At 51.7% G+C, this 116,283-nt stretch overlaps 5 protein-coding genes and 1 pseudogene across 14 annotated transcripts; 4 read left to right on the top strand and 2 right to left on the bottom strand.

Moving 5' to 3' along the window:
* Nucleotides 1-15,084: 15,084 nt before the first annotated feature.
* Nucleotides 15,085-52,483, top strand: PRKRIP1 (PRKR interacting protein 1). Of its 2 annotated transcripts, none has more exons than XM_033192595.1 (8): nucleotides 15,085-15,860; nucleotides 16,867-16,978; nucleotides 19,262-19,824; nucleotides 20,870-20,948; nucleotides 22,440-22,540; nucleotides 29,997-30,082; nucleotides 33,226-33,290; nucleotides 50,815-52,483. In XM_033192595.1, the coding sequence occupies exons 3-8, from the start codon at nucleotides 19,552-19,554 to the stop codon at nucleotides 50,913-50,915; spliced, it is 705 nt and encodes a 234-aa protein (XP_033048486.1). In that variant the 5' UTR covers nucleotides 15,085-15,860; nucleotides 16,867-16,978; nucleotides 19,262-19,551; the 3' UTR covers nucleotides 50,916-52,483. The 2 variants fall into 2 exon arrangements, with proteins under 2 accessions (XP_033048486.1, XP_033048487.1); XM_033192596.1 differs by having other exon boundaries at nucleotides 16,902-16,978.
* A 6,392-nt stretch (nucleotides 52,484-58,875) lies between these two features.
* Nucleotides 58,876-75,978, top strand: ORAI2 (ORAI calcium release-activated calcium modulator 2). 5 transcript variants are annotated; one of them, XM_033192592.1, is made up of 4 exons: nucleotides 58,876-59,115; nucleotides 63,227-63,334; nucleotides 65,405-65,642; nucleotides 74,065-75,978. In XM_033192592.1, exons 2-4 carry the CDS (start codon nucleotides 63,327-63,329, stop codon nucleotides 74,602-74,604), a joined length of 786 nt encoding a protein of 261 aa, XP_033048483.1. In that variant the 5' UTR covers nucleotides 58,876-59,115; nucleotides 63,227-63,326; the 3' UTR covers nucleotides 74,605-75,978. The 5 variants fall into 5 exon arrangements, with proteins under 5 accessions (XP_033048483.1, XP_033048481.1, XP_033048484.1 ...); XM_033192590.1 differs by lacking the exon at nucleotides 58,876-59,115 and adding an exon at nucleotides 59,267-59,419; XM_033192591.1 differs by lacking the exon at nucleotides 58,876-59,115 and adding an exon at nucleotides 59,293-59,419 and having other exon boundaries at nucleotides 63,204-63,334.
* Nucleotides 74,746-75,978, top strand: LOC117072444 (annotated as a pseudogene). The gene has a single exon (XR_004432801.1). The product of XR_004432801.1 is annotated as an uncharacterized LOC117072444 (transcript).
* An 8,193-nt stretch (nucleotides 75,979-84,171) lies between these two features.
* ALKBH4 (alkB homolog 4, lysine demethylase) lies at nucleotides 84,172-94,116 on the bottom strand. Its single transcript, XM_033192598.1, has 3 exons — nucleotides 93,709-94,116; nucleotides 87,643-87,840; nucleotides 84,172-85,910 (listed from the first exon to the last, which is right to left on the bottom strand). The coding sequence occupies exons 1-3, from the start codon at nucleotides 94,075-94,077 to the stop codon at nucleotides 85,323-85,325; spliced, it is 1,155 nt and encodes a 384-aa protein (XP_033048489.1). The 5' UTR covers nucleotides 94,078-94,116; the 3' UTR covers nucleotides 84,172-85,322.
* Nucleotides 93,930-102,462, top strand: LRWD1 (leucine rich repeats and WD repeat domain containing 1). The gene is made up of 15 exons (XM_033192597.1): nucleotides 93,930-94,155; nucleotides 94,787-95,021; nucleotides 95,124-95,240; nucleotides 96,739-96,879; nucleotides 97,119-97,223; nucleotides 97,462-97,587; nucleotides 97,663-97,777; nucleotides 97,953-98,053; nucleotides 98,239-98,446; nucleotides 98,944-99,016; nucleotides 99,112-99,252; nucleotides 101,515-101,606; nucleotides 101,751-101,906; nucleotides 101,987-102,099; nucleotides 102,204-102,462. Exons 1-15 carry the CDS (start codon nucleotides 94,076-94,078, stop codon nucleotides 102,342-102,344), a joined length of 1,944 nt encoding a protein of 647 aa, XP_033048488.1. The 5' UTR covers nucleotides 93,930-94,075; the 3' UTR covers nucleotides 102,345-102,462.
* Nucleotides 102,463-102,738: 276 nt separating this feature from the next.
* On the bottom strand, nucleotides 102,739-108,278 carry POLR2J (RNA polymerase II subunit J). 4 transcript variants are annotated; one of them, XM_033192600.1, is made up of 4 exons: nucleotides 108,064-108,278; nucleotides 105,550-105,639; nucleotides 103,653-103,827; nucleotides 102,739-102,978 (listed from the first exon to the last, which is right to left on the bottom strand). In XM_033192600.1, the coding sequence occupies exons 1-4, from the start codon at nucleotides 108,114-108,116 to the stop codon at nucleotides 102,943-102,945; spliced, it is 354 nt and encodes a 117-aa protein (XP_033048491.1). In that variant the 5' UTR covers nucleotides 108,117-108,278; the 3' UTR covers nucleotides 102,739-102,942. The 4 variants fall into 4 exon arrangements, with proteins under 4 accessions (XP_033048491.1, XP_033048493.1, XP_033048492.1 ...); XM_033192601.1 differs by lacking the exon at nucleotides 102,739-102,978 and adding an exon at nucleotides 103,001-103,511 and having other exon boundaries at nucleotides 108,064-108,255; XM_033192602.1 differs by lacking the exon at nucleotides 105,550-105,639 and having other exon boundaries at nucleotides 108,064-108,210.
* Nucleotides 108,279-116,283: the final 8,005 nt, after the last annotated feature.

The raw sequence follows: 116,283 nt of genomic DNA on the forward strand, positions 1-116,283 counted from the left end.
GTGAGGACACAAGACAACTAGAATTCTCACCCTCAGCTGGTGAAAATGCAAAATACTTAAAGCAATGTGGAAGACAATTTGGTAGCTTCTGAAAAAGTTAAAAATATACGTACTGTAGACTTCAGCCATTCCACTCCCAGGTATTTAACCAAGATAAATGAAATCATATTTCCACACTGTGACTTGCACAGAATATTCTTGGTGGCATTAATTATAATAACCCCAAACTGGAAACAACCACATACATATCAACAGGTAAGTAGAGGCCAGCCACGGTGGCTCACACCTGTAATCCCAGCACCTTGGGAGGCCAAGGCGGGTGGATCACTTGAGGCCAGGAGTTCAAGACCAGCCTGGCCAACATGGAGAAACCCTGTCTTTACTAAAAATGCAAAAATTAGCCAGGTGTGGTGGCGGATGCATGTAATCCCAGATACTCAAGTGGCTGAGGCATGAGAATCGCTTGAACCTGGGAGGCAGAGGTTGCAATGAGCCAAGATCATGCCACTGCACTCCAGCCTGGGCAATAGAGAGAGACTTTGTCTAAAAAAAAAAGAAAAGAAAAGAAGAGAAATGGACGAGAGTGAGGGATTTAACAAGGTGTGAGCAAATTTGGGGGGCATAATTCCCTTGTTCATTTTCTTCTTTGTAGTAATGGTTTCACAGTACATATGTGTGTCAAATTTTATACATTTATGTATTTACTGAGATAAGGTATTGCCCTGTTGCCCAGGCTGAAGGGCAGTGGCGCCCTCCTAGCTCACTGTGCCTTGAATTACTGGGCTTAAGCAATCCTCCACCTCAGCCTTCCAAGTAGCTGGGACAACAGGGACACGCTGCCATGCCCAGTTATTTTTTAATAGTTTTTTGTAGAAACTGGGGTCTCACTATGTTGCCCAGGCTGGCCTCGAACTCCTGGGTTCAAATGATCCGTCTGTCTCGGCTTCCCAAAGTGCTGGGATTACAGGCGTGAGCCACTGTGACTGATCCAAATTACACTTTAAACATGAAGCATATTGTATGTAAGCTTTCCCTCAATAAAGCTGTTAAAAAGTGAAAGAATAAAACAACGAAGGAATTGTGGCTATTCTTTTATAATGTTCTTGGAGAAGACCCGCTCTTGTTTTAGAAAATTAAAGCTTGTAAAGCTTTAAATAGTATTGTTATTTAAACGCATGACTTGGTCTAATACTTTAAAGCAAAGTAAGTAAAATTTGATTTTAAAAAAATGTTACATAGTACAGAGAATATTTTTTAAAATCTCAGAAAAGAGGAGAAAATAAATTAAAATACTTTAATGTTAGTACAAGAAAGAGCTTAGTAAATTATAATTAAGTTTAAGATACCTGGCCGGGCACAGTGGCTCACGGCTGTAGTCCCAATACTTTGAGAGGCTGAGGTGGGTGGATCACCTGAGGTCAGGATTTCAAGACCCGCCTGGCCAACATGGTGAAACCCCATCTCTACTAAAAATACAAAGGCCAGGCGCGGTGGCTCACGCCTGTAATCCCAGCACTTTGGGAGGCCGAGACGGGCAGATCACGAGGTCAGGAGATCGAGACCATTCTGGCTAACATAGTGAAACCCTGTCTCTACTAAAAATACAAAAAAAATTAGCTGGGCGTGGTGGCGGGCGCCTGTAGTCCCAGCTACTGAGGAGGCTGAGGCGGGAGAATGGCGTGAACCTGGGAGGTGGAGCTTGCAGTGAGCCGAGATGGCGCCACTGCACTCCAGCCTGGGCGACAGAACAAGACTCCGTCTCAAAAAAATAAATAAATAAAATAAAATAAAAATACAAAAATTAGCCCAGCATGGTGGCAGGTGCCTGTAGTCCCAACTACTTGGGAGGCAGAGGCAGGAGAATTGCTTGAAACTGTGAGGCAGAGATTGCAGTGGGCCAAGATCATGCCATAGCACGTCAGCCTGGGTGACAGAGTGAGACTCTGTCTCAAAAAAAAAAAAAAAGTTTAAAATATCTGCATAAATTCATGAGCTTTCGCTTTTATTTTATTTTTATTTATTTATTTATTTTTTTGAGACAGAGTCTCGCTCTGTCGCCCAGGCTGGAGTGCAGTGGCCGGATCTCAGCTCACTGCAAGCTCCGCCTCCCGGGTTTACGCCATTCTCCTGCCTCAGCCTCCCGAGTAGCTAGGACTACAGGCGCCCGCCACCTCGCCTGTCTAGTTTTTTGTATTTTTTAGTAGAGACGGGGTTTCACCGTGTTCGCCAGGATGGTCTCGATCTCCTGACCTCGTGATCCGCCCATCTCGGCCTCCCAAAGTGCTGGGATTACAGGCTTGAGCCACAGCGCCCGGCCGAGCTTTCGCTTTTCAATAAAAGGTAATTTTTCTCTACTGTCATCCTGCGATGCTATCAACACTCTTCTGAAACCATAAAAATCTGTATTCCTGTGGCCCAAATTTTTTTTTTTTTTTTGAGATGGAATCTCACTCTGTCACCCACGTTGGAGTGCAATGGCGTGGCCTTGGCTCACTGCAACCTCTGTCTCTCAGGTTCAAGCGATTCTCCCGCTTCACCCTCCCAAGTAGCTTGGGCCTACAGGCACGTGCCACTATACTCTGCTAATTTTTGTATTTTTAGCAGAGATGGGGTTTCACTATGTAGGCCAGGTTGGTCTTGAACCCCTGACCTTGTGATCTGCCCGCCTCAACCTCCCAAAGTGTTGGGATTACAGGTATGAGCCACTGGGCCTGGCCCCAAATTTTGGTCTCTAACAGGATGTTTGAATAAAATACGGCCAAGGCTCTTGGAATGAGTAGCCAATTCTATGTTTGAGATAGAAAACTAACTGGGCCTAGAATATCCAGCTGTCAGAAAACAAGTTTCCTTGTAATCCCAGCACTTTGGGAGGGCAAGGCAGGTGGATCGCTCGAGCTCAGGAGTTTGAGACCAACCTGAGCAGCATAGTGAGACCCCCCCCAAAAAAAACACAGAATTAGCCAGTCCTGGTGGCCCATGCCTGTAAGTCCCAGTTGCTCAGGGGCCTGAAGTGGGAGGATCACCTGAGCCTGGGGAGGTCAAAGCTGCAGTGAGCCTTGATTGCTCCACTGCACTCCAGCCTGGACAACAGAGTGAGACCCCTTCCCAAAAAACAACAACGACAAAAAGCAAAAGTTTTTTTTATGGCTAATTGGAGATGTTATCACTACAAAGAGCTTAAAAGGATATTCACTAGCCACAGGGTGGCAATTTAAGCATCAAAAATAAAATGCCACTACACTTCAGCCTAGATGACAGAGTCAGATCCTGTCTTCTTCTTTTTTGAGATGGAGTTTTACTCTTACCACCCAGGCCGGAGTGCAATGGCGCAATCTCGGCTCACTACAACCTCTGCCTTCCGGGTTCAAGTGATTCTCCTCTCTCAGCCTCCTGAGTAACTGGGATTACAGGTACCTGCCACCATGCCTGGCTAATTTTTGTATTTTTAGTAGAGATGGGATTTTACCACTTTGGCCAGGCTGGTCTCAAACTCCTGACCTCAGGTGATTCACTCGCCTCAACCTCCCAAAGGGCTGGGCTTACAGGTGAGAGCCACAGTGCCCGGCCTGACTCTGTCTTCTAAAAATGAAAAATACAAAATTATAGGCTGGGCACTGTGGCTCGTGCCAGTAATCCCAGGACTTTGGTAGGCTGAGGTGGGCGGAGTGCTTGAGCCCAGAAGTTTTTTTTTTTTTTTTTTGAGACGGAGTCTTGCTCTGCCGCCCAGGCTGGAGTGCAGTGGCCGGCTCTCAGCTCACTGCAAGCTCCGCCTCCCGGGTTCACGCCATTCTCCTGTCTCAGCCTCCCGAGTAGCTGGGACTACAGGCGCCCGCCACCTCGCCCGGCTAGTTTTTTGTATTTTTAGTAGAGACGGGGTTTCACCGTGTTAGCCAGGATGGTCTCGATCTCCTGACCTCGTGATCCGCCCGTCTCGGCCTCCCAAAGTGCTGGGATTACAGGCTTGAGCCACCGCGCCCGGCCGAGCCCAGAAGTTTAAGACCAGCTTGGGCAATAAGTGAGACCCCATCTCTACAAAAAAAAATTTTTTTTTTTTTTGAGACGGAATCTCACTCAGTCACCCAGGCTGGAGTGCAATGGCGCGATCTCGGCTCACTGCAAGCTCCACCTCCCGGGTTCACGCCATTCTCCTACCTCAGCCTCCCAAGTAGCTGGGACTATAGGCGCCCGCTGCCACACTGGGCTAATTTTTTGCATTTTTAGTGGAGACGGGGTTGCACCGTGTTAGCCAGCATGGTCTTGATCTCCTGACCTCGTGATCCGCCCGCCTCGGCCTCCCAAAGTGCTGGGATTACAGGTACAGGCATGAGCCACCGCACCCAGCCTACAAAAAATTTTAAAATTAACTGAGTGCAGTGGTGCACACCTGTAGTCCCAGCTACTTGGGAGGCTGAGGTGGGAGAATTACTGGAGCCTGGTAGGTTGAGGCTGCAGTGAGCCGTGATCACACCACTGCACTCTAGCCTGGATGATGGAGTGAGGCTCTATCTCAAAAAAAAAAAAAAAAAAATATATATATATATATATATATATTACACACACACACACACACACACATACGTGTATATATATATATGATCAATGGAATAAGTTGAATTTGTAAAAGATCATGAGTCTATGATACTCAAAAGGGATAAATATTTTAGGATGTGAATATGATGATTCTAAAATTTCCCACTGAAACTGAAAATTGCAATCCTAGTGCTTTGGGAGGCCCAAGCAGGAAGATTGCTTGAGACCAGGAATTCAGGACCAGCCTGGGCAACACAGTGAGACTCCATCTCAAAAAACTTTAAAACATTTAAAACTCAGCAGGGTGAGGTGGCGCATGCCTGTGGTTTCAGCCACTCAGGAGGCCAAGGCGAGAGGATCACTTGAGCCCAGGAGGTTGAGGCTGCAATGAACTATGATCACACCACTACACTCCAGCCTGGACAACGGAGGGAGACCCTGTCTCTAAAACAAACAGACAAACAAATATTTGCAATAGATGTGAAATTCCAGTGCTGAATTATCAAATACAGAATTAACAGAGGAGATGGCCACAGGCTAATTCTGTGGCTCCTGATCCACTCACCTATTTAAAGTACAGGAAAGAGCTGAAAAAAGAAAAGGGGGCTGGACAAGGTGGCTCAAGCCCATAATCCCAGCACTTTGTGGGGCTGAGGTGGGTGGATCGCTTGAGCTCAGGAGTTCAAGACCAACCTGGGCAACATGGCGAGACCCCATCTGTACAAATACAAAAAAAAATGTAGCCAGGCATGGTGGTGCACCATGCTACTCTGGAGCCTGAGATGTGGTTCCAACTGCTCTGGAGGCTGAGATGGGAGGATTGCTTGAGCCCAGGAGGTCAAGGGCTATAGTGAGCCATGATCATGCCACGGCACTCCAGCCTGGGAGACAGAGCAAGACCCTGTCTCCAAAAAAGAAACAAAAAAAGAAGAAGAAGAAAAAAAAAGGGAACACAAGGGAGGAGAGGGGAGGTCAGGGCGCAATGGCTCATGCCTGTAATCTCAGCACTTTGGGAGGCCCAGCGGGCGGATCACTTGAGGTCAGGAATTCGAGACCAGCCTGGCCAACATGGTGAAACTCCATCTCTACTAAAAACACACAAATTAGCCGGGCATGGTGGCGCATGTCTGTAATCCCAGCTACTCGGGAGGCTGAGGTAGGAGAATCATTTGAATCTGCGACACGGAAGTCGCAGTGAGCCGAGATCGCACCACCGCACTCCAACCTCGGCAACAGAATGAGACTCTGTCTCTAAAAAATAAAAAAGGACAAGGATGCAGGCCCTGCTATTCACACTAAGACTTCCAGGGAGCTGAGAAGGATCCAATCACATTGTCAGTTCAAGACGATCTGGGCCAGCCAGGGAGACAGAGGTGTGTTCCTACAGAAGGAAATTCAGTAAGGAGAACTGTCGTATCTCTCATGTGGCCCCCGCCCATTCCGCAGCAGCTTCAGGTGGCAAAGGTGCAATTCCAGAGAGTGTGAGTTGCTCAAGCTGCAAATGAGTAAGCAAGGGGTAGAGAGTTTTCAAATAAAAAGCGTGCAAACTCGGCCGGGCGCCATGGCTCACCCCTGTAATCCCAGCACTTTGAGAGGCCGAGGCGGGCGGATCACTTGAAATCAGGAGATTGAGACCATCCTGGCTAACACAGTGAAACCCCATCTCTACTAAAAATACAAAAAAATTAGCCGGGCATGGTGGCGGGCACCTGTAGTCCCAGCTACTTGGGAGGCTAAGGCAGAAGAATGGCGTGAACCTGAGAGGTGGAGCTTGCAGTGAGCCGAGATTGCACCACTGCACTCCAGCCTGGGCGACAAAAAGCGAGACTCCACCTCAAAAAAAAAAAAAAGAAAAGAAAAGAAAAGAAAAAGCATGCAAACTCAGCTGCTACCGAGAGCCCTAGGAAAGGGAAGCAGTGTCCAGCCTGCCCCCATCTCACTGGGCCATGATCTCACTTCAACTTCTGTTTTCCGTACAGTTCTGCTTTGTCCTTGGGAAGAGACCTGCATGAAGTTGAACGGGGCCAAAGGAGAGACCAAGGAGGCATAAATGAGCTCTGAAGTGTCCCTGGGCAACAGAGAAGGAAGAGGTGAGGGCAACTACTGGGAGGAGGCAGGGCCCAAGGCATAAAGGACTTTAGGCCAAGGAGTTGGATTACCTGATGGCATCATAGCATGGTAATTAAGAATACAGGGTCGGGAGTGGTGGTTCATGCCTGTAATCCCAGCACTTTGGGAGGCCAAGGTGGGCAGATCACCTGAGGTCAGGAGTTCGAGACCAACCTGACCAACATGGAGAAATTCCGTCTCTACTAAAAATACAAAATTAGCCGGACATGGTAGTGCATGCCTGTAATCCCAGCTACTCTGGAGGCTGAGGCAGGAGAATCGCTTGAACTGGGGAGGTGGAGGTTGCGGTGAGCAGAGATCATGCCATTGTACTCTAGCCTGGGCAACGAGAGTGAAACTCCATTTCAAAAACAACAACAAAAAAATAGTATCAGCTGGGCGTGGTGGCTCGTGCCTGTAATCCCAGTACTTTGGGAGGCCGAAGTGGGCAGATCGCTTGAGCCCGGGAGATTGAGGCTGCAGTGAGCTATGATCACGCCACTGCACTCCAGCCTAGGTAACAGAGTGAGACCCTGTCTCAAGAAAGAAAAAAAAATGTCTACTAAGACCTCTACTCCCTGTAATGGCACATGAAGTATCTCCAACCAACCCACTCAGTGAGTAAGATAGGAAAGCTAGTCAAATGTATTTTTTAAAATCTTAAGCCATTGTAATGTTGAGGAGGTAGTGAAGAATGACAAGGCTACAGCCTGGAAGAAGAACAAAAAATCTAGAGAGGTGAGCCCAGCATTTCAAACTACTTTTTCCTGGAGTTGTCTGCCAATTTGGAAGAGGTGGATGAATGTCTAAAAGGCTGAGAAGCCTTTCAACAGCCTTGTTGGGCTAGGGAACAATTATTTGAATACAGGACCTGCCAAGGCAAGGGGCCCTATTAAAGTCTCTGCACTTTGGAGTGAAACCAAAAAAAAGCCTGCATCCTAGGAATCAGAAATAGACCAGAAAGCCAGGCGCAGTGGCTCACGCCTGTAATCCCAGCACTTTGGGAGGCCAAGGCGGGCAGATCACTTGAGGTCAGGAGTTCCAGACAAGCCTGGCCAGCACGGTGAAACCCTGTCTCTTCCAAAAATACAAAAATTAGCCGGGCATCGTGGTGGGCGCCTGTAGTCCCAGCTACTTGGGAGGCTGAGGTGTCACAAGAATTCCTTGAACCCAGGAGGCGGAGGTTGCAGTGAGCCAAGATCACACCACTGCACTCCAGCTTAGGTGACAGAACGACACTCTATCTCAAAAAAGAAAAAAAAAAATAGAAAAGAAAGAAATAGACCAGCCCTTCTGCAGACTGAAGTCCAGCTTCTAATCATCTCAGTCCCTGAAACTGAATAAAAGTAATCGTAGATTCGTAGATTGTTAGCACCCTCAGGCGCTAGCAATGCATATCCTGGCAGAAGCCAAGTTAAATTCTCTCCAGAGGTAGTTAATATAACGTTAAATTTAAAAATAAATATCGGGGCCGGGTGCGGTGGCTCAAGCCTGTAATCCCAGCACTCTGGGAGGCCGAGACGGGTGGATCACGAGGTCAAGAGATTGAGACCATCCTGGCTAACACGGTGAAACTCTGTCTCTACTAAAAATACAAAAAATTAGCCAGGTGCGGTGGTGGGCGCCTGTAGTCCCAGCTACTCGGGAGGCTGAGGCAGGAGAATGACGGGACACCGGGAGGCGGAGCTTGCAGTGAGCCGAGATTGCGCCACTGCACTCCAGCCTGGGCGACAGAGCAAGACTCCGTCTCAAAAAATAAAAATAATAAAAATTAAAAAAAATAAATAAATAAATATCAAGGTTTAAAGGTTAAAAAAAATTATTCCGCAAGATAGAGTAACTCTTCATTGTAATAAAAAGCTAAATTCACCACAAAGATACAATAATTCAAATTTGCATGTACCAAATAATATTGTCTTAAAATACATAAAGCAAAAATCAACAACTCTATAAGACTAAATAGCTAAACCAAAAATAGTGGGAAATTTTAACATACTTTTCAACAGAAACTGATAAAATAGACAAATAATTAGTAAGGATATAGAAGATTTGAACAACTTAATCTATGGACATATGTGGTCACAGTGACATGATGAAGCCAGCTTGTATCCTCTCATGAGAACCAATTTTTAAAATTTCAAGACTTTTGTGAAAGAGCTGATATCACGCTAGTAGCTTGACATTAACCACTATGGGAATATTTATATAATAGTGTGTTAGGCAAATGCTACCAATCAGAGTTTCATCCCCTTCCCCTCTGAAGCCAGTTAGATTTTTTACTTTATCTTTTTTTTTTTTTAATAGAGGTGGAAGTCTTGGTATATTGCCCAGGCTGATCTTGAACCCCTGGGCTCAAGTCATCCTCCTGCCTCAGTCTCTCTGGTAGCTGGGACACCATGTCTGGCCAGTTGTTAAATTTTGTTTGTTTTTGAGACTGTCTCGCTCTATCGCCCAGGCTGGAGTGCAGTGGTGCGATCTCAGCTCACTACAACCTCCGCCTCCCAGGTTCAAGCAATTCTCCTGCCTCAGCCTCCTGAGTAGCTGGGATCACAGGCATGTGTGACCACACCGGCTTTTTTTTTTTTTTTTTTTTTAAATAGAGACGGGATTTCGTCATGTTGGCCAAACTGGTCTTGAACTCCTGACCTCAGGTGATCCACCTGCCTCGGCCTCCCAAAGTGTTGGGATTACAGGCACGTGCCACCGCACCTGGCCATGCTGCATCTTCTTTGCCCTACAATGACCCCTTGGCCTGAAGAGATGACGTAGGAGATCCCTTGCCCACAAGTCAGATGCATTTTGCAAGCCCTTGAACGATGGTGCTGGCAGAAGTACTGCAGATAGAAAAGGCAAGCCCATTTCTGGTGTAGTACCAATTAGAGTAAGACAAATTAATGCCCTGGGGGCTCTAGGATGAAAGGCAGCCCATGTAATCAACTTACCCCCAAGAGGCTGCCTGGGCTCCTCAAAGGATCGTGCTGTATCATGGGTCATTCTGTTCAGGCGTTCAGTGGCAGCAGTAAATATATCAACCTTGCTGAGAGGGAGTCCATGCTGTCACGCCCATGTGTAGCCTTCAGTCCTGCACGTGGCCATTCTGCTCATGGACCAATTGCATAATCACTGGAGTGGCTTAGGACAGACACTGCATGACCTCCATAGACAAGCTATCTGAAATTCTTTCCTTTTTTTTTTTTTTTTTTTTTTGAGACAAGGGCTCACTTTGTCACCCAAGCTGGAGGGCAGTGGCGTGATAATCACTTTTGGAGGCTGAGGCAGGAGGATCGCATGAGCTCAGGAGGTCAACACCAGCCTGGACAACAGAGCAAGACGCCATCTCTACAGAAAATTTAAAAATTAGCCGGGCATGGGGATATGCTCCTGTAGTCCCAGCTACTCAGGAGGCTGAGGTGGGAGATTTGCTTGAGCCCAGGAGGCTGAGGCTGCAGTGAGCTATGATTGCACCACTGCCCTCCAGCCTGGATGACAGAGCAAGACCCTGTCTCAAAAATAATAATAATAAGTAAATCAAAAAATAAATAAAAAGAAGTGTGGGTGCTTCGACCACATCGGCCTCTGGGTTTTCAAAAACCTGTCACCCCAAGCCTTGGCCGTATGGTGGGCAGAGCAGATTTACAGGCCCGAGCAGCCTCACAGGGCACAAGGAGCTAAAGGTGGAACTCCTCCCCAAAGCAACCCAGACAATGGAGGGTTAGCTCTCCTGTAACCTGGCAAATCCACATTGTTAATTAGGTCAAGTTTGTTGAGGTACAATGTTCATACGATTAAATCCACCCTTTAAAAGTATATGGCTCAAGTCCAGGCATGGTGGCTCACACCTGTAATCCCAAGACTCTGGTTTGAGACCAGCTTGGGCAACATAGTGAGACCTATCTCTACAAAAAAAAAAAAAAATACAAAAATTAGCCAGGCATGGTGGTGCACACCTGTAGTCCCAGCTACTCAGGACTCAGGAAACTGAGGTGGGAGGATTGCTTGAGGCTGAGAGGCAGAGGTTACAGTGAGCAGAGATGGAGACATTGCACTCCAGCCTGGGCAACAGAGTGAAACTCTGTCTCAAAATAAATAAATAAATAAATAAATAAATAAATAAATAAATACCTAAATGCATAAAAGTATATGGTTCAATAAGTTTGATAAATGTGGGTGGTTGTATGGCTGCACTACAATTCAGATATAGAACATTTTCATCATTCAAATATTATGCAGAGAGGCCAAGTGCAGTGGCTCATGCCTATAATCCCAGTGCTTTGGGAGGTTGGGGACGGAAGGATGGCTGGAGGCCACGAGTTTGCGACCAGCCTGGTTAATATAGCAAGACATCAACTCTACAAAAATAATAATAAAGTAAAAAAAAAAAAAATTAGCCAGGTGTGGTGGTGTGCACCGATAATCCCAGCTATTCAGGAGGCTAAGGCAGGAGGATCACTGGAGCCCAGGAGTTTGAGGCTGCAGTGGGCTATGGTCGCACCCCTGCACTGCAGCCTGGGCAACAGAGTCAGATGCCATCTCAAATGAAGGAAGGAATGGAGGAAAGGAGGAAGGGAGGGAAGGAGGGAGGGGGAAAGATATCCATTACCCGAGAATGTTCCCTGAGGCCCTTCCAAGTCAGTCCCCTCCTCCTCCTTGGCCCAAGGCAACTGCCGATCTGTTTTCCATCCCTATCATTTTGGCTTTTCCAGAACATCAAGTAAATGGAACCATTCAGGTTGTGGCCTTCTATTAATAGGTCTGACTTCACTCACTAAGCATAATGCATCTGAGATCCATCCACGTTGCTGCAAGCATCAAGAGCTCCTTCTTTCTTTCTTTCTTTCTTTCTTTCTTTTTTTTTTTTGAGACGGCGTCTCACTCTGTCGCCCAGGCTGGAGTGCAGTGGCCCGATCTCAGCTCACTGCAAGCTCTGCCTCCCAGGTTCATGCCACTCTCCTGCCTCAGCCTCCTGAGTAGCTGGGACCACAGGCACCCACCACCACGCCCGGCTAGTTTTTTTGTATTTTTAGTAGAGACGGGGTTTCACCGTGTTAGCCAGGATAGTCTCGATCTCCTGACCTCGTGATCCGCCCGCCTCGGCCTCCAAAACTGCTGGGATTACAGGCGTGAGCCACCTCACCTGGCCCTGGCTTCTGGTTTTGTTTTGTTTTGTTTTGTTTTTGAGATGGGGTCTCACTCTGTCACCCAGGCTGAGTGCAGTGGTATGATCTCTTAATCCATCTTATTAATCTGACTCACTGCAACCTCTACTTCCTGGGTTCAAGCGATCCTCCTGCCTCAGCCTCCCAAGTAGCTGGGATTACAGGTGCACACCACCATGCCTGGCTAATTTTTATATTTTTAGTAGAGATGAGCTTTCACCATGTTGACCAGGCTGGTCTTGAACTCCCGGCCTCAAGTGATCCTCCCTCCTTGGCCTCCCAAAGTGTTGAGATTACAGTCATGAGCCACGGCACCCAGCAAAAGCTCCTTCTTTTTATTGCTAAGTAGCATTTCCCTGTAGGTCTGGATCACAATTTGACAGACATATGGGTTGTTTCCAGTTTTTGGCAATTTTGAATCAAGTTGCTGTCTGTATTCACAAACAGGTCAGTCTGTGGACATAAAGTTTCATTTCTCTAATTCGAGACCAGCCTTGGTAACAAGAGTGAAACTCAGTCTCAAAAAAGAAAAGAAAAAACAGGCCGGGCGTGGTGGCTCAAGCCTGTAATCCCAGCACTTTGGGAGGCCGAGACGGGTGGATCACGAGGTCAGGAGATCGAGACCATCCTGGCTAACACGGTGAAACCCCGTCTCTACTAAAAAATACAAAAAACTAGACGGGCGAGGTGGCGGGCGCCTGTAGTCCCAGCTACTCCGGAGGCTGAGGCAGGAGAATGGCGTAAACCCGGGAGGCAGAGCTTGCAGTGAGCTGAGATCCGGCCACTGCACTCCAGCCCAGGCGAGAGCGAGACTCCGTCTCAAAAAAAAAAAAAAAAGAAAAGAAAAAACAAAAAAACCAAACTTTGCTGTTTTAGTACTTTAAATCTCAACCACTAGTCAAAGAATTGAGGTAGGTGGCCGGGCGCGGTGGCTCAAGCCTGTAATCCCAGCACTTTGGGAGGCCGAGACGGGCGGATCACGAGGTCAGGAGATCGAGACCATCCTGGCTAACACGGTGAAACCCCGTCTCTACTAAAAAAAATACAAAATACAAAAAACTAGCCGGGCAAGGTGGCAGGCACCTGTAGTCCCAGCTACTCAGGAGGCTGAGGCAGGAGAATGCCATGAACTCAGGAGGCGGAGCTTGCAGTGAGCTGAGATCCGGCCACTGCACTCCAGCCTGGGCGACAGAGCAAAACTCCATCTCAAAAAAAAAAAAAGAAAGAAAGAAAAAAATTGAGGTAGGAGTGCCCACTCCTCTAGGGTAACCAACCATCCTGGCTTGCCCAAGACTCCTGGTTTTAGCACTGAAGGGCCCCACTTTCTGGGAAACCCTTTAGTCCTAGGATCAAACTAGGACAGGTGTGGTCACCCTATTTTTTTTTTTTTTTTTTTTTTTTTTGAGACAGAGTCTCCCTGTCTCCCAGGCTGGAGTGCAGAGGTGCGATTTTGACTCACTACAGCCTCCGCCTCCTGGGCTCAAGTGATTCTCCTGCTTCAGCCTCCCAAGTAGCTGGGATTACAGGCGGCACCCCCCACGCCCGGCTAAATTTTTGTGTATTTTTAATAGAGATGGAGTTTCACCATGTTGGCCAAGTTGGTCTTGAACTCCTGATCTCAGATTATCCACCCGCCTCGGCCTCCCGAAGTGCTGGGATTATAGGTGTGAGCCATATTATTGAGTGTCAGGCACTGTGCTAGGCATTGCAGGTCCAAACGTCATTTTACCCATGGGCCAGTGTCAAGGTAGGTTCGCTTGTACCAATCTTGCACTTAAGGAAACAGCCTTAGAGAGGTTAGGTTGCTTGTGCAAGCCCAGGGTAGGTGGCGGCCAGTCCGCTAGTCTGCAAAGCACTGGTATCTTCCAGCCCGTAGACCTTGCTCCCTAGGTGCCCAGTACTGGGGCTCAGGGAAGGTGGATTAAGGCTCCCAGTGGCGGGACCTAGGTGGGGATTTGCTGCCCTCTGGTGGCAGAAGGGATGTCACTCAGGGTGTGAGACTTCTGGGCATCTGTGAGGTGGCCTTTCATTTCAGTCAGCCGGACCTCAAATCTGACCTCAGCCCTAGGAAGGTGCTGCATGAGCAATTCCCGCCAGGGTCTGCTGGGGCCCTGTCCCATCCATCTGTGAGTCACATGATCACTCAGGCTGTCACAGGCCCAGGGCTAGACTGCTGGGTTTGAGTCTATGTGGCCCTGAGCATTGCTTTCTCCTCTGGGCCTCAGTTCCATTTCAGTAAAATCAGGATGATAGCCTGGGCAACATAGCAAGACTCCATCTCTACCAAATAAATAAATAAATAAAAGATTAGGCTGGGCAAGGTGGGACACGCCTGTAATTCACTTTGGGAAGCCAAGGCGGGTGGATCACCTGAGATCAGGAGTTCGAGGACAGCCTGGTCAACATGGCGAAACCCTGTGTCTACTAAAAATACAAAAATTGGTTGGGCATGGTGACGGGTGCCTGTAATCCCAGCTACTTGGGAGGCTGAGGCAGGAGAATCGCTGGAACCTGGGAGGTGGAGGTTGCAGTGAGTCAAATCGCACCATTGCACTCCAGCCTGGGTGACAAGAGAGAAACTCCATCTCAAAAAAAAAAAAAAAAAAAAAAAACAGGAAAATTAGCTGAGTGTGGTGGCACCAGGCTGTGGTCTTAGCTACTCAGGAGTCCAAGGCTGAAGAATTGCTTGAGGCCAGCCTGGGCAACACAGCAATACCCTATGTCTACAAAAAAATGTGAAAAATTAGCTGGGCATGGTGGTGTGTGTCTGTAGTCCTAGCTTTTCCAGACACTGAGGCGGGAGGATCCCTTGAGCCCAGGAGTTCAAGGCTGCAGTGAGCTCTCCAACCTGGTGACAGAGTGAGACCTCGTCTATTGAGAAATATATATCTGCTGATAAATATGTCCACAGTTTAGACCACACTTAGACACTGAAGTTATTACCAGCTCCTTCATATGCACATGCCTTAACTCTCTCTTGCCTTCGTGCGTTCCTTCACTTCATTCATTCGCTTAACTTCCATCCAGCAGATATCTGCCAAGCACCAGCTCTGTGCCAGACACTGAAGTTGGGGGTGCCAAGGACACCTTTACCAACCGGACAGACACTGCCCCGCACTCCTGGCTCTGTGGCTTTCCTAGGAGCCCATGTCCCTCCAGCAAATGTTTCTTTTATTTTTATTTTTAGTTATTTATTTATTTTGAGACAGTCTTGCTCTGTTGCCCAGACTGGAGTGCAAAGGCGTGATCTTAGCTCACTGCAACCTCTGCCTCCTGGGTTTAAGCAATTCTCCAGCCTCAGCCTCCCAAGTAGCTGGGATTACAGGTGTGCACCACCATGCCTCGCTAATTTTTATATTTCTACAAAATACAAAAGTCCATGGCCCCGCATGTTCGTTTAGTAAGTGTCCATTTATTGATTGCGTCTTTATTCACTCTTTCTCTTAATGTCCTTATTCATTCGTTCATCCATCCCTTGCTCATCTCACTGACACATCCATTCAGTCTTCATATATGTTTTCATTCCTTTATTCTCCAAGCATCTTGGAAGTACCCACTCTACACCACGCCAGGGTTAGATGCTGGGATTCTGGCCCAGCCCACCACCCTGCCAAGCCCATGGGGACACAGATGGTGAGGACATAGTGGTAACTACTTCAGCAGTTATTGGGATTCAGAGCTGGGGGAGTACCAAGAAGGGAGCAATTCACTTCCTGGAGGTGGGGGGTGGGAGGGGCAATCTGAGAAGACTTCTTGGAGGAAGTAGCATTTTGGCCAAGTTGAGAAGCCTGTGTGAGAGTTCTCTAGGGAGGAAAAGATGCTTTATTTTGTAGACAAAAGTCTTTGTTCTGTGGAGTGTTTGGAGAAAAGTGAGATACTGGTTGCTAACGTGTGTGGTGCTGGGTGAGTTTGTGTGCCTGGCCCCACCCAGGTCAAGCCATCCCCAGGTTCCAATGACAGACCTGGGCCACAAAGGATCCTCAATTCCACCCTGAGCTCCTAGAAAACCACCCACTATCAGGCAGCCAGGAATGACCTTTGGAGAACAAACATGTCACCCTCCAGGTACCATCCACTTGTCCACCTATTCATCCCCCTGGGGACTCAGTGGGAGGACAACCCTGTCCTTAGGAGCCCGTGTCCCTCCAGCAAGTGTTTCTTTTATTTTTATTTATTTATTTATTTTGAGACAGAGTCTTGCTCTATTGCCCAGGCTGGAGTGCAAAGGCGTGATCTTAGCTCACTGCAACCTCTGCCTCCCGGGTTCAAGCAATTCTCCAGCCCCAACCTCCCGAGTAGCTGGGATTACAGGTGTGCACCACCATGCCTTGCTAATTTTTGTATTTCTAGTAGAGACGGGGTTTCACCATGTTGGCCAGACTGGTCTCAAACTCCTGACCTCAGGTGATCCGCCCACCTCGGCCTCCCAAAAGTGCTGGAAGCCACCATGCCCGGCTGGAATTCTTTAAGTAAGAGGCACGATTAAATATTACAAGAGCACAGAAGAATGGCTATTTTCTTTGTATGACTAAAGCCTCGGGGTTAGCAGGTATATTGTCAGCGAGGTAATGGTGTAGGGTTTTGTGGTCAGTGGGACAAGAGGAGGAAAAAGGGAAAGGATGTGAAGGAGAAGGTCTGTCCAGTTCCTGTTCTGTTTCCCCAGGAGCCGGCCAGACATTCACAGTTGGGTCTTGGTGTTCTCTTGTCAAACAAAAGTAATTTCCAGGACACCAACATCACACAAGACCATTCCATGATCGCAAAAGCCTGGTGTGGTGGCTCACGCCTGTAATCCCAGCACTTTGGGAGGCCGAGGCAGGTGGATTGCTTGAGGTCGGGAGTTCAAGACCAGCCTGACCAACATAGAGAAACCCCATCTCTACTAAAAATACAAAATTAGCTGGGGTGGTGGTGAATACCTGTAATCCCAGTTACACGGGAGGCTGAGGCAGGAGAATCGCTTGAACCTGGGAGGCGGAGATTGCGGTGAGCGGAGATCATGCCATTGCACTCCAGCCGGAGCAAATAGAGCGAAACTCTGTCTCAAAAAAAAAAAAAAAAAAAAATCCAGAGACTGGCCTTAAGAGATCCAAATATCAAATGAAGCTTGCAGAGTGTCCCACCTCGGGAAGGAATGCTGAACAATTTATTGACACCCTTGTTGCCACCAGCCAGACTACCAGGTGAGTCATTACTCAAGATAACCATCGCAACCAGATATGCGACCTGCATACCCTCACGCTCTTTGCCCAGCCCAGCCTGCATACCCTACCCCGATGTCAATTCCCATGCTTTGTCTAATAAAAAAAAGTCCTGGCCGGGCACGGTGGCTCACGCCTGTAATCCCAGAACTTTGGGAGGCCGAGGCGGACGGACCACAAGGTCAGGAGATTGAGACCATCCTGGCCAACATGGTGAAACCCTGTCTCTACTAAAAGACAAAAAATTAGCTGGGCGTGGTGGCGTGCACCTGTAGTCCCAGCTACTCGGGAGGCTCAGGCAGGAGAATTTCTAGAACCTGGGAGGCAGAAGTTGCAGTGAGCCGAGTTCACACCACTGCACTCCAGCCTGGTGACAGAGCAAGACTCTGTCACACACACACACACACACACACACACACACAATTCCCACTGGTTTTTCCACAAATCAGCTGGAGGATCCCTTCACTTCTGCTGCCGTCGTCTCCCCTGCACTCAAGCACAAGCTCTGAAATAAATGCCTTGTCTGGGAAATCTGCTTGGACCCCTATTAAGTTTCATTACAAGTGGAGCCAAAGAGCCTGTGGTCTGTAACCCCAAATGTATGTGAGCAACAGCTTTTCTCTTTCTCGCTCTCTTTTTTTTGAAACGGAGTCTTGCTGTCGCCCAGGCTGGAGTGCAGTGGCAGGATCTCGGCTCATAGCAACCTCCATCTCCCAGTGTCAAGCTATTCTCCTGTCTCAGCCTCCGGAATAGCTGGGATTACAAGCACACACCATTGCACCTGGCTAATTTTTGTATTTTTAATAGAGATGGAGTTTCACCATGTCAGCCATGCTGGTCTCGAACTCCTGACTTCAAGTGATCCGCCCATCTCGGCCTCTCAAAATGTTGGGATTACAGTTTTGAGCCACCATGCTGGGCCTTTTCTCTTTCTCAATGTCAACTAAACAAAAAATCAGGCTTTTAAAAAATTAAGGTTAGTTTTTTTCAATCTTACTGAGGACTGTAACCAGGCAAAGTATTTCACAAAGTTTGTTAAACTGCTCCAAAACAGTTTCAGCACACATTTTATATTTATATACGGTTTATATACAAATATTTATATACAGTTGTTGGTGCCCTGCATGTGCTCAGAAGTTATATCTGTCCGGGCGTGGTGGCTCATGCCTGTAATCCCAGCACTTTGGGAGGCCGAGGTGGGCGGATCACCTGAGATCAGGAGTTCAAGACCAGCCTGGCCAACATGGTGACTCTGTCACTACTAAAAATGCAATAATTAGCCGGGCATGGTGGGGCGTGCCTGTAATCCCAGCTACTTCGGAGACTGAAGCAGGAGGATCGCTTGAACCCGGGAGGCTGAGGCTGCAGTGAGCCGAGATTGCACCACTGTGCTCTAGCCTGGGCAACAGAGTGAGACTCTGTCTCGAAAAAAAAAAAAAAAAAGTTTTATCTAATGTGCTCAGAAGTTACAATAGAGCAAAATTTCATCAAGGCTTGTGTGTGAGGGTTTATCTAGTTATAGATTATAGAGGCTTGGCTGGGCATGGTGACTCACGCCTATAATTTCAGCACTTTGGGAGGCCCAGGCAGGAGGATCACTTGAGCCCAGGAGTTCAAGACCAGCCTGGGCACCACAGCAACACCTTGTCTCTGCAAAAAATAAAAATAAAAAAATTAACTGGGCATGGTGGCATGCGCCTATAGTCTCAGCTACTCGGGAGGCTGAGGTGGGAGGAGTGCCTGAACCCGGGAGTTCAAGGCCACAGTGAGCTATGATCGAGTCCCTGCATTCCAACCTGGGCAACGAAGCGAGATCCCGTCTCTAAAACAAAAACAAAAAAACAAAAAACAAAAAACAAAAAAAAAGTTATAGAAGCATAATCATTAATACTGTCAGAGATTATGTACAGGAAGAGGCAAGGGCTAGGATCATTGAACTTGTCTTTTCCAAAAATGCAGTGATTGGCAAGAAAGGTGGGAACCTGTTTTCTCTCTCTCCCTCCCCCTAGTTTATTGTTCAGGGCGTTATTGGAGAGGGCTGCGCTCAGTCACGAGTCAGGGCCTTTGTGAAATCCTGCTTGCAAGCAGAATGAACAGACATGGTTCCTTAGGTTTACTACTTTGTCTCACACTACGAAAGGGTCATTCACTGGCAGAGGTGTGTTTACTGGGGGACAGGCATAGAGTAATTCGAGGGGGACAAAGGAGACAGGTCCCAGTCTTCAGGGAGCTCAGTGACATGTTTGCGCTGTCTTATGTAAACAGGAGATTGTCAGAAATGGAGGAGGGGGGACCAGACCCAAGGAAGCGCCCGGACAAAAGCGGGAGGCGAGGAGTGCTGATGGAGAGGAGGTGCCGAGAGCATCAGCAGGGCTGCTCGGTGGCACGAAGTCGCCCGCGGGGACAAGAGAAGTCGGCTAGGGCCAGGTTACTCAGGCACAGAGGGCCACCTCCCTCCAGGGACGTGAGCATCCAGCTGCACTGATTTGTTGTTCAGGAACAGGAAATGAAACCCCGCAGCTTTGATTACAATAACCCACGTCAGCCTCGGGCTCATGAATATTCAGCAGGCTGCTTCCGGCTCGCAACCCCGCCTCCGTCCCCCTCTGCGGAGACTGCGTATGCGTCGCCGGCGCGCGGCTCTGTCGTCATACTTGCGCGCCGCCGCCGCTGCCGCTCCCCAGGGAAACTGGAAGGCTGGCATGGCGAGCTCCGCCGCCTCCTCAGTGCGACCGCCGAGGCCCAAGAAAGAGCCGCAGACGCTCGTCATCCCCAAGAATGCCGCGGAGGAGCAGAAGCTTAAGCTGGAGCGGCTCATGAAGAACCCGGTGAGACGAGGCCTACCCCCTTCCTCTGCAGCGCCTCTGGGTTCCCGCAGGTCCACCTTCTCTACCTCTAAATTCAGAAACTTGGTATCCGACCCTCCCAGAACAGTCTTTGGGGAAGAGGAGGAGGAGGCTCTCCCGGAGATAAGTGAACTTCCCATCCTTGTGTGAGAGCCCAGCTTGAATGAAAGTGCGGTGGAGCGGCTTCCCGTGCTCTAAGACCCCTTCTGGTTTAACTTCCTGTGAACAAAAAGCGTTAGACTGAAAAGGTAGAATTTGTGGGTTAGCAAAAATGTATTTTCTAAACAACGCTGATCGTTAGAGAGTGGCCGAGGCGTTTGGAGCGAGTCATTCCTCTCCCGCCCACACCCCCTCCAGGCCTCGGTCCCCTCAATCATAAAAACAATTGAACGGGAACGTCCTTTATACCTTTAACTAGAAAAGCTTGACTCTTTTCCCGTAGTAGTGTTAAAGTTGGCGATTTCTAGCTGGAAACTATGGCTTAGGTTTCTCAGTTCTGCTCTGGAAAGTGTAACCCTGGGAAGGTGTGGACTGTGTTATACCCAAGAGTACATAGGATGAATAAAGCCACGACAGAGGGAAGAACACAAAATCACCTCTGTGTCCAAGCAGCAAAGCAGTCCTGCTTCATTAGTCGATTAAAATTCTTTGACCATAAGAAATGTAACGAGGTGGGCGCTGTGGCTCCTGCCTGTAATCTCAGCGCTTTGGGTTGCTAGGCGGGAGAATGGCCTGAGGCCAAGAAGGAGTTCAAGACCAGCCTGAGCAACATAGCAGGTCCCTGTCTCTACAAAAATAAAAAAATTGCCTGGCATGGTGGTGCACGCCTGTGAGTCCTAGCTACTCTGGAGACTGAAGCGGGAGGATCACTTGAGCCCAGGAGTTCAAGGCTGCAATGAGCTATGATTGCACCACTGCACTCCAGCCTGAGGGACAGAGCAAGAAGCTGTCTCTAAAAAGAGAGAAAGAGATGTAATTTTGTTAGCAGATTTATACTTAGAAATGCTTTCATGTTTAAATGTTGCAGGACAAAGCAGTTCCAATTCCGGAGAAAATGAGTGAATGGGCACCTCGACCTCCCCCAGAATTTGTCCGAGATGTAATGGGTAATGTTTGTGTGTGTGTGTAAATATAATGTTTTAAGGTAGCTCTAAAAGCCCTGTAGTTAGTATTTGTTAAATCTCTGGTGAGGGAAAATGTTTACATGTTCATTGTTTTGCTTTTACAATGATGGGAATATAGTTGCTTTTATTTGTTCATTTGACATCAGTGAATTTAGCTTAAGGGTTATAGTTGCTTATGGTTTGGTACTATACAATTTTTTCCTGCACTGTTGCTTTTTTTTTTTTCTTCTTCTTTTGGAGACAGAGTCTCACTCTGTCACCCAGGCTGGTTTGCAGTGACACCATCTCGGCTCACTGCTACCTCCGCCTCCCAGGTTCAAGCAATTCTCCTGCCTCAGCCTCCTGAGTAGCTGGGACTACAGGCCCGTCCCACCATGCCTGACTATCAGTAGAGACTGGGTTTCACTATGTTGGCCAGGCTGGTCTTGAACTGCCGACCTCAGGTGATCTGCCTGCCTTGGCCTCCCAGAGTGCTAGCACTACAGCTGTGAGCCACTGTGCCCAGCCATCTCCTGCATTATTCTTAATAACGCTTGTGGGTTTTTTTGTAAATAAAAATAGTTTTATTATTTTGTTGGATCATAAATTAACATATCTACAGGCGTACCATGGAGATAGTGTGGGTTTAGTTCCAGGCAACCTAGTTAAAGTGAATGTCTCAATAAAGGGAATCATATAAATTCTTTAGTTTCCTAGTATACATAGAAGTTTTCTTTATACTCTACTGTACTTTAATGTGCAGTAGCATTATGTCCTTAAAAAGCAATGTAGGCCGGGCGTGGTGGCTCATGCCTGTAATCTCAGCACTTTAGGAGGCTGAGGCAGGAGAACTGCTCGAGTTTGAGACGAGCCTGGGCAACATAGGAATACCTCATCTCTACTAAAAATGTAAAAATTAGCCAGGCATAGTGGTACACGCCTATGGTCCCAGCTACTTGGGAGGCTGAGGCAGGAGGATCACTTGAGCCCAGGAGGTCGAGACCCAATGAGCTGTGATTGCGTCACTGCACTCCAACTTGGGTGACAGATCAAGACCCTGTCTCAAAAAAAAAAAAAAAAAAAAAGAAACTTAAAACACTTATACAAAAATATGATTGTTCTACATATACTACTTTGTGAGCACCGTATTTTCATTTAATGTATCATAGATGTCTTTTCAGCTCACTGGAAATCTAGCATGTCAAATGTGAAATCATGGAGGAGGTGAGAAAGTCACTTAACCACAGTCTGCCCCTCCTGATACTAAATTTGAGTGGGATTTTTAGTGACTTCACATTCAACATGTATATAACAAGTAATTAATGATATCTACAATATGCCAGGTACTGAGCCAGTTCTGTATACAGTGGGGAGAAAGGAAGGCATGGTCCCTTCCACGACTTCCACTGTTGATTTCTTTAGTCCCCTCCGATTAAGGGTGACCTGTGTTGGTAGCTGAATTTCATCTAGAACTGTGGACTGTCCTGGCTACAGGTTCAAGTGCTGGGGCTGGCAGTGGAGAGTTCCACGTGTACAGACATCTGCGCCGGAGAGAATACCAGCGACAGGACTACATGGATGCCATGGCTGAGAAGGTCAGTGAGCCAGAAGGCTGGCTGAGCCCCCATGTTTGGGCAGTGTGCATGTACTGCCTTTAGGAGAAAAACATTTGAGGAGGCCAGGCATGGTGGCTCACGGCTATAATCCCAGCACTTTGGAAGGCCGAGGCAGGGGATCACCTGAGGTCAGGAGTTCGAGACCAACCTGACCAACATGGAGAAGCCCTGTCTCTACTAAAAATACAAAATTAGCCAGGCGCATGCTTGTAATCCCAGCTACTCGGGAGGCTGAGGCAGGAGAATCGCTTGAACCCAAGAGGCGAAGGTTGCAGTGAGCCAAGATCGTGCCATTTTCTCTCCAGCCTGGGCAACAAGAGTGAAACTCTGTCTTAAAAACAAAACAAAACAAAACAAAACAAACAAAAGAAAAAAGGATTTGAGGAAGAATAGATACTCTGGTTGTGGCTGGTGTGAGGTCTGCCTTCTACGGACAGCACAGCACGCAGAGTCCAGGTAAACCCTCAGTCAGAATCAACATAGCAAGATCCTTACACTAGATAAGGGATAGAGAGTGAGAGTCTTCTTCGTGTATGTATGGAAGGGCACAGCTGAGACCCCTTTTCCCTCTAGGCCATTTGCCATGTGATAGAACAGCAAATGGGATCCCCACACCATTTAAGTTGTTACTTCTCTCTGTCATCCTCCATCTTCTCCCTCTTAACTGAATGCTTAGATGGAGTTAGCTGTGCATTGGATGTGAACAGCAGCTTGCTTTCACAACTGTGAAAGTGCATATAGTATCTGCCTTTTTGAACATTTGAGCTTCCTGGCTCTGGAGCTGGCATTTCTTTGTGACAGGTGTCAAATAATAGACTATTTTAAGATTATTATTAATCTGTAATAATTATAGGTTATTTGAGAATTGCTTCAGAAACCATATTTTGCGGGAGGGGTTGTTTTTAGAGACAGGTTGTCACTCTGTCACGCATGCTGGAGTGAAATGGCGCAATCTCAGTTCACTGCAACCTCCGCCTCCTGGGTTCAAGCGATTCTCCTACCTCAGCCTCCCAAGTAGCTGGGATTACAGGCGTGTGCCACCACGCCTGGCTAATTTTGTATTTTTAGTAGAGATGGTGTCTCACCATGTTGGCCAGGCTGGTCTCGAAATCCTGACCTCAAGTGATCCACCCACCTTGGCCTCCCAGAGTGCTGGGATTACAGGCATGAGCCACTGTGCCTGGCCCCCAAAAGCAGATTTTTTTCTAACTCAATTTTGGCCATTCCAATAAATTCTTACTTATTTTCTTCTGTATCCTGGCTGTCTCTTTGGTTTAAATTTTCCGTAATGTTTTATTTTGAAAAATTCAAACAGAAAAGTTAAAAGAATTATGCAACACTTATATCCACTCCCCCTTGACCTAACAATTCCTGTTGTGCTGGATTTTCTTTATCACACACCTATCGATCTATCCATACCTCTGTTGGTATGCATTGTATTATGTCTTCCCAGCAGTCCTGTTTCCAAGCCTCATTTTCCTCATCTATAAAATGGGGAAAATTATAATTCCTCCCTTCCAGAGCTCTACTCATACCTCTATTCCTCCCATCAATTCATTGGGTTTTTTGTTTGTTTGTTTGTTTTGGTGCATTTCCAAGTACGCTGCAAACATCAGGACGTTCCATTCTTGAACATTCAAGCACGCACATTATTAAATAGGGTTTCATGTTTGTGTATGCTTTTCTTTTTCCTTTTAAAGTAGTATCTGGCCAGGCATGGTGGCTCACGCCTGTAATCCCAGTACTTTGGGAGGCCGAGGCAGGTGGATCACTTGAGGTCAGGAGTTCAAGACCAGCCTGGCCAACATACTGAAACCCCATCTCTACTAAAAATACAAAAAAGTTAGCCAGGCATGGTGGATCGTGCCTGTAGTCCCAGCTCCTCAGGAAGCTGAGGCAGGAGAATCACTTGAATCCAGGAGGTAGAGGTTGCAGTGAGCCAAGATCATGCCACTGCAATCAGCCTGGGCAACAAAAGCTAAACTCCATCTCAAAAAAAAAAATAAAGTTAATATGTACACAGAACCAAATACCCAGATCTCAAGTATACAGTTTGATCACCCCAGAAAGTCCCTTCATACGTCTTTTCCCAGTCAACCGTGACTCCAACCAGACAACCAGTTTTTTTCTCCCACAAACTAATTGTACCTGCTCTAAAACATCATATAAATGGAATTACACAATATGGTCTCTTTTGTGCAAGGCTTCTTTCACCCAGCATGTTTAAAGAATCATCCCAGTTGTTGTACAGATCAGTAGTGTGTTCCTTTTTATGACTAAATACTACAATATTTTATGATTATTTCTTGGTGTCATTTTTTTTTTCTTTTTTTTGAGACAGTCTCACTCTGTCGCCCAGACTGGAGTGCAGGGACGCAATCTAGGCTCACTGCGACTTCCGTCTCTCAGGTTCCAGCGATTCTCCTGCCTCAGCCTCCCGAGTAACTGGGACTACAGTTGCCTGCCACCATGCCCAGCTAATTTTTGTATTTTTAGTAGAGACAGGGTTTCACCATGTTGGCCACACTGGTCTTGAACTCCTGACCTCAGGTAATCCACCCGCCTCGGCCTCCCAAAGTGCTGGGATCACAGGTGTGAGCCACCACCGTGCCAGCCACATGGTGTCATTTTTAAAAGCATTTTACTTTTTCTAGGTAGAAATTCTCTAGAGTCTGATTTATTTTACTACACTACTGCAAAGCAAAATGCTAATGGGTAAAGTGGCTTCCTCTCTGATAAAAAGTAGACGAACGAATATCATTTTAAAACATTTGGGCCGGGGGCGGTGGCTCACATCTGTAATCTCAGCAGTTTGGGAGGCTGAGGCAGGTGGATCACCTGAGGTCAGGAGTTCCAGGCCAGCCTGACCACCATGGTGAAACTCCATCTCTACTAAAAATACAAAAATTAGCTGGGCGTGGTGGCACATGCCTATAATCCCAGCTGCTTGGGAGGCTGAGGCAGGAGAATTGCTTGAACCCGGGAGGTGGAGGTTGTAGTGAGCCGAGATGGTGCCGTTACCCTCCAGCCCTGGCAACAAGAGCAAAACTCTGTCTCAAAAAAAAAAAAGGCCGGGTACAGTGGCTCACGCCTGTAATCCTAGCACTTTGAGAAGCCAAGGAGAGGGGTCACCTGAGGTCAGGAGTTTGAGACCAGCCTGGCCAACATGGTGAAACCTTGTCTCTACTTCAAATACAAAAAATTAGCTGGACATGGTAGTACACACCTATAATCCTAGCTACTCGGGAGGCTGAGGCAAGAGAATCGTTTGAACCCCTGAGGTGGAGATTGCAGTGAGCCGAGATCGTGCCATTGCACTCCAGACTAGGGGACAAGAGCGAGACTTGGTCTCAAAAAAAAAAAAATAAAGCAGTTATTTGAACCTCTGTAAAGTGCCACAAATATATTCTACGAAATAATAAGCACCCTGGCCATACTGAGGAAAGGGACTTTTTTGGGTGCATGTTCTAAAATTAGTAACGCAACAATCCCTCACCTGTATTAGAAGAAGTCAGATGTACATTTGGAAAATCAAAAGGAACCTGCCAAATAACATTTGATTTTTTTTTTTAAGAGACAGTGTCTCACTCTATTGTCTGGGTTGGACCTCAGCCTCCTCTGTAGCTGGGACTAAAGGCACTTTTCTCCTGGGCATTTCTGGAGGAACTTTGGTCTCCAATTAAAAAACGACAGACCAGACAGGTACCACCCAGGTGGCACTTGACACGCCATCATACCCAGTTTTGTTTTGTTTTGTTTTTTGATACTGAGTCTCACTGTCACCCAGGCTGGAGTGCAGTCGCCCAATCTCGGCTCACTACAAGCTCCGCCTCCCGGGTTCATGCCATTTTCCTGCTTCAGCCTTCCGAGTAGCTGGGACTACAGTCACCTGCCACCACACCCAGCTAATTTTTCTGTATTTTTAGTAGAGACGGAGTTTCACCATGTCAGCTAGGATGGTCTCGATCTCCTGACCTCGTGATCTGCCTGCCTCGGCCTCCCAAAGTGCTGGGATTACAGGCGTGAGCCACCGCGCCTGGCCATCACACCCAGCTTTGGTTTTTATTAATAGTAAGACAGGAAGGCCGGTGCAGTGGCTCACACCTGTGATCCCAGCACTTTGAGAGGCCGAGGCAGGCAGATCACTTGAGCTCAGGAGTTTAAGACCAGCCTGGCCGACATGGCAGAACTCCATCTCTACCAAAAATACAAAAATCTGCCGAAAACTCTGTCTCAAAAAAAACAAAAACAAAAATTAATCAGGCGCAGTGGTTACGCCTGTAATCCCAACTACTCGGGAGGCTGACGCAGGAGAATCGCTTGAACCTGGGAGACGGCAGTTGCACTGAGCCAAGTTGTGCTACTGCACTTCAGCCTGGGCGACAGAGTGAGACTCTGTCTGAAAAAGAAGAAGAAAAAGTCCTGCTTTGGGCACAGGATGGGGTCATTGTGCTGGCTGTCGACTGATACTTGCTTGTCCTGTAGTTTTTTTGGCCTCTGGGTGTTGGTGGTTCTTGTTCCTGCCATCTTCTGTTGGTAGCAGTCTCAATCCTAGTGAGAAGTATTAGACAGTTTTTGTCAAAATTCTACCAGGTCACTGCAGTGGGTTTGCCTGTCAAAAATAGTGCTCTGTGTATAGAAGCCATCAAGCTGGGTGCGGTGGCTCACGCCTGTAATCCCAGCACTTTGGGAGGCCAAGGTGGGAGGATCACTTGAGCCCAGGAGTTTGAGCCCAGGCAACATGGCAAGACCCCATCTCTGCGAAGAATACAAAGACTCACCAGATGTGGTGGCACCTGCCTGTAGTCCCAGCTTCTTGGGAGGCTGAGGCGGGAGGATCGCTTGAGCCTGGACAGTCAAGGCTGCAGTGAGCTGTGATCACGCCACTGTACTCTACCCTCAGGGGTTCAAACGATTCTCTTGCCTCAGCCTCCCGAGTAGCTAGGATTATAGGTGTGTATTACCATGTCCAGCTAATTTTTTCTTTCTAGCCTCAGAAAGAAAGAGGGTAGGGGGGACTGAGGGAGGGAAAGGAAAAGAAACTACTATCAGAAACACTTTTATTTTTATAAACTATTTTAGAGGGGAGGACATAGAGCAGGTTGCTGTCTCAAACACTATAAATTAGTCTGAAGTTTTTATATATTGATTCAGGATTCAGAGAAAATACAAAAGAATGTTTCGCAAACCTTGGCCTCCATGCAGATGCAAAGATTCTTGTTTTGAATGGCAAAAGACAGTCTCTTGAGATTTTTTTTAAAAGGCAAGAGCATCCTCATTTTTTAGTGACTGACAGATTACCTCCATCAAAGCCCAGTCCCACTCACCCCTGCTTGAGACATTGCCTCTGCCAGGTGCGGCAGCCAGCCGGGGCCCTGTTTCGTTTACTTGCTGATAAATTCAGCTTCTTCAGCAGCACAGAGTAAGACATTCACAGCTCAGCTTTTTTTTTTTTTTTTTCCTGAGACGGTCTCGCTCTGTCACCCAGGCTGGAGTGTGATCTTGGCTTGCTGCAGCCTCTGCCTCCTGGGTTCAAGCAGTTCTCATATCTCAGCCTCCCGAGTACCTGGGATTACAGACGCCCGCCACCATGCCTGGCTAATTTTTTATTTTTAGTAGAGACGGGATTTCACCATGTTGCCCAGGCTGGTCTCGAACTCTGGACCTCAAGTGATCTGCCCGCCTCAGCCTCCCAGTGTGCTGGGATTACAGGCGTGAGCCACTGCACTCAGCCTTCACAGCTCAGCTTCTAAGCAAACCAAATCTTTTAGAGTTAAATCATTTGCTTTTTGGTTGTCCAGAAAGTTGATTAATTAAAGTTGATTTCCTTCCTGAAGGAATATTTTCTGCCCTCAGAGAGAGGGCTTGTTTGATTTGGTTTGTGTGCCACTCAAAGCAGATGCATACAGCCCTGGTGGTGCAGACCAGCGAGGTGTTGAAGGCACCTCTTCGTCCTTTGCCGGCTCCTTATTTTTTGCTCCATTGACCTTTGTGGCTGTGACTGGAAGAAACAAGAGATGACACTTTGAATCAGTAGATGTCCTTGTAGTTTACAGGTGCTTTTCTATATTTTTGAGACAGAGCTCTCCTTCTGTCGCCTAGACTGGTGTGCAGTAGCGTGATTTCCGGTCACTCAACCTCTGCCTCCCAGGTTCAAGTGATTCTCCTGCCTCAGCCTCCTGAGTATCAGCCTCCCAAAGTACTGGGATTACAGGCATGAGCCATTGTGCCCAAACCCTTATTTCATTATTCTTCCTAACAGCTCTGAGAGAGGAATTGCAATTTTCCCCATTTTATAGATGAGGAGACTGAGGCTTGGAGACAGAACTGCTGAGAAGTAATGCACTCAATACAAATTTATATGTGTGGGTGTGGGTGCGTGCTTAGCAGCAGGTCATGGCAGCAGATGGCATATGTTATGCTGCTTTAGAATCAGTCATTTGGTGGCTGGGCACAGTGGCCTGTAAACTCAGCACTTTGGGAGACTGAGGTGGGAGGATCCTTTGAGGCCAGGAGTTTAAAACCAGCCTGGACAACATAGCCAGACCTCTCTACAAAATAAACATAAAAATTAGCCAGATGTAATGGCATGCACCCATAGTCCCAAGTACTCAGGAAACTGAGACAGGAGGATCTATCGAACCCAGGAGTTCAAGGTTATAGTGAGCTATTGTGCCACTGCACTGCAGCCTAGGCGACAGAGAAAGACCTTGTCTCAAAACCAAAACAAAAAAACTCAGCCATCTGGTAACTATGGTTGGGCTTAGGGCTTGAAAATTCCATGGTTCTAACCCTCCCGCCATTCCTTCTAATGAGCTCTGGGCAGTGTCCAAGGTCCCAGCTGAGCAGACGGTGAGCGCTGCCCTCAGGGTGTCCTCTGCACTCCGTCCTGTGTCGTCCCCATGTATGTGCCTGAGTGGTGCCTCAATCAACTGGAAGAGTTACTTCGCCATCAGAGAGCTATGTATTGATTACCTGCCCTGCCTCTGGTACAGGCTTTTTTTTTTTTTTTTGAGACGGAGTCTTGCTCTGTTGCCTGGGCTGGAGTGCAGTGGCTGGATCTCTGCTCACTGCAAGCTCCACCTCCCAGGTTCACGCCATTCTCCTGCCTCAGCCTCCGGAGTAGCTGGGACTACAGGTGCCCGCCACCTTGCCCGGCTAGTTTTTTGCATTTTTAGTAGAGATGGGGTTTCACCGTGTTAGCCAGGATGGTCTCGATCTCCTGACCTCGTGATCCGCCCGTCTCAGCCTCCCAAAGTGCTGGGATTACAGGCTTGGTACAGGCTTTTAAAGTTAAAATGCCCCTAGGGACCTGAGTAGTGCCTCTAGCACCCCCAGTGGTGTGACTTCTAGGACTCTCCTACTTAGCCTGAGCAAAACCTCCCACAGTCTACCCAGACCCAAGCATGTCTAAATGATGTGGGTTTTGTTGCAGCAAAAATTGGATGCAGAGTTTCAGAAGAGACTGGAAAAGAATAAAATTGCTGCCGAGGAGCAGACTGCAAAGCGCCGGAAGAAGCGGTAAGAGGCATGGCCTAACTGTGATGACACTTAAGGGCCGGGGGTGGTGGCGGGGTGAGCTGAGTCCTTGCAGTCAGTAGTAGTTCCTCTGTGTGACCTGTAGGGGTCGTGAGTGTAGAGCAGTGACTTATATTACCTGAGCAGAGCGCAAGTTCTTATGACCCTCCAGCTGGTTACAACTTGTCCAGAGCTTGCAAGTCAGGACTTCGGTGATCACATTGATTTCTGTGTCTCCTTCACGTCTGTATTTTTCTTTTTTCTTTTTTTTCTTATGAGACAAAGTCTCACTGTGTCCCCCAGGCTGCAGTGCAGTGGCACAATCTCGGCTCACTGCAAACTCCACCTCCTGCATTCAAGCAATTCTCCTGCCTCAGCCTCCCGAGTAGCTGGGATTACAGGTGCCCGCCACCATACGCAGCTAATTTTTGTATTTTTAGTAGAGACGAGGTTTCACCATGTTGGCCTGGCCGGTCTCAAACTCCTCACTTCAGGTGATCCGCCTGCTGTGGCCTCCCTAAATGCTGGGATTACAGGCATGAGCCACTGCTCCCGGCTGCATCTGTATTTTAACAAAGTGGTGCAGCCAAACTTCCCATTTAGCAAGTTTCTTAGATTAGGGTTTATGACTCCCTCGAGTGACTACATGGTGTACAGGCTGTGTGTTTATATGTGTATCTGTGTGTTTACATAAGTGGCCCCTCAACATTTACAATTAGAGCTGAGCAGGATTTTAACAGCCCTTAAATATCTTGGAATGAAAAAGCATCTTTAAGGACCAGGCATGGTGGCTCACAGCTGTAATCTCAGCACTTCGGGAGGCCAGGGCAGGAGGATCGCTTGAACCCAAGAGGCTGAGGCTGCAGTGAGTTATGATCGCACCACTGCGCTCCAGCCTGGGTGACAAACTGCAGCCCTGTCTCTACAATCATAAAATTTCTTTTTAAAAAGCATCCCCGTTATTTCTAAGGTTGCTTTGCCTCAGGGCTCACCGGGATTTGCTCTTGAATCCTGATGAAAGCAGCTGATAAGGACGGACTGGCAGAGTCATGCAAAAGTTTTGGTTGGTGCAAAAGTAACTGCAGTTTTGGACCGTGAATTTTAGATCATTATAACTAGGCTCAAATGTGTTTATTAATCAAAATAGGAACCATTACAATCAACACATTTTTGCCAACGAGAAATAAGTTTATTTCTGTAACGTAAAAATCCATGCTCCAGGATTTGAAGAAGTCTTAGCGTTTTCTGCATCCTGCTGGTTGTGGAAGTGCTTTCCCTGCAAAAAGTTGTCAGAGTGCTTGAAGAAGTGGTAGTCAATTGGCAAGAAGTCAAGTGAATATGGTGGATGAGGCAAAACATTGCAGCCCAATTTGTTCAACCTTTGAAGCGCTGGTTGTGCGACGTGTGGTCGGGCGTTGTCCTGGAGAAGAATTTGGCCCCTTCTGTTGATCAGCGCTGGCTGCAGGCGTTGGAGTTTTCAGTGCCTCTCACCGATTTGCTGTGCATACCTCTCCAGTGTAATGGTTTCACCAGGATTCAGAAAGCTGTAGTGGATCACACCAGCAGCCAGCCATCAAGCAGTGACCATGACCTTTTTTTAGTGCGAGTTTGGCTTTGGGAAGTGCTTTGGAGCTGCTTCTTGGTCCAGCCACTGGGCTGGTCGTTGCCAGTTGTCATGTAAAGTCCACTTTTCATCACACGTCACAATCTGATCGAGAAATGGTTCATTGTTGTTGTGTAGAGTAAGAGAAGATGACACTTCAAAATTTTTTATTTTTGCTCAGCTCATGAGGCATCCTCTTATCGAGCTCTCTCACCTTTCCAGTTTGCTTCAAATGCTGAATGACCATAGAATGGTTGATGCTGAGTTCTTTAGCCACTTCTCGTGTAGTTGTAAGAGAATCAGCTTCCATGATTGCGCTCAGTTGGTCATTGTCCAGTGACCAATGGCTAGCCACGATGCTCATCTTCAAGGCTCTTGTCTCCTTTGCAAAATTTCTTGCCCCAGCACTGCACTGTACATTCGTTAGCAGTTCCTGGGCCAAATGCGTTGTTGATGTTGTGAGTTGTCTCCACTGCTTTACTACCCATTTTGAATTTGAATGAGAAAATCAGTTGAATTTGCTATTTGTCTAGCATTGTTTTCATAGTCTAAACATAAACAAGTAATAAAGTCATTAGCAAAAAAAAAAAAAAAGCCCATTAAAATGATGTATGACATAATCACATCTATTAAAGAATATATTGGCTGGGCACGGTGGCTCACGCCTGTAAGCCCAGCACTTTGGGAGGCCAAGGTGGGCAGATCACAAGGTCAGGAGATTGAGACCATCCTGGCTAACACAAAGAAACCCCGTCTCTACTGAAAATACAAAAAATTAGATGGGTGTGGTGGCAGGCACCTGTAGTCCCAGCTACTAGGGAGGCTGAGGCAGGGGAATGGTGTGAACCCAGAAGGCAGAGCTTACAGTGAGCCAAGATCATGCCACTGCACTCCAGCCTGGGTGACAGAGCGAGACTCTGTCTCAAAAAAAAAAAAAAAAGAATATATTCCAGGCCAGGCGCAGAGGCTCACACCTGTAATCCCAGCACTTTGGGAGGCAGAGGCAGGCAGATCATGAGGTCAGGAGATCGAGACCATCCTGGCTAACACAGTGAAACCCCCGTCTCTACTAAAAATACAAAAAATTTTTTTTTAATTTTTATTTTATTAAAAAAAAAAAATTTATTTTTTAATGAGACGGAGTCTGGCTCTGTCTCCCAGGCTGGAGTGCAGGGCATGGTGGCGGGCACCTGTAGTCCCAGCTACTCGGGAAGCTGAGTCAGGAGAATGGCGTGAACCTGGGAGGCGGAGCTTGCAGTGAGCCGAGATTGCGCCACTGCACTCTAGACTGGGCGACAGAGCGAGACTCCATCTCACACACACACGCACACACACAAAAAGAATATATTCCAATATCAAATAGCAAATTCCAGCAATGCAAAAACGGCAATTACTTTTGCACTCACCTAATATTTTTCTTATTTTGTTATTGTGATGTTTGTGTTATTCCACAGATTTTAAAGATACCATAAGAAGGTGTTTATTTTCTAAAATATACCATAAGGTAATTAAGGAATCAATGTATATGGTTTTACATTTTTAGCCAGAAGTTAAAAGAGAAGAAATTACTGGCAAAGAAGATGAAACTTGAACAGAAGAAACAAGAAGGTGAGTGGTGCCCACGTTTCTTGGCTATAGCCTCTTTCTTGGTGTTGGTCACAGTGGCTGAACTGTCGGGAAACACAGGGATGGAGAGTGTGGGCTGGTTGGCTGGCCACTGAAGAAATAACACCTTTTTCATATTTGCTAGAACCCATTGAATTGCAAGTACCAGAAAACCAAACTGGCTTAAGCAAAAAGATGCTGGCTCAAGTTAGGTCAAGGACAGACCTCCCTTCGGGCACGGCTGGTCAGGGAAATCAGTGACATTATTGGTTATTGACATCTCCCCCTCTGTCCTGGTATCCCGTCCTCAGGCCGCTCACACTCCTTGTGGTTTTGAGGTGCCTGCAGCAGCTCTTGGGGCTACATCCCTCCTCAATATTGTCCAGGAGGGAAAATTGAGAGGATGCCTCAACTTTCCTTTTTTTTTTTTTTTTTGTTGTTTTTTTGGTTTTTTTTTTGAGACGGAGTCTGGCTCTGTCTCCCAGGCTGGAGTGCAGTGGCCGCATCTCAGCTCACTGCAAGCTCCGTCTCCCGGGTTTACACCATTCTCCTGCCTCAGCCTCCGGAGTAGCTGGGACTACAGGCGCCCGCCACCTCGCCCGGCTAGTTTTTTGTATTTTTAGTAGAGACGAGGTTTTACCGTGTTAGCCAGGATGGTCTCGATCTCCTGACCTTGTGATCCGCCCATCTCGGCATCCCAAAGAACTTTCCTAGCCAGAAGTCTTTTTATATCTCTCTGGCTCTGATTGAGTCACTTGTCAGATCAGGTAAGAATGCTTTTGACTACAAGCAACAGAATGCAGCAACGAAGTGCCTAAACCATGAGGAGTTGGTGTTTTTTACAGGATGAGAAATCTGGTAGTAGGTGGCAGCGTGATGTGGCTCAGCAGTGTGGGCTGGCTCCCTCGCACATCCCTTGGCCTTTACCCCAAGGGTGTGAGGTGGCTGCCATGGCTTCTGGCACCATACCTGTGTTCAAAGCAGGAAGAAAGGGAGTAAGGTACTTATGTGATCTGCCCCTTTTATATTGGAGAGCAAAAGTTTCTCCAGAAGTGCCCAGAAGACATTACCTTAAATACTAGATCACTTTGCCATCCCTAGCTGCCATCAGGCTAGAGGAATAGAAAACAGAAGTGTTGTAACCAATTCAAACCTGTCGTGATCCAGCACTGCAAGCTGAGTACATTGCCGCCCCAGCCAGATTCGAGGTACTATTAATAAGGAAGAGTCGGGGGCAGGGTTGGCTGTTAGGTCAGCATCCCACCGTGTTGCCAATCCTGCCGCCTCTGAACTCATCACAACGCTAGGGATGCTATCCCCCATCCCTGGGAACTCATGGGCAAGGGAGGGGGCCCCAGCTGGAAAGGGCCAAGTATGCTAAGAGACCAAAAAATGACACTGTCCCCCACATGACTGAATCTGTGGCTATTCCCTGCTTGACTGGGTCCGCTTCCTGGGTGCATGATTGTGGTTTTTGGTTTTAGGGTGAAGTCAGACTTTCATTGATGTATTAAAATACAGTTGGATGGGGCATGGTGGCCCATGCCTGTAATCCCAGCTACTTGGGAGGCTGAGGCAGGAGAATGACTTGAACCCAGGAGGCTGAGGTTGCAGTAAGCCAAGATTGCGCCATTGCACTCCAGCCTGGGCAACAAGAGCAAAACTCCATCTCAAAAAAATAAAACAGGCCGGGCACAGTGGTTCACGCCTGTAATCCCAACACTTTGGGAGGCCAAGGCAGGTGGATCACCTGAGGTCAGGAGTTCAAGACCAGCCTTGCCAACATGGTGAAACCCCATCTCTACTAAAAATACAAAAATTAGCTGGGCGTGATGACAGGCACCTGTAATCCCAGCTACTCGGGAGGCTGAGGCAGGAGAATTGCTTGAACCTGGGAGGCATAGGTTGCAGTGAGCCGAGATTGTGCCATTGCACTCCCGCCTGGGTGACAGGAGCGAAACTCCGTCTCAGAAATAAATAAAATAAAATAAAATATGATTGGCCACTTCTGAGAACCGCTCCTTATGAGTTGTAAATGTACCGTGTGACACATCAGATATAGTTTTAGGTTGTTTCTCACCCTTTCCTAGAAATAATTATTTTAAACTGCTAAAATGTGACCGATAGGACCTTGTCCCTCAAATAAACTACCTCATCACTTTCCACTCCACCGCAGCAGTAGATGGAAGTACTTGGCCCAAGGAGGATTGGACACAAAAGCTATTCTCACAATCTGTTGAGGGGGTATTGTAGCTTGGACCTATTATATTTGGAAATTTGAGACCACCCTGGGCAGCATAGCAAGACCCCATCTCTACAAACAATAAAAAATCAGCCGGGCATGGTGGTGCACACCTGTAGTCCCAGCTTTTTGGGAGGCTGGGGCAGGAGGATTGCTTGAACCCAGGAGTGCAATACTAGTCTGGGCAACATAGTAAGACCCCATCTCTACACAAAATTTTAAAAATTAGTCAGGTATGGTGGTGCACGCCTGTCGTCCTAGCTACTCTGGAGGCTGAGGTGGGAGAGTCGCCTGAGCCCAGAAGGTCAAGACTGCAGTGAGCCATGATTGTGCCACTGCACTACAGTCTGGGTGATAGAGCAAGATTCTGTCTTCAAACAACAACAACAACAAAAATATTTTAAAAAAATAGGTCTCCTTTGCTGAGTAATTTGACCCTCCCTCCTCAGGGTTTGTTGGTTTTGCTGCTTATCATTGTCATTATTGCTGTTTGTATGTTTAGTGACTTTCCTAACAAATTCCGTAAAACCTGTATTTGTTGTGTTTGGACTCCAAAGTCTCTGCCTGGTCATCTTAGTTGGTCAGTGGAAGATGAGAGATTTCCTTGAATGTCTTGAACCACCAGTCTTTGGCAAAGACTGTCTCCCAGTCTTTGCCAAGGACCTCTGTGTGTGTGTTGGAATTTGCCTCCAACCCCCTGGCAGGCAGTCTGCAATTTGCTGTAGCCTTTACTTCCTGCTTGCACAGAGCCTCCAGGGCAGCAGAGGTGAGCAGTCAGGACCTTGGCTGGCTTTCTTGGGCATGTGCACTGCTCTGGTGGCCCTCTAGGGTCCCAGCTTTTCCTTTTAAGCTTTTTGGTCAGTTTCTTGTTTGTGTCAATTGTTACTGCTGTGTTGGTGGTGGGATGTTAAACAGTTGTCACTGATGGTTTTTGACAAATGCCCAGGGGAAAAAGCTGTTCCTGTTGAGTGAGCTCAACTCAATGCTGATCAAGGGAAGACAAGCCTTGCAGGTAGACGTTTCCAGGGAACTGCCAGACAGGTCAACTAGGGCCAGTGCCCTGGGAATGGAACTTCCAACAGCTCCTAAACCAGTCAGCCTCCTCCCGTTTTTACAGCTACTGTCGCAGGTGGGGCTCTTGGTTTTCAAGGCTCCTTCAGATCTGGGGAGAGGGAGACAGGAAATTAAAACCCACAGAGCTCATGCTCTTAGTGAGGTTCAGGCATTTGAACAGTTCGAGGAGCATTTCCAGAGTTCTGAAAAAGTTGATTTTTAGGGTATTTGCCAGTGTTCTGTTACCTTTATGGAGAAGCAGATTTTTGGAGGTCCTTACTCTGCCATTCATCCCTTTAAGTTTTAACTTTCAAACAGCACTGCATTTGAAGTGTGTTTCCTGTACGTCAAATGTTTGGGTCATGTTTTTAAATTCATTCTGACAGTCTGTCTCTTTCTTGATATGTTTGGATTCAAGGCTACCATTGTATTTGTTTTTCGTTTTCATTTTTGTGTTTTTGAAGCAAGGTCTCGCTTTGTCACCCAGGCTGGAGTGCAGCAGTGCAATCATGGCTCACAGCAGCCTCAAACTCCTGGTGGGCTCAAACAATCCTCCTACCTCAGCTTCTTGAGTAGCTGGGACTACAGGTGTGTACCACCATGCCTGGCTAATGTGTTATTTTTTTGCAGAGATGGTGTCTCATTATGTTGCCCAGTCTTGTCTTGAACTCCTGGGCTCAAGTGATCCTTCCACCTCAGCCTCCCAAGTAGCTGGGACCACAGGCCCGTGCCACCACACTCAGGTAATTTTTGCATTTTTTATAGAAAATGGGTTTCTCTGTTTCGAACTCTTAAGCTCAAGTGATCTTCCCGCCTTGGCCTTCCAAAGTGCTGAGATTTCAGGCTTGAGCCACCATGTGAGGCTGTCGTGCCTTTTCTCTGGCTGCTTGCTTTTTTTTTTTTGAGACGGAGTCTTGCTCTGCCACCCAGGCTGGAGTGCAGTGGCCGGCTCTCAGCTCACTGCAAGCTCCGCCTCCCGGGTTCACGCCATTCTCCTGTCTCAGCCTCCCGAGTAGCTGGGACTACAGGCGCCCGCCTCGTCGCCCGGCTAGTTTTTTGTATTTTTAGTAGAGACGGGGTTTCACCGTATTAGCCAGGATGGTCTCGATCTCCTGACCTCGTGATCCGCCCGTCTCGGCCTCCCAAAGTGCTGGGATTACAGGCTTGAGCCACCGCGCCCGGCCTTTTTTTTTTTTTTTAAGATGGAGTCTTGCTCTATCACCCAGGCTGGATTGCAGTGGTGCAGTCTTGGCTCACTGCAACCTCCACCTCCTGGGTTCAAGCAGTTCTCCTGCCTCAGCCTCCCTGATAACTGAAATTACAGGCGTGTACCACCATGCCCAGCTAATTTTTGTATTTTTGGTAGGGATGGGGTTTCACCATGTTAGCCAGTCTGATCTCGAACTCCTGACCTCAGGTGATCCCCCCACCTCAGCCTCCCAAAGTGCTGGGATTACAGATGTGAACCACCACACCTGACCTTAGTTCTATTTTTAATTTTTGGGTAATCACCATACTCTTTCATAGTGACTGAACCATTTTATACTCCCACCAGTGCAAAAGGGCTGTAATGTCTCCACATCCTCACCAACACTTATTTTCTGTTTTTTGGGTTTTTTTGTTTTGTTTTTAGGTAACTATCCTAATGGATGTGAAGTAGTATCTCACTACAGTATTGATTTGCATGTCCCTAATGATTTATGATGTTGGGCATCTTTGTTGTTATTGTTGTTTTGTTTGTTTTTGAGACAGAGTCTTGCTCTGTCGCCCAGGCTGGAGTGCAGTGGCGCGATCTTGGCTCACTGCAACCCCTGCCTCCATCACGCCCGGCTAATTTTTTTTTTTTTTTTTTTTTTGAGGTGGAGTCTCGCTCTGTCTCCCAGGCTGGAGTGCAGTGGCCAGATCTCAGCTCACTGCAGGCTCTGCCTTCTGGGTTTACGCCATTCTCCTGCCTCAGCCTCCCGAGTAGCTGGGACTACAGGCACCCGCCACCTCGCCCGGCTCATTTTTTTGTGTTTTTTAGTAGAGACGGGGTTTCACTATGTTAGCCAGGATGGTCTCGATCTCCTGACCTCGTGATCTGCCTGTCTCAGCCTCCCAAAGTGCTGGGATTACAGGCTTGAGCCACTGCGCCCAGCCAACGGCTAATTTTTGTATTTTTAGTAGAGACGGTGTTTCACCATGTTGGCCACGCTAGTCTCAAACTCCACCCACCTCAGCCTCCCAAAGTGCTGGGATTACAGATTTGAGCCACCACGCCCAGCCAGCACCTGAACATATTAAAAAATGGTTAGTACCCCATGATTGTACATGCTTTGTACCAAATGGGAAGAATAGAGTGTTCTAAGGATAACCATCATAAAAGTGGTTTTGGCCTGGACTCATTGGCTCATGTCTGTAATCCTAACATTTTGGTAGGCCAAGGTGGGAGGATCGCTTGAGCCCAGAAGTTTGAGACCAGCCTGGTCAACAAAATGAAACCCCCATCCCTACAAAATATTTTAAAATTAGTGAGGTGTGGTGGTGCGCACCTGTAGTCCCAGCTTCTTGGAAAGCTGAGGTGGGAGGATGACTTGAGCCCAGGTGGCGGAGGCGGCAGTGAGCTATGATTGCACCGCTGCCCTCCGGCCTGGGTGACAGAGCAAGACCCTGTCTCAAAAAAGAAGTGGGTTGTATGCCATTTGTCTCGCCTTCTCGATTCCCTTCTTTATTTTTCATTTTGTGAGAGTGAGCAAGCTTTTCCAGTTGTCCGGTGGAAAGAAATGGAAACTAGGCCGGGCGTGGTGGCTCAAGCCTGTAATCCCAGCACTTTGGGAGGCCGAGACAGGCGGATCACAAGTTCAGGAGATCGAGACCATCCTGGCTAACCCGGTGAAACCCCGTCTCTACTAAAAAATACAAAAAACTAGCTGGGCGAGGTGGCGGGCACCTGTAGTCCCAGCTACTCGGGAGGCTGAGGCAGGAGAATGGCGTAAAAACCCAGGAGGCGGAGCTTGCAGTGAGCTGAGATCCGGCCACTGCACTCCAGCCTGGGCGACAGAGTGAGACTCTGTCTCAAAAAAAAAAGAAATGGAAACTAATTTGGTAATACCAGGTTGCACCCCAAGGTGGCTTTGGTGCACCGTGGGTCCTGGATGGACTCAGAGGCACAGATCACTCAAGCTATTTTGGCTCTTTTCCTAAAAAGCAGGAGAGGGCAACTGGCTGAGTGTTCTGTTGTTGGAGAGGACATCTCACCGCTTGTTTTCTGTGCTGGTCCAGTAGCTCAGGGAAGACTCCCGGCAGTGTGGGACTTGTGTCTGAATGACAGCACAGGATGACATTAAGCCAGTGTGGATTATTCTGAAGCCTTGAACTCCCCAGATGATGTATTCCCACACCACTGTTATTTATCCTAACATAGACCTGCCCATCAGAGAAATCCAGGGCGCCCTTAGGGGATGTGTTACTAGGCACCTCTAGAGCAGAGTTTCTCTACGGATGCACTGCTGATGCCTCAGGCTGGAAAATGCTGTGTCGTGAGGGGCTGTGTCTTGGTCACTGCAGGATGTCTCAAGGCATTGTAGTGTCTACTCCCCCGAGGCCAGGAGCACCCACCTTCTCCCAGTCATTGGCAGTTGGATGTCTCCAGACACTGCCAAATGCACCCTGGTTGGAGAGGAGGGCGGAATTGTTCCTGCCTGAGAGCTCCTAATCTATGGGCAGGTATCCGGTGTCCAGAAGGCACTCAACATGTGTTTGGATCAAACTGTTTCTTTCAGAGCCAAAATCCTTTAACATAATATGTTGGAAAACTACCCACATCCTTTGTGTCTTTGGAAAAAAGAGATACTCTATGATCATTTTAGAAATTTTAAAAATATGCAGAAAAGAACAACATCAAAAATAAAAGTTGGCTGGGCACAGTGGCTCACGCCTGTAATCCCAACACTTTGGGAAGCTGAGGCTGGAGGATCGTTTGAGGCCAGGAGTTTGAGACCAGTGTGGGCAACATAGCAAGACCCTGCCTGTATTTTGTAAATAAATAAAAGTTATCTGTAACCCGTACTAAAAATGACTTTAACACTTTAGTATCATTTCTTCAATTTCATTTTTTTCACATAAGTGCCGTGTTTATAGATGTCCTGATTTTATCACGTAACATTGTATCACAAGTGTTTTTCCAAGTCTATGCTTAAAAGGATTTTTTTCTAATCTGTTCATTCATCTGTTAAAAACAAAGTGTGTGCTTCAGTTGCAGTCACTGGCATTTTACCCAGTATGCCTGTAGCCTGTGAATAAAACCTCAGATTCCTAGATCTTAAAATATTATATAAACAGTAGTAGAAGAGTACTAGAAGGAGGGCCAGGCACGGTGGCTTCCGCCTGTAATCAGCACTTTGGGAGGGCGAGGCGACAGATCACCTGAGGTCAGGAGTTCAAGACCAGCCTGGCCAACATGGTGAAACCCTATCTCTACTAAAATACAAAAATTAGCCGGACATGATGGCGGGTGCCTGTAATCCCAGCTACTTGGGAGGCTGAGACGGGAGAATCACTTGAACCTGGGAGACGGTGGTTGCCGTGAGCCGAAATTGCAGCTGGGTGAGATTCTATCTCAAAAAAAAAAGAGTACTGGAAGGAAATTATGGAGAAAACTCAGATATCATCACCCTAATTGATCACCTTTTTCTCTATTCATTTTCTTTTAGTCTCCATGTGCACATCGTTTGTATGTAGATAGAATTATAGGAAGCTTTCCATTTTGCTTATTTAACATTATACACGTACTGCTTCATGAGGCAATTCCTTCATGATTTTTCAGCGACTGACAATATCCAACAGTTGACATGCCCTAACACACCTAATCTTTCTCCTTTTGTGAAACAGTAGATTGATTCCAGTTCTTGTCTTCGGTGAATATCCTGTGTCTTTCTCCCTTCCCCCTTTCTGGGGTGATAGATTAAGATAAATTTCTAAACTGGGCATGGTGACTTACACCTGTAATCTCAGCACTTAGGGAGGCCGACACAGGCAAATTGCTTGAGCCCAGGAGTTGGGAAACCAGCCTGAGCAACGTGGTGAAACCCTATCTCTACACAAAGTAAAAAAATTAGCCATGTGTGGTGGCACATGCCTGTAGTCCCAGCTACATGGGAGGCTGAGGCAGGAGGATCACCTGACCTTGGGGAATTTGAAGCTGCAGTGAGCTGTGATCATGCCACTGCACTCTAGCCTGGGTGACAGAGCGAGACCCTGTCTCAAAAAGGGGGAAAAAAAAGATAAATTTCTAACCACGGGAATTACTAGATCACAGAGTATAAAAAGAACTCCTGGCTCTGGAAATACATTGCAGGTTACTTTCCGAAGGGATAGCCCTATTTTTTGCCGTTGACAGTGTGTGTAATGGTACACTCTCACCATATCCTCAACATTTTACTCCTCTTCCACATGGGTAAGAATGGGGCACATGAGAACCACTCAGGGTCTTACTGGGGATTGAGTAAAAAGCCTTACAGAAATACAGTGCAGACCTGCAGGACCGTGGAGGCAGTCCCACTCTCTTGCCATTCCACTCCCCACACACCCACCTGTGTACAGCCTCCAAAGCTCTTTTTTTGTTTTTGTTTTTCGAGGCAGAGTCTTGCTCCATCACCCAAGCTGGAGTGCAGTGGCGCCAGCTCAGCTCACTGCAACCTCCACCTCCCAGGTTCAAGAGATTCTCCCGCTTCAGCCTACCAAGTAGCTGGGATTACAAGCAGCCACCACCATACTGGCTAATTTTTGTATTTTTAGTAGAGATGAGGTTTCGCCATGTTGGCCAGGTTGGTCTCGAACTCCTTATCTCAGGTGATTTGCCTACATTGGCCTCCCAAAGCTCTGGGATTACAGGCGTGAGCCACCGTGCCCAGCCCCAAAGCTATTTTATAAAATGTATGTTGGATTGTCAATCATTCTTCTGCCTTCATAACAATACCCAAGATCACGGAATGCTTGTTACGTACCCCTAGTTCTAAACGCTTTGCGTGTATTAACTAACATAATCCTCACAGCAGCCCTGTGAGGCAGTCAGTGGTGCTGTTATCCCCATTTTACAAATGACAGACCTTAGGCACCGTGCAGTGGTGGCGCCCACAAAGCTGCAGAGGATGTGGGCAGCAGGCCGGGATGTGATCCCAGGCACCCGCATCCGCCCATGAGGCGATCCTGCGTGAAACCCTGTCCGCAGCCCCAGTGTTCCTGGCCTTCGCCGACTGGCCCCTTCCGGTCTCTCTACTATGCTGGTCTGTCCACTCCCTTCCACATACCCCCAGCTCTCTGTTCTTCAGCCTCGCTGCATGTGCTTAGGCCGCCTGTACTCTCTTCACGCCACCTGACTCCTCATCTGCCTGGAGAAGCTCTCTTCGCCTTCAGCGTCCTCTTACAATGCTTTCTGTCTGTGTAAAGCCTCTCCTCACCTCCCTCCAGCCCCCGGCCCTAGAAATGGCCTTTCCTGCCAGCCTGCCCCATGGGGTTGTGTGTGCCCTTGGCTGCGGACCCTGCCAGATCACATAAGGTGCTTCTCCATTCAGCTATAATGTCAGTTCCATCTTTTTCAAAATAAGCTTCAGTTTAGAATGGCTTTAGATTTACGGAAGAATTGCAAAGATAGTACAAAGCGTTCTCATATACCCAGTCTCCCCATTGTTTAACTTCCAAAGTTAACCTGGTACATTGGTCGCAATTTTTGAACCCACTTTGATACATTTATTAGCTAAAGTCCATACCTTATTCCAGCTGCCTTAGTTTTTACCTGATGCCCTTTTCTTGCTCCAGAATCCGATCCAGGGCACCGCGTCACATTTTGTTATCACGCGTTCTTCGGCTCCTGTTGGCTGTGACAGTTTCCCAGACCTTATGCGGGTCCAGTACTCTATAAAATGGCCCTCAGTTGGGATTGGTCTGATTTTCTCATGATTTGACTGGAGTCGTTTGTTTTGGGGATGAGGACCACAGAGGGAAAGCACCCTTCTCACCACACGTCAGGGCTGTGTCACAACTGCCAGCGTGGCTATCAGGTTTTGTGGGTGTTGTTTTTTTTTTTTTTTTTCGAGACAAGGTCTCTCTGTTGTCCAAGTTGGAGTGCAGTGGCACCATCTCGCCTCACTGCAGCCTCAAACTCCTGGGCTCAAGTGATCCTCCTTCCTTAGCCTCCTGAGTAGCTGCAACTACAGATGTGTACCTCCACACCCTGCTAATTTTGGTATTTTTTCTGGAGATGGGGTCTCACTATGTTGCCCAGGCTGGTGCCATCACTGTTGATGTTGACCTTGATCACATGGCTGAGATAGTGTGGTCAGGTTTCTCCCTCATACATTTTCTATCTTTTCCCCTTCCTGTACGATACTCTGTGGAAGAAAGTCACTGTGGGCAGCCCACACGTAGGGAGTGTGGGGCTGTGTTCCTCCTTCCTCACAGTGAAGAATCTGCATGCGTCATGGAAGTCATTCTGCACTCAAGGGTTATTTCTGTGTATTTACCATTATTTAATCGTTTCCTTCTATCAGTATGAACTTGTGGATATTCATTTTATACTTTAGGTTATAGCCCAGTATTACTGTATTTGTTTTACTGCTGCTCATATTATTCCAGCTTCGGCCATTGGGAGCTCTTTCAGTTGGCTCCTGTGTTCCCTTGACAAAGTCCCATCATTGTTGGTAATTTTTTTTTTTTTTTTTTTTTTTTGAGCCAGGGTCTCTCTGTGTTACCTAGGTTGGAGTGCAGTGGCGCCATCGCAGCTCCTTGCGGTCTGAAACTCCAGGCTCAAGCAATCCTCTCACCTCAGTTTCCCAAGTAGCTGGGCCCACAGGCATGCACCACCATGTCTGGCTAATTTTAAAAATTTTTTTGTAGACACGAGGGTCTTGCTATATGGCCCAGGCTGGTCTCAAACTCCTGGACTCAAGCAGTCCTCCTGCCTCAGCTTCCCAAAGTGCTTTAATTACAGGCATGAACTGCCACACTTGGCTTCCTTACTTCCTGGTACCATAGGCTATTCCAGACTCATGTCTTATATTTCCTGCCTTGGGCCTGGGATCAGCCATTTGTCCAAGAAGTCCTGGCTGCTGCTTTTTTTTTTTTTTTAGACCGAGTTTCGCTCTTTGTTGCCCAGGCTGGAGTGCAATGGTGTGATCTCAGCTCACTGCAACCACTGCCTCCCGGGTTCAAGCAATTCTCCTGCCTCGGCCTCCTGAGTAGCTGGTATTACAGGCACATGCCACCATGCCCAGCTAATTTTTGTATTTTTAGCAGAGACAGGGTTTCACCATGTTGGCCAGGCTGGTCTCAAACTCCTGCCTGCAAACAGTCCACCTGCCTCTGCCTCCCAAAGTGCTGGGATTATAGGCGTGAGCCACCGTGCCCGGCCCCTGGCTGCTTTTACTAGAGAAATGATATTAAAACCCAAGGTCTGGTGACTAGGCATGTTCTGTGCTACTGGATGGTTGCTTTTAGGCTCTCTCTGCTGACAAAGCCAGGAAATTTACCTGTGTACTCTACCAGTATATATATACATATCTGTTACTACTAGTACCCATAACCAACCTCATCCATATTACACTAACCTGAGTTCATGCTGATGTCTCCAAGTCCAGCCCAGTACAACATAGCTCATTCTAGCCTTCTCTCCTTATTTCTCTATCACCTCTCAACCCAATAGTGTCTTTGTTACCACCATCCACTAGCCATTTGCTTCATTGCTCAATTCCAGCATACATGGATAATGGCTTCAGAATTGTTGACTGTTACCCTGGGGGAAGCACCATTACCAACTAGGGACATTGCTATGTGCAGTCCCTTCAGCCTTACAGAGGCCACTCATTTCAAGAATTACTTAGATCAGCACTTTTTTTTTTTTTTTTTTTTGAGACGGAGTCTTACTCAGTCGCCCAGACTGGAGTGCAGTAGCGTGATCTCAGCTCACTGCAAGCTCTGCCTCCCGGGTTCATGCCATTCTCCTGCCTCAGCCTCCCGAGTAGCTGGGGACTACAGGTGCCCACCACTACACCCGGCTAATTTTTTTGTATTTTTAGTAGAGACGGGATTTTACCGTGTTAGCCAGGATGGTCTCGATCTCCTGAGCTTGTGATCCGCCCGTCTCGGCCTCCCAAAGTGCTGGGATTACAGGCGTGAGCCACCGCGCCCAGCCACTTTTTTTGTTTTTAATGTTTAAAAAAACATTTGAAACGATGTTACACTATATCGCCCAGGCTGGTCTTGAACTCCTGGGCTCAAGAGATCCTCCGGACTCAGCCTTCTAAAGCGCTGAGATTACAGGCGTGAGCCGCCACACCTGGCTGATCAGCACTTTTCCCCACATTCCCTTCAGGGAGGTCATTTTGTACCTTGATGATACGTTTGGATTCATGTGTCACCTTCTACATTCCATCTTGGGACCCCGATGTCCTAAATGACTTTTAAAATTAATTCAGCCAGGCATGGTGGCTCACGCCTGTAATCCCAGCACTTTTGATTTGTGACAGTATCTTTTTAATTCTTGTATCACCAACATTAAGCATAGTAACTGACATGCAGTAACCACTTGATGATTTCTTACTGTTACATATTTGTCATGTTGAAGGAATGAACTGGGGTAGTTTTGTCGAATTGCCAAGTGACCTGACTGTTTCCCGGGTTTCTGGGTTTCTCCTCCCTGAGGGTGATACTCTTAGACCATGACAATAGGTCTTCCACACACACAGAATCCCTTGTGTTGTTGGCCATTAGTGAGATACAGGTTGAGCATCCCAAACCCGAAAATCCAAACTCAGAAATGCTGCAAAATTCAGAGCTTTTGAGCACCGACATGACGCTCCAAGTAGGAATTACACCCCTGACCTCATGCGAGAGGTCGTAGTCAAAACGCAGATACACAACACAGATGATTCAGTGTCTCCCAGGGACAGAAGACCCTCCCAGCCTCCTTCAACTGCAATACAACCTGTCCACATACACCCAGATTTTCCCCCACACAAGCACACCCACAGAGGGTAAGAAAATGGCACCTCTAAGACAGACCATATGCACCAGCGGCAGGTTCCCCACGATGCCCCACATGGGGCCCAGACCTCCATGCTTACTCACAGTTTTTTTGCTTGTTGTCTGCTTTATTGTGAAAGATACTGTTGAAAATGTCAAAAAGGCCTGCAGATCCCCCTATGGGTAACAGTGGTAAGAAAAAGAGGAAGCATTTATGTTTATCTGTAGCCCAGAAAGCCAAGAATGACTGCCACACATGACCTGAGGAAGCAGAGGGATAAAGAGTTGAAACACCAAAAGACATGAACAGAAGTTCTTGAAAAATTGAAAAATGAGGCCGGGCACGGCGGCTCATGTCTGTAATCCCAGCACTTTGGGAGGCCAATGAGGGAGGATCACTTGAACCTCAGCCTTCAGAGTAGCTGAGATTACAGGCACCCGCCACCGCGCCTGGCTAATTTTTGTATTTTTAGTGAAGACGGGGTTTCACCATGTTGGCCAGGCTGGTCTCGAACTCTTACTGTTCAAGTAAGGAGTTCAAGACCACTCTGGGCAACATGGTTGAGACCTCGTCTCTACAACAAATACAAAAATTAGCCAGGTGTGGTGGCACACACCCATAGTCTCAGCTACTCAGGAGGCTGTAGTGAGCTGTGATCATACCACTGCACTCTAGCCTGGTGACGGAGCAAGACTCCATCTTAAAAAAAAAAAAAAAAAGTGTCCAGTAACCCTTTAATTCAAACACAGCGTAGTAGGTGGGGATTGAAAGCCCGTTGTTACCATTTAGCAGCTGATCCAGGTGTTCTTGTGACGCAGCTGTGCTGCTTAATTACCCTGAACGTACTATTTTCCACTGTATGAATGGCCCACGACATTTATTACTGTTAAGCACTTATGTGTGAATAAGTGTATGAAAAGGATTGCTTATCAGTCGCAAATAAATTCAGAGTCAGAAATGATGGTGACACCAAGCCACGAATCAGCCACATGGGTGAGAAATAGACGCCTTTGCTTTCTGATTATTCATTGTACACAGCTGTGTTTCATACACAAAATTATTATTGTTAGAGACGGAGTCTTGCTCTATTGTGCAGGCTGGAGTGCAGTGGTGTGATCTTGGCTCACGGCAACCCCTGCCTCCCGGGTTCGAGCGATTTTCCTGTTTCAGCCTCCCAATTAGCTCAATGACAGGTGTGCACCACCATGCCTGGCTAATTTTCTTTTTTTATTTCTGAGACAGAGTTTCACTCTTGCCCAGGCTAGAGTGAAGTGGCATGATCTCAGCTTGCTGCAACCTCCACCCACCCCCCACCCCTGGTTCAAGCGATTCTCCTGCCTCAGCCTACCAAGTAGCTGGGATTACAGGTGCACCACCACATCTGGCTGATTTTTATATTTTTAGTAGAGATGGGGTTTCGCCATGTTGGCCAGGCTGGTTTCAAACTCCTGACCTCAGATGATTCACCCACCTCAGCCTTTGAAAGTGCTAGGATTACAGGTGTGAGCCACTGTGTCTGGCCTAATTTTTGTATTTTTATAGAGACGAGGTTTCACCATGTTGGCCAGGCTGATCTCAAACTCCTGACTTCAAGTTATCCAACTGCCTCAGGCTCCCGAAGTGTTGGGATTACAGGTGTGAGCCACCATACTCAGCCACAAAATTATTTTGAAATGTTATATTTACCTTCATGCTATGTGTATGGGGTCTAAACATGAAACATAATGAACTTCATGTTTAGACTTGGGTCCCATCCCCAAGGTATCTCATTGTGTAGATGCGGATATTCCAACATCTGAAAACATCCAAAATCTGAAACACTTCTAGTCCCGAGCATTTTGGATAAGGGATCTTCAGCCCATACTGCATTTTCAAAGGCTTTTCAGCCACGGGGAATGCTTCCAGTCCTTCTCTGTTGCTCCTTTCCACAAACATCCAGCCCAACCAATATTCTACGATTCATCAGGAGCAGAATTAAAGATCAGACCCTATGCTTGTTTTCCTGGTTTTTTTGGTTTTTTATTTTAAAACAGAGTCTCCCTCTGTCACCCAGGCTGGAGTGCAGTGGCATGATCTTGGCTCACTGCAACCTCTGCCTCCTGGGTTCAAGCAATTCTCCTGCCTCAGCCTCCCGAGTAGCTGGGATTACAGGCGCCAGCCACCATGCCCGACTAATTTTTGTATTTTTAGTAGAGATGGGGTTTCCCCCATGTTGGTCAGGCTGGTCTCAAACTCCTGACCTCGTGATCCGTCCATCTTGGCCTTCCAGGGTGTTGGGATTACAGATGTGAGCCACCGTGCCCGGCCCCTTACGCAATTTCTGCAGACAACATAGGCAGAGGCTGAGAGAGTCAGAGAGCGTGTTTAAGCCTGGGTCCCTGTCTTAGCGAATAGGAGATCTCGAGCAGCAAGTTCCTCCACCTCTCTGGGCTATCTTCTTCATCTGTAAAATGGATATATAAGAGTGGTACTTACCTCATAGGCTATTGTAAGAATTAAACAGGGTACTCTATGTACAGACTTAGCACAGTGCTTGGCATGTAATAGTGTTGGACAAATATTAGCTATTAAAATATCCTCACCATTTAAATTTAAAAAAAAAAAAAAAATTCTGCCCAGGCTGCAGTGCAGTGGCATGGCTCACTGCAGCCTTGAACTCCTGGGCCCAAAAGGTCCTCTTGCCTCAGCCTCATGAGTAGTGAGGACTATAGGCATGTGTCACCACGCCATTTTTTGTAGAGATGGGACTTGCTGTGTTGCCCAGGCTTGTCTCAAACTCCTGGGCTCAAGTGATCCATCCTCCTCAGCCTCCCACAGTGCTGGGATTACAGGTGTGCGCCATTGCGCCCAGCTTCCCCATTTGAACTTTCTTTTTTTTTTTTTTTTTTTTTTTTTTTTGAGATGGAGTCTTGTTGTGTCGCCCAGGCTGGCGTGCAGTGGCACGATCTCGGGTCACTGCAAGCTCCGCCTCCCGGGTTCACGCCATTCTCCCGCCTCAGCCTCCGAGTAGCTGGGACTACAGGCGCCCGTCACCACGCCCGGCTAGTTTTTTGTATTTTTAGTAGAGACGGGGTTTCACCATGTTAGCCAGGATGGTCTTGATCTCCTGACCTCGTGATCCACCCGCCTCGGCCTCCCAAAGTTTTGGAATTACAGGCTTGAGCCACCGCGCCCGGCCTGAACTTTCAAAGCTAATCATGCTGTGTGGTATGAGGCTGAGGGGAAAAAGGGATGCCCCAAATTAATGAAATTAAATCTTCCAGATGCTTTCACCAGAGCCATGCGTGTTCTTTCTGGGGTCCCATCCTGGATATGACAGTGAACTTTAGGCTAGGCTGTGCCTTTGGCTGTGCAGGGCCTCCTGCATAAAGGCCCTTTATCTGACCTGTGGTGACACAGCAGTGGTGGCGCTCAGGGTGTGTAGTGGGCGTGTGGGTGGCCAGGGCAAGCCCTGCACATGTGCCGGGAGGAGCATTGGCTGGCCCGGGTGAGCACACCCAGTTGTGAGTTGGCTGAGGCCACTGTGCCTGCGGGCAGCGTCCTGGCATGGCTGAGCCGGGCCATCTGCTGCCTTGTGGTCTCTGCCTCTACCTTTCCAACTCTCACTTGTCCCTCCTGCTCCCACATGAAGCGGGGGAGGGAAGGAGTTGGGAACACGTTGTCCTCGTGCTCTGCTTCTGGCCAGCAGTCATGACGGGGGACAGGGAACGTGCGCTGCTCACAGGTGTCAGGAGGGGCTTCCTGGGCCATGCTTGGGAGGAGCTGGGAAGCTGGCATATGTGTAGGGGCAGAGTCCTCTGCCACACAGGTTTCGGAAATCCTTTCGCGACGGCAGTGAGAACTTGAGACTTCAGCGAGAGTGTTGTCAGCCTGGCATTAGGTGTTGAAGAGGTGGGTCAGGAATTTGCCCACCCAGGAGGTAGCCATGGCAGGGGGCGGGAGCCATGTAAAAGTAGTAGGGCCTGGTTTATGGGGTGTCGGGTCTTGCGTGTGCCGCTGGGCCTTTAGGTAAAGATGGGGTACACCCGTGAGAGCAGTGGTAGATCAGGTCTGTGACCCACCCTTACTTCCGGGGAATGGCTCAGAGGACTGGCGGGCGTGAGACGTGGCCCTGGTTTCTCGCTGTGCAGTCCAGGAACAGGAACCTCTGGCTTCCCATCAGCTCTCCTCTTTGAAAGCACACTTGAGCCTGAACCATTTTGCATGTGTGTGATTTGAATGTTGTGTGGTTACAGGACCCGGTCAGCCCCAGGAGCAGGGGTCCAGCAGCTCTGCAGAGGCGTCTGGAACGGAGGAGGAGGAGGAGGAGGTGCCCAGTTTCATCATGGGGCGATGACAGTGTTTGCCATAGCCGCTGCCTGGAACTCGGCTCGTGCTGTGACCAGAAAGGAAAGGTGGCTGTTTGGCTCTTTCTTCCCTGCAAGGACCCGCTGACCCACTGGATGGAGAGCAAAGGAGACCCCTCCCGAGCCGCTCGCAGTCCTGCTTTCAGCAGGGTTGGGAGCCTGAGGGGCCATCTCCCTGACAGTCAAAGGCACTGCCTTGCAGATGCCATCCATGTTCCTGGTAAACGGGGACAGAGAGCCTCACCTTGTCACATATTTGAACAGTGATGAGTTTGGGGCTGGTTTCTGGGAAGGGAGCGTTTATTTAGTAAAGAGCAGAACACCCTTGTATTTTGCTGGGACGTGTGGACCGTGAGTCACAAACACTCTGGAGAAGGCTGTGAGATGCCACCATTCCCATGGGGACTGAACCCCGTTACGTGGACCTGGTTCCAGGCTCAGTGAAGAGATGGCCTCGGCTGTCGGGCTGGTCCATGTTGCCCACCCACTCCAGAGGGAAGTGGGGACCACGCCGCAGAGGGTCTGCTCCCACTGCAGCTCCCGGTGCCCTGTGTGTTCTGGGAAGCCCTGGGTGTGCACAGGGAGGCCCGGGCCAGGGATTTCACCAGGGGCTGGGTCACAAGGGTACGGGGTGTGTGGAAAGGGCTGTAGGGGAAGAGCTGGTGACCAGAAAGTGAGCAGATGGAGAATGCAAGCTGGACTGAGCCAGAGCAGAGGGCAGGGGATTCCCAGCCGGACGGGGGTTCTCTTGCCGACAGCTACATTTTCATCCCAAAGTGGAAGGGGGTCTAAACAGAACGGGCTGAGAGAGGAGGGACTCGGTCAAGTGGGTGGAGCTCCTCCTTGCGTGACTGCAACCGTCAGGGCTTTCCTCCAGGTCATAGCAGTTGGGACCAGCAGGGAGAAGAGAGGCAGAACTGCTGTGTCCTCATGTGGCGCAGCCCCAGACTGGCATCCAGGAGGCACTGGGCCCGTGCAGAGACGGCACCTGCAGAGAGCAGGGCAGCCCGGCACAGAGGCGTGCGCCTGGAATCTCAGCTACTCGGAAGGCCAAGGCGGGAGGACCGCTGGAGTCCAGGGATTCAAGGCCAACCTGGGCAATAGAGCGAGACCCTGTCTCTTAAAAAACGATGATGATGAACACAGAGGGCGAGGCACTGTGCTGGGAGCCAGGGTGCCTGGGAGGAGCCGAGACCAGCCTTTGACCTCGGTGTTTTGAGGCCAACAGGGATGACAGAGACGGTTTCTAGTTAGAGCCTTGGCTCCATTTTTGGATGATTTAGCCCCGAGTTCCTGAGTCTATTTTGTGCCCCTTACATACTTTGATAGAATTAAGGAAATAGTGGTTTTGAGTGAAGGGAAAGGAAACCCAGAAACATTTTCTGTTGCTTTTACTTCTGTAGTGTAGATTTCCCCGGCCCCTCTCTGAGCCCTGTAACATCTGTGATAGCTTCTGTCCCCTCATCAGTTCATGTCACAGGGATTTCTTTCCCAGGAATCAGACACGGAGAGTCAGCCCTAAATAAATGAGCACATGCCCTGGCTGTCCATTTTGAAACCTGTTTTTGTCTTTGTCTGGGACTGGCAGGTTTGCGTTTTGGTTTTAGTTCTCCTATCTTTGGACTGTTGGTTTCCGTCCCTCTCCCCACCCCCATGTGTGTCACACCCCCTGCCCTGAATCTGCAGCCTGGAGTTTGTGGGCCTCCTCAGTGCTGCGGAGGGTGCTGGGGCTTGAAGCCTGATGACCTGGCTTTTAATCCTTTCCCTGCCTCTGGTAAGCCAGGGGACTGTGGGCAAGTCCCTTCCTGCCTCTGCCAGCTCACTGGGCCAAGAGAGACAGTCGCCACAGGCGTGTGTTGGGTGGGCGGGCATATGGCGACACAGCAGGATGCCGGGTTGCGGTGGGCTTCACCCCCACGGGGTGCAGAGATGTTTAGGCAGGACATGTCCTGTAGCCATTTCTGGCCATTATTATTAGGTCATTAGGACCTTAAGTTGAGAGATTTTTTCTTCAGGGCGTCATTTATTTGGGAAAAGAGGAACAAACAGATGTCATCATTGAGAAAGGAGTGGGTAATACTGAGAGCCCCTGCCCACACACCCCACCCCCCCGTCCCCTGTGAAAAAAACCAAGATTAGGGGAGAATCATGAAGTAATGTCCCTCATCGCTGTTGGGTGAGAAGGAGTCTGGAACTGAACACAGAGGTGCGGGTAACAGAATCATCTCAGAAAACCTCACACACAAGAATTCTTATGGCCAGGCACAGTGAGTTCATGCCTGTAATCCCAGCACTTTGGAAGGCCGAGGCGGGAGGATCGCTTGAACCCAGGAGTTTGAGACTAGTCTGGGCAACAGAGTGAGACCTCATCTCTACAAAAAATTTTAAAATTAGCCGGGCATGATGGTGTGCACTTATAGTCCCAGCTACTTGGGAAGCTGAGGTAGGAGGATCCTTTGAGCCCAGGAGTTCAAGGCTACAGTGAGCCGTGATCACTCCACTGCACTGCAGCTTGGGTAATACAGTGAGACCCTGTTTCAAAAACAAACATCTAGGTTCCCTGGTGATGCCCCTGTGATTTTGCATCATTACGATTCACGCCCAAATGTACATTTAAACAGGTACCTGCTCCAGGAGATTCTACTATAGAACCCGCCCCCTTAATTAGTTAACTTTGAGACAAGGTCTTGCTCTGTTATCCTGGCTGGAGTGCAGTGGTGCCATCGTTGCTCACTGCAGCCTCCAACTCCTGGTCTCAAGCATTCCTCCCGCCTCAGCCTCCCAAACAGCTAGGACTGCAGGCATGTACCACCATGCCAGCCTAATTTTTGTTTGTTTTTGAAACAAAGTCTGGCCCTTTTGCCCAGGCTGGGGTGCAGTGGCGTGATCTCAGCTCACTGCAACCTCCACCTCTCGGGCTCAAGCCATTCTCCTGCCTCATCCTCCCAAGTAGCTGGGACTACAGGTGTGCACCACCGTGCCTGGCTAATTTTTGTATTTTTTGTAGAGACGGGGTTTCACATCTTGCCCAGGCAGATCTCCACCTCCTGGGCTCAAACGACCCTCCCACCTCAGCCTCCCAAAAGTGCTGGGATTACAGGTGTGTACCACCAAGCCCTGCCCTGTTACTATTTTAAATTTACTTCCCTGTTTCCTACATTTATATTTTGGTAAAAAACAAAAACTAAGACATTAAAATTGAGTTAGAGGAGTGTTCTACTAACTGTTGAAAATAGAACTCAGGCCAGTTCCTTTGCATTCATCGTGGAGACGCGTATTTTCTCCTTCCCCCTCTTGGAAGTTAATTTCTGTTTACTATTTGGCGTACTTGACTAAAGTGAGCTATGATTACCATATATTAACATATATTTCAGTAGAGAGAACACTCTTGGAAATTAACCTGGAGCAAGTTCCGGGTGGCCGTTTCCTGTTTTCTTACTCCACAGAACATCGTGTAACCCCAGCACTTTGGGAGGCCTAGGTGAGAGGATCACTTAAGGCCAGGAGTTCAAGACCAGTCCGTCTCTACCAAATAAAGATTGAAAAGTGCGCCTGGCCTGGTGGCATAGACCTCACTACTTCCGAGGCTAAAGTGGGAGAATCACTTGAGCCTGGGAGATCCAGGCTGCAGTGAACCATGATTCTGCCTCTGCACTCCAGCCTGGGTAACAAAGCAAGACCTCATCTCAGAAATAAAAGGCCGGGTGCAGTGGCTCACACCTGTAATCCCAGCACTTGGAGGCTGAGGTGAGTGGATCACCTGAGGTCAGAAGTTCGAGACCAGCCTGGCCAACATGGTGAAACCTTGTCTCTACTAAAAATACAAAAATTAGCCAGGCGTGGTGATGAGAGCCTGTAAATCCCAGCTACTTGGGAGGCTAAGGCAGGAGAATTGCTTGAACCCAAGAGTCAGAGGTTGTAGTCAGCCAAAATGGCACCACTGCACTCCGCCTGGGCAACAAGAGTGAAACTTCGTCTCAAAAAATAATAATAAAAAAAATAGCAAATGTTTATTGAGCATCAACTAAGTGCAAAATCCAAAGGATTCCAAGGCCCATTGGTAGGCACTGGGGATGGTAGTGGACAAAACACAGTCCTTGCCTTCTGGGGCCTCCAGGTCTGAGCAGGAACAGGATCGGAGAGAGCAGCACAGCATGCTGTGTGGGCACTTGACCCAGGCCTCTGCAAGGGCGAGCACCGAGGTGAACTCTTAGGTGGCTCAGGAGAACAAGAGTGCCCAGAAAGCGAGCTGGGGAGGGAGGAGGCGCCTTGCCATGGCCTCAGACCCTGTTAATAAGGGGACTGGAGTCTCAGAGGCCACAGGGTAGGGGCTGGAACGGAGAGACATGGGGGACCTTTGAGTTTGTGGAAGGGGACAAGGCTCCTGCCTTGCCATGCAGACCAGAGATGATGGTGGCCTGAGTTAGTGCAGAAGCAAATGAGGACAGGGAGAAGTAGGGGAGAGTCCAGCGACATGTATCTCGATGGCTCACGCCTGTAATCCCAGCACTTTGGAAGGCCGATCACGACCCGATGGGGAGGGGACTCATGGTTGCCAGCAGCTGAGTGGGTGAGGGAACCCTTCTGAGACAGCTGACCCAGGGCTGATGGCTGAAACATCGTCTGGGTTTAGGAGCTGGGTTTATGTGGGCAGATCACCTGAGGTCAGGAGTTGGAGACCAGCCTGGCCAACACGGTGAAACCCTGTCTCTCCTAAAAAATTTATACAAAAATTAGCTGGGCATAGTGGTGGGCACCTGTAATCCCAGCTACTTGGGAGGCTGAGGCAGGAGAATTGCTTGAATTCGGGAGGTGGAGGTTGGAGTGAGCCGAGATCACGCCATTGCAATGCAGCCTGGATGACCAGCAAAACTCCATCTCAAAAAGAAAAAGTGATTATAGGCCAGGCGTGGTAACTCAACCCAGTAATCTCAACATTTTGGGAGCCTGAGGCCAGCAGATCATGTGAGGCTAGGAGTGCTGAGACCGGTCTGACCAACATGGTGAAACCCTGCCTCTACTAAAAATACAAAAATTAGCCAGGCTTAGTGGCCTGTGCCTGTATTCCCAGTTACTTGGGAGGCTGAGGCATGAGAATTGCTTGAACTCAGGAGGTGGAGGTTACAGTGAGCCGAGATGGCACCACTGCACTCCAGCCTGGGCAACAGAGCGAGACTCTGTCTCATAAAATGAGAGAGAGAGAGAGAGAGAAAAAGAAAAGAATAAAATGGAAGGGAGGGAGGGAGGAAGGAAGGAAGGAAGGAGGGAAGGAAGGGGAAAAAGGAAGGAAGTGAAGGACAGAGGGAAGGAGGAGGAAGGGAGGGAAGGAAGGAAAGGAATGAAGGGAGGGAGGGAGGAAGGGAGAAAGAGAAAAGAGAGAAAAAGAAGGGAGGAAGGGAGGGAAAGAAAAGCAAGCAAGCGGGGACCGGGCGCGGTGGCTCAAGCCTGTAATCCCAGCACTTTGGGAGGCCGAGATGGGCGGATCACCAGGTCAGGAGATCGAGACCATCCTGGCTAATACGGTGAAACCCTGTCTCTACTTAAAAAAAAATACAAAAAACTAGCCGGACGATGAGGCGGGCCCCTGTAGTCCCAGCTATTCGGGAGGCTGAGGCAGGAGAATGGCGTGAACCCGGGAGGTGGAGATTGCAGTGAGCTGAGATCTGGCCACTGCACTCCAGCCTGGGTGGCAGAGCAAGACTCCGTCTCAAAAAAAAAAAAAAAAAAAGCAAGCAAGCTATTCTGTTTGGTTAGGATACCAGCTCTGAAAAGCACTGGCAATTATGACTTGCATTTTGCTTCTGTCTGGGCGTGCTGGATAAATGTGCCTGGGGGGTGGCGGCATCAGTAACAGGCACAGGAAGCTTTCTCAAGGATGAGTGAAGTTGCTGCAAGAGTGAGAATTCAACAAAGGACTCCTTTGCTGAAAGCACATTCACGTGTGTTGCAAACTACTGCCGTTTACAAAGTGTTTTCTTCCCGTTTTTTTTTTTTTTTTTTTTTTTTTGAGACAGAGTCTTGCTCTCTGACCCAGACTGGAGTACAATGGCATGATCTTGGCTCACTGCAACCTCCGACTCCCAAGTTCAAGTGATTCTTCTGCCTCAGCCTCCCCAGTAGCTGGGACTACAGGCGTGCACTACCACACCTGGCTAATTTTTGTATTTTTAGTAGAGACGGGGTTTCACCAGTTGACCTGGCTGGTCTTGAACTCCTAGCCTCAGGTGATTGGCCTTCCAAAGTGCTGGGATTACAGGCGTGAGCCATCGAGATACATTTTACCAAGAACTCCACATTGGAAAGCCATAGCATGATTGCTTTTTGAGGACTTCGCCCCCTGAAATTCAAATGATCCCTTACCCATAGCCATTGATGGGGGTGGCGGGAGAGAAGGCCAGTAAGGAACCCTGGGCTTTTCTTATGCCCACGTTAGGGCCTAACCTGCCTTTTAGGTCAGTAACCTGGACGGGGAAACCTGGTTTATTAGACTAAGTGTCCTCGTGGTTTCCATTCTGGCTCTCAGCAGTAGTCTGTAAAATACAACTCGAAGTGTAGATGGATTTAACCTGGCGTCCGTAACATCTACTCTTCCAGTTGTCATAAAATGTGGGCTGGCTGACATGAGTGGAATTTTTCCTTCGTTTGGATAAATGTGTCACGGTCCAATGCTGTTGTGACAGATGGAAAAATCCTATGTAGGGCACGCAGCAGCCTACCCGGCACGGAGGAAGGACTCCAAGGGACCGTCTGGCACCGCCGGGCTGATAGGAACCCATCTTGTCTGTCTGTGAATTATTCATGTGCTGCACTTCCTGAAAAGAACGCTCCTGTTTGACTACCTCACTCGTAAAACCGCAGAGAGTTCACCATTAAGGGTGAGAGGCTCCCTGCAGTAGAGAGTGGAAGGGACTAGGGCACAGCAGAAACTCTTTGCTGCTGTGTGCGAACAGCCTAAGACAGCATGCTGCACTAGGGTTGGGACCCCAGGGGTCTTGCTGGGCCTGTGAGTAGCAGTGCGCTCTGGGTGGCAATCCCCAATTAGCTCAGTGCAAGCTCTTCGTGGTGTCATCCAACACCCTGGGCAGGGGCCAGGCAAGGTGGCTTATGCCTCTGTGCCCAGAACTTTGGGAGGCTGAGGTGGGAGGATCACTTGAGCCCAGCAGTTCGAGACCAGCAGAGGCAACATAGCGAGATCCCGTCTCTATTTTTCAAAAAAATTTAAAAAGTAGCTGGACATTGTGGCACATACCTGTAATCCCAGTGCTTTGAGAGGCTGAGAGAATCACTTGAGGCCAGTTTAAGACCAGTCTGGCCAACACAGGGAGACCTATCTCTAAAAAAGAATTTTTTCTTTTGGGCCGGGCATGGTGACTCACACCTGTCATCCCAGCACTTTGGGAGGCCGAGGCCAGCGGATCACCTGAGGTCAGGAGTTCAAGACCAGCCCAGCCAACATGGTGAAACCCCGTCTCTACTGAACATACAAAAAAGTAGCCAGGCTAGTGGCCCGCACCTGTAGCTCAGGAAGCTGAGACAGGAGAATCGTTTCAACCCTGGGGGCGGATGTTGCAGTGAGCGGAGATGGCACCACTGCACTCCAGCCTGGGCGACATGGCAAAACTCCCTCTCAAAAAACAAAAACAAAATTTTTTAAATTACCACGGTGTGGTGGCTCCTGCCTGTAGCCTCAGCACTTTGGGTGACTGAGGCGGGAGGATCACTTGAGCCAGGAATTCGAGGCTGCAGTGAACCATGATCGCACCACTGCAGTCCAGCCTGGGTGACAGAGCCAGACCCTGTCTCAAAAAAAAAAAAAAAAAATCCTGTGAAAACTCGGGCATGGCCAGACGGATTCTCCCCTCCCCACCTTCCTTTCCCCTTCACTACCCACCTGGCACCCGCCCGCCCTGTCCCCACTCCCCACCCCTCCATGCAGCCAGCGTCCAATGCTGGGCACCCCCCGAGGCTCCCCCTGCCAAGCCCGGGGCTTCCTTTTGCGCCCGGACCCAGGGGCAGGGAAAGCCCTGCTCGTGGTCTGTGGGTAGCCGGATCTCCGATGGGGCGGGGGCCTCGCCTTGACTCCCAGAGCTGGGGCGGGGGACGGGAGCTGGGGCAGGAGGGATGCGCGCGGGTCAGGGCCTTCCCACCTCCCCCGCTCCTCTCCAGCGCGCGATCCCGGGGTGGTTCCAGGTAAGGCAGGGACCCCTACCCCGCCACTCCGAGGAGGTGCCGCCAGCCCCGCCCCTCCCGGCCCGGCGGGTGACGTGGCCGCGGCTCCCCCGCGGGCGGGTCACGTGGTGGCGGCGCCCGGTTGCCTTGGCAGCGGCTGCGGCGGCCGCGGGGGTGGGGCGGAGGCGGGGCCCGGGGACCCCGCGCGACCGGCGGAAGGAGGGAGGGGGCCGCGCTCGGCGCCCCGGCCGGGCCACTGGGCCACAGGCCACGCGGCCACGCAGCCCGAGCGGGAGCTGAGCCGGGCGGGGAGAGGGCAGCTCCGGTGAGTGTGGCGGCGGGGGGCTGGCGCCGGGAGCGGGGTCCCTGCCGCGTGGGGGGCCGAAATTGGACCGGGGACGCTCGGCGGGGAAGGGGACGACTGTAGGCTGCCGGGGCGCGGTCACCACCTATCCGGGGTTGGTGACCTCCACCCCGCGGGATCCCTGGCGGGGTGCGGCGCCCAGCGGATCAGGGTCGAGGGCGCAGCCGGGTCCGGACACCGGGGTGTCCCTGGGGGAGGGACAGGGATGCAGGCGGGCGTCCCTGGGAGGCCCCCTCCCAATGCGCCTGCCGGAGAGAGACACTCGCCATTGCCGGTGCCCCAGATGCTTAGAGGAAGTCAAACTCCAAGACCGCCCTCTGGAAATGTGTCCAACAGGCCAGCCAGGAAGAATCGCTCATCATTAGAGAGGGGATCGCGTTATTCTACAAGACCTGTTTTCTCTGACTGCTAGTTAAAGCAAAAAAAAAAAAAAAAAAAAAAAAAAAAAACCAACCCCACAAGGTTCAGTCCCGGAGCATCCTCTAGGGTCTGTGCCACCTGACAGAAGTGCAGGGCTCCATCCTGCCCCACCCCACCCCCTGCCTGGGATCCAATGTGGGGCCCAGACTCTGTCCCTCCCCCCAGGCCACCGGGCCTGGCACACACAGGTGGCACTGGAAACATAGAGGATGAATATGAATCCCCTCCTGGGCTGCTCCTTCCAGACCTGCAGACCTGTCTCACGACCCAGCTCCAGGCAGACAGACATCCTTTCCTCCACAACCCCACCCACTCTGGGGGCATCTGCAGGGCCTCACCAATGGGGCATGGGAGGGCTGGCAGCTCCCCGGAAGCCACCCTCAGCCCTCACTGCCCTGAGCTCTTCACTTCCACTCTCAGACCTGAGCCCAGCCCACCCTTACTGATGGAGCGTGCCTCTTGTTCACCCTTCCTTCCTCTGGAGGCCACCAGGCTCTCCCTTGCCTCCCACTCCTCCCAGTTGGCCAGTCATTTCCCTGGGTTGAACTGTGGTCCCAAACCAGAATGATCTAGCAGTGCCCAGACCGTTCCACTCACCGATTCCTTCCATTCTCCCGTGGCTGGACGCCCAGTCATTCTGCCCAGACCCTCTGGCTCATTCCACAGCCCCAGGCTCCAAGTGTCTTCCACCCACATCTCCCTGCCCCCTCCAACCCCCAGGTGGCAGCCACCTTCCCTACTTATCTCCTGGACAAGGGGAGCCACCCCACACCTACACCTGGAGTGGCCTTCCTGTCTCTCAGAATCTTTCCATGCGGGCAGCGTCTTGTCTTTGAGGAAAGGTCCCTCTTTTTTGAAATTATTTTGGCCAAGCATGGTGGCTCAAGCCTGTAATCCCAGGAGGCCGAGACGGGCGGATCACAAGGTCAGGAGATCGAGACCATCCTGGCTAACACGGTGAAACCCCGTCTCTACTAAAAAATACAAAAAACTAACCAGGTGAGGTGGCGGGCGCCTGTAGTCCCAGCTACTCTGGAGGCTGAGGCAGGAGAATGGCGTGAACCCAGGAGGCGGAGCTTGCAGTGAGCTGAGATCGGGCCACTGCACTCCAGCCTGGGCGACAGAGCGAGACTCCGTCTCAAAAAAAAAGAAATTCTTTTTGGAGGCCACACGCAGTGGTTCACGCCTGTAATCCCAGCACTTTGGGAGGCCAAGGTGGGCAGATCCCTTGAGCTCAGGAGTTCTAGACCAGCCTGGCCAACATGGCAAAACCCTGTCTCTACCGAAAATAAAAAATTAGCCAGGCATGGTGGCACACACCTGTAGTCCCAGTTACTCAGGAGGTTGAGGAGGGAGGATCACTTGAGCCTGGGAGGCAGAGTTTGCAGGGAGCCGAGATCGTGCCACTGCACTCCAGCCTTGGCAACACAGCAGGACCCCATCTCAAAAAAAAAAATTATTTGGCCGGGCGCAGTGGCTCAAGCCTGTAATCCCAGCACTTTGGGAGGCCGAGACGGGTGGATCACGAGGTCAGGAGATCAAGACCATCCTGGCTAACACGGTGAAACCCCGTCTCTACTAAAAAATACAAAAAACTAGACGGGCGAGGTGGCGGGCGCCTGTAGTCCCAGCTACTGGGGAGCCTGAGGCAGGAGAATGGCGTAAACCCGGGAGGCGGAGCTTGCAGTGAGCTGAGATCCGGCCACTGCACTCCAGCCCGGGCGACAGAGCGAGACTCCGTCTCAAAAAAAAAAAAAATTATTTTTAGAGACAGCTTCTTACTATGTTGCCTAGGCTGGTCTCCAGCTCCTGTCCTCAAGTAATCCTCCCACCTTGGCCTCACAAAACACTGGGATTACAGGTGTGAGGCACTTTGGCCTGCAAAGGGCCGCTGTGTCCCCTCCCCAGTGTTACCTGCAGGCACCTTTTCCTGGCCTTGGTGTGAGGCAGCCAGTCCTCTGCTCCCTGCCCTCCACTGAAGCCTTTAGCTCAGTAGATGAGGATTGCCCCCACCTCTTTTTTTTTTTTTTTTTTTGAGATGGAGTCTTGCTCTGTCGCCCAGGCTGGAGTGCAGTGGCGTGCTCTCACCTCACTGCAACCTCTGTCACCACACCGGGCTATTTTTTTTTTCTTTTTTTAAGACAGAATCTCTGGGTCGGGCGCGGTGGCTCAAGCCTGTAATCCCAGCACTTTGGGAGGCCGAGACGGGCGGATCACGAGGTCAGGAGATCGAGACCATCCTGGCTAACACGGTGAAACCCCGTCTTTACTAAAAAATACAAAAAACTAGCCGGGTGAGGTGGCGGGCGCCTGTAGCCCCAGCTACTCGGAGGCTGAGGCAGGAGAATGGCATAAACCCGGGAGGCGGAGGTTGCAGTGAGCTGAAAACTGGCCACTGCACTCCAGCCCGGGCGACAGAGCGAGACTCCGTCTCAAAAAAAAAAAGACAGAGTCTCTGTCACCCAGGCTAGAATGCCATGGTACAATCTCAGCTCACTCCAGCCTCTGCCTCCCAGACTCAAGTGATTCTCCTGCCTCAGCCTCCTGAGTAGCTGGGACTACAGGTGCATGCCACCACACCTGGCTAATTTTTGTATTTTTAGTGGACATGGGGTTTCACCATGTTGGCCAGGCAGGTCTTGAACTCCTGACTTCTAGTGATCCACCTGCCTTAGCCTCCCAAAGTGCTGGGATTAAAGGCATGAGCCACTGCACCTGACTTTTATTTTATTTTATTTTATTTTGTTTTATTTTATTTTATTTTATTTTTTGAGATGGTCTCGCTTTGTGGCCCAGGCTAAAGTGCAGTGCTGCAGTCTCAGCTTACTGCAACCTTCACCTCCCTGACTCAAGTGATTCTCCTGCCTCAGCCTGCTGAGTAGCTGGGATTACAGGCGCCCACCACCACGCCCAGTTAATTTTTGTATTTTTAGTAGAGACAGGGTTCCACCATGTTGTCCAGGCTGGTCTCGAACTCCTGACCTCTAGTGTACCGCCCACCTCAGCCTCCGAAAGTGCTGTGAGGACAGGTTTGAGCCACGGCTCCCGACCCACATCCCCTTATCTTGCTCCCCTACTGGGAGGCCATGAATTCTGGCCTCTTTCATCTTGGATCCTTAAGTGCCAAGTGTGCTCAGCACCTGTGTGATGGAGGAGGGAGGACGGAGGGAGAAAAGGTTAGTGTCTCACCCCTGCAGTCTTCGTATACTGCGGTCATCAGACCTGCACGCTCAATTCTGTTAACTATGGGGGTGAGGGAAGAGGAAAAATGCAGTTTCCAAATTATAGCATTTTCCATTATGTGGAGCTAACCTATGGATTGCAGTGTTTCTCTGAATTCTCCCCAAGGGAAGGTACACCCGGGGATGGAAGTGCTTGGACGCGGTACTGCTGGCTGCAGATGTGCATGAGGAGATGGGACGGAGAGCCCAAGTTGGCATTCGTATAAATGACCTGGTAATTGGCATCCCCTGGCAGAAATAGCACAGAACTGTTCCCAGAGGGCCTGTTGGCCAGGGAAGGCTGTGGCTTTGCAGCCTTGTTGAGAACAAAGGGAAAGGCGACATGGTTTTCCACCTCCAGCACCTTCCTGCGTAATTTCCAAATTAGGGCATTTTCAATTATGGGGGCTTGACTCTGGCATGGATGGACTAAGTTTGGGGCATTTCCTCAGCTGCTGACCCTGTTAAGCACCCCCCACTCCACCCATCCACCCCAGCCACGCTCCCTGGGACCTAGAACACGGATCTGTGTGTAACAGCCTGAAGCAGACTTTCCACAGGGCCTATGTGGGCCTGGACATAGAAGTTACTCCCTTCCCTTCCCTTCCCTTTTTCCTTCCCTTTTTCCTTCCCTTTTTCCTTCCCTTTTTCCTCCCCTTTTTCCTCCCCTCTTTCCTTCCCTCTTTCCTTCCCTCTTTCCCTCCCTCTTTCCCTCCCTCTTTCCTTTCCTCTTTCCTTTCCTTTCCTTTCCTTTCCTTTCCTTTCCTTTCCCCTTTCCTTTCCCCTCCCCTCCGCTCCCCTCCCCTCTCCTCTCCTCTCCTTTCTTGAGACAGAGTTCTTGCTCTGTCACTCAGGCTAGAGTACAGTGGCGCAGTCTTGGCTCACTGTAACCTCCGCCTACAGGGTTCAAGCGATTCTCCTGCCTCTGCCTCAGCCTCCCCAGTAGCTGGGATTACAGGCATCCACCACCACGCCCAGCTAATTTTTTTTTTTTTTAGTGGAAACAGGGTTTCACCACGTTGGCCAGGCTGGAAAAGTCACTCTTTCTGATGCCAAGTAAACCACAAGGTGCCTGTGCTCTTGAAGCATGCCCTGCAGATTAATTAGAACTGGATCCTGGCGTGCGGCCGAGCAACCCAACTCCTTAGGACACACGCGACCGCCAATCCCCTACTTAGTGGAGATTTAGGTTTAAATTCACAAATCTTGACAGATCCGTCCTTCTGATGTTTAATCCATGTTAGTCAAACCAGATGTCTACCAGGTATGAGTCCAGGCATCTCCGCCGTCTGTTTCTCCTTAAAATATGGTCATGTGAGTTGGTGGATTTCATTTTTCATCTTGCTAAAAGTTTGCCTTGTAGCTTGGATGTGGCTTTAGTTTTGTAAGTCCAGTATTTTTCTTAGGGTGAACTGTAATGATCAAAATTTAAGTTGAAGGCCAGGCGCGGTGGCTCACACCTGTAATCCCATCATCTTGGGAGGCTGAGGCAGTTGCATCACCTGAGGTCAGGATTCGAGACCAGCCTGTCCAACATGGTGAAACTCCATCTCTACTAAGAATACAAAAATTAGCCAGGTCTGGTGGCGGGTGCCTGTAGTCCCAGGTACTTGGGAGGCTGAGGCAGGAGAATCACTTGAATCTGGGAGTTGGAGGTTGCAGTGAGCAGATTGCACCACTGCACTCCAGCCTGGGTGACTCAGCAAGATTGTCTCAAAAAAATATGTAAAATAAAATAAATTAAAAGTCCCATAGGTGGAAATATCCCCATTCTCAAGATGAAAGAGCCAGGTCAGAAAGGTCAGCTGTCATGCTCAGAATCACACAGTAGAGTCAAATCCAGGTTTCAGAACTTTAGGTCTTGGAGGCTGGGCACAGTGGCTCATACCTGTAATCCCAGCACTTTGGGAGGCTGAGGCAGGCATATCACTTGAGGTCAGGAGTTCGAGACCAACATGATGAAACCCTGTCTGTATTAAAAATACAAAAATTAGCTGGGTGTGGTAGCTCACACCTATAATCCCAGCTACTCAGGAGACTGAGCAGGAGAATTACTTGAACCTGGGAGCCAGAGTTTCCAGTGAGGTGAGATTGCCCCACTGCACTGCAGCCTGGGCGACAGAGCGAGACACTGTCTCAAAAGCAAACAAACAATCATAACTTTAGGTCCTGGGCACTTTCTAAACCCCTGGGCTCTGGCGTGGGCTGTATACGGCAGCCTCTGTAGGTTGAATGGGCTTAGAGTCTAGCTCTTCCAGGCCGCTGTAACCTAGGATGCCTGAGCATGTATCTCTCCCACCTTCAGCCTGGCTCCCACCATGAGCGCTGAGCTCAACGTGCCTGTCGACCCCTCTACTCCTGCCTGCCCGGAGCCCGGCCACAAGGGCATGGATTACCGGGACTGGGTCCGCCGTAGCTACCTGGAACTGGTCACCTCCAACCACCACTCGGTACAGGCCCTGTCGTGGCGGAAGCTCTACCTGAGCAGGGCCAAGCTGAAGGCCTCCAGCAGGACCTCCGCCCTCCTCTCCGGCTTCGCCATGGTGAGTGTGCGCGCCAGGTGAGGAGCTCGCTGGTCAGATGGGCTTTGCTAACTGAAGTCCCGGGATGCCTCGGGGACCAAAGCGTTCCCTCCAGTCTCTGGCAGCCAGGATGGACCAGGGGAAAGCATCCGCCCGAGTCCCACCGGATGGGACTTGGGTGACTCTGTCAACATGAGTGGGGGTGCTGGGACTATGCCGGGGGCTCCCAGCCTGAGAATCTTCAGAAAGCCCACTCTGCCCTGTTCACATCAAGAACTTGCTTAGCGAGGAGGGAGGTTGGTGCAGGGTAATTATAGTAGCTCAGGTGCAGTGACTCACACCTGTAATCCCAGCACTTTGGGAGGCCAAGGCAGGAGAATAGCTTGAGGCCAGGAGTTTGAGACCAGCCTGGGCAACACAGCAAGACCCCTGTCTTTACAAAAATAAAATAAATAATTAGCCGCACGTGGTGGCACGCACCTATAGCCCCAGCTATTTGGGAGGCTGAGGCGGGAGGATCACTTGAGCCCAGGAGGCCGAGGCCTCAATGCGTTATGATCACATGACTTCACTCCAGCCTGGACGTCAGAGTGAGAACCCATCTCTAAAAAGAAAAAATAAAATTTATTTATTTATGGCCGGGCGCAGTGGCTCATGCCTGTAATCCCAACACTTTGGGAGGCCGAGTTGGGTGGATCACTTGAGATCAGGAGTTCAAAACCAGCCTGGCCAACACAGTGAAACACCGTCTCTACTAAAAGTACAAAAAAAATGAGCTGGGTGTGGTGGCAGGCGCCTGTAATCCCAGCTACTCAGGAGACTGAGACAAAAGAATCGCTTGAACCTGGGAGGCCGGAGGATGCAGTGAGCCAAGGTCGCACCACTATACTCCAGCCCGGTCAAGAGTGAGACTTTGTCTCAAAATAAATAGATTAATTAATTAATTAAAAAGATAAAATCAAATCAAATCGCTGCATGGTACAGGGTTTCCTGGAGAAAAGTGCCCACGTCTGCCCCATCTCGGGCACCACCCAAAAGTTTGGAGCTCTCAGGGATCTGTGAGCAGGGCCCCAGGGATTGATTGGGGTTGGATCCGTTTAGCCCAGTTAGCGATGCAGAAGTTCCTGGAATGTGGCCTCCAGGGTGACAAAGCAGAGCTTTTGGCCTGGCTCCCGGTGGCCGCCTTCCCTCTGAGTCATCCCCTAGGACAAGAGTCAGTTTCGGACAAAGCTGTGGTTCTGACAAGGGGCCCATCTCCTATTGATTCCAAAGCGGCTGACCCACACCCCTGGAGGGAATTGTCCCAGAGGTTAAGGACTCACAATGAGGACACAACAGTGTGCTTACAGGTCCTATTGGGCGGAAGTGATTTTTTTTGTTTTGTTTTGTTTTTAGAGACAGGGTCCCTGTCTGTTGCCCAGGCTGGAGAGGGCAGTGGTATGATCATGGCTCACTGCAGCCTCTACTTCCTGGGCTCAAGCCATCCTCCTGTCTCAGCCTCCTGAGTAGCTGGAATTATAGGCACGTGCCACCACGTCTGGCTAATTTTTTATTTTATTTTATTTTATTTTATTTTATTTTTTTTTGAGGCGGAGTCTCGCTCTGTCTCCCGGACTGGAGTGCAGTGGCCGGATCTCAGCTCACTGCAAGCTCCGCCTCCCGGGTTTACACCATTCTCCTGCCTCAGCCTCCCGAGTAGCTGGGACTACAGGCGCCCGCCACCTCGCCCAGCTAGTTTTTGTATTTTTAGTAGAGACGGGGTTTCACCGTGTTAGCCAGGATGGTCTCGATCTCCTGACCTCGTGATCCACCCGTCTCGGCCTCCCAAAGTGCTGGGATTACAGGCTTGAGCCACCGCGCCCGGCCTTTTTTTTTTTTTTTTAGAGACAAGTTCTCTGCTCTGTTGCCTAGGCTAGAGTGCGGGGGTGCAATCATGGCCCACTGCAGTCTTGAACTCTCAGGTGATTTTCCCACCTTGGCCTCCCAAAGTGCTAGCATTATACCTTGTTCAGCCTGTTTTCTTATGTGAAAACAATTCTTGTTTTTCTTTTTGTTTGTTTTTGTTTTGAGGTGGAGTCTTGCTCTGTCACCCAGGCTGGAGTGCAGTGGTGTGATTTCAGCTCACTGCAACCTCCGCCTCCTGGATTCAAGTGATTCTCCTGCCTCAGCCTCCCAAGTAGCTGGGACTACAAGCACACGTCACCACACCCAGCTAATTTTCATATTCTTAGTAGAGATGGGGTTTCACCATGTTGGCCAGGCTGGTCTTGAACTCCTAACCTCAGGTGATTCACCCACCTCGGCCTCCCAAAGTGCTGGTATTACAGGTGTGAGCCGCCACACCCAGCCTCTATTGTTTTTCTATAGGCCAGAGGCTCAATTGTTAGACTGATGATACAATTTAAAAGAAAAAGCTGACTGGGCACGGTGGCTCATGCCTGTAATCCCAGCACTTTGGGAGGCTGAGGTGGGCAGATCACCTGAAGTCAGGAGTTCAAGACCAGCCTAGCCAACATGGTGGAACCCTGTCTCTACTAAACATACAAAAATTAGCCAGGCTTGGTGGCACGTGCCTATAATCCCAGCTACTCAAGAGGCTGAGGCAGGAAGATCGCTTGAACCTGGGAGGTGGAGGTTGCAGTGAGCCAAGATGGCGCCACCACACTCCAGCTTGGGTGACAGAGCAAGACTGCATCTAAAAGAGGTGGAGGCTGGGTTCTGTGGCTCACGCCTGTAATCCCAGCACTTTGCGAGGCCGAGGTGGGTGGATCATGAGGTCAGGTGTTCAAGACCAGCCTGGCCAAGATGGTGAAACCCCGTCTCTACTAAAAATACAAAAATTAGACGGACATGGTGGCAGGTGCCCGTAATCCTGGCTACTCTGGAGGCTGAGATGGAGAATTGCTTGAACCCGGGAGGGGAGGTTGCACTGAGCTGAGATGGCGCCACTGCACTCCAGCCTGGGCAACAGAGCAAGACTGCATCTCAAAAAAAAAAAAAAAAAAAAAGAGGTGGGTCTTGCTGTGTTGCCCAGGCTGGGTTTTTGTTTGTTTGTTTGTATTTTTTTCTTCACCTTATGCCAAGGGGAAAATATTGTTGTTTCATTTTGTTTTTTCCCCCAAGTATTTCTGACCCGCGGTGGATTGAATCTGCAGATATGGAACTCGGAGATACAGAGCGCCAGCTGCAGTGGGAAGCAAATGAACCGTCTGGCGTGGAGCTGAGACTCGGGCAGGGCCGCAGTGCACCTGCTTGATTAGATTAGCATAGCGTCATTAGGTCAGATCATTCTTCAGACTGCAGGGCAGCTTGGGAAAAATAAGTGACAAGTACAAATAATCAGAAACTGTAGCTGAGTCGGGGCAGGGCCCTGGGAACAGGCAGAGGTACAGATTGCTAGGTAGAGTTCGCCCTTTATAGTGTGTCTTCCCTCATTAGAAGCTGTTCCTTTGTCTAGCAACGCGTGCTTATACCTAACCTGAAGCTTATTTCTTGATGCGTCTTCTTCCCCCAACACGGAGAACCAGTGATCTGAGGCCCGCCTCATAAAACCTCTACACAGGCCAGGCGTGGTGGTTCACTGTAATCCCAGCACTTTGGGAGACTGAGGCGGGTGGATCACTTGAGGTCAGGAGTTCCAGATCAGCCTGGCCAACATGGGGAAACCCAGTCTCTACTAAAAATATGAAAAGGAAGGCCGGGCACCATGGCTTATGCCTGTAATACCAGCATTTTGGGAGACCGAGGTGAGCAGATCACTTGAGGTCAGGAATTGGAGACCATCCTGGCCGACCTGGTGAAACACTGTCTCTACTGAAAATACAAAACTTAGGCTGGGCGCAGCGGTTCACACCTGTAATCCAAGCATTTTGGGAGACTGAGGCGGGCAGATCACGAGGTCAGGAGACGGAGACCACCCTGGCTAACACGGTGAAACCCCGTCTCTACTAAAAAAACAAAAACTTAGCTATGTGTGGTGGCACACGCCTGTAGTCCCAGCTACTCGGGAGGCTGAGGCACGAGAATCACTTGAACCCGGGAGGCGAAGGTTGCAGTGAGCTGAGATCGCTGTACTGCACTCCAGCCTCGGTGGCAGAGCGAAACTCCGTCTCAAAAAATAAAAATAGCAAGGCGTGGTGGCTGGCACCTGTAACCCCAGCTTCTCAGGAAGCTAAAGCAGGAGGATCACTTGAACCTGGGAAGGGGAGGTTGGAATGAGCCGAGATCATGCCACTGCACTCCACCCTGGGCAACAGAGCAAGACTTCATCTCAAAAAAAAAAAAAAATTAGCCATGGTGGGCTATTGGGGAGACTGGGGAAGGAGAATCGCTTGAACCCAGGAAGCAGAGGTAGTGAGCCGAGATAGCGCCACTGCACTCCAGCCTGGGCAACAGAGCGAGACTCTGTCTCAATTAAAAAAAAAAAAGGCCGGGCGCGGTGGCTCAAGTCTGTAATCTCAGCACTTTGGGAGGCCGAGACGGGCGGATCACGAGGTCAAGAGATCGAGACCATCCTAGCGAACACGGTGAAACCCCGTCTCTACTAAAAAAATACAAAAAACTAGCTGGGCAAGGTGGCAGGCACCTGTAGTCCCAGCTACTTGGGAGGCTGAGCCAGGAGAATGGTGTAAACCCGGGGGGCGGAGCTTGCAGTGAGCTGAGATCCGGCCCCTGCACTCCAGCCTGGGCGACAGAGCGAGACTCCGTCTCAAAACAAACAAACAAACAAACAAAAAATATAATTTAAATTAAAAAGAATTCTGCATAAACACAGTAAAAAATTGCCTTCTCTTTTCTTCTTCTTTTTTTTTTTTAAAATAGAGATGGGGTCTCGCTTTGTTGCCCGGGCTGGTCTTGAACTCCTGGTTTTAAGTGATCTCCCGCCTTAGCCTTCCAAAGTGCTGGGATCACAGGTGTGAGGCACCTCACTCAGCCCCTTTTCTCCTCTTAAGGCGGAACAAAACTACTTTTTGCGAGCCCTGCCCACTACCTCCTAATCATTTTTATTTCCTGTCTTGGAGGCCTCTGTGGTTTGTAATATTTGTCACTTGGGCCATATCCTTTGAGGTGACCATAGCCAACCCAGGGCCACACTGAGAAAAACTATCCCTCAGCCCATGTTCTGTGGCTACTGGTTTTTGGATACGTTTCACAATAGCCCCAGCCGTATTATTGGTGAATTGCTGTTCAGCTCTGGTCTACTAGGACTGCCATGTCTTCTTCTTTTTTTTTTTTTTTTTTTTTTGAAATATAGTCTCGCTCTGTCGCCCAGGCTGGAGTGCAGTGGCGCGATCTGGCTCACTGCAACCTTCGCCTCCCGGGTTCAAGAGATTCTCCTACCTCAACCTCCCGAGTAGTTGGGACTACAGGCACCCACCACCATGCTCGGCTAATTTTTGTATTTTTAGTAGAGATGGGGTTTTGCCACGTTGATCAGGCTGGTCTCAAGCTCCTGACCTCAAGTGATCTGCCCACTTCAGCTTCCCAAAGGGCTGGGATTACAGGTGTGAGCCACCGCACCCAGCCATATCTTTTATCTAGGAAGCGTTCCATCACCACTAAGAGGTGGCAGTTGCTGAAGGACATTATGAAATCTTCATATATATTATTTTATTTTATTTTTTACTTTATTCGTTCCCAGACAGGATATCGCTCTATTGCCCAGGCTGGGGTGCAGTGGTGCATTCATAGCTCACTGCAGCCTCCAACTCTGGGGCCCAGCCTTCTGAGTTATTTTTTATTTTATTTTATTTTATTTTATTTTTGTGGCAGGGTCTCACTCTGTCACCCAGGCTGGAGTGCAGTGGCATGATCTCAGCTCACTGAAACCTCTGCCTCCCGGATTCAAGTGATTCTCCTGCCTCAGCCTCCCGAGTAGCTGGGATTACAGGCACAAGCCACCATGCCCGGTTCATTTTTGTATTTTTCACAGAGAAAGAGTTTTTGCCGTGTTGGCCAGGCTGCTCTCAAACTCCTGACCTCAAGTGATCCGTACCCCCTTGGCTTCCTAAAGTGCTGGGATTACAGGCATGAGCCACCACACCTGGCCTGAGTTTTTTTTTTTTTTGAGACGGAGTCTCACTCTGTCGCCCGGGCTGGAGTGCAGTGGCCGGATCTCAGCTCACTGCAAGCTCCGCCTCCCGGGTTCGCACCATTCTCCTGCCTCAGCCTCCCGAGTAGCTGGGACTACAGGCACCCGCCACATCGCCCGGCAGTTTTTTGTATTTTTTAGTAGAGACGGGGTTTCACAGTGTTAGCCAGAATGGTCTCGATCTCCTGACCTCGTGATCCGCCCATCTCAGCCTCCCAAAGTGCTGGGATTACAGGCTTGAGCCACCGCGCCCGGCCTTTTTTTTTTTTTAAACAGGGATGACTTAGGTCTAGGAGGGAAACATAGTGGGTAGAAGAATCTTCCCCTGGCTTCTTTCTTGCTGGAGTACAGTGGCATGATCTCCACTCACTGCAACCTCTGCCTCCTGGGTTCAAGCAATTCTTCTGCCTCAGCCTCCTGAGTAGCTGGGATGACAGGTGCCCGCCACCAGGACCAGCTAATTTTTTGTATTTTTAGTAGAAACGGGGTTTCACCATGTGGGCCAGGCTGGTCTCCAACTCCTGACCTCAAGTGATCCACTTGCCTCGCCCTCCCAAAGTGCTGGGATTACAGGCGTGAGCCACCACGCCTGGCTGACCTCACATTTCAAGACACCAAGCAGAGCCTGCCATTCCTTGGTTTGTTCGTTTTAGACCATACCTGCTGTAACCTACGACTGTGATTGATAATTTTGCTTCCTCAGGAGACCCAGCCATGCCTTCTTTCCCTCCTCACCCTCGGCCTCACTTCCGTCACTTTTCCTGGGCTTTAGAGATGCTGGCTCTCGCTGGGCTTTTGGCCTCTGCTGAGGAGGCACCACGTGGTCTGTCTGAGGCCGTCCAGGTGTGCAGCTCTGAGTCTGGGGACTGTCGGCAGTTTCAGTTGTTATGTTTTAAAAGGGCAGTTTTTTTTTTTTTTTTTTTTTGTCAAGATGGGCTCTCACTATGTTGCCTAGGCTAGTCTCAAACTCCTGGGTTCAAGCGATCCTCCTGCCTCTGCCTCCCAAAGGAAGGAGTACAGGCATGAGTCATCGCGCCTGGCCAATTTTTATCTTTGAAAGGTCAGTTTCCTTTTTTTGTAGAAACGAGGTCTCGCTCTGTCACATGGGCTGAAGTGCAGTGGTGTGATCCTAGCTCATTGCAGCCTGGATCTCCCAGGTTCAAGCGATCCTCCCACCTCAGTCTCCCCAGTAGCTGGGACTACAGGCGTGTGCCACCATGCCCGGCTAATGTTGTATATTTTTTGTAGAGACAGGGTCTCCCTCTGTCCCCCAGGCTGGACTGCAGTGGTGTGATCGGGGCTCACAGCAGCCTGGAATTCCTGGCCTCAAGTGATCCTCCTGCCTCAGCCTTCCAAACCACTGGGATTACAGGCGTGAACCGTTGTACTCGGCCCGTTTTTCCCTCCCTCCCTCCTCCCTTCCTTCCTTCCTTCCTCTCTCTCTTTCTTCTTTTTTTTTTTTTTTTTTGAGACGGAGTCTTGCTCTGCCACCCAGGCTGGAGTGCAGTGGCCGGCTCTCAGCTCACTGCAAGCTCCGCCTCCGGGTTCACGCCATTCTCCTGTCTCAGCCTCCCGAGTAGCTGGGACTACAGGCGCCCGCCTCGTCGCCCGGCTAGTTTTTTGTATTTTTAGTAGAGACGGGGTTTCACCGTATTACCCAGGATAGTCTCGATCTCCTGACCTCATGATCCGCCCGTCTCGGCCTCCCAAAGTGCTGGGATTACAGGCTTGAGCCACCGCGCCCGGCCTCTCTCTCTTTCTTTCTTTTTCCTTTCTTTTTTAAACTTTTGTGGCTTGTTTTGTTTTGAGACAGAGTCTCATTTTGTCACCCAGGCTGGAGTGTAGTGGCGCGATCTTGGCTCACTGCAACCTCCGCCTCCCAGGTTCAAGCGATTCTCCTGCCTCAGCTTCCCGAGTAGCTGGGATTACAGGTGCCTGCCACCACGCCCGGCTACTTTTTGTATTTTTAGTAGAGATGAGGGTTCACCATGTTGGCCAGGCTGATCTCCAACTCCTAGCCTCAAGTGATCCACCAGCCTTGGCCTCCCAAAGTGCTGGGATTACAGGTGTGAGCCACCACACTGGCCTCTTCTGTACTGCTGAGATTTTTTTCTCAGTGCAGTCTTCTTTAGCTAATTAGAACGAAGGAAAATGTGAAACATTTGATCAGTGAGGAGGTTGCCCTCTGGTCTTCAAGGGCCCAGAACATGGGTGAGTCCCGCCAGCAGGAGAGCCCATGGCTACCCTGTCCCCCGAACCTGGCCCAGCCCCTGCTCTGCCTGGCAGGTGGCCCTGGTGGGGCCACGCCTTGCCCTCCCCACACCCAGCACCACCTGTCTGCTGTCCCCACAGGTGGCCATGGTGGAGGTGCAGCTGGAGACGCAGTACCAGTACCCTCGGCCGCTGCTGATTGCCTTCAGTGCCTGCACCACGGTGCTGGTGGCCGTGCACCTGTTCGCCCTCCTCATCAGCACCTGCATCCTGCCCAACGTGGAGGCGGTGAGCAACATCCACAACCTGAACTCCATCAGCGAGTCTCCGCATGAGCGCATGCACCCCTACATCGAGCTGGCCTGGGGCTTCTCCACCGTGCTAGGCATCCTGCTCTTCCTGGCCGAGGTGGTGCTGCTCTGCTGGATCAAATTCCTCCCCGTGGACGCCCGGCGCCAGCCTGGTCCCCCGCCCGGCCCCGGGAGCCACACGGGCTGGCAGGCCGCGCTGGTGTCCACCATCATCATGGTGCCCGTGGGCCTCATCTTCGTGGTCTTCACCATCCACTTCTACCGCTCTCTGGTGCGCCACAAAACGGAGCGCCACAACCGCGAGATCGAGGAGCTCCACAAGCTCAAGGTCCAGCTGGACGGGCATGAGCGCAGTCTGCAGGTCGTGTGAGGGGCTGAGGGCCAGGGCTAGGGGCGGCCCTGCACCCGGGAGCCCGCAGAGGCAGGGATTTGTCAGATGCAGACATTTTGCAAGGCTGCCGGGTAGTTCAAGACCAAAGTTTTCCTCTTGTCTTAATATCATAAGGACTGGATGACTTCTTCTGAGATGGAACCATCAGGTTCAACGAGGGACTGTGTTGCTAAGAGCATTGGGGGCAAAACCAGGCTGGTTCCTTGGCCTCAGGGTTTCCTGGGTCGGGGACACAGTGAAGAGGCTACAGCGGGATCTGCCCATCAGTCCTGGGCCAGGAGGGCCTCCAAGTAGCACCCAGTGGGTGCTCAGACCCGGCATGCATGGCTGGCGGGCCTGGGAGAGCCAGGGCAGGGTTTTGTTTTCAGAGAATGATTGCCCCAGAGACCCGTGATGGGCTTCGTGGATGCCGAGTGGCCCGTGTGACAGTGATGACACGAGGGCTGCGGCATTTGACTGGGTGCAGGTGCACGGCGGGGCTTGGTGCTTCCCTGCCTAGCCCTGGAGGAAGCTGGGTGACCTGGCTTCAGGGGAAGACAGGAGCCAGGACACATGCCAGCCCAGCAGGTGCGCGGGGTGCTGCAGCCCTCAGCAGTGGTGTCAGTCCCCCAGGGATGTTTCCAACGAGGGGCGGCCTGGCTGAGCCGGAGGAGACATGTTCACGGCATCTACGAGACACCCCCATGAGGAAGTTGAGTTATTTGAGGGCTGCTGCAAAGTACACTAGGCTCAATTTCTCTTTTCTCAGCCAGAGAGAGCCCTGGCCACACGGACTCAGAGGGGCCACCGGGGTGGGGAAAGGACCCTTCCCCCGCCCCGCCTGCAGCCAGCGGCCTCCAGCTGTCAGCCACAGAATGGCCTCTGAGGCTGGCTCAGCCACTCCCCTGGGCTGTGGCAGCCCGGGGCGGAGGCTCTGGCTCAGGCCCTGGAGCCTGTGCAGCTTTCTGTGGCCCCAGGCAGCAAGCGGACATCCTGGGGGACTTCCTGTCTAGGCAAGGCCATTGGCCTGGCCTGTGGATAGTGGGGCCAGGGGTTGGCCCAGGCCAAATGGGTGCCCTCCTTGTTATGACACCGAGTGACTACAAGGGAGGCAAGACCCCTCCAGGCCTCTCAGCCGACACTGGGTCCCACCACACACGGTGACTGCACTGTGCAGTGCGGGTTCTGGCCTTTTCCCTAAGGGCATCTGGTAGACCCAAAGCCACACTCTTGGGCCGCGCACGCACGCCGCAGCACCAGCTTCCCTGAGCTGCTTGTACAACCAACCACCTTTCCCCTCGTCTCCAGCTGTAACCTGGAGAGCCAGCCATGCCTTGTCTTTTGTTCTCATAGTCACTGGGGCCGGGCGCAGTGGCTCACGCCTCTAATCCCAGCACTTTGGGAGGCCAAGGTGGGTGGATCACCTGAGGTCAGGAGTTCAAGATCAGCCTGGCCAACATAGTGAAACCCCACCTCTACTAAAAATACAAAAATTAGGCCGGGCACGATGGCTAACGCCTGTAATCCCAGCACTTTGGGAGGCCAAGGCGGGCGGATCACTTGAGGTCAGGAGTTCGAGACCAGCCTAGCCAACATGATGAAACCCCGTCTCTATAAAAAAATACAAGAAATTAGCCGGGCGTGGTGGCAGGTGCCTGTAATCCCAGCTACTCGGGAGGCTGAGGCAGGAGAATGGCGTGAACCTGGGAGGCGGAGCTTGCAGTGAGCCGAGATCACGCCACTGCACTCCAGCCTGGGCAACAGAGCGAGACTCCGTCTCCAAACAAAACAAAACAAAACAAAAATTAACTGGGTGTGGTGGCGGGTCTGTAGTCCCAGCTACTCAGGAGGCTGAGGCAGGAGAATCGCTTGAACCTAGGAGGCAGAGGTTGCAGTGAGCCGAGATCATGCCATTGCACTACAGCCTGGGCAACAAGAGCGAAACTTCATCTACAAAAAAAAAAAAAAATAGTCACTGGGCTTCTTCATGCTCTGATCACATCGCTTGTAAAAGCTTAAGCTCTCTCCGGGGTCCGGGTTGGCTCTGCCGTGGAATTCTGGGTGGCCTGGTTGGGGTCTCTGGAAATGTGGCTGCAGCAGAGAACAGAGACCCTGACACTCAGTTCCCCGTGCTGAGGGGCCCTTGGGGAGTCACGCCGAGGGTCCCCACGAGAAAGTTGTGGCATCCTCAGGGGCCGGAGAAGAGCCCTGTGTCTTCTGAGGGGTTCATCCTTTGTGTCCCCTGCAGACATCTGTCTGCGACCCTTGCCCTCCAGCACATCTGTACTTTCCTGCAGCCTGTAGAAACACCTCTTATGGTTTAATGTGTGTTTGCTTTGCTAAAGAATGTCAATGTTGGCCAGGCGAGGTGGTGCACGCCTGTCATCCCAGCACTTTGGGAGGCCGAGGAGGGAGGATCACGTGGGCCTAGGGGTGCGAGACCAGCCTGGGCAATGTAGCAAGACCCCATCTCTAAAAAAATTATTTTAAATTAGCCAAGCCGGGTACAATGGTTCATGCCCGTAATCTTAGCACTTTGGGAGGCCAAGGTGGGCAGATCACTTGAGATCAGGAGTTTAAGACCAGCCTCGGCAACAACATGGTGAAACCATCTCTAGTAAAAATACAAAAAATTAACTGGGTATGGTGGCGGGTACCTGTAATCCCAGCTACTTGGCAGGCTGAGGCAAGAGAATTGCTTGAACCCAGGAGGCAGAGGTTGCAGTGAGCCGAGATCGTGCCACTGCACTCCAGCCTGGGTGACAGAGCAAAACTCTGTCTCAAAAAATAATAAATAAATAAAATAAAAATAAATTAGCTGGGCGTGGTGGTTCATGCCTGTAGTTCCAGCTACTTGGGAGGCTGAGGCAGGAGGATTGCTTGAGCTGGGGAAGTAGAGGCTGCAGTGAACTATGATTGCGCTACTGGCCGGGCACGGTGGCTCACGCCTGTAATCTCAGCACTTTGGGAAACCAAGGCGGGTGGATCACTTGAGGTCAGGGGTTCGGGACCAGCCTGGCCAACATGGTGAAACTCTATCCCTACCAACAATACAAAAAATTAGCTGGGCATGGTGGTGCTCACCTGTAGTCCTGGCTACTTGGGAGGCTGAGGCAGGAGAATCACTTGAACCCAGGAGGCAGAGGTTGTGGTAAGCCAAGATTGTGCCACTGTACTCCAGCCTGGGCGACACAGTGAGACCCTGTCTCTAAAAAAAAAAAAAGAAAGAAAGAAAAAGAAAAGAATGTCAGCATGTCAGTGTCCCTCCAAGGAGTGCCTTTGGGTCAAGACAGGCCTGCTCTTCTAAATGAATGGCTCCTCATGGCTGGGAGAGGCGGCAGCCTCTTACCCTGGCCTCAGTCTTTTGGGAGGGACCCTGCTGGGCCTTCTCCTGCCTCCCACCTTCCTGCACCATCTGTGCCCCTGCCCACGCAGTGCCATACTCCCACGACTGTGGAACGCATCTCCAGTGCCATCTGGGGGCCAGTTACTGTACCTGGTCCCCAGGCAGAGTTCTTGACCTGGCAGCATCCAGGAAAGTATTAAGTGCCCAGTGATGGTGGCACGTCCCACGTCAATCAGAGGGATGGAGCCACATCCAAGTCTAGCCCTCTGATTAGGAGGATGACGGTCTGGGAATTTCCTGTTCTCTTTCTCCTAGAGTTCTTGATTTCCCAGCTCCAGACTTTCTAGTTTCGAGGAATGAGGCAAACCATTGCTGTGGGAATAACAGTGACCATGGGTAGGGCCATGGTGGCTGGGAGAGGAAACCTCAGGGTCACCCCAGAGCGTGTGGGGAGACAGAGGGTGAGCTGCAGAAACGACTTGAGGGACAGCATGGGCGATGGGGAACGCCATTGCAGCCTAGACATTCAGTTTCTGGAGGTTTAGCCTGTCTTTGAACAGTGTTTAAGAGCAGAGGCCTCCAGGCTGGGCGTGGTGGCTCACATCTGTAATCCCAGCACTTTGGGAGACAGAGGTGGGTGGATCGCCTGAGATCAGGAGTTCAAGATCAGCCTGGCCCACGTGGTGAAACCCCATCTCTACTAAAAATACAAAAATTAGCCGAGCATGGTGACACACCCCTGTAATCCCAGCTATTCGGGAGGCAGAGGCAGGAGAATCACTTGAGCCCAGGAGGCAGAGGATGCAGTGAGCCAAGATCATGCCACTGCACTCCAGCCTGGGTAAAGAGCGAGACTCTGTTTTGTTTTGTTTGTTTTAAGATGGAATCTCTCTCTCTCGCCCAGGCTGGAGTGCAGTGGCCGGCTCTTGGCTCACTGCAAGCTCTGCCTCCCGGGTTTACGCCATTCTCCTGCTTCAGCCTCTCAAGTAGCTGGGACTACAGGCGCCCACCACCTTGCGTGGCTAGTTTTTGTGTATTTTTTTAGTAGAGACGGGGTTTCACCGTGTTAGCCAGGATGGTCTCGATCTCCTGACCTCGTGATCCGCCCGTCTCGGCCTCCCAAAGTGCTGGGATTACAGGCCAGAGACTGAGCCACCACGCCCGGCCAGAGACTCTGTTTAAAAAAAAAAAAAAAAAAAGAGAGAAGAACTGGGGCCTCTGCCTCAGTTTGCCCTGGAGCCAGCCGGGGCCCATCCTAATTTGGAGGACAGTCTTCCTGGTGCCTGGACATGCCAAGGCCCCTCCCACGTGGGACACCCTCTCCATTTAGTACCTGACCACCTGTTTCAAAACGCAAGTGTTTCTGGTTTAGAAACTTGGAAGACAGAATGTGTTTTCGCATCTTCTAGGAGGGTTTGCTGAGGACCGGACCACGTAAGCCTGAGTGGATCCGGACTCAGCTGCAGCCCTTACCTGCCTCGTGCTGATGATCTATGCATGCAGCAGACACATCCACTGTCCTGTGTGCAGGTTTTTAAAACAGTTGCCGTGGATGAAACTGAATAAACCAGTGACGATATTCAAAGTCTTTCTGTTCTTGGGGGGACGCTGTGGGCAGAGGGGATAAACTGCAGCCCCTGGCCCTCCCCTGGCATCTGCTGACTGGGGGACCCCCATCATGGCATAAAAACCTTCTCCTGTAGTGCCCTCTGGCCTCCTGTCACTGGTCACTGGCCAGTGTCCTCCCAGGCTGCCCCGGGAAGGGGGCGTGGACATCTCTAGAATGGAAGCAGGGTGCTCAGGTCCGGACACGCCGCCATGGGGCTCCAGCCAGGTGGGACCCCGAGAGCACAGGGTGCCTCTGCCTGCCGCTTCCCCTCCCAGACAGGTCCCTCTCTTTCCAGAAACAAAGGAAGGGGCAGCCCCAGAGGGTGGTTGAGTGACAACAGAGCCCACCTGGACAGGGTCGGCTTGGAGGTCCCCCCAGTCCCTTCAGGAGAGGAGCCACTGGAGCACTGGTCACCTGGGGACATTCTCCAGCCCCAGGTCACTGTGGGGCAGCAGGAACAGGTGAGTCCCTCCTGTGGGCTGGTGGCACTGCTGAGGAAGCACTGGACAGCTTTTTTTTTTTTTTATTCAGAGTGGCTCTGTCACCCAAGCTGGAATGCGGTGGCATGATCTTGGCTCACTGCAACCTCCTCCCTCTGGGTTCAAGCGATCTTGTGCCTCAGCCTCCCAAGTAGCTGGGATTACAGGCACACACCACCATGCTTGGCTAATTTTTGTATTTTTAGTAGAGACGGGGTTTCACCATGTTGGTCAGGCCGGTCTCGAACTCCTGACCTTGTGATCTGCCCACCTCAGCCTCCCAAAGTGCTGGGATTAGAGGTGTGAGCCACTGCGCCCGGCCTGTGTTTTTAAAAATACAGATTTATTTTAGAGACGGTCTGGCTCTATTGCGCAGGCCGGAGCCAAAGTGCAGTGGTACAATCATAGCTCTCTGCAGGCTCCAGCTTCTGGGCACAAGCCATCCTCCCACCTCAGCCTCCCAAGTAGCTGGGACTACAGGTGCACACACCACCATGCCCAGCTAATGTTTTTTGTAGAGATGGGATCTTGCTATGTTGCTCAGTGTGGTCTTGAACTTCTGGCCTCAAGCGATCCTCCTGCCTTGGCCTCCCAAAGTACTGGGATTACAGGTGTGAGCCACTATGCCTGGCCTGTTCTGTATTTTGTCGCCCACTGAGGTAGAGGCCCCCTTCTAGGAAATAATTTGTTTTGTTTTGTTTTTTCGAGACAATCTCTCTCTATCGCCCAGGTTGGAGTGCAGTGGCATGATCTCAGCTCGCTGCAACCTCCACTTCCTGGGTTCAAGCAATTCTCCTGCCTCAGCCTCCTGAAAAGCTGGGACTACAGGCATGCATCACCACCATGCCCAGTTAATTGTTGTTGTTGTTTTTTGAGATGGAGTTTCACCCTTGTTGCCCAGGCTGGAGGGCAGTGGTACGATCTCAGCTCACTGCAACCTCTGCCTCCCAGGTTGAAGCGATTCTCCTGCCTCAGCCTCTTGAGTAGCTGGGATTACAGACATGCACCAACACGCCTGGCTTATTTTTGTATTTTTAGTAAAGATGGGGTTTCTCCATGTTGGCCAGGCTGGTCTTGAACTCCCGACCTCAGGTGACTGCCTGCCTCAGCCTCCCAAAGTGGTGGGGTTATAGGTGTGAACCGCCGCACCCAGCCTTTTTGTTTTTTTTTTTCTTTTTCTTTTTCTTTTTCTTTTTTTTTTGGTATTTTTAGTAGAGACTGGGTTTCACCACATTGGCCAGGCTGGTTTCAAACTCCTGGCCTCAAGTGATCTGCTGGCCTCCGCCTCCCAAAGTGCTGGATTACAGGCATGAGCCACTGCACCAGGCCTTGTTATTATTTTTAACTCTGGCACTTCACCTTAGAGGCTGCTAGGAATCAGGTGTGCCAAGCAACTGGCACCACTCCATGGAAAGCGTTTGGGGCAGTGCCTTGGTTCTGCCAACCCTGAGAGGCCAGGCTGCCCCTTGGGCTGGGCAGTGGCCTCAGTACCAAGCCCCGGGCCAGCAAGCCCACCAGCCTCGAGAAAGACTGCACTTCCGGTGGAGGCTGCCATTTCCTTAAAGGCAAAACATGCCCCACCCCTGTCAAGGGCAGGACACCAGTCACTGGCATGGAAGAGCCCGCTCCACACCCAGCAGATCATCGACACAGACTTTTTTTCTTTTTTTTTTTCCAGATAGAGTCTCACTCTGTTGTCCAGGCTGGAGTGCAATGGTGCGATCTCGGCTCACTGCAACCTCCGCCTCCCGGGCTCAAGTGATTCTCCTGCCTCAGCCTCCTGAGTACCTAGGATTACAGGCACCCACCATCACGCCTGGCTAATTTTTGTATTTTTAGTAGAGACGGGGTTTTGCCATGTTGGTCAGGCTGGTCTTGAACTCCTGACCTCAAGTGATCCTCCTGCCTCAGCCTCCCAAAGTGCTGGGATTATAGGCGTGAGCCACCTTGCCCGGCCCAAGACTTTTTGCCTCAGATGCTGCAGAGCCCTGGTGGGGCCCAGGAGGGCAAGGCCCAGACAGGAGCCGAAACCCCTGTAGAACTTGACAACCTACAGCTCACACCTGTAATCCCAGCACTTTGGGAGGCTGAGGTGGGCAGATCGCTTGAGCCAAGGAGTTCGAGACCAGCCTGGGCAACATCGCAAGACCCTGTCTCCTCTACAAAAATACAAGAATTACCCAGGCTTGGTGGTGTGTGCCTCTAGTCCCAGCTACTGGGGAGGTTGAGGTGGGAGAATCATCTGAGCCCAGGGAGGTCGAGGCTGCAGTGAGCCAAGATTGTGCCACTGCACTCCAGCCTGGGTAACACGAGTGAGACCATGTCTCAACCCCTTTCCCAGCCAGTCTGTGGCCCACCCATCCATGGGTACTGTGGGATAGGGGACAGGCCGGCTCAACACAAATCGAAGCAGGAATAACCCCAGAGAATGGGCCTTGCATGGAGCTTGGCCCCTACCCCTGCCTGTGAGGGAGGACCAGCCTCAGCCTCACCACCTGCCACTCTGAGCAAACAGGCAGCGCTGTTTCCTGAACATCCTTCAGAAGCGGCTGAGGGATGTCAGCTGAGCCCTCACTGGGCCTGCTCTGGAGCGGGATGTCTCCGGAAGCCGTCCTTGGAGCCGGCACTTCCCTATTCGGGCGTGTCCCAGTCCCATGCCTCACTGTCCCCTTGCTTGAAGCTCCAAGAGCATGACAGCGGGCGGCCTGGTCTGCTGAGGTAAGCGTGCTGACGGATGCGGAAACTGCCACCCCAAACACAGGTAAGCAGACTTTACCCTGCAGGCGGTGGCTCCTGGGGCCCAGCCCTGCAGAAACACATGGGGCAGGCTGGGCGGAGGGGCTCACACCCATTATTCCCAGCGCTTTGGGAGGCTGAGGCAGGCGGATTGCTTTTGAGCCCAGGAGTTTGAGACCAGCCTGGGCAACATAGCAAGACTCTGTCTCTACTGAAAATCAAAACAGAACAAGACAACTAGCTGGGGATGGTGGCACACACCTGCAGTTCCAGCTACTGGGGAGGCAGAGGGGGAGGATCACTTGAGCCCAGGAGTTCGAGGCTGCAGTGAGCCATGATTGCGCCACTGCACTCCAGCCTTGGCAACAGAGCAAGACCCTGCCTCCGCACCCCCACACCCCCCTCACAAAAAAAAAGGAAAAGGAAACATACGAGGCTATGGGGTAGTGTACGTGGGCCAGGCTGTGGCAGAAGCCTCCCAGCATGGCCTTCTCCAGCCCCATCCTCGTTGGGTAAGGTGTCACTGTGGATCTGTGTGTTGCAGCTTCAAGGAGAGACCCAACTCTGGTGTCACCAACTTACCAGGTAATGAGTTTCCTAAAGTGTGCTCTGCTGGAAGGGCCAGCACGGAGGGGACCTAGGGAGGGAGGTTTCTTGCTCTACAGCGTCCCCAAGCCTCACCAGGCTTCTCCCCACCAAGTCTCTATGTGCATCATTCTCCAAATGTCCCTCCCCATTGCTGGAGCATCGTGCAGCGGCCAGCCCAGCCTGCCAGGGGCAGAGACCCTGCACTGGTCCCCGGGCTGGCTTATCTGCTCCAGTGCAGGGATCAGCTGGAGCTCTGACCCCACTCACATCTGGATACGCAGTGAGAGGCCCGTTGTGGCCGTGACACTGGGAGGAAGCCGGGAGGAAGCAGGGCTCCATGCTCTTGCTCCAAGTGAGCCGACCAGGGAGCCAAAGTCAAGGTGGCCTGGGAGCCACTTCCACCCACCTGGCCGCTGGGCTCTCACAGCCACTAGAAACCCAGCAGCCTCTCCCCTGGGTCTATGCAGGGCTCTTCAGCCCTCCTGGGCTCAGTGGCTGGGACGCTGCTTTACAGAGAGTGCATGGCTCCGCCACCTGACAGCTCCCAGAGGGTTCTGGGGGCCACTGTAAAGAGCGGTGCTGGCCCCGAACCTTTCCTATTCCCCTGGATTTAGTTCCCAGTAGGTGGTGGGGAACTGAACATTTTGTCTCATAGTGGTGGGAGAGAGGGCTGGCCACATGGGTCCAGGCCACCCCCTCAGCCTCCATAGCCTGCCTCTCGCCCCGCCACAGGGACAGCAGAGCAGCTCCCCCATCCAAGTAAGCACCCCACACACAGCCCCATCACAAAGGAATAGCTTCCTGGTGTTGTGGGAGGTGAGGAGCTTTTTTTTTCCTTTTATTTATTTGAGGGACAGGGTCTTGCTCTGTTGCCGAGTTAGGGCAGTGGTATGATTGTGAGCTCACTGCAGCCTTGACCTCGTGGTAAAGTCATCCTCCTGCCTCAGCCTCTCCTACAGGTGCGCGTCACCACGCCCAGACGCCCAGGGAATGTTTGTATTTTTTGTAGAGATGGGGTCTCACTATGTTGCCCAGGCTGGCCTGAGGTGCTCCTCTCACCTCAGTCCCCCAGAGTACTTGGATTACAGGTGTGAGCCACTGCACCTGGCCGGGAGCTCTAATTTTTCCTACATGTTAACAGCATTATGGGGCTGGGAGGAGGCTCTCAGATTTCCCTGCCCTCCTCACATCCTCAATCCCCTGGGGCGTGGGGGTGTCAAGCAGGAGTCAGGCTGAGCCTGACTCTGAAGCTATTACCAGCTCTTTAGTCTAAATTTCAAATCTTCAACCAACTCTGTCCTCTAATCCAACATATTCCCCAAATGAAGGGACTGGACGGTGAGATATCGGGAAACCCCATGAAAATAGATGCATAATAAAGGTGAAAATCATTTAAAATATTCCCCCTTTTTTTTTTTTGAAACACTCTTGCTCTGTCGCCCAGGCTGGAGTACAGTGGCGCAATCTCGGCTCACTGCAACCTCCACCTCCCGAGTTCAAGTGATTCTCCCACCTTAGCCTCCCGAGTAGCTGGGACTACAGGTGCGAGTCACCACACCCGGCTAATTTTTGTATTTTTTGTAGAGACGGGTTGTCACCATGTTGGCCAGGCTGGTCTCGAACTCCTGACCTCAAGCGATCCACCCACCTCAGCCTCCCAAAGTGTTAGGATTACAGGCATGAGCCACCGTGCCCGGCCCCCAATATTTTTTAAGCTCAAATGATCCCATGTCCCCAGGACCGTGACAAATTAAATAACCAAAACAAGAGTGGCCACAGTCCAGGTGGAAGGGGGCTGCCCCGAGGTGCCTTCCCATCAAAACCCGCTCCCAGGCGCGGCTCACACTGCTCACAGCATGTCACCCATCTTCTCTTGAAACCCCGTGAGTTGCGGGAGGCCCTGTCCTGTGCTCCCCGTTTCAATCCCAGGATCAGTCAAGTCTGGAGCCAGGGAGGCGGCTCACACGGGTCTTCCCTGGAAGGAGAGGGCAATTCGCAGCAGTTCCTGGCCCAGCTCTTGCTGCCCCCCTCCGGGGCCAAACTCGGCCGACAGCTCCCGGAAAGTGACGCAGATGCGGCGGGCCTCGATGTGTCTGCGGTGGATGGCGTGCTTCCACTGGTGCCTTGCGGCCCCTGTGAGGACCAGCAGGGAGCGGGCGGGTAAGGGGATGGCCACCTCCACCTCCTGGCATAGCACCGACCGGCTGGGTGCTATCACGCTGTCCACCAAGGCCTCCGGGGCAGCCGACGGAGCCGAGCAGAGGAGCAGGCTCCCGGGTGCCTCCCGACACATGGACAGCACGGTGGGGGACAGGAGGTTGAGGCTGACCAGCCGCTCCCCCCACAGCCAGGCGTCGTCCAGGTGGGGGTCAATGGCAGAGCCGCGCTCGGGGCAGTAGTCCAGGTTGCACTGCTCGACGGGCCGGAAGCCCTCCAGCCCCGGGTAGAGGCCCATCCTCCGCACCACTTCCCGGCTGAAGCTGGGGAGGCCGCAGAAGCCCTCAGTCTTTAGCTTCTGTTTCCGAAAGTTGACTTTGGGGCCATAGTCCTGACGGATGAAGACAAAAGGAACATGAGGTGTCTGACTTTACCAAGATGTCTACCACAGACTAGGTCGGAAGAATTCAATCACAGTGACCAAGGCAAGCAAAAGCCCCCTGGCTTCATGGAGGTGAAGCAGGAGGAGGCAGACTCAAGGAGACAGAAGTGACAGCAAATGGCGGGGCGTGGTGGTGCATGCCTGTAATCCCAGCGCTTTGGAAGGCTGAGGCGGAAGGAGCTCTTGAGGCCAGGAGTTCAAAACCAGTCTGGGTAACAAAGTGAGATCTCCTCTATATAAGAAATTTAAAAATTAGGTTGGGTATGGTGGCTCACGCCTATATCATCCCAACACTTTGGGAGGCCCAGGAGGTGGATTGTTTGAGCCCAGGAGTTCGAGACCAACCTGGGCAACATAGCAAAACTCCGTCTCTAGTAAAAAACCAAAAATTAGACAGATGTGGTGCCACAGGCCTTAGTCCCAGCTACTTAGGAGGCTGAGGTGAGAGGACTGTTGGAGCTCAGGAGGTTGAGGCTGTGGTGAGTGGAGACTGAGCCACTGTACTCCAGCTTGGGAGACAGAATGAGACACCCTGTCTCAAAATAATAATAATCATAATTAGCTGGGCTTGGTGGCATATGCCTTAGTTTCAGCTACTCAGGAGGCTGAGGTAGGAGGATCACTAGCTCCTGGGAGGTCAAGGCTGCGGTGAGCCAAGATCGCACCACTGCACTCCAGTCTGGGCGACAGAGCGAGACCCTGTCTCAAAACAAAAAACAAAAAAAAACCACGAAAAACCTGTACACAAATGTTCACAACAGCCAAAAAGTGACAACACCAATGTCCATTGACAGATGAATGAAGAAATGAAATGTACAAACATCCAACAGGATGTCACAAAAGAATGGGGCCGGGCGCGGTGACTCACGCCTGTAATCCCAGCACTTTGGGAGGCCAAGGCGGGCGGATCACGTGAGGTCAGGAGTTCGAGACCAGCCTGGTCAACATGGTGAAACACCGTCTCCACTAACAATACAAGAATTAGCCAGGCGTGGTGGTGGGCACCTGTAGTCCCAGCTACTTGGGAGGCTGAGCCAGAAGAATGGCTTGAACCTGGGAGGCAGAGGTTGCAATGAGCTCAGGTCATGCTATTGTACTCCAGCCTGGGTGGCAGAGCGAGACTCTGTCTCAAAAAAAAAAAAAAGCTACAATGAAGGCTGAGGGGGCACCCAGGGATGTTGACTGTCCCAGTGGCCATACATGGAGGCTGGGGAGGGAGGAACGGGGGTGAGGGGGTGAGGGGACGTGAGGAGGCGGGGTCACTCCAGCCTCCAGTAGAGTTTGGACACAGGTAGGGAAGGGGTGAGTTGGAGGGAACAGCGGGCCCGGGGAAGGGGAAGCGTGTGAGGAGACAGGACACTGATGGTGACAACGGGAGGTGGGGGCACCTGCAGCTTGGGAGAATGGGGTGCCCACGCCACCACCAAGCCAGCTGCAGAGAGGGGCAGAGAGCCCAGCAGCATATATCATGGGGAGAGGGGTACCCGGGTGCACCTCTGCCCATCGGACACACGACCTGCAGCAAGCCTGGCAGCCCACAGCCCCAGGGTCTGGGGAAGTCGCCCACTACTAACCCTGGAGGTTTGTGGGGTATGGCTGCAGAGGAAGGGGAAGGTCCCCAGCAGTAGGGCTGCCTCCTCAGCACAGCCCAGCCCTCCCCATGGGCTCAGGGCCGGCCTACCTGCTTCCTCCGTCCAGACTGGGAGAGCTTCCAGGGGTCACGGTCCATGAGCCGCACCAACTCGGCTTCTTCCTCCTGGGTCACAAAGTCCTCGATCAGCATCACTCCTGGGAATGGGAAGGCCCAGCCCTCAAAGTCAGATTCCTCTGCACCCACGGCCCAGCCGGTGTCGGAGCAGTAAATGAAACGGTATGTTTTCTGCAAAAGAAACACAGGTCCACAGGCTGGGCAACAGAGCGAGACCCCATCCCTACGAAAAGTTAAAATAGGCCAGACACAGTGGCTCACGCCTGTAATCCCAGCACTTTGGGAGGCTGAGGTGGGTGGATCACCTGAGGTCAGGAGTTCAAGACTAGCCTGGCCAACATGGTGAAACCCCATCTCTAGTAAAAATACAAAAATTAGCCAGGCGTGGTGGCAGGTGCCTGTAATCCCAGCTACTCAGGAGGCTGAGGCTGGAGAACTGCTTAAACCTGGAAGGCAGAGGTTGCAGAGAGCCAAGATGGCACCACTGCACTCCAGCCTGGTGACAGAGTGAGACTCAAAAAAAAAAAAAAAAAAAAAAAAGTTTAAGTAAAAGTTAGCCAGGTGTGGCAGAGCTACTCAGGAGGTTGAGCGGGAGGATCATTTGAGCCCAAGAGGTTGAGGCTGCAGCGAGCCATGGCTGTGCTACTGCACTCCAGCCTGGACAACAAAGCAAGACCCTGTCTCAAAAAAAAAAAAAAGGAAAGACGCGTCCTGGAGCCATGGCAGCCCCTGGCACTTGTGTGCCCTCAGGAGACCCTCTGATGGCTCATTTCTCCTCTCAGGCCACCGTGGAAGGCAGCTGGAGTCTAGGGGGAGGTGCAGGCAGAGCCTCTGCCCCAGGCTGACCGGGGGACGGCCTGCAGCCCTCTGGAGTTAACATGAATTTGATCGGTTTCCTTTCTCACCTTCCTCCCCTGTAAAAGAGAAGGGTTTGTACAACGCGTTTTTCCTTCTCCATTTTACAAAGGAGGCTCAGCAAAGTTAGGGAACCAGCCCGAGGCTGGACAGCACCTCCTGGACTCCTGTCTCCTCGGCTGCTTCCAGGAGGACCCAAACTGCCTGACTATCTTGAATCTGTGGACCCTCATCTCTTCAGGTCTTTGCTGATGCCACCCTGGTATCCCAGGGGCTGCCGGTGCCTATCACCAGCCTGAGGGTCACCCAGGAGGGCAGCCTCCTTCCCTACAGAGCTGAGCATTCAGCTGAGCTCCTCAGTGCCCCAGCCTCCCTCCTCTTCACTCTTGTCCTCAGGGCACTTTTCCAGACCCAGCATCACCCCTCAATCCTCATACCCTGGGCTGTCACTCAACTCCCACCCCATGTCCCTCTCTGCTCTGCCACCATCCCTGAGGCCTGGCAGTACTCTCAGGGCTCCCCCATGCTAAAGAAAGTCTGGAAACCAAGACGGGTGTGGTGGCTCACACCTGTAATCCCAGCACTTTGGGAGGCCAAGGTGGACAGATCACCTGGGGTCAGGAGTTCGAGATCAGCCTGGCCAACATGGCGAAACCCCATCTCTACTAAAAATACAAAAGTTAGCTGGGCATCATGATGCATGCCTGTAATCCCAGCTACTCGGGAGGCTGAGGCAGGAGAATCCCTTGAATCCAGGAGGTGGAGATTGCAGTGAGTTGAGGTTGCACCAGTGCACTCCAGCCTGGGTGACACAGCCTGTCTCAAAAAAAAAAAAAAAAGTTGGCCGGGCGCGGTGGCTCAAGCCTGTAATCCCAGCACTTTGGGAGGCCGAGACGGGCGGATCACAAGGTCAGGAGATCGAGACCATCCTGGCTAACACGGTGAAACCCCGTCTCTACTAAAAAATACAAAACACTAGCCGGGCGAGGTGGCGGCACCTGTAGTCCCAGCTACTCGGGGGGCTGAGGCAGGAGAATGGCGTGAACCCGGGAGGCGGAGCTTGCAGTGAGCCGAGATCTGGCCACTGCACTCCAGCCTGGGTGACAGAGCGAGACTCCGTCTCAAAAAAAAAAAAAAAAAAAAAAAGTCTAGAAACCACTCCTGGCCTTGTCTCCTCCCGAGCTCCCGAGCCACGGCTCCTCCTCCTCCTCTCCTGTCACCTCCATTCCTGTACCTGCAGCCTCCCATCCCCAACTCTCCCGGGGCCTCCACCTCTCTCAACTGTCTCTTTTCTGCCTTCTGTGCAGCCATCCTTGACCCTGACCCCAACTCTGCTGCCAGTGACTACTTCTTAAATCTCTCCCTTGGCTTTGGCTACCCCTTCCTGTCCACCTGTCTTCATTAAAAATAGTTAATGGCCAGACGCGGTGGCTCACACCTGTAATCCTAGCCTTTTGGGAGGCCAAGGTGGGAGAATCACTTGAGCCCAGGAGTTTGAGACTCGCCTCAGCAACACAGAGAGATCACATCTCAATAAAGAAATAATAATAATAAGTTCTGGCCAGGTGTGGTAGCTCACACCTATAATATCAGTTCTTTTGGAGGCTGATGCGAATGGATTACTTGAGTACAGGACTTCGAGATCAGCCTGGCCAACATGACAAAGCCCTGTCTCTACTGAAATACAAAAAAAGTAGCTGGGTGTGGTGGCGCTCCTATAGTTCCAGCTACTCGGGAGGCTGAGGCAGGAGAATCACTTGAGCCGGAAGATGGAGGTTGTAGTGAGCCGAGATCACGCTAGCGGACACCAGCCTGGGCAACCCCATCTTGAAAATAATAATAATACATTTTTTTGTTTGCTTTTTTGAGATGGAGTCTCGCTCTGTCACCAAGACTGGAGTGCAGTGGCACGATCTTGGCTCACTGCAACCTCCGCCTCCTGGGTTCAAGCAATTCTCCTGCCTGAGCCTCCCGAGTAGCTGGGACTACACGCACGTGCCACCATGCCCAGCTAATTTTTTCTTGTATTTTAGTAGAGATGGGGTTTCACCATGTTGACCAGGATGGTCTTGAACTCCTGACCTTGTGATCCTCCCGCCTCAGCCTCCCAAAGTGCTGCAATTACAGGCCTGAACCACCGAGCCCGGCCAATAATAAATTTTTAAAAAAGAGTTTTGCCAATGATATATTTGCATCCATGGGCCTAAACATTTTACATGGATTATCTAGTTTCATCCCTAGGACAGCCCGAAGAGGAAGGTACCACAACTGTCATGGGCAGGAGGTGTAGACACGCGGAGGTTCTGGCCAGAGTCACCCAGTGAGGACCTCGGAAGCCACCAGACCTCAGCCCTGGGCTCTGTGGCCTGTCTCCTCTTCCTCTCCCATCTCCAGCTCCTCACACCCTGGGCTGCCACTCACTGTGGGCCGCTGTCTTCCTCTGTTCTTCCCGCCGGGGACCTCAGCCCCTTCTAATGCTTTACTTCCAGCTCAGACACCTCCTGAGATTGGCACTATCTCCTCCTGCTCCTGGGGCCCTCCCACGGGAAACATTAAAATTGGGAGTCCCCTGTGTGTCGGCTGAGCAGGCTGGACTTGTCCCAAAGGCCATGGAGCGCTCTTGAAGGGTTTTAAAGGAGTGATGAGGTCAAATGTGAATTTTAGAAAGATCTGGAGACGGGGAGGGGCAGCTATGAAGGGGTAGAGGCTGGAAGGTCAGTGAGAAACTGCCCCAGTGCTCTGAGATCCTGGACACCTCATTCTCCTTGTTCCATAGCCATCGTGTTGGGAAGGTGTTACCTCCACATGGCCACTGGCGTGGGTCAGACTTTCCACAATTTTTTTTCTTTTCTTTTCTTTTTGTTTGAGGCAGGGTCTTACTCTGCCACTCAGGCTGGAGTGTAGTGGCGCTCACAGCTCGCTGCAGCCTTGACTTCATGGGCTCAGGCAATCCCCCCACCCCAGCCTCCCACGTAACTGGGACTACAAGCACACGCCACCATACCTAGCTAATTTTTAAATTTTTTGTAGAGGCAAGGTCTTGCTATGTTGTCCAAGCTGGTCTCAAACTCCTGGACTCAGGCGATCCTCCTGCCTCAGCCTCCCAAAGGGCTGGGATTCTTGGCATGAGCCACCGCACCTGGCCCCTTTCACAAATTAAAACTCTTAAGTTCATTCATATTGTTGCACAGCCGTCACCACCATTCAGAACTTTTTCATCTTGCAAAACTGAAACTTTTTCCCCATTAAACAACAGCTCCCCATCTCCCCTTCCTGAGCCCCTGGCAGCAACCCTTCTACTTTCTGTCCCTGTGACTACCCTGCATAGCTCACACAACAGGAATCCTGCAGTATTTGTCTTCTGTGACTGCTTCCTTAACTTAGCCTCATGTCCTCAAAGTTCATCCATGCTGTAACATATGTCAAAATGTCCTTTTTTTTTGAGACAGGGTCTCGCTATGTTGCCTAAGCTGTAGTGCAGCAGGGGCGTGATCATAGCTCACTGCAGCCTTGACCTCCCAGACTCAAGCAACCCTCCCATCTTAGCCTCCTGGGTAGCTGGGACCACAGGTGCGTATCACCATGCATGGCTAATTCTGTGTAGAGGTGGGGTTTCACCATGTTGCCCATGCTGGTCTCAAATTCCCGGGCTCAGGTGATCCACCTGCCTCGGTCTCCCAAAGTGCTGGAATTATAGGCGTGAGCCACTGTACCTGGCCTGTCCTTCCTTTTTAAGGCGGAATAGTATTCCACTGTGTGTATACACCACGTTTTCTGGATCAATTCATCTCTTTTTTTTTTTTTTTTTTTTGAGGAGTCTTGCCCTGTCACCCGAGCTGGAGTGCAGTGATGCGATCTCGGCTCACTGCAGCCTCTGCCTCCTGGGTTCAAGCGATTCTCCTGCCTCAGCCTCCCGTGTAGCTGGGATTACAGATGTGCCTCACTAAACCCGGCAAGTTTTTGTAATTTTAGTAGAGGCAGGGTTTCGCCATGTTAGCCAGGCAGGTCTCAAACTCCTGACCTCAGGTGATCTGCCCACCTCAGCCTCCCAAAGTGCTGGGATAACAGGCAACAGCCACGGCACCCGGCCCAACTCATTTCTTGATAGATACTTGGTTTGCTTCCATCTTTGGGCTGTCGTGAATAATGCTGCTATGAACATTGGTTATCTCTTCCAGATCCTGCTGTTAGTTCCTTTGGATATATACCCAGAAGCAGGACTGCGGATCATGGGTAATTCTATGTTTAATTCATGAGGCATGTCATTTGGTTTCCACAGGACCTTGGGCACTTCTACCATGGACGATGGGGCAGTTTCTTTACTGGCTTTCCAGCCTCCACAACTTCATATCTGCCCCTTCCCTTCCCAGGATCTTTCTAAAATTCACATTTGACTTCACTCCTTTAAAACCCTTCAAGGGCTCTCCATGGCCTTTGGGACAAGTCCAGCCTGCTCAGCTGATGCGCGGGGAACCATCTGTGGTCAGACACCACCCGCCCCCCGCCGCCCCCACCAACCTCTCCGGCCTCATCTCTCTCACCTGAGCCATCACCACTCCACCTTCCTACCCCACGCAGTTTTCTGGGTTGGAATGCCCTTGCAACCAACCACAATCCTTCCATGATCCTTCCATGCCAGCCCAAAGGTGGTGAGTTCTTTTTTTTATTTATTTTCTTTGTGTGAGACAGGGTCCCGCTCTGTCACCCAGGCTGAAATGAGGTGGCTCAATCATAGCTCACTGCAGCCTCCAACTCCTGGGTTGCAGCGATCCTTGAGTTCCTCTTCATTAGTTAACTGGAATTCACTGTCTCCTTGCCCATTGCAGTCCACGGCCTTCAGGCACCGCTGGACTGGTATTCAGCACCCTCGATCGACCCTTTCCGTGTCATCTCCTCGCGAGCCCGTGAAGCTCGCAGCGCCAGACCCGAGAGGCTACGTCGAGGTTTGCAGGCAGATCCCCGCAGAGTCCCCGAGGTTACCTGTGATCGCACCCACCCACGTTCCAGCCCCTTCCCCACTCCCAAGCCCGCTCCTTAAAGCCCTCATCTCCTCACCCCGCATCGCGCCTACCGCAAGGGTCCCTCACATGCTTTGATCCCGGCCCGTATCATGGCCAAGCTGGGCCTCAGTTTCCCCAGATGCAGAGCGACGTCTGTGGGCGCGGCCCCTATCCCATCCCTTACCGCTGGGGGCAGTTCCCAGGGCGGGTCGCCGCCGCGCTGCCGCTCGCAGATCAGACAGGTCCGGATGCCCTTGCAACCACATTCCCGAAGGACCTCGGGGGTCTCGGCGGCGGCAGCCGCCATCGCGCCGTCCGGGTGGCCAGTGCGCAGGCGCAGCCGTGGGGGCCGCTGGGAGTTGTAGTCCGCGCGGGGAGGGGGCACGAGGCCTAGGTTCCGCTTCCTTCCGGTCGTTAACGCCCACGGGCTCGCGCGGCGCCACCTCCTGGGCTCCGTTACCGCGGACGCCAGTACCGGGCTCCAGGAGACGCAGGGCGACGCCAGACGCCGGAGCCGCCGACTGGGTCGGCGCGGGCCGCACCTCCTCGCCATGGGCCGCCTCTCGGCGCGGCTGCTGATGCAGCGCGGGCGGCCCAAGAGCGACCGGCTGGGGAAGATCCGGAGCCTGGAGTAAGAGCCGGGCAGGGGGCGATGCTGTGTCCGCGGAGCCGGGCGGTCGGGGGGAAGAGCGGGGACCCTCCCCAAAGGCCTGCCTGTCCCCGTTATCGCTCTCTGGCTTCGGCAGAGTCGCTCCAAATGTCTTCTTGTTGGGAGATCATGGCCCTACCCGCTCGCCGCTAGCCCCGAGGGGCCTCATCCCCTGAAGGGAGCCCGGAGAGTTAGGGGCACAGCCTGCTGCTACCATTAGAGGGCCTGGGAAGCACAGGGGAGCCCCCGAAGGATCTGGAAGAGCATCCTACAGGGGGCTAGGATGCCCCCCAGTCCTAAAGTAGTTGCAGTTTTTTTTTTTTTTAAGTGGTGGGGAGTCGGGAGTAGTGGCGCGCGCTTCTAGTCCAATCTACTCGAGAGGCTGAGGCGGGAGGATCCCTCAGCCCAGGAGTTGGAGGCAGCAGTGAGCTATGATCGCGCCTAGGCAACTGAGTGACACCCCGTCTCTAAAAATAAAGTAACGGGGAGGTGGGCGGGGCGGTTGCACTTGTGCGAGAAATGTCAGGTGAAAAAGCCTTCTGAGGTAGCTGGGGCAGATTGGTGTGGGGTGCAAAGCCTGCCCGCCCCCTAAGCCTTCTGCTCCCAACTCCAGCCTGTCAGGGTTGGAGCTGCTCTCCGAGCACTTGGACCCCAAGCTCCTGTGCCGCCTGACGCAGCTGCAGGAGCTGGACCTATCTAACAACCAGCTGGAGACGCTGCCGGACAACCTGGGCCTGTCCCACCTGCGTGTCCTCCGCTGCGCCAACAACCAGCTGGGGGATGTCACTGCCTTGTGTCAGTTCCCCAAGCTCGAGGAACTCAGCCTGGAGGGCAACCCCTTCCTGACGGTAAGTAGGGGCCTCCCACCAGCCTCATACTGGGGGCCAGGACTCTGTTGGGCTCAGGCTCAGCATCTCCTGAGCCACTGCCGTTCACTCCCTCTTCCCCAGGTCAATGACAACCTGAAAGTCTCCTTTCTCCTGCCCACACTCCGTAAGGTCAATGGCAAGGATGCATCCTCAACTTACTCTCAGGTGGAGAACCTGAATCGGGAGCTGACCAGCAGGGTAAGGGGATGAGAGGATTATTGTGTGCTTGGGAGCTATAGGGGGCATCAGGAGAGTGATGGAATTGGACATCAGGAGGATGTGAGGAGGGTGACTGATAGGGGCTCTTTGCCCTAACAGCCTCTAGCCTCATGTGCTTTTTTTTTGGAGATGGAGACTGACTCCCATCACCCAAACTGGAGTGCAGTGGTGCGATCTTGGTTCACTGCAACCTCTGCCTCCCAGGTTCAAGTGATTTTCCTGCCTCAGCCTCCCAAGTAACTAGGATTACAAGCACCTGCCACCACGCCCAGCTAATTTTTTTTTTTTTTTTTTTTTTTGAGACGGAGTCTCCCTCTGTGGCCCAGGCTGGAGTGCAGTGGCCGGATCTCAGCTCACTGCAAGCTCCGCCTCCCGGGTTTACGCCATTCTCCTGCCTCAGGCTCCCGAGTAGCTGGGGCTACAGGCGCCCGCCACCTCGCCCGTCTAGTTTTTTGTATTTTTTAGTAGAGACGGGGTTTCACGGTGTTAGCCAGGATGGTCTCGATCTCCTGACCTCGTGATCCACCCGTCTCGGCCTCCCAAAGTGCTGGGATTACAGGCTTGAGTCACCACGCCCGGCCCCAGCTAATTTTTTGTGTTTTTAGTAGAGACAGGGTTTCACCATGTTGGCCAGGCTGGTCTCAAACTCCTGACCTTAGGTGATCTGCCCGCCTTGGCCTCCCAAGTGCTGGGATTACAGGTGTGAGTCACTGCGCCCGGCCTAACTCTTATAAGTAGCTCTTTTTTTTTTTTTTTTGAGACGGAGTCTCGCTCTGTCGCCCAGGCTGGAGTGCAGTGGCCGGATCTCAGCTCACTGCAAGCTCCGCCTCCCGGGTTCACGCCATTCTCCTGCCTCAGCCTCCCGAGCAGCTGGGACTACAGGCGACCACCACCACGCCCGGCTAGTTTTTTGTATTTTTTAGTAGAGACGGGGTTTCGCTGTGTTAGCCAGGATGGTCTCGATCTCCTGACCTCGTGATCCACCCGTCTCGGCCTCCCAAAGTGCTGGGATTACAGGCTTGAGCCACCGCGCCCGGCCATAAGTAGCTCTTTCTGGGTTCCTTTTATTTAGAGACAGGGTCTCACTCTGCTGCCCATGTTGAAGTGCAGTGGTGTGATCATAGCTCACTGCAGCCTCCAACTCCTGGGCTCAAGCAATCTTCCCGCCTTAGCCTCCTCAATAGCTGGGGCTTTAGGCGCATGTCTGGATCATTTTAAAATTTTTTGTAGAGATGGGATCTTGCTATGTTCCCCAGGCTCCAACTCCTGGCCTCAAGCGATGCTTCTTCCTCAGCCTCCCAGTGGCTGGGACTACAGGCGCCTGGGCTGTTTCAGGGTGGGGTGGGGGTGGGGTGTGTGTGTGTGTGTGGTTTATGAGGCTGTGATTCCAGGAGGCTTCCAGCAGGTGGCAGGATGGAGGGCTGGGTCTGGAGGAGCTGGGGTGGGCCGGGCCTGGATCTGCTCGGTCTTGCACCAGGTCACAGCTCACTGGGAGAAGTTCATGGCCACACTGGGCCCTGAAGAGGAGGCTGAGAAGGCCCAGGCAGACTTTGTGAAGTCAGCTGTCAGGGATGTCCGCTACGGGCCTGAGTCCCTCAGCGAGTTCACCCAGTGGCGGGTACGTCCCTGTCCCGATGTGCAGGCAATCACTGGCTTTCATATCCCTAGTTGCCTGGAGGTCCCTGGGTGTGAAGGGCTGAGGGGCTGTGGGAGTGGGGTGAGTCAGGGTGGGCAGCCCTGTTGACTGGAGAGGCCCTTCCCCAACTCTGGAAGCACAGGCTCCCCCTGACTCTGCATTGGCAGGGCTGGGGGCGCCTGGGACTGTGCCCAGCTTCCTGATGGCCTGGCCCCACCCAGGTGCGGATGATCTCTGAGGAGCTGGTAGCCTCCAGTAGGACCCAGGTGCATAAGGATGACAGCCCAGAGAAGCCCCCAGAAGCTGGAGCTGCCCACAAGCCCAGGGTGAGTGCAGCTCCTAGGGCTCTGAGGTCAGCCCAGCCCCTCCTGCCTAGAGAAGCTGCAGGAGACCAAGGTGACCTGGGCATGGGCCCAGGAAGCACCCCAGGCCCCGACTCACTCCCTAGACGACCCCAGGCCAGCCTGGGCCTCCTACACCCACAGTGAGGTGGGGTCCAGCCTGTGATGGGCAGGAAGGAAGCCCCTGGCAGATGTGCCCATGGTCACAAGGCCCCCTCCACAGGCCAGACTGGCGACCTTGAAACGGCCAGACGATGTCCCACTCAACCTCTCTCCCAGCAAGCGGGCGTGTGCCTCCCCGTCGGCCCAGGTAGAGGGCGGCCCTGTGGCAGGCTCCGATGGCAGCCAGGTGAGCTGAGGTGGCAAGGAGCAGGCGGCAGATGAGTTGGGGCTGGGCAGCTGTGACCTTCCTCTTCCCACACAGCCTGCCCTGAAGCTGGAGCCCCTGCACTTCCTGCAGTGTCACAGCAAGAACAACAGCCCTCAGGACCTGGAGACCCAGCTGTGGGCCTGTGCCTTCGAGCCCGCCTGGGAGGAGGGTACATGGTGGCGGGCAGGCAGGGCGAGGGCTGCTGGAAATGGGGCCACCTGGATGGGTGGGGGATCAGGAGAAGAGCTTAAAAGGCATCATCAAGTCTGGGAGGAGGAGGCTGCAGGGAGGACTTGGATGGGAAATGTCTCCGCTCATCTGACCTCTCAAAACCGGGCACTCAGGGGCCACATCCCAGACCGTGGCCACGTGCGGCGGGGAGGCCGTGTGCGTGATTGACTGCCAGACAGGCATCGTGCTCCACAAGTACAAGGCACCCGGCGAGGTGAGTGCAGGGCAGGGGTGCCCGACTGACTCCTGAATAGCAGCATGGGGATGGGTGCAGGCTTGGCCCCCTGCCCAGTGGCCTTTTTCTTTCATGCTGGGGCTCCCTCCCCCAGGCCCGGACCTGCCCGTGTGTTCACACCAATAGCTCTGCCCCAGTGACTGTTTCCTCTAACCCCCGCCCAGGAGTTCTTTTCTGTGGCCTGGACCGCCCTGATGGTGGTCACACAGGCCGGCCACAAGAAGCGCTGGAGTGTGCTGGCAGCTGCAGGCCTGCGGGGCCTGGTCCGGCTACTGCACGTGCGTGCCGGCTTCTGCTGCGGGGTCATTCGGGCCCACAAGAAGGCCATCGCCACCCTGTGCTTCAGCCCCGCCCATGAGACCCACCTCTTCAGTAAGCCCCTCCCCTTCACCCCTGGGACCCCCAAGCACCCCTGTCCTGCTGCCCCAGTGGCCTCTGTGCTCTCTTCCCTGGGATGGCTGGGAGCTCAGGCGCCTGCCGGGCCCCGGGCTGCACTGCTCCCACTCTAGCTGTGGCAGGAAGCCATGGCACTTCAACCCTGGCTTTATCCACAGCCTGCTCTGTGGCCTTGGAGTTTTCCAACAGCTTGGGCCACTCTGTCCCCTGTCAGTGACCTGGGGGGATGCTCCTGCCCCCGGGTGTGGTGCCCCCCGGCAAGGGAGATGGATGAGCCACAGGAGGTGGCTGCTGGAGCCACCGCATCAGGTTACAGCGAGGAGACAGGGATTGCGGGCCCAGGAGTATTCTGTCTCCCAGCCACGGCCCTCCCTCCCTGCCTCGATGACCGCGGGCTCAGCCTGGTATGCAGCCGGCAGGAGGGAGTAAGGCCACCTCAGGGCTACCTCTCCCCTGCCCCACTCCCTCCTCAGCCGCCTCCTATGACAAGCGGATCATCCTCTGGGACATTGGGGTGCCCAACCAGGACTACGAATTCCAGGCCAGGTGACGTTTCGGGCGAGGCTGGGGAGTGGCCAGCTGCTGGGGCAGGGACACCTTGGTCCAGGGCTGACGTTCTGCTCCCTCTCCCCCACCGGCAGCCAGCTGCTCACACTGGACACCACCTCCATCCCTCTGCGCCTCTGCCCTGTCGCCTCCTGCCCGGATGCCCGCCTGCTGGCTGGCTGCGAGGGTGGCTGCTGCTGCTGGGATGTGCGGCTGGACCAGCCCCAGAAGAGGAGGTGAGGCTGGGCAGGGAGCGCCTTGGAAGCCAGGTCTCTGCACAGGGTGACTGTTGGCCCAGATGGGCTCAGAACAGCCTGGGCACACCCGCTAACCATAAGGGTTGTTTTCAGGGGCCTCTTCACGGAGCTGGCCTGTCCCACCTTCCTGCCAGGCTTGGGAGGAAAGGACTCTGACCCTGCCCTCACCCTGGGTTCCGCTGTGGGACTGGGCCATGATGACCTCCCCTTCACCTGGGGCTTCCGCACCCTGCTATACCCGTGATCCAGCCACTCCTGCCACTCAGCAGCAGCGTGACGGTCCTCTGTGCTAGCGCAATGCCTTCATCTGTAAAGCGGGGCCAGTGGCTAGTGGAGGGCAGGGGAGGCCGTGTCTGGGCAGGCAGGCAGGCTTTGCAAATGCCACGTTGAGGCTTTGTGGCTCATCTGTCCTGCCTAGAAAACCTCTGAGACAGGGCTTGGCAAGGGGTCCCTGTCCTCTTGGGGCCCCCAACCTACTGGGGAAGACAGACCCTAAGCAAAGGTGGCCTGTCAAAATCCCACAGTGTGATGCCAGCTACGAAGGAGAGGGAAAAAGAGTAACGGGCAGGGGGACACTAGCGTGGGGGCCTCAGGGGACTCTGCTGAGGTGACCAGCAGCAGATGGATTTTCTGGGGCTCACGCTCTCTTCCCTGGGAGCCCGGCGAGGGAGTCAGCAGGCAGAGGGCGGGAAGGTGCTCGCATGGAGGGAACGGTATATGCAAAGGTCAGTGGCAGGGGAGCTAGCTGGTCTGCTTGGCCATGTGGCCACAGCTGGGTGGATTCAGCCCAGAGCGAGGTGGCAAGGGTGCCTGGGCAGGGCACGCTAGGCTTTGTCAGCCACAATAAGCTTTGCATTTCTATTTTTTATTTACTTTTTAGTTGAGATGGAGTCTCCCTCTTTGTCACCCAGGCTGGAGTACAGTGGCTCGATCTCGGCTCACTGCAACCTCCGCTGCCAGGGTCCAAGTGATCCTCCTGCCTCAGCCTCCCAAGTAGCTGGGGTTACAGGTGCCCGCTACCAGGCCTGACGAATTTTTTTTTTTTTTTTTTTTTTTGAGACGGAGTTTTGCTCTTGTTGCCCAGGCTGGAGGGCAATGACACAATCTCGGCTCACTGCAACCTCCACCCGCCCGGGTTCAAGCAATTCTTCTGCCTCAGCCGCCTGAGTAGCTGGGATTACAGGCGTGAGCCAACATGCCCGGCTAATTTTTGTATTTTAATAGAGATGGGGTTTCTCCACGTTGGCCAGGCTGGTCTTGAACTCCTGACCTCAGGTGATCCACCCACCTCAGGTGATCCACCTGCCTTAGCCTCCCAAAGTGCCAGGATTGCAGACGTGAGCCATTGCACCCGGCCAATTTTTGTCTTTTTAATAGAGACGGGGTTTCGCCATGTTGGCCAGGCTGGTCTCGAGCTCCTGACCTCAGGTGATCCACCCGCCTCAGCTTCCCAAAGTGCTGGGATTACAGGCGTGAGCCACTGCCCTGGGCCAAGATTTGGATTTTTAGCCTACCTACAACAAAGTGGCCGGGAGGAGCTTGGACACAGCAGCTGCTGTGCTGAACGGAGCAGCAGGGGCCTTGGTGGCAGCGACGGTAGTTATAGGCTTATCTTTCTCACCAGCAGCCCCTGGGCTGCCTCCTCCCTCCCTGCCCATGTGCCTGGTCCCCATGTCTAAGACACTTCTTCTCATGCCCTCTGCCCAACTGGGTCAGGCCTGGCCCATGGTTAGCTGCTGGGCCACCCTCCTGGCTCCAGGCCAGTCTCCGAGTCAGGTAGCTGCCGGGACACTTCTCCAAGTAGACACTCCCACACGCTCTCAGCTCTGAAACATTCAGCAGCCATTCCCGTCTTTAGAGTCAGAGCAGATGCCCCCAACAGCCCCCTGGGCCATGGCCTGGAAACACCTGCCCTACTTGGCTGCCAGGAGGGCCCCTGCTCATCTCACACTCGGCTGGCTTCAGAGCCTGTTCAGACCACCTGGCCTAGTCCTGTCCTGGAAGAGCCACCCCCTCGTGCCTCTGGGTCACTACTGTGACTTGGGACACTCAGGTGCTGGCTCCCCCTTCCAGGGCAAACTGAACCTTCCTGGGGCCAAGCATGTATCTCTTGGGTGGCATCTTCTGTGCAGCCTTCCCACAGGGCAGGGTCCCCAGCAGGTGCCCTGCAGATTCCCCGGGTGAGCGGGCAGCTCTCTATCTGCAAGGAATGGACAACCAGCATCTCCTGCTGCCCCACAGGGTGTGTGAAGTGGAATTCGTCTTCTCCGAGGGCTCCGAGGCATCTGGACGGAGAGTGGATGGGCTGGCATTTGTGAATGAGGACGTCGTGGGTAAGTGAGCCCAGCTCGCGGGACAGCCTGGCCTCTGGGCACACAGATGGGCCACTTGTCCCCAGGCTGGGCTTCTGATGATCTCTAGTAGGAGGAGGTATTCGGGAGGGGCCACCCTGCACAGCTCTCCCTTCTCCCCCATAGCCTCCAAAGGGAGCGGCCTGGGTACCATCTGCCTGTGGAGCTGGAGGCAGACGTGGGGGTGCCGGGGCAGCCAGTCCACGGTGGCAGTGGTGGTCCTGGCACGGCTGCAGTGGTCACCCACCGAGTTGGCCTACTTCTCGCTCAGCGCCTGCCCTGGTGAGCCTGCCTGCCTACCCCATCCCCTCAGGGCCTCCGGGAGCTCTGCCCCGACTCAGGCTCCACCTCTGTCCTGACAGATAAGGGGATCGTGCTCTGTGGGGATGAGGAGGGCAACGTGTGGCTCTACGATGTCAGCAACATCCTGAAGCAGCCACCCCTGCTGCCGGCAGCCCCGCAGGCCCCCACGCAGGTACTGCCCGGCTCATCCTGCCCAGACTTAGGCTGGCAAGGCATCAGGGACCCTGCCTTTGGTCAGCAGGAGCCCAGCCCAGCCCTCCTCTCTCCCCCCACCAGATCCTGAAGTGGCCCCAGCCCTGGGCCCTTGGCCAGGCGGTGACCAAGACCATGGTGAACACGGTGGTGGCCAATGCTTCCTTCACCTACCTCACCGCCTTGACGGACTCCAACATCGTAGCCATCTGGGGGAGGCTGTAGCCTCACGCCATCGCAAAGGACCAGGGACACAGCTAACTTATTCAGTTTTGGGCCGATGGGGTGGGGGGGTCTTTCTATCAGTGAATATTTTTATTAAACTCTCTACTGTGGACAAGAAGCCTGTGGAAAGGTGTTTCGAGTTATGCAGGAAAAAGTGTTCCTGCTTTGATTGACAGGCAGGCCCAGGAGCTGAGGCTTCTAGAGCAGAGACTCATGGGAGCTCATGGGTTTGCACACTTCCCTCCGGCTCAGCACTGCCTCCCCAGCAGACCCTGGGCTCCGGAGCTTTGGTCCAGAATGAATTCATCCCTGCCAACCGGAGGCCCCTGAAACAGGTCATCTGCCTGCATCAAGCCTGACAATCCACTTGCTTATGAAGTCACCGCTGCTCAAGTTCACATCCAAGTCTCTTCCACCATCCTTTATTAGGAATATAAAACCTAATCTATGTACAGGATATGTCGGTGTCAGGGTGAGGGGTGGTCACAAGGTGGGCCATGGCTGGGACTGGCCGCTCTCCTCAGCGTAGTGCCTGGAGCGAAGGGTCAGGCGCAGGTAGGAACTGGGCTCACAGGCTGAGCAGAGCCCCCTCTGGCCCCTACTCAATTCCTTCCTGCTTGTCTTTGATGGCCACCTGGGAGAGAGGAAGAAGGCGGAGACTGGGTTGGAACGGCTGGGGCAAGGACGCTGGGGAAACAAGCCCAGCATCCCCTGGCCAGGCCCTTCCTGGAGGGCAGCCATGGGTCACACTCCCCAGGACAGTGGAGCAACCGAAGAGCCCTCCCAGCTGGCCCAGTCCAGCCGTTCCCTATGGCAGCCCAGGCGGGAGTCAGGGGCCACAGGCTTCCTGGGGAGCGATGACTCAAGACACTGAAATCCCCCAAGCTGTGGCTCTTTCCCCTCTAAACTGTTATAGACTCCCAGGCGCCCTGCCGGGAACAGGCATGGGCCACCCTGGGGTGAGCTGCCTCCCAGACAGGCCTGGAAGGACCAGGCCTTGCCAACCACAGACAAGGGACGTAGAAGAGCACCCCCAAAGAACAGCAGCTCCCCGCCCCGATCCGGCTCACAGCACACGAGGGGACCCTGCCGCGCTCCGGAAGTCCCATGGGGCAGGCAAGCTGCAGGCCTGGACTCTACAACCTCTCAGTCCACACGTCCTGGAGCCTGTGGTGGAAGTCCCTGCCCTTCCATCACCACTGCCTCTCCCCCAGGACCTCTGAAGAAACAGGCCAGGGCTGTCCCAGGCATGGGCACATGTGCCGGTGTCCAGCCCACGCCGCCCGCCCCTCCGGGCCCCGCCCTCACCCGGAAGCGCTCCTCCAGCAGGGACAACTCGCTGATGAGGTCGGTGATGGCGTTGGTGAAGGCTTCCTGGGGGCTGTAGTCCGGCGTGGTCTGCACTCGGATGATGATCTTGTGCTCCAAGGGGTGGGGAACTTTGTAGCCAGCAAATAGCACCTGCGGGTCCTTTAGGAGTTGTCTGCGGTCCAGGGACAGAGAGTGTGAAGGTCTAGCCTCATGCCCTCGGGGCTCAGGCCCAAGCTGGGTAGCAGCCAGCTCAGAGCAGAACAGACTTTCTAGCCAAAAATCTCCGCCGCCCCCCCAATTTGTTCCCCCAAAAGTCTTCAAGGAAAGTAACGCTTTTAGGAAGATACCTCATGTGGGAACACCCTACCCGCGCCACACACACACACACACAACACCCTGCATCCATGATGCTGAAGGACACACACACGGTCCCCCACACCCCCCACATCCATGAGGCTGAAGGACCCAAGCTGGAAACGGATTCCAGCAACCTCTTCCCACAGGGAACCGCGGTGCTGGCAGAGACATCTCCTAGGCAGCGAATGTCCAGCCAGTGTTCAGTGACTCAGACCCAAAATGCCCAAAAAGAGCATCCACACAGCAAATAAAGGCAGCAAGGAGAGGAGGGCCCAGGCTCTGAGCAGTGAGTGGAATGGAAATGCAACTCTGTCCTCCGAGCAGCACAGCTGCTGGCGGCTGGCCACGCACACTGGGCCCTGTGCCATGGGGCTGCGTCGCGTACTGTGCCCTGGGCACGCTGGGGTCTCCTCTAGAGCAGCTCAGAGTGGTGTGAGCACCACGAGGGGGACCCATGCATAGGTGGCAACACTGGGCTCAAGAGCAGAGGAGCAGCAGGGCCCCAGGAGAGTTTGGGTGCCCCACTGGCTGGGCTCCGGGCAAGAGTCCTCCATCCCTATGCCCGACCACACCAGGAGACTGGGCAGACCCCACTCACAGACAGGGAAAGGCCTAGCTTCCCTGGTGGCACCAGAGGGAAGAGCCAAGTCTACAGTAAAATGACAAGTCCCTGGGCCAGAGTGGCCGTCACATCCCTGACCAACCACCTGGCTAGGACCTCACTGGTGTAAACAAACATCCACCAACCAATGCAGGGCGCCCATCGGGGCACTGGAGAGCCACAGAACTCTCCTACTTCTTTCTCTTGTTACACAGAAGTTCTAGTCTCTGCCACATACATCTTAGGGTCCCAAGTGGCACTGAGGTCACAGACAGGTGGCATGAAGGGAGCTAATCTTGACTGCTTTTCAATGGCCCTTAGCATGAACAACACACAGGCCTACTGTGCTGGAACCTGCTGCTCGTTCATTTACAGAATGTGCACTTAACAGTGAATGTAAGGCCGGGTGCAGCAGCTCACATCTGTAATCCCAGCACTTTGGGAAGCCGGCAGGGGGATCACCTAAGGTCAGGAGTTCAAGACCAGCTTGGCCAACATGGTGAAGCCCCATCTCTACTAAAAATACAAAAATTAGCCAGGCATGGTGGGGGGCATCTGTCATCCCAGCTACTTGAGAGGCTGAGGCAGAAGAATCACTTGAACCTGGGAGGCGGAGGTTGCAGTGAGCCAAGATTGCACCATTGCACTCCAGCCTGGGCGACAAGAGCAAAAACTCCGTCTCAGGGAAAAAAAAAAAAACAAAGTGAATGTAAATGCACATGTTCATCTGCAGAATAAGCCACTACAGGAGCGTGGCTTATGTGAAGACATGGAAGTCATTTTGATAAAAAGGTACCAAGATTATAAAATGTCCACAGCAAGCCCCCAGAAGGACCTCCTGTAGCTCAGAGAGACTGAGAAAGATCTTGGAACTTGTGCTTTGCCCAGGGGGGCCCATTAAACACAGCCCATGAGAGCCTGTGATGGGAAACTTACGATTTAATGATGTTTCCCAGTGTGTGGTCTTCTTTGTTGATGGTGAATAAACAGGCATTGGGTACCTTGGTGTCCTTGTTAATGGTGATCCTAGGAAGACACAGAGGCCACAGATGAGGGGCAGGGGCTCCCCTCCTCCCACCCTGAGTCTAAATCCTGCCTCCTCCCGGCCAGGTGTGGTGGCTCATGCCTGTAATCCCAACACTTTGGGAGGCTGAGGTGGATAGATGACCTGAGGTCAGAAGTTCAAGACCAGCCTGCCCAACATGGCGAAACCCTGTCTGTACTAAAAATACAAAAAAAAAAAAAAAAAAAAAATTAGCTGAGTGTGGTGGTCCATGCCTGTAGTCCTGGCTACTTGGGGAGACTGAGGCAGGAAAATAACTTGAACCTGGGAGGTGGAGTTGCAGTGAACCGAGATCACGCCACTGCACTCCAGCCTGGGCAACAGAGGGACTCTGTATCAAAAATATAAAAATAAAGGCTGGGCGTGGTGGCTCACGCCTGTAATCTCAGCACTTTGGGAGGCTGAGACGGGCGGATCACGAGGTCAGGAGATCAAGACCATCCTGGCTAACACGGTGAAACCCCGTCTCTACTAAAAATACAAAAAATTAGCCAGGAGTGGTGGCTGGTGCCTGTAATCCCAGCTACTCGGGAGGTTGAGGCAGGAGAATGGCATGAACCCAGGAGGCGGAGCTTGCAGTGAGCTGAGATCGCGCCACTGTACTCCAGCCTGGATAACAGTGAGACTCTGTTGAAAAAAAAAAAAAATATATATATATATATATATATAGGAAAACAAGCTCTGCCTCCTCCCAAAGACCTTTCTCAATCTCTTCATCCCATAAAGACTTCGCCAACCCGGTCTCCTACTTCCTGCTACCCCAGGTCTATGGAACCTTGACCTTTTCTGAATTCCTCCTCTTTTTATTTATTTATTTATTTTTATTTTGTAGAGATGGGGTTTTGCTTTGTTGTCCTGGCTGGTCTTGAACTCCTCGCCTCAACTGATCCCTCCTGCTGCCCAGGCTGGAGTGCAGTGGTGTGATCCTAGCTCACTGCAGCCTCCAACTCCTCGGCTAAAGTGATCCTCCCGTCTTAGCCTCCTGAGTAGCTGAGACCACAGATGCACGTCATCATGCCTGGCCTGTTCCTTTTTTCCAAGGTGGTTTCTCCACGTTGATACCACACACATTTTACGGTGCATAATTCTTTCCTGTGGGGTGCTGTCTTGTGGACATTGTAGGACATCAGCAGCATCCCTGACCTCTATCCAGTAGATTCTAGTCATAACCCCTTTGACAACCAATAATGTTCCCAGTTATTGCCAAATGTCCCTTGTGGGGCCAAATGGTCCCCAGTTGAGAGTCTGCTCTAAAGGAGGCTGAAGTGGCTGACAAGGGCCAGACCAAGACCTCCGCACACCAACCTGGGAACAATAAGAGCCAATGGTTATGAGGTCTTCCAGGTGCTGAGCTTTGGACCAAGAGCTTTACACAAATTACCTCATCCAATTATTTTTATTTTGAGACAGGATTGTGCTCTGTCGCCCAGGTTGCAGTGCAGTGATGCGATCACAGCTCGCTGCAGCCTGAAACTCCTGTGCTCAAGCAATCCTCCCACCTGAGCCTCCCAAAGTGCTGGGATTAAAAGTGTGAACCAGCGCACCCGGCCAGATCCCTTTTTTTTGTTTGTTTTTTGAAATGGAGTTTCACTCTTGTTGCCCAGGCTGGAGTGCAATGGTATGATCTCCGCTCACCTCAACCTCCGCTTCCCACGTTCAAGTGATTCTCCTGCCTCAGCCTCCCGAGGAGCTGGGATTACAGGCACGCGCCACCACGCCCGGCTAATTTTGTATTTCTAGTAGAGTAGGGGTTTCTCCATATTGGTCAGGCTGGTCTTGAACTCCCGACCTCAGGTGATCCGCCCGCATCGGGCTCCCAAAGTGCTGGGATTACAGGCGTGAGCCACCGCACCCGGCCTGAATCCCATGTTTAAGTACAGTAATAAACTCATTTTCCACATGAGGAAACGGCCTCCAACAGATCAAATCACAGATACAGAGTAGCTAAGTGGGGGACGCAGGGGCTGGGCCCAAGCTCTCTCCCCTGGACTCCTTCAACCCGCAGGCAGCGAGGAGCCACTGCGGCTTTTACACAGGCCGCTGACAGATCGGAGGGGATGGGGGATGGAGGTTGGAAGTTGCGGGCGAGAGACAAGAGAGGAGGCTGCCAGATTCCAGAGAAAAGGGCTATGGAGAACCAGACACTCTAGGTTCGAATACAACCCCGCCACTTCCTGCGTGTCCGGGGGAACTTGTTCCTCCGAGCCTCAGTCTCCTCCTCTGCAAAATGTACACACTCGTCACTGCCTCGCAGCCTTAAAACAGGCCGAGCGGACGATCAAGCAAAACCTGTTTACCTCCCGGGGCAAGAGATGGGCAGGAGACACCCTAGAATGCGACAGTCGCAGGCCCGCGCACCTCAGCCCGCCGCAGCCAGCGTCACTTACTTCTTCTCGCCCTCGAAGAGCAAGAACGACTCGAAGGCTGGAGGGGCGTTCATGCTCCCGCCGCCGTCGCGTCCAGACCCCAAGTATCCGCCGCCGCCTCCTCCAGAGCCCTGATAAGAGGCCTCTTCCGGATTACTCCAGCGAGGCAAATCCGCGTAAGGATCGGCTTATCGCCCCCTGTCGGGCTGGAGGATCTTGCGCAGGCGCGAGAAAAGCTTGAGGGAGGCCCTTGCCTTTGCGCATGCGTCAGTCGGGAGGCCCTCCCCCCCACCCCACACACACCACCGCCTCCCCTCGGCGTGGCTTTCCCCCGTGGGCGCTCTTCGGCGCTTGCTCAGAGCGCTAGGAGGGCTGTTCTGCCCCCACAGAGACCTCCTAGTCCTGGCTGAGCGGGAACCCCAAGCTGTACCTTTCTCCGCTCCCCATATCCCTTGATCTCTCTTTGGAAACTTGCACCCCTTTAGAGTGCGCAGCAGTAAGCCCCTGAATAGAGAGAATACAGCTAAGGGGTAGTGGACAGCTGCGGCTGGTAACCGTAGTGGGAGCAGAAGATCTCGTGGCCAGAGGCAGATCTATGATGAGCCTTCTGCGCAGGCTGCCTACACCGACTGCTGCAGGACCCCTGCCTTGGGGGTGCCACCGGCTTGTTAGCCGGGAGGAACAATTGGGTGACGGATGCAGAAGGAGGCAGGTGTATACAGAAGTGAGAGGGGAGCCCGGAGGGTTACGTATATCTTTTTATATATTATTATTATTATTATTTAGAGACGGTGTCTCCCTCTGTCGCCCAGGCTGGAGTGCAGTGGCGCCATCATGCAGCCTCCAACTCCTGGGCTCCAGAGATCCTCCTACCTTAGCCTCCCGAGTAGTTAGGACTGCAGGCATGTGCCATCACACCCAGCAATTTTTTTTTTTTTTAGGGGAGACATGGGGGGTCTTCCTATGTTGCCCAGGCTGGTCTTCAACATGGTGAAACCCCGTCTCTACTAAAAATATAAAAATTAGCTGGGCATGCATGCCTGTAATCCCAGCTACTTGGGAGGCTGAGGCAGGAGAATCGCTTGAACCCGGGAGGTGGAGGTTGCAGTGAGCCGAGATTGCACCACTGCACTCCAGCCTGGGCGACAGAGCGAGACTCCGTCTGAAAAAGAAAAGAAAACTTTATTAACCAGTTTTGAATCTAACATCACAATCTTATTCTAGCATTCTTCTCTTAAAATGCTTACGGGCCAGGCACCAGTGGCTCACATCTGTAGTCCCAGCACTTAGGGAGGCTGAGGAAGGAGGATTGCTTGAGCCCAGGAGTTTGAAACTAGCCTGGGCAATATAGCAAAATCTTGTCTCTGCTAAAAATTAAAAAAATCAGCTGGGCATAGTAGTGTGTGCCTGTAGTTCCATTTACTTGGGAGGCTGAAGCAACAGGATTGCTTGAGCCTAGGAGAAAGAGGCTGCACTGAGCTATGATTGCACCACCGCACTCCAGTCTGGGTGGCAGAACGAGACCCTGTCTCAAAAACAAAACAAAACAAAGAAATGCTTACAAATACATGAAATACATGTACCCAGCTTCTCAAAATGATCCATGAATCAGAGTTCCCACTCTTTCTCTGAATTGGTGCATAATAGATCTTTGATACGTGTTCATGCTATATATGAGTCATCTTTTTGACATATTTGAAAATTATACTTTGACAAGGCTTTGTCCAGAGGTGGTTGCTGCATACCTGTTCAGATTTCCTAAGAGGTTGAGAGAAACAGGTACTGGGTGAGCTGGGTCCGCTTAAGCCTTCCCAGGGTGCCTGTCCTGTGGTGAACACCGGCCCCCTGGGCTGCAGATACTTGCCTGGGGGTCCAATCAGATCCTCAAGACATCTGGGACTGAGCGTGGTGGCTCACGCCTGTAATCCCAGCACTTTGTGAGGATGAGGTGGGCGTATCACTTGAGTTCAGGAGTCCAAAACCAGCCTGGCCAACATGGGGAAACCCCGTCTCTACTAAAAATACAAAAATTAGTCAGGTGTGGTGGTGGGCGCCTGTAATTCCAGCTGCTCAGGAGGCTGAGGTGGGAGAATCACTTGAACTTGGAAGGCAGAGGTTGCAGTGAGCCGAGAATGTGCCACTATCCTCCAACCTGGGTAACAGAGGGAGACTCTGTCTCAAAAAAAAGAAAAAAAGAAAAAAAAGGGGGGTCCCGGTGCAGTGGCTCACACCTGTAATCTCAGCACTTTGGGAGGCTGAGGCAGAAGGATCATCTGAGGTCAGGAGTTTGAAACAAGCATGGCCAACATGATGAAACCCCATCTCTACTGAAAAAAAAGACAAAATATTAGCTGGGAGTGGTGGCATGTGCCTGTAATCCCAGCTACTCAGGAGGCTGAGGCAGGAGAATCGCCTCAACTCGGGAGGTGGAGGTTGCAGTGAGTTGAGATCACACCACTGCACTCCAGCCTGGGCAACAGAGCGAGACTCCATCTCAAAAAACAAACAAACAAACAACAACAACAAAAAGACCATCTGGGAACCTGCCCCAGGCCCCAGTTGAATGCCAGGCCTTGAAGTTTCTGGGAGGCGTGAAGTCTCTGGGAGTCTCACGGGGCAGATGGGAGGTAAACCCTCTCCTGTTCCTCTCACTTTGCCAGGTGGCCTCCAGAAACAATGTGGCATCCCGGGCTATGGGCAGCTCTGCTCAGGGCCTGAGAGGAGAACCGGGGGCCAGGATCTGGGGAGGGGAGGAGAGGCGTGGTGGATGCTTCCAGAAGGGTGGCTGTGTGTGTGCACTCAAGATCCAGGTTTCCACTTGTAGCCCTAATAAGTCCACGCCTCTTTCCCTATCACTGCCTGCATTTAGGCTCAGGAGACCCTGGAGGCCATACTTCCTGGACAGTAGGTCCTTGAAACCCAATGAGATCCAACAAGTATGAGGATTTTTGTGTACCCCTCAGGAAGTAGCCAGAGAACCACGTGCTGGTGATTTAGGGTGGGGTGGGGGCTGCATCAGGCTCAGCCGTCCCTGGACCCAGGCCTTGGGCCAGGAAAGGAGGGGAGAGACCCAATCCAGCAAAAAGGCTTAGGAGGCCCATAGGATGGCATACCACAGGAGGCTATGAAGCTCTAAGGGGTCAGGCTGGTGGGCTGCTTAAGGGGGAAATGGTATCCACCAAGGCCACAGCCAGGAGAAAACATTGATATGGCCCCAAAAGCCATAGGGAAGAGGGAGAGGGCAGGCCACTTGAATCTAAATCTCCCCTTGACCTTTTTTTTTTTTTTTTTTTTTTTTGAGACAGGGTCTCTCTGTCACCCAGGCTGGAGTGCAGCGTAACAATCTTGGCTCACTGCAACCTCCACCTCCTGGGTTCAAGCAGTTCTCCTGCCTTAGCCTCCCGAGTAGCTGTGATTACAGGCAGCTGCCACCACGCCCAGCTAATTGTTGTATTTTTAGTAGAGACAAGGTTTCACCATGTTGGCCAGGCTGGTCTTGAACTCCTGACCTCAGGTGATCCACCCACCTTGGCCTCCCAAAGTACTGGGATTACAGGCGTGAGCCACCGTGCCCGGCCCTCTTTACCTTTCAACAGTTCCTGGAAGAGCCAAGGTATACAGGCTGCCCCACTGGCCCTGCCCCAGAACCTAGCTGGGCAGCCAGGTCAGGGGTCATGTCTGAACCCTGGGACTTTGGGGGCTGTCCTAGGATAAGGACAAAGAGGGGAGGCTCAGAGTTTGCTTGGATGAGCTTTGAGAATGTGTTCGTGGCTGGGTGCGGTGGTCTTGTAATCCTAGCACTCTGGGAGGCTGAAGTGGGAGGATGGCTTGAGCCCAGGAGTTTGGAGACCAAGCTGGACAACATGGTGAGACCCTGTCTCTACCAAAAGTACAAAAATGGGCATGATGGTGCACACTTGTAGTCCCAGCTACTCAGAAGGCTGAGGCAGGAGGATCACTTGAACTCAGGAGCTGGAGGCTGCAGTGAGCTATGATCACTCCACTGCACTCCAGCCTGGACAACACAGTGAGACTCTGTCTCAAAAAAAAAAAATGTTCTGGAAGACTGAAGACTCTGTCTCTCCTCTTTTTTTTTTTTTTTTGAGATGGAGACTCACTCTGTCACCTAGGCTGGAGTGCAGTGGCGTGATCTCGGATCACTGCAACCTCCGCCTCCCAGGTTCAATCTGATTCTCCCAAGTAGTAGGGATTACAATGCGCACCACCGCACCCAGCTAATTTCTGTGTTTTCAGTAGAGACTGGGCTTTCACCATGTTGGCCATGGTTTGCCAGACTGGTCTCGAACTCCTGAACTCAGGTGACCCGTCCGCCTCAGCCTCCCAAAGTGCTGGGATTACAGGTATCCTCAGTCTTGTTAATTACACTGGGGTTTGCTGTGTACGGTGAGATCAGATTGAGGGTGGTGAGGCGGTGACCGGGGGGACCCATGCTTCTGCTCAGGCGGTGGCAGAAGCCAGCAGGGCTTGGGGTTTCCCTGTTTGAAGCTCTCCAAGTTGAGAGTGCAGAGGAGTGTGACATACGTGAAAATGCAAACCTGGGCGGGCGCGGTGGCTCAAGCCTGTAACCCAGCACTTTGGGAGGCCGAGACGGCGGATCACGAGGTCAGGAGATCGAGACCATCCTGGCTAACCAGTGAAACCCCGTCTCTACTAAAATACAAAAACTAGCCGGCGAGATGGCGGGCGCCTGTAGTCCCCGCTACTTGGAGGCTGAGGCAGGAGAATGGCTGAACCCGGGAGGCGGAGCTTGCAGTGAGCTGAGTCCGGTCACTGCACTCCAGCCCGGCGACAGAGCGAGACTCCGCCTCAAAAAAAAAAAAAAAAAAAAAAAAAAAAAAAAAAAAAAAAAAAAAAAAAAAAAAGAAATGCAAACCTGGCCCTCCCTGGCTGGAGGCTGGCTGTGGGTGAGTCTCTGGTAAGACCAGGACACGTATACTTTTTTTTTTTTTTTTTTTTTTTGAGACGGAGTTTCGCTCTGTCGCCCAGACTGGAGTGCAGTGGCCGGATCTCAGCTCACTGCAAGCTCCGCCTCCCGGGTTTACGCCATTCTCCTGCCTCAGCCTCCCGAGTAGCTGGGACTACAGGCGCCCGCCACCTCGCCCGGCTTTTTTTTCTGTATTTTTTAGTAGAGACGGGGTTTCACCGTGTTAGCCAGGATGGTCTGGATCTCCTGACCTCGTGATCCGCCCGTCTCGGCCTCCCAAAGTGCTGGGATTACAGGCTTGAGCCACCGCGCCCGGCCACGTATACTTTTTAAGCTTTTTTATTCTTGAAAAGTTAAAAGATACACAAAACTAGACTATGCAGGTTAATGAGCCCCCACCTACTCCACATCTCTCTTCCGTAATTATCAGCTCGTGGCTACCTCTACGTTTCCCCTCTACCTCTTGTCTCATCTCTACCTCTTCCCCGAACCCTGCCTCTGGATCATTTTGCAGCAAATCCCAAATGCCCATATCATTTATCCTAAATATTCCATAAATATTCCACTATGTAGCTCTGAAAGATAAGGACTCTTACAACACAACTGCAGTATCTTTTTGTTTGTTTGTTTTTGTAAAGACGGGGGTTTCACCATGTTGCCCAGGCTTGTCTCGAATTCCTGAGCTCAAGCGATTCTCCCACCTCAGCCTCCCAAGTAGCTGGGATTACAGGCATGTGCCACCATGCCCAGCCAAGTGCAGTATCTTATCACACCTTTACAAAATTAATAATTCTAATCATCCTATAGTTGATCAATGTTCAAATTTCCAATTGCCTCATAAAAGGTCATTTCTTTTTTTTTTTTTTTTTTTTTTTGAGATGGAGTCTCGCTCTGTCACCCGGGCTGGAGTGCAGTGGCCGGATCTCAGCTCACTGCAAGCTCCGCCTCCCGGGTTTTACGCCATTCTCCTGCCTCAGCCTCCCGAGTAACTGGGACTACAGGCGCCCGCCACCTCGCCCGCTATTTTTTTTTTTTTTTTTGTATTTTTTAGTAGAGACGGGGTTTCACCATGTTAGCCAGGATGGTCTCGATTTCCTGACCTCGCGATCCGCCCGTCTCAGCCTCCCAAAGTGCTGGGATTACAGGCTTGAGCCACCGCGCCCGGCAAAGGTCATTTCTTAACATTTTGTTGTGTTGCAATTGGTTGCTGTAAGTCACCTAAGTATCTTAAGTCTCTCTTTTATACTTTTTATTGTAGTAAAATAGGTATAATATAAAATTTGCCATTTTAACCATTTTAAGTGTTTAACTCAGTGGTGTTAATTACATTTACAATGTGTAGCCATCACCACTATTTAGTTCAAAAATCTCAAGTCTCCTTTATTTTCCTTTTTTTCTTTTTAAATTCATTTTAGGGACTAGGTTTTGCTATGTTGCCCAGTCTGGCCTCAAGGTGATCCTTCTGCCTTGGCCTCCTGAGTAGCTGGGACTACAGGTGTGCACCGTCACACCCAGCTTCACTTTTAATTATAAAGTCCTGGCCATGCACAGTGGCTCGCAACTGTAATCTCAGCACTTTGGGAGGTCAAGGAGGTCAGACCACCTGAGGTCAGGAGTTCAAGACCAGTCTGGCCAACATGGAGAAACCCCATCTCTACTAAAAATACAAGAATTAGCCGGGCGTGATGGCAGGCGCCTGTAATCCCAGCTACTTGGGAGGCTGAGGCAGGAGAATCGTTTGAACCTGGGAGGCAGAGGTTGCAGTGAGCCAAGATCGAGCCACTGCACTCCAGCCTGGGTGACAGAGTGAGACTGTCTCAAAAAAAAAAAAAAAAAGAAAAAGAAAAAAAAGAATCTATAAAGTTCCCCTTCATCTGAAAATTGAATGTGATTTTATTTTATTTATTTATTTTTTTTGAGACGGAGTCTTGCTCTGTCCCCCAGGCTGGAGTGCAGTGACCAGATCTCAGCTCACTGCAAGCTCCGCCTCCCGGGTTTACACCATTCTCCTGCCTCAGCCTCCCAAGTAGCTGGGACTACAGGCGCCTGCCACCTCGCCCGGCTAGTTTTTGTATTTTTTAGTAGAGATGGGGTTTCACCGTGTTAGCCAGGATGGTCTGGATCTCCTGACCTCGTGATCCGCCCGTCTCGGCCTCCCAAAGTGCTGGGATTACAGGCTTGAGCCACCGCGCCCGGCCGAATGTGATTTTAAACAACTTATTTGAGCTCTGAGGTGGATGTCTAAGTTCCAAGCCCACTCCTCCCTTCTGAGGGTCCCAGTTTCCTGATCTCTTCTTCCCTTTCCTTCCTGGTAGCTTAAACAAGATACAGATAACAGGGTAAAGGTGAGGAATGAATGAATGAATGGATGCAGGCAGATGTGAAAACAGTACCCTCCTGGAGGCTGGGACCACCTGGAGGCGCCCTGTGTCTGAGCTGCTGTTGTGAGGAGCCTGGAGCCGATGGGCACTGGGAAGGAGGCAGCTTTCGAGTGGGGGGCAGCCGGGGGAGGAAGGAGGTTGGCTGAGCCAGGTCTGGGGGCCTCAGGGACTTCTGTGTCCTCATAAGGCACAAAGGCCCTGCTCACCCTGCCCCGGGGCGGCCCACAGTAGCAGTGGCTGGTGGTCCCTGTAGCAGGTCAGCCCCAAGAGCAGGCACAATGTGTGGCTTGGGTACCACAGGGCCGGAAGAGAGGGACAGGGGCCCTGCTCCTGTCACCTGCTGCTTCTGCCACCCCAGGACCAAGTCATCAGTGTGAGCCAGTGGCCAGACATCACTGCCCCACAGGGCTCCTCTTGGGCTGGGGGCAGGGCTTAGTGGGTAGCCCTATGGGGGGGGAGCTGGTGGGGGACCACAGGGAATGACCAAAGACAGGCAGGCCAGATCCCAGGACACCAGGGGCTCTAAGTCCCCAAGAGTGCGGACCAGGCCACAGTCAAGTTTTGCTGACCGTCGGACCAGCCCGGGGCCTCTATGATGAAGGCATCAGAGAAACCCCATGAGGCCAGGAAGGGGCTGGGGCAAGGGTGGGCCCTTGGGATCTGGGGTCAGAGTGGGGAAGGAGGTGACTGCGTGGCAAGGCAGGAGCTGAAGGTCTTCTGGAGAAGGAGGGTCCAGGCCTTATCCCCACCCTGATCCAGGTCACTGTGGACGCAGCTGGGAGCTAAGCCTGGCAGCCCATGTGACACAAAGGTTGGGGGGACAGGAGCCTCCACAGGGCCAACACTGCCAGCCACACAGCTAATGGGCTTGGGGTAAGGGCTACGTGAAGAGGAATGGGGTCTCTGAGCCCCGCC

This window comes from Trachypithecus francoisi, unplaced genomic scaffold (genome assembly GCF_009764315.1).
Source record: "Trachypithecus francoisi isolate TF-2019V2 unplaced genomic scaffold, Tfra_2.0 Lachesis_group4, whole genome shotgun sequence".
In the NCBI taxonomy this organism is placed as follows: Eukaryota; Metazoa; Chordata; class Mammalia; order Primates; family Cercopithecidae; genus Trachypithecus; species Trachypithecus francoisi.

Excerpts from the sequence above, each read along its gene's own strand:
- PRKRIP1 (XM_033192595.1), top strand. The coding sequence starts at position 19,552 with ATGAATATTCAGCAGGCTGCTTCCGGCTCGCAACCCCGCCTCCGTCCC. Across the intron at positions 19,825-20,869 it reads AGCGGCTCATGAAGAACCCG|GACAAAGCAGTTCCAATTCC; the intron begins GTGAGACGAGGC and ends TAAATGTTGCAG. Across the intron at positions 33,291-50,814 it reads TGAACAGAAGAAACAAGAAG|GACCCGGTCAGCCCCAGGAG; the intron begins GTGAGTGGTGCC and ends GTGTGGTTACAG.
- ORAI2 (XM_033192592.1), top strand. Across the intron at positions 65,643-74,064 it reads TCCTCTCCGGCTTCGCCATG|GTGGCCATGGTGGAGGTGCA; the intron begins GTGAGTGTGCGC and ends CTGTCCCCACAG.
- LRWD1 (XM_033192597.1), top strand. The coding sequence starts at position 94,076 with ATGGGCCGCCTCTCGGCGCGGCTGCTGATGCAGCGCGGGCGGCCCAAG. Across the intron at positions 98,054-98,238 it reads AGTACAAGGCACCCGGCGAG|GAGTTCTTTTCTGTGGCCTG; the intron begins GTGAGTGCAGGG and ends ACCCCCGCCCAG. Across the intron at positions 98,447-98,943 it reads CCATGAGACCCACCTCTTCA|CCGCCTCCTATGACAAGCGG; the intron begins GTAAGCCCCTCC and ends CTCCCTCCTCAG.
- ALKBH4 (XM_033192598.1), bottom strand. The coding sequence starts at position 94,077 with ATGGCGAGGAGGTGCGGCCCGCGCCGACCCAGTCGGCGGCTCCGGCGT. Across the intron at positions 87,841-93,708 it reads CCTGGGAACTGCCCCCAGCG|AAAACATACCGTTTCATTTA; the intron begins GTAAGGGATGGG and ends TTTCTTTTGCAG. Across the intron at positions 85,911-87,642 it reads AGTCTGGACGGAGGAAGCAG|GACTATGGCCCCAAAGTCAA; the intron begins GTAGGCCGGCCC and ends TTCATCCGTCAG.
- POLR2J (XM_033192599.1), bottom strand. The coding sequence starts at position 108,116 with ATGAACGCCCCTCCAGCCTTCGAGTCGTTCTTGCTCTTCGAGGGCGAG. Across the intron at positions 105,640-108,063 it reads CTCTTCGAGGGCGAGAAGAA|GATCACCATTAACAAGGACA; the intron begins GTAAGTGACGCT and ends GTGTCTTCCTAG. Across the intron at positions 103,828-105,549 it reads CTGGGAAACATCATTAAATC|ACAACTCCTAAAGGACCCGC; the intron begins GTAAGTTTCCCA and ends CCTGGACCGCAG.